Genomic DNA, 127037 nt, shown 5'->3' with positions numbered 1-127037 from the left:
ATGTGCTCAGAACAACATACATGAGCCTACAGTTGGGCACAACCACCTAACACAAAGCCTATTTTATAATAAAGTGTTCAGTATCCAATAAAATTTTACTGAATGCTGAAAGTGAAAAACAGAATGGTTGCATGTGTGGATACAGAAGCATCAGTGTGTTGATTATTCACCCTCGTGACCGCGTGGCTGATGGAGTTGTGGTTTGCCTCCCAGCATCGTGAGACAGTGTTGTACCTGCATATCACTGGCCCAGGAACATAACCAAATACAAAATTCAAAGTGCAGTTTCTCCTGAGTGCATATTGCTTTTGCACCAAGAAAAATTTTGAAAATTTTTAAGCCCAACCATTGTAAATCCAACCAGAAAAAATGAGGGACTATCTGTATATAGAATGCCCTGCTGCATCTTTCATTTACAATATAATACCTCTGAGAAGTGATTCATGATGAAATTAAACAAGAGGATGATGGGTCTTTGTGAAATACCTATTAATTGGCTTTTAAAACCAGAGCCTCTGGAAGGCGAGTGACAACTTGAAAACGGATACACGGAATAGGTCGATGAACAAGAAGACCTTTCTCCAACAGAACAAATGTCCTACCTGGAATTCCTTTCCTCACACCTGAAGAGCTGGTCCTGCTCAATTTTGCTTTGTTTTCAAATCTAAAGTAATTCATTAGACACCTGCCTGTACTAAATTTTAGGCCGCATCTTCCCTGTTCATTTTCTTTTTTAACTTGCAAACTTTTATAAAATAGTCATTTTTGCAGCCACATCATCCCAGCTGCCTTGATCATCTCATGCAACCTCCTTACTAAGGTCCCAGCTTTCCTCCCCACTCACAGCAGATACATCCTGTACCTATCGTCACATCAGTCTTCCTCTTGGATCATTGGCGCTTCTTCAGAACTCCTTACATCCCATGCTGGGGAGGAGGCAGAATGCTTTATCCCCACTTCTGTCTTTATAGAGTGAGTTAAGGAACACAGTGCTCCCAGCTGCCCCTCCCCCAGCCCTTACTCTTCCTTGTGCGGGCTGTACAAATAACCTACTTGGTGGATGATTGCCTTTGGTCCACGTTTCTCAGTTGGGTGGAACTAATCTCTCAAAGTTTGATAGACCGAATATAGGGGATTTGTTCTATTTGTACTTTTCCACAGAACCAGTAGGAAGGAGCAACTCTGGTGATACCTGCTCTGCCTGCTCACTTTCCTTAGGACACGAAATTCCCAAGCCCATTTAGGCTATATCATATAAAGCTGTATCTTCCAACCCATTGATAATAAAAGTGACATTTTGTTCCTCCATCTGCTTTTCATCATATAGTTACCCAGAAACTATGTTCAGAACTTGGGTGCCACCACCTATTTGGCCCTTGCAAAACCCCCACAGCTAAAAACTGGGTTTGGGCCAGCGTTCAGGACATACCATATCTGGATCTTAAGGAGAAGTTTGGAGATGTGCTAAGCTTAACAACAGAGGACAGCTAAAACTTGTGAGGCAATCATAGCCAAACGATGTGGTTCTCAGCCATTTTTCCACGCTAACACCTTCCAAACAGTAACTGTGGTTCACTGTTGCCAAGATTCTCAACCAGGAAGCAGTGCACGCTCTTAGGATGGCATCTCAGAATCTGTAGGGGAAGATATATGTTGATTAAATGACAATAAAACGTGATTTTAAATGCCCCTCCAGGGGAGCCCTCTGCATTGTGCCAGCCCTACGAGAAGCAGTGACCTAGGCACTGATTCTCAGCTCTACCAGTTCAGAAACTCCATCTTGTCAGCTCATCCAGTGATAATTGGACTCTAGGGTATTGAGTCACACAACTCACAGTCACAGGAGGCTGATTTATAATACAGAATGCCAATTAACCAATTTAAAGTGGAAGATCCAGCTTCCCAGCACTTGAACTACTCATGACCCCTTTTCAAACCACTTTCTAGTAGCTAGATGGCTGAAAACCAAATTAGTAGCCAACTCTGAGAGGTTAAGAGAAAACTGGAATGACAAAAGACCTGGTTTTCAATGCCAGTTCTGCCACTGACTTTGATCTTGGGCAAGTCAAAGCCTTTTTGAATTTGTAAACCTGAGATAAGGGGGCCTGCATCGCAAAACTGTCAGGATTGATTAGCACATATTAACATTAACAAGTCCTTTGTTAATTCCAAAACATTTTTCACATATCAGAAACTTACCAAAGCATAGGAGATTCTTGTTTTCAAGGATGCATCACCTATTCTAGGGCTTGCAGCACAATCTTTGTTTTATTGGCAAGTACCTCGTTTTTTTGGAAACTTAGTACGGAAGGTCAGATATACTGTATTTGTGCCAGATTCTTGCTCTCCATGTTGTTCTAAATCACACACATTTATTCTTCGTCTTTTAGGCTGACTGCCTCCTGGGACCAGGCTGCTTCTAGATAGCACCAGAGTTTCTGATTCAGTGGGAATGGGGTAGGGCCTGAGAATTTGCATTTCTTTTATTTATTTTTTTTAATGTGTGTTTATTTTTGAGAGAGAGAGAGAGAGAGAGAGATGGAGCATGAGCAGGGGAGGGACAGAGAAAGAGACACAGAATCCCAAGCAGACTCCAGGCTCTGAGCTGTCAGCACAGAGGCCCATGCAGGGCTCAAACTCATGACCAGTAAGATCATGACCTGAGCTGAAGTCAGAAGCTTAACTGACTGAACCACCCAGGTGCCCCAAGAATTTGCATTTCCAATAAGTATCCAAGTGATGCTGATCTAAGGACCACACTTTGAAAACCAATGATCTAGTTCAAATGACAGTGGTCTTGGCTGATACTAATAAGAAAGTCTGCTACTTCCCTCCTACTGGTTTGTGCTCACTCGGGATCAACCATGAATATCTGTCCTTTCCCCTCTTGGGTAGAAGTTTATACTATTTGTCCTCAGATCTCAGCTTTAGGGACTTGCCTGAGCTGTTCTGTCTCAGCTATATACACTCATCTCCCTCTTGGCTTTATCACTGTCTTACAGCAGAATTCAGAATTAAAAAAAATATTTAAGTGTCATTTAGAAACATTTTCCTAATTGTCTTGAGTGGAAATAGCAGGAAGCGCTTCATGGTTTGTGGATGGCATCACTCTCAAGCAGAAAGGGAATAAGACAACTGACTTACTTGACTGAAAGCTCTTTGAGGGCAGCTCTTTGAGGGCTGCTTAGGTCCTAGCACCAAGTGCCCATGCACTGTCCTAAGGGACCTGTACATACTAACACATTTAATCCACAGAGCACTCCTGTACATTCTTATTCTACAATGAAGGAACTGGGGCTCAGGGAAGTTGACTTGTCTGAGTTCACACCATTTGAATGTATGAGAGCCAGGATTTGGACTCAGGCCATTTGACACTAGAGTATGAGGTCTTAACCACTATACTTTGCCGTATTATACAGTGCTCAGTAAGTTTGTTCAGTGTTATGAAAGGCTATAAACTTCCTACTTCATAGAAGAAAATTAAGTCAATAAGGATAGTCTTCGACTTTCTCCCTTCTCCAATCTGGAAACTCATGTATGTATGTGTGTGTGTGTGTGTGTGTGTGTGTGTGTGTATATATATATATTTCCCCACTTCTTTCCTCCAGTTTCATTAAAGTCTCTCTCTCTCTGTGTCTCTCTCTCCCTCTCTCCCCCCACCTTCTCTCTCTGTTCAAGGCCAGTCCTCCCCTATGTCCTTAACCCCATCTCTTCCCACTTTTTCTGGACTTTATCAGTTATTCTATGTAGTAACTTCAATCTCTCTTCTTACTCTCCCTCTCCTCACCCATAAACTTGCTCAAACATCTAAGAAAATTCCCCCTATGGGACCCAGCATTCACCTTTCCAACCCCCATTCAATCATTCTCCCATTAGAGCTTCTTGAATAGTCCTCACCTCTTGCCTGCCCTCCCATTTTTGTCTCAACAGATGGCAGTCGGAGTCCCACCCTCATATGCTATTTCAACTGCTTTCAGCAAGTTCACCAGCATGTTCCCAACTGCTAAATGTTTTCAGTACTTATATACTGAAATTCTATGCTGCACTCAATTGCTCTCCCCTCCTTGAATCTCTTATTCACTTGGCTTCCCGGAATCGGCTCTGCCCTCAGCCCCCCAGCAATTCTCCATCCACTCTCTTAGTTTGAAACAACCATCTCTTATAATAGAAAATCTTTGTATCTAGTGTCTTAGTTGTCTTGGTATCTAGAGGGAAAGGGGAAGGTCTACCCACATTACCTTGTGCAATCTTCTCTACATGAATTATCTAGGTTTCTGTCTTCTCATTAGATTCTTCACTACCTGAACGCAAAAACTTCTGTTCATCCTTATATCCTCAACTCTAAATACAGCCTGCCACAGTAGACTTGCAACAGATACCTGCTGATATTACCCTTTATAACCTTTGCTTCACAGATGTCCAAACAATTTCTGTAGATGTCTCCAAATGTTTATAGAAACATGTAAAACATTGTACAGAGTGTTCTAGAGGTTCAGAAAGGGTGTTATCATTTGGGGCTGGGTAAGACTCGCTGAAGGTGATCAAACTTGAGCCGGAAATAGTTTAAAGTCCAGATGTGGGAATGGGGAGGGAAGAGTACGAACACTTGACTCCCAGGCCGGAGACCGGCAGGCGGCAACTGGAGTACCTTGTTGAAACCTCAAGTTTGGATATAGAAAGAGCAGAAGATAAACTTAAAAAGGTGGGTAGGAAATATAAATGTGGAGGGTCTGAAGGCTAAGCTGAAGATTTTACCTTTATTCTAAGAGCAAGTAGGAGTCTATACCGAACAGGGTGCTCAATGGTCCTAAACAAACCTGGTGTCAGAAAGTCTGCTGGACGGTAGCCAGGACACACAGGAGTCACCCGTGGGACACTCCGATGAACAAAATGAGAGCCTGATACCGGGTGGGAGCCCTGAAAACTACCATAGCTCTAGTACTTGACAAATTTCACCAAATACATACGTATTTGTGTGTATGCGCGCGCGTATGTGTATTTTAACACCTTTGAAACTGAAATACATCTTATGGTTAATCACGTGTCTTAACTGGCAGCATCTCTTCTTTCTTAACAACATGTAAAGTAATGGTGTATCTTGAAATTGATATTGTCCTAGATTCAATGAATATATCTAGATGTGAATAAGAAATAAAGAAAGGCAAAATTGAAAACCTGGGTGACTGGAAGAACTCTATTATTCCTAATAAAGAAGGAAGGGCGTTCCCTTGATCCCTGGATAGGAGTCTAACCAAATCTTCTATTTGAGCCATGACCCACGGACAATATTGCTGCTTACCTACTTTCCCCATCTGAACAAATCAAAAATAAGTAGAGGAAGTACTTATTAATGACAACTTTAATACGAACATGTGTTTGACCCTCCAGAAACACTCACAGCCTAAAGAGAAGAACGAGTTGCCATTGAAAGGAGTACATGATGCTCAGGGATAGATGGCATGCAGTTTCTGGATCCAGCTGATAAAGATATCAAGGCAACTGATAGCATGAGTCACTTGAACAATCGATACTTCTTCAAATACTGGTTCACTTCTTCTTTGGGGTAGGGACGGAGCGCAATGCAAGTGGCGATATTCTCTGGCTGCTCTAGCCACAGCATGTGGTCAATGTTGCTCTGTTGCAGGGTCTCAGCCAGCTCCTTCAGGGTGCTTTCATCTGCAGCCTACCAGGAGCAGAGCACAGAACACAGATTGAATGGCCCCTTTAGGAAGTGTCAGAAGGCAATGAAAAAGAAGTGTGTGGGGGGGTGGGTGGGTAGGGGGGTTTCCTCCGGACTGAAAAGTGGAGAGCAGCTCTCTCAACGAAGGAGCTGTAGAGCGTGTCTCCAGAAGCAACAGCTTTACTGCCCCACTTGCCATTCACTCTCTGTAGGACCTTAGATAAGCTGCCTGGGAGTAGGAGAGGGACAGGCTTAATATGCTTGTTTCTAAAATGGAGATTTTTCTCTTCCCTCTTGAGATGCTGTATGCGTTGTCAGTAATTATGCTCTCTAGATTTTCTACTTCTCTTCTGGCTGGTGTCCACACAGCTATCCCTAATGCTTCAGCCAGCTGTGATGTTAAGAGTGGACTATGAAAAGATTTCTAACAACACATCACCTCGAGCTCCATCCTCCCCTCCCATCGGACCCCTCCTAAACCTGGAAAGGTTTTCCTTTCGCTGGGACAGTTCCCACTTGTTAGCTCGGAGGGCAAACCATTCTCTAACATCCTTCTCAGATTGTTTCTCCGTCACCACACTGACTCCCATTAATAGGAGGTATTAAAGCTAGCACTCAAAAGGAAGATAGTGTGTTAGGGGCGCCTGGGTGGCTCAGTCAGTTGAGCATCCAACTTCAGCTCAGATCACGATCTTGTGGTTTGTGAGTTCGAGCCCTGCATAGGGCTCTGTGCTGACAGCTCAGAGCCTGGAGCCTGCTTTAGATTCTGTGTCTCCCTCTCTCTCTGCCCCTCCCCCGCTCATGGTTTTTTTTTCTCTCTCTCTCTCTCAAAAAAAAAAAAAAGATAGTGTGTTATTTGGCATAATGTATATTTTTTGCCTGTGAGGGCGGAAGCCATTAAGATAACTAGAGGTTTGTCTTATCAACTAGGAGGATGCAGGGATTGCCACTCTTTAGCTAGAGTCCTCTGGGCACAGCCATGCTGGAGGAGAACTCATGGACTCCACCCCCCCCCCCCACTCCTTCTTCAGCACCACATAGCAGCATAGGACAGTGAGTTAGAGGGAGTCCGTTGCTCTGCTACTTAGTGATGGTGCGACCTTTGAGTTTATTTATTTTGAGGGAGAAAGAAAGCATGAGTGGGGGAGGGGTAGATAGGGAGAGAGAGAATCTTAAGCACGGCAGGCTCTGTGCTAATAGCTCGGGCTCCATCTCTCTCCAATGTGAGATCATGACCTGAGCCGAAATCAAGAATTGGATGCTCAACTGACGGAGCCACCCGAGCACCTCTCATCAGGTATCTTCTATACTTAAGGGAAGTCGTCTAATCTCTGTGGGCTTCAGATCTCTCATCTGAGAAAAGGGGTAAATAAATACCTTATCTGCCTGAACGTGAGGGAGAGGGAGATGTCTGAACCAGATGATTTCTTGAGGTCCTCTTCCTATAAAAAGTCTAAATGAAAAGCTATCTGTTTCTTTTCTGTCTACTCATAGATTCTCAAGACACTTTCCCCTAGGTTACTGACTGATGTTTTACTACCCAACAGAAATCTTTCTCTTGAAGGACAATCTGCTTTGTCAGCTGGCCATTAAGGGATTACCCCATCTCCGCCCTAGGATTCTAGTTTGTTTATAGTACATTTTATAATGTAAAGTAAAAAATGTGTTTAATGTAGAAAACTAAAAAGAATAGAGAAGCATTAGAAAATAACCCAAATCTCACCACCTGCTCAATATGTGGATGTATTTCCTTAGTTTTCCCTTTCAAAATCTGGATCATTTTGTAGTTAGAATATAGTTCGGTTAGCATAACATAATGAGCACTCTTCCATGCCAACTAAATATGCTTCAAAACCCGTGATTTATACTAGCTTTATAATAGCACATTTTAAGCATAAAATTAACCAATCACTAGTGCTGGAAATTTGGTGATTTCCACATTCTTTACTATTATAAAGTGCTCCTATGAATATTCTTGATCTATACAATGCTCTTCGATGCGTCTGGTATCTGGTATCTTCCTAGGTTACGCTTCCAGAAGTAGAATTGACAAAGGGAAAAGGTAAGGGTAAGATCTGTTTGGCCACCTGCAAAACGAACCTTACCTCTATTTTACACCAGCGGTATCTGGTTATTTATGAAGCTAGGTTCAATATATGTACACATTTATTTTTCAAATAATTAGGTGTCATACCCCTCTATTAAGAGGGACGCCGATAAGAGCGGAAGGGGGCGGGAAGTCTTAATAACCCAATGTCCATTCACTCTTCACACAGGCCCCCGTCCGGCCGAAGTAAAGCTCCCGGGGCCATCGCTCAAGTCTCGGCAACCTTCCCAAACCTTACTTAGAAGACTCCTCCCCACTCACGCCACACCTACTCGACCAAGTAAGGCCTCTGCACCAAGACCACACCCACTTCCGGCCCCGACGACTTCGGCACCCCTCCCCCTCCGCCGGGTGCCTCACCTCGAGGACCACCTTGCGCATGCGCCCCAGGTCCCGAAGGTAAGCGGCCGTGTAGGGGTGGTCGCGGTGAATGTGCAAGGCCGCTGTGGCTGCGTGACAAGCCTGCGCTACCATTGCGCCTGCCGGCCAGGAGAATGGAGCCTGCGACAGATCCTTTCGTAACACCAAGTACTGGACTAGGATCTGCGGCTCTGCGCCAGAGGCCGCCATCTTCCGGGCCCACAGAAAGACCGGTCCTACTCCCCGGTGCATGCCGGGATGAGGGAGGGGCCCTGAGCGCAGCCATGTTTTTGTACGGTGGCGGCGCAAAGCACTCTGGGTCCGATTGGTTTGGTTTTGAAGGCGTGGACGGCGGGAACTCAACCTTGGCCTGGGTGAGCGAGAGAAGAGGTAAGGGGAAAAGAAGACCCGGTGACGGACGAGACCGTGGTCGGGGTGGAAGGCTGAACAGCCTCTTAAAGCCGTGTTGTGGGGCACGCGCGGGGGCAAGTAGACTGCCGGCTAGGACCGGGGAACGGGCAGGGTAGGACGGGTCAGGGAAGGGGAGTCCTAGCGGTGTCACTTGGGGTGTCTCGCGATACCCCAAGTGTGAATAGATGTGACTTTCTTGCCTTTTTTCTTTTACCAGCAAGGACATCTGGGTCCCTATTAAGGCTTGCGTGCACAACTTCGTAGGAAGGCCGGTGGGAAACCGAGGAGATGGAGTGGGCGAATGACAAGTCCAAAGGAGGTATTCAAAGGGTCGCCTTTTCCCCCTTGGTACTGCTGCCAAAGAGGACGCCTAGATCAAAACAACCCTTTCCTCCTCTAACGGATGTGTGACCCGGCCTGCTGGGAGCATTATGGTGAAAGATCCAAACACTGAAGACTGAAAAGGCACAGGCCAGCTAAGATTATTCATTGCAGATGGGAAATTATTTCAGACATTTCTAGGCTCCTGCCCCTTTTTAAACGGATAGGTTGCACTCATAATAATGCTTAGTGTTTATATATTCGGAGCTACAGTTCTAGTCACTGAGGTCTCATTCCTTTCCAGGATTTTTTTGGGTGGGGTCATTTATGCATTACACCTGTGGAGGGATCGGAGCCAAGCAGTGACTTTGGTGTTGGTTAGACTTGGGTGTGTCCTGGCCCTGCCATTAGAAATAATGTGGCCTTGGGCAAGTTATTTTGCCATCCTCTGCTCTCATTTCATCTGGAAAATGGAGGCAAGTAGTAGCCTTATGGTGATGGTTGTGGAAAGAAAATAAGAACTGAATTATCTTCATGCTTTATTTTTTTTTAAGCTTATTTATTTTGAGAGAGAGAGCACGCGCGCGCACGAGCATGAGGAGGAGACAAACGAAGAGGGGAGAGAGAGAGAGAGAGAGTTCCAAGCAGATTTCACATGGTCAGCACAGAGCCTGACCCAAGGCTTGATCCCACCCTTTAGATCATGACCTGAACTGATATCAAGAGTCGGACACGTAACCGACTCAGCTACCCAGGGGCCCCTTCATGCTTTAATTCTTTACATAATGTGCAAGTAAAACATCTAGCACAGGGTCTTAATGTGTAGGAAATGTGCAGCAGATGCTTTATTGTTAGACTTGATTGGCATTATGAAACTGTGATGGTCCTTAATCTCTTGGGAACTGATATTTGCCTTTGAATTTCTGTCCAACTGTGAACTTGTTTTCCTGTCTAAATCCCAGTAATATTGGTAGACAGTTCCCTTTAGTGTCCTTTTAGTCCTGTGTGAATAATACTTCTCAGAGCTTCAGAACACTTAAGACTCTCTGGATGTCTGAATCCAAAGAGTTATGCATTAGCACTTTGGGGAAACATGCATAAAAGCCAATGTAAAAATCTACATTTTTAATAACAGTGTCTGAGAGGGTCAGTGAATTTGGTGACCCTGTTTTCCCCAGTCCTTATCAGAGATAACTGACATGAGTTATATTCAGATTATGCTCACGTTGGACTGTCCGGGTCAGGAACTGCTTGTACATTAGTGCTCAACCTATAAGGCTGCTCATTCTTGATTCTTGTTGTCAGGTCCTCTGGTTTTATAAATCGTGGCCAATGTCTAACATTTTAGCTGGTCAAAGTTCTAAGAAGGGAGTTAACCCTCTGTTCATCCCTGAACTTCTTCCTGTGGCCAGAGTCAGAAATCCCTGGATGCTTGTGAAATTGCCTTTTTACTTTCCTCAGGTGTTTTAGCTCACTTGGAAAGACTAGAGACTCAAATGAGCAGATCCTGTAAAAACTTAGAAGATCCGCCGAGAGAGACAGCAGAGAGCGATCTTGGGACCAAGATTCATAAACTGAGGTGTCTGCGTGATAAGCTCAGGGCTGAAGTGAAACAGCGTCAAGCCAGAGTGAGTACAGGGGCCATGTTAGCAAGCTTTGCTGGAGCATAAAGAATAAGCATGATCTGGGAATTAACAAATTTGTATAATGGGTTTTACCTGTGATCTTACTGGATTGATTTCAGTCCTTGACCTCTCAAATGATCAGTTCTGTAGAGTCAGCTAATATCAATGTCAACCAATAATTGTTAGGCGTTACTGATAGGCCAGGCAAGTTCTTCATAATAGCCTCTTAACCTGCACTTGTAGACAGGAGCTTGTTACTTCAGTCTCAGCCTGATGGGTCATTGGTATTTTTGTCATTACCTCCATCTTTCCCTTACAGACTTGAAACCTCACAGTGAACTTTGACGCTTCCTTCTCTTCAGTTTTCTCTCTTGGCCAGGATAGGTCAGCAAGACCTGCCAAATTTTCCTTTAGGTTGTCTTTGTGCTTCCAAAGTATTATCCACATATGTTGTAAATATTTACCAGGGGATTGGGATGCCGGGATTATTGGAGTAGTCTGCTTGGTGTTTTCTCTTCGTGTATATCTACTTCTCCAATAACTCTTACACAGCCAGGAAAATGCTTCATAAGACCCTACATTGAATTTTATATAAATGTAAAAAGTCTAAACTTATGTCTGACTTGTTTTTTTTGAATGTTGTCTGTGAGATTTATCCATACTGGTGCACATAGTGGTCATTCTTTTTTATTGCTGTGTAGTAATTTCATTTTATGAATATTCCACAATTTATTTACTTAATTGTATTGGCGACATTTGGGTTATTTTATTTCACTTCAGGGCTGTGAAACATTCTTGTTCCTGTCTTTTGATGTAAAAATACGTACTTTTCTATCAGGCGTGTATACTTTGTAGAATTGCTAGGTCATATTTGTCCTTAGTAAATACTGCCAAACAGTTTTTGGAAGTGATTCCACCAATTTTACATTCCCAGCACCTGTGTAAAAGATTTCCATCATTTTGCATATTTACCAGTAGTTGATATTGTCAGTTTAAAAAATTTGTCACTCTGCTGAGTGTCACAGTATCTCATGGCAGAGTAATTTGCAATTGCCTGATAACTAATGCTGTTAAGTACCTGTATTGGATACTTGAAAGTCTTCTGTTGTGAAATAGGCTTTTTGAGGCTTCTGCAAAAATTTTATTGCGTTGTGTATCTCTTACTGAATTGTAGAATTGTTTACATATTTTGGATATGAATTCTTTAGTATATGTATTACGAATCTTCTCTTAGACTGTGGCTTGCCTTTTCACTCTAATGGTGTCTTGTGATGAAAACAAAGTCTTCATTTTAATGAAGGTTGATTTAGGAGTCTAATTTTATACTTACTGCTCTTGTTTCCTTTTAATAAATCTTTGCCTAACTTGAGATGGTGAAGATGTTCTGTGGTATTTTCTAAAAACTCTATTGTACTTTTTACTTTCAGAACTACAGTCTGTCTGGAATTGATTTTTGTGTATGGGATGAAGTAGAGGTCATACCACTACTTTTGTTTTTCCATGTGAATATCCAGTGCATTTGCTACCACTTTTTGATGTCCATTCTTTTCCCGTTGTGTTGTAATGGATCTTTGGGTCCACTGTGGGCCTGTTCTGTTCCATGTGGGTACAAGAGATTTATTTACTGTAAGTTTGGATACCTGTCATATATGTCGTCATCTTCAGAATAATCTCGGCTATTCTTGGCCCCTTGAATTTTACATAAATTTGGGAATCAGCTGTCAATTTCCAAAAAACCTATAGTTTTGATTGGGATTGCATTGAATCTATACACCAATTTGGAGAGAATTGAAATATTTTCAATATTGCATTTTCCAGTCAGTGTACATGATGTATCTTTCCATTAATTTAGTTCTTTAATTTCTCTTAGTAATGTGTGCAGTTTTATGTGTAGAGATCTTTATTTTTTTTATTATTTTTTTAATGTTTATTTATTTTTGAGAGAGACAGAGTGCAAGCAGGGGAGGGGTAGAGAGAGAAGGAGACACAGAATCTGAAGCAGGCTCCAGGCCCTGAGCTGTCGGCACAGAGCCTGATGTGGGGCTCAGACTCACCAACTGTGAGATCATGCATGACCTGAGCCAAAGTCGGACGCTTAACCGACTGAGCCACCCATGTGTAGAGGTCTTAAACATCGTTCAGTATATTTATCTTTATGTATTTGATTTTTCCTGATGTTAACGTATATGGCAGGGGTCCACAGACTTTCTGTATAAGGCCAGATAGTCATTATTTTAGGCTTTGTGAGCCACCTGGTCTCTATGCCAGCTATTCAGCTCTGCTGTTGTACTGTGAAGTAGCCATAGACAATAAGTACGTGCGTGGGTGTGTTCCAGTCAAACCTTATTTACAAAAATAAGTGTCAAGATAGGTTTGACCCACAAGTCCTATTTTAATAGCCCCTGATGTATTATCTTTTAGAAATTTTATTTTCATATTATGTAGAAATATATTTGATTTTTATATATTGACTTTATGACAACTTTGCTAAATCTGCATTAATTCTATTTATCTCTCTATTCTTTTGGGATTTCTACATCTGGAATCATATCATATGCAAACACTAACAGTTTTACTTCTTTCCAATCCTTGTAATTTGTTTTCCTTGCCTTATTCTACTAGCTAAGTTGTTTCCTATATTGTTGAGTGGAAATAATCTTAGGGTCAACCTGTTTGCTCTAAATTTTGTATACATACTCTTATCAGATTAAGGAAATGGTCTTCTATGTCTAGCTTGCTCATTTAATTGTGATCAAGTATTGAATTTTATCAAATGTTTTTACTGCATACATTAAGGTGGTTGTATGGCTTTTCTTTTATTAATGTGGTGATACCTATTGATTGGTATTTGAATGATAATGGCTTACATTTTTAGAATAAACCTAAGTTGGTTTGATGTATTACCTTTCTATATAATGTTGAATTCTATTTGCTAATATTTGCTAATAGGACTTTTACATCTAAATTCTTGAGATTGTCTTGTGCTTTTTTTTTTTTTTTTTAATGTCCTTTTCGGGTTTTGGCATCAAATTTAACTGGGTCTTATAAAGAGAGTTGATATATTTTCCTCTTTTTCTGTTCATTGGAAAAGTTTATATAAAATTGGTGTGGTTTTTCCTTAAATATTTGTAAAGAACTACCTGGTAAAACTTTGGGCCTCCTCTGTGGGAAGGTTTTAAGTTTCTGATTCAATTTCTTTGATTAATATAAAGCTTTTGTATTTCCTGTTTCCCTTTGGGTCATCTTTGGTAAATTGCATTTCATTTAAAGTTGTTTGAACCTTCTTGTTTTTGTTTTTATTTTTGTTTCTGTTTTGTTTTATTTTTGTTTTTTTAATTTTTTAATTTTTATTAATAATTTATTTTTTAATTTACATCCAAGTTAGCATATGGTGCAACAATGATTTCAGGAGTAGATTCCTCAGTGCCCCTTACCCATTTAGCCCATCCCACCCTCCCACAACCCCTCCAGCAACCCTCTGTTTGTTCTCTATATTTAAGAGTCTCTTATGTTTTGTCCCCCTCCCTGTTTGTTTGTTTTTTTTAATTTTTAATGTTTATTTGAGAGAGAGAGAGAGAGAGGCAGAATGTGAGTGGGGGAGGGGCAGAGAGAGGGAGACACAGAATCCGAAGCGGGCTCTGGGCTGTCAGCACAGAGCCTGATGTGGGGCTTGAACTCACGAACTGTGAGATCATGACCTGAGCCGAAGTTGGACACTTAACTGACTGAGCCATCCCGGCACCCTCCCCTCCCCTGTTTTTATATTATTTTTGCTTCCCTTCTCTTATGTGCATCTGTTTTGTATCTTAAAGTCCTCATATGAGTGAAGTCATGTGATATTTGTCTTTCTCCGACTGACTGATTTCACTTAGCATAACACCCTCTAGTTCTATCCATGTAGTTGCAAATGGCAAGATTTCATTTTTTTTGATTGCCAGGTAATACTCCATTGTATATATATACCACATTTTCTTTATCCATTCATCCGTCCTTGGACATTTGGCTCTTTCCATACTTTGGCTATCGTCGATAGTGCTGCTATAAACATTGGGGTGCATGCGCCCCTTCGAAACAGCACACCTGTATCCCTTGGGTAAATACCTAGTAGTGCAATTGCTGGGTCGTAGGGTAGTTCTATTTTTAGTTTTTTTGAGGAACCTACATACTGTTTTCCAGAGTGACTGCACCAGTTTGCATTCTCACCAGCAGTGCAAAAGAGATCCTCTTTCTTCACATCCACACCAACATCTGTTGTTGCCTTTGTTGTTAATGTTAGCCATTCTGACAGGTGGTATCTCATTGTGGTTTTGATTTGTATTTCCCTGATGATGAGTGATGTTGAGCGTTTTTTCCTGTGTGGGTTGGCCATCTGGATGTCTTCTTTGGAGAAGTGTCTATTCATGTTTGCCCGTCTTCACTGGATTATTTTTTGGGTGTTGAGTTTGGTAAGTTCTTTATAGATTTTGGATACTCTTATCTGATATGTCATTTGCAAATATCTTCTCCCATTCCATCAGTTACCTCTTAGTTTTGCTGATTATTTCCTTTGCTGTGCAGAAGCTTTTTATTTTGATGAGGTCCTGATCAGTTTTGCTTTTGTTTCCCTTGCCTTTGGAGATAATGTTGAGGAAGAAGTTGCTGCAGCCAAGATGAAAGAGGTTTTTGCCTGCTTTCTCCTCGAGGATTTTGATGGCTTCCTGTCTTACATTGAGGTCTTTCATCCATTTTGAGTTTATTTTTGTGTCTGGTATAAGAAAGTGGTCCAGGTTCATTCTTCTGCATGTCGCTGTCCAGTTTTCCCAGCACCATTTGCTGAAGAGACTGCCTTTATTCCATTGAATCTTCTTTCTTGCTTTGTCAAAGATTAGTTAGCCATACGTCTGTGGGTCCATTTCTGGGTTCTCTATTCTGTTCCATTGATCTGAGTGTCTGTTTTTGTGCCATAAAGTTGTTTGAAGCTTCTTAAACAACTATCTTGTGAATAGGATTGATCAGTAGCATTGTCTCAGTTTTTAATCTGATTGGTAATTTGTGATCACTCTTCTCTTTTTCTCTCCTTGATCAGTCTTGTTATCAGTTTTGTATCAGTTTTATTAAAGAACCAACTTTTGGCATTATTGATTTTTCTCTTTTACACATTTGTGTTGCATTTTCATTGATATTTTCTCATAATTCACTATACCCTTCCTTCTATTCTTTAGATTTAAGTTGCTTTTTAGTTTCCTGAGATGAATACTTACTGATGTTTTTTTTTTTTTTTAGTCTTTCTTTTCCCCTTTTTGTTTGTGAGGTTATAAATTTTTCACTAAGCACAGTGTCTTGGTCACATATGGGCTGTTGGAACAAAAATACCATAAACTGGGTGACCTATCAACAACACACGTTTCTCACAGTTCTAGAGCCTGGGAAGTCCAAGATTATGGACCCGGCAGATTCAATGTCTGATGAGGACCTACTTCCTCATTGATGGTAGTCTTCTCACTGTAGTTGAAGTGCTAGAAGTGTAGTTTACATGCTGGAAGGGGTGAGCTAGCTCTCTGGGGTCTCTTACAAGGGCACTAATCTCATTCATGAAGGCTCCAATATTGTGACCTAATCACCAGCCAGAGGCCCTGCCTCCAAATACCATCACATTGGGCATTAGGTTTCAGCATATGAATTTTGAGGGATACAAACATTCAGTGCCTGTCACGTGGCTTTAACTATATCCCGCAAGCTGTGGTATGTCATGTTTTCATTGCTTTGCTACCCTGTGCTTACCCTAGACTTGCTTTACACCCTTTTCTTTTTCTTCTCACAATATTCTCCATTCCTATCAAAGTCCTGATTCTTCTTTGGGCCGGCACAGTTGCTACTCTGATTTCTAGCACAGTGACCCACAAAATTTTTCCTTTCTTGTGAATTCATAGCACTAATGGGTCACTGTAGCATAATACACTTATTACATAATAAAAAATACTCTGCATTTATGTGAGGGCAAGGACCCTGTGCTATGCCCCTTTGCACCCAGTTTGATTTGCTGCATATTTTGCAGATTAAAGCATCTACTGCCAATGCAGAACCCGACCAAACATTGGAGATCAGCGAGCAAGAAGCTGTGGGAGGAAAAGAGGAAAATATGAAAGCCATTTTGCAGGCATATCGTTTTACAGGTATAATTTATTTTCTGACCTGCTTCAGTCTGAGTCTCTTGTCTCTAGTGCATTGGTTTGCTAGATATATTATTAGTCCTGGACTTATTTCATGAGCATGGATTTTGCCTTCTTCAACCTATACACACAAAGTTGGCATACTGTTTGTGGGCATCTTCACCTACAAAATCGGCCACTTTTTGCAGAAGATTGGTTGGTGGCCAGCTTAGATTATTTATTTTAGCTCTAGTGTGTGTTGGATCCTGTGGTAGAACTGCCTTTGCTGCTGACTGGCTTGATATCACTGGTCAAGTTGTTTCAACCTAGTAAGTCTCTGTTTTCCTACTATAATGGGGATTTATCCTGCACATTGTCTATGGCATAAGAGGATTGTGGAAGGAACTGCACTATCATACATTATTTGACACTCAGAAAAAGGAGTAACATGAAAATTTCCAAATCTCTTCTTCCATAATTTGATATAAGGATGTTTTATCTTTTCCACCATCTTCCATGGTTTTAACAACTCAAATCTGAAGTGAGGCAGCGTCAGAATAAAGAGTCTATTATGTTCATTCAACAAACATTTGATTGTTCATTCAACAAACATATTGTGTGTATGAGGCAGTGCTGAAGTGATTGCACAGCCGAGAAAGAAACTACCTTTGCTGACATGTGTTGACAGGTATCAACTTGTTTGCTTCAGGGCTCAGTGGGAAACGGACCAGCCGAGGGGTCTGTGTCTGCATCAGCACTGCTTTTGAGGGAAATTTGCTGGATTCCTATTTTGTCGACCTTGTCATACAGAAGCCACTTCGGATACATCACCATTCAGTTCCAGTCTTCATTCCCCTAGAGGAGATATCTGCAAAATACTTACAGACTAATATTCAGCACTTCCTGTTCTGTCTCTGCGAATACCTAAATGCTTACGCTGGGAGGAAGTACCAGGCAGATCAACTTCAGGTATCTGTCTGGGATCTTATATAGGATTTTATTAGCCCAGAATAGGCTCAAAAGGTGAAAAAAGGTGCGGGGCAAGTTATTTTTTATACTTTACCTTATTTTTATTTTTTTTATTTTAGAGAGAATGCTCAAGTAGAGGATTGGGCAGAGGGAGAGAGAGAAAGAATATCTTAAGCAAGCTCCACACTCAGCACAGAGCCCATGTGGGTCTCTATCCCATGACCCTGGGATCATGACCTACTGAGCCACCCAGGCACTCCTCTTTTGTATTTAAAATGCTTTATAATTCTGAGCCAGAAGTTTGACCATTGTCCTTCTGATGCGTGTTTCTTATTTATATACAAGTTATTTTCCACCTTCTTCCCCTTTTGAAATTCTGGATGCTGTTGAAGCATGGAGGCTGGTTAAGGGATTTTTCCCTCCCGAATGGTAGTCGTCAAGCTTTTATACTTGACCCTTTCTTCCCTTCACAAAGTACAGTCATACCTCATTTTATTGTACCTCTCTTTATTGCACTGTGCAGATATTGTGTTTTTCTACAGATTGAAGGTTTGTGGCAACCTTGTGTTAAGCAAGCCTATTTGTGCCATTTCTCCAACAGCATTTGCTCATTTTGTGTCTCTGTGTCACATTTTGTTAATTCTCTCAATACTTCAAACTTCTTCATTATTTGTTATGGTGATCTGATCAGTGATTACGATTCACTAAATGTTCAGATGATGGTTAGCATTTTTTATTTATTTTTTTATTTTTATTTATTTATTTATTTTTCAACGTTTATTTATTTTTGGGACAGAGAGAGACAGAGCATGAACGGGGGAGGGGCAGACAGAGAGGGAGACACAGAATCGGAAACAGGCTCCAGGCTCTGAGCCATCAGCCCAGAGCCTGATGCGGGGCTCGAACTCCCAGACTGCGAGATCGTGACCTGGCTGAAGTTGGATGCTTAACCGACTGCGCCACCCAGGCGCCCCAACATTTTTTTAGTAATAAAGTGTTTTTTAATTAAGATCTGCATATTGGCAGGGGGGTGCCTGGGTGGCTCAGCTGGTTAAGCGACCGACTCTTGATCTCAGCTCAGGTCATGATCTCACAGTTTGTGAGATCAAGGCCCATGTTGGGCTCTGTACTGATAGTGTGGAGCTTGCTTAGGATTCTCTCTGCCCCTCCCTCTCTCTCAATTTTTCTCTCAAAATAGATAAATTTAAAAAGATATGTACATTGGTTTTTTAGACATGATGCTATTGTGTACTTAATAGGCTACAGTATGGTATAAACATAACTGTCCTGGGAAACCAAACAATTCATTTGACTTGCTTCATTGCAGCAGTCTGGAACTGAACCCACAGTATCTCTGAGGAATGCCTATACAGTTTCTGTACTGTTAATTCAGCAGGGATTTATAGAGTACTTACTCTGTACCAAGTGTCTTGCTGAATCTTAGGTATAGTTGCAAAGCAGAGTAATACATAGAGGAATACTATACATCTTTGCCTGAACTCTGGCCTACCTTCTTGGGGTTGCATTGGAGCTAGGGTTGGGTGAGAAAAAAAGTGCTTTTAAGTAGACAGGAAATGAATACAGATAAGGAATATATGACTTTTAGAAGCTGTGTTCCACCCATGCATTTAGAATGACTCTGAAGCTCTTAGTTGTCAAACTTACACTGATAACGTGGACACAGACACAAAGCATCTTAGCCAACTGTATGAAGACAATGAAATTCTTGGCAGAAATTGTATCTCCCTTACGCCCCCAACCCCCAGCCGTTTATTTAGTGTTTTCTGCAGGTCTTTCTAGGATGCCACTAACTCTTCACATCTTTATCATTAGTCCTTTTTACAGGCTTTTCTCTTTTGTTTAGTTCTCTGAAATTTGATTAATGGGCCCTATATTTGTAGACATGTTTGTTTGAAGTGTCACAACCACTCACTGCCTTTGGAACTGTAGTCATCATACATTGTGTCTCTCTTCTGACCCCCACACCCCTTAGAGAGACTTTGCAGCCTTTCTGGCTGGGCCCTTGCAGAGAAACTCGCTGTGCAACTTGCTGTCGTTTACTTACAAAGTGGAGCCACAGGGTCGGTCGTTCCCATTTTGTGCTAGACTGCTGTATAAGGACCTCACGACAACCCTTCCAACTGACGTCACCGTTACGTACCAAGGTGAGAGGAAGGATGCCTCAGTGAAGAGATTACAATGTGCTCAACGTTACTCAGGTTGAATGAGACGGTAAAATGGGTAGATTACATCAGTTGGACCTTTGGAGACCCGTTCTTCTGTTAATCTACCAGAAATTTACTCAGTAAAATACAAAGAATATTTTTCTTTTTTTTAAATATATTTTTTAATGTGTATTTTTGAGAGAGAGAGATATTGAGAGTGAGTGATCTGAAGCAGGCTCTGTGCTGACAGCAGAGAGCCTGATGGGGGGATTGAACTCAGGAACTGGAAGATCATGACCTGAGTGGAAGTCAGACGCTTAACTGACCGAGCCACCCAGGTGTCCCAAATGTTTTCCTTCTTTCTACCAGTTTTTCTCTCCTTTTTGTGGGTAGTAGACATAATTTACCCTTGTTCCCTCTCCTTTGTTCCATCCAAGTCTGCTAATGCTCCTCCAGTTTAAGATTTGTTTTCTTTGGAGACCCCTCCTGAAGAGAGACAGCTCATGAGGCTGTCAGAGGGTCACTTGTGATGAAGAGAGCCAAAAGACTCATTTCACTAAGAAGCCAAGTAGACAAGTGTATATATATGTCGCTCTCTAGAGACCCTTCTCTGGATGGGAATTTTTTAGGGCTGGCTGAGAGAGCTTTATGATACAGTTTTATAGTTAAATATACCATCATAATGTGACATGGGCAATAATGAAAAATAGGATGAAATATTTTTAGGAGGTGGAAAATTTGAAGCTGCCGCAGATTTCACACCATAGATTTTAGGCTTCCTTCTGGGCAGGGTCTGTTCGGGTCTCAAAACTTCATTGGTCCAATAAAAGGCAGCCTCTTTCCTCCAGACCAAAAAAAAAAAAAAAGTTACGTGGGTCCAGAACACCAGTGATCCAGGTTCAGGTTCCCCCAGTTGCACTAAATGAGATTGATTTAATCTATTTTAGGGACAGACGCCTCATCCACTTCATGGGAAGAACAGCGAGCATCCCATGAAAATCTGTTTTTTACGAAGCCCCTGCATCAAGTGTTTACTTCGTTTGCAAGAAACGGAGAAAGGTTGGATATGAGCCTGGTCTCCTAGAATATTATTTTCACTGGGAACATGTCAAAAGTGAGTAAAGTAATACTGTGCACAGTCCCAGGTGTGGTCCTGGGAACTGAAAACTATTGAAAGACTCAGAGCCCTTGCCTAGGGACCATCCTTGTAATGAGAACATTCATCTCATCATGATGGTAAGGGGCAAGTTTGGACGATTGAGGTATTGATTTAATCATATATTTTAGCTGAAAATCAGAATGTGTGTGGGGCAGAAGGCATTTTGTGAAAGAGGGAGTATGTACCATTCAACTGAAGAGTAGCTTTTATGAAAGCTTTAATTCTGCCTCGTTTTCCTGAGTCTTTTGAAAATAAAGTTTTTACAACATTCTGGGTTCCTGAATGACAGTTAAGGAAAACGTGTTTGATCCTTAGATTGAAGCAGTGTATTCTAGGCCCATTTCATAAAGAATATGGTGTGAGAACATACTGTGGATAATCAGGGCTCTATGTGGCAAATGCTTTGTTTTCTAAAACACGTCAGTTGAATGTGTTAGGTCAGCTATAAAAAAGCACGATCAGAAGTCTGCTCAAACTCAGCGGTTACAAAGGGAAGCAGACCTCCCTCATCTGTCTTCTGCAAGCTCTCCCATGCTGCACAGGCCTGATAGGAGTCCTGACCCCCCTTCCTGCCCCAGAGCTGCAGCCAGGTCTCTACCGTGGTCACTCTTTGGACCCGATGACCAGGAAGTAACCTATGTGTGTGGGAGCACAGGGGACTCGTAGAGCCAGCTTGGCCCACCATTAGAAGGAAGCAGCTTGAGAGTAAGAGAGATGTCTTAGTTCAGGCTCTTGCCTTCTAGGCATGTGGTAAGGATGAGTGGTGTGAGTTAGCAAAGCACTTAGCGCTTTTCAGATGATTGGTATTAACAGGATTTTCACAGTGATCACATCCAAGTTGAATAAAGCTTTTAATAAAACAGTCTTCTTTATCAATACCTGTAAATTCTCTTTTAAAGCAGTAGCAAAGGCGACTGTAGCAAGAGCTCAAGAGGCAAGGCAATATTGGAAAGTGTTTAACAGAAAGTTAAAAATATAAATGTAGAAGATCTGTTTATATATTTTTCTCTCAGAAATAAATTCCCTTTCCCTCCCTCCCACCAGGTAAAAGGAAATATTGCACTTTCTGCTGTCATGACTAAGGTGGCAGGGGTTCCAGAAGAACCTTTCAAGATTATCAGGAACATCAGCATGAGGGCCGGTTCACCTAGCCCGGACCATATGGAGACCAGCAGCTCTCCAGCCTGAAAGAGGCCTTCCACGTGTGCGCCAGGGAGAGCAGCTGGCCGCTCGGTTGTCGAGTCCTGCCAGGTCCTCGTCTGAAGCACAGCTCTCCCACCTGTGCTCCCAGCCCCGCAGCAAAGGCAGCTCTGTCCCACCTCGGATACGTTCCCGCTCACAGTGGCTGTGGCCTCTCTGGGGGAAGGAGGGCTGGTCAGACCCGGGCTCTGGAAGGATTGTTCCAGTACTATGCCTAAGACCCCTACTCTCTGAGGAAGCTACAGGCACGCTGAGGAATAGTATGGCCACCCTCAGAGCTCACGTATCCATGAACAAATGAAGGCTTGAGATTTTTAAACCTAAAGTCTATGTGAGTGTGCACTTCCAACAGTTTGGGCAGGTTGGGGCTTGGTCATTTGTCCTTTCCCAAGGCCTTTCTTTGATTCCAAAAAACAGACTCTCCCCTCCCATTTGGACTGTTGTGGGGCTCGCGGCCATTCAGGAGTTGTCCACCACCTGGTGGGGCAGGGTGACCGAGGAGCCGTTAGGGAAGACAGCTGGCTTCTCCCGCCCCTTCAAGAAAAAGGTTAGCAGCTCCCCCTTCCCTTTCACAAAGATGGGCCCTCGCCTCACAAAGCGGAAGCCGTACTCCCGAAGGATGGCTTGTGTTTCTTCCACCACCTGTGGAGGGAGAACATAGCGTGAGCTCAGCTGCCCAGAGGGTGTCCACATGTGGCCCACAGGCCCCAATCAGCCTGCCTGGAGTGTTGCTCTCCAGAACTGTTGGGCTAAGCCCCTTATCTGCATGCCAACAGGCACAGAGTGGACAGTGGCAGGATGCGGGGTTGCCTAGGGCCTTTCCCTCTCCCAGTGACCGTGCTCCCTGTCCCCAGAATCACTCTGTTTTGTCTCTTCTCCCCACTCTGGTGCTTTCTTGCCATGGGGGTGGCTTCCGGGTATTGGCTGTTGGCACAAGATGTAGTTCATTCCAAGAGGCAGGACAGCCTTACCAGAAACTTAAATCTAAATTTTGGAAATGGGGTCGAAGTATTTCCTCCCTTCTCCTGAGGCATCCCTTTCCACCCTTGCCTTTAATCTTCCAAAAACACCAACTTGATAACCTGGGCCAACAGAAAGGAGGCAGTAGCATGTGGCAAAGCACCCCCTATTCTGACTTTGTGCCCGGTCCCTGGGTCTGAGCACATGCTCGGCTCTCGCTGGACATACCTGAATGTTACCCATGACCCCTGTGGACTCCATCCTGCTGGCTACGTTGACCGTATTGCCCCAGATGTCATAATGTGGTTTCCGGGCTCCAATGACCCCAGCCAGTACCCCTCCTTTGTTCATGCCTGGTGTAGAAGCATAAAATTAAGCACAGCCACATGTCACATTTTGTCATCATCCCATCTCAGAAGCCATCAACTCCTCCCCCAGAGAAGTTGCCACCCGACCCCAACCACAGAGCTCCTAAATCTGTAACATTACTCCTGAAGCTTGTCTCTAAGCCACCAGAGGGCAGGCATGTCTCCTGTTTATCCTGTCCTTGGCAAATGTCAGCTGTCCCCAATATGCTAACTAATGTATGCAGTGTGGAAGTTGACAGTTGCAACACATATCTGGTACTTCCAAGTGTCTTGTGACCTCACCCAGGAGTGAGGACCCCACCCCTACCCCCAATAAGGGCAGCAGGTGACATTAACTCCTAACAGGCTGGACAGAGGCAGCAAAGGCCTGGGCAGGCACACAGGACTGCTTGGGGAAATATCCTGACTTCCCAGCCGGACTCCTAAGGCATGCTTTTCACGGTCAACAGTACAGGACAGACAGCTAACCATCATTTTGTCAGATGTGTGGTCTGAACATCTGGAAGAGATCCCTGAGGTCCCAAAGCTGTGACCATGTGGCCTTCCTCGACCTAAATGCCTCAGGGCTAAGTCCTCTTCCCTCCTGATGTGCTGAGTCCCTTGTGTCAGAGGAATACATCGAGGAGCAGACAAGCCTGAAGCCCTTACCTATGCGCAGCATGAAGTTGTTGAAGGACTGGTTGTTGATGTTGGTGAGTGTGTCCTTCATGGCCAGAGCGAAGTCAGCCAGGTCAGCCAGGTGCTGCCAGCGCTCCCGGTCAGACTTTTCCTCCTGCGCCAAGGAGCGGCCGTGAGGGCAGCAGGAGCCAGCGTGGGCACCTTCCTCTCCTTCACGGTATTATTGAGGTGAGTTCCCACAGCTACGTGTTAAAGGCCTTATTCTCCACTTCCTCCCACAGACAAGTCCATGACCTCTGCCTCTGTGTGTCACTGACGCTTCACCTGGGTCCCTTTGGATCCAGGGCAAAGCCCAGGTGGTGGTGGGGAAGACACGTCCTGTCAAGTCACTTCCTGTCTGCCATGTAGCAGATCAGTCCTGCCTCATCACCACCTTGCCCGAACCTGGTCTTATAATTTTGAGATAGCTGTCCTCACTTTGATTCCTGAGCTAGATTATAAGCACTGGAAGGTCATGAACCATCTTAGATGCATTTCTTTAGCCTCATCCATAGAATGGAGACAGTAGCAACACTTACATAGTATAGGACAGTTGTAAGACAAAACAGGATGATAACAGTGTAGGAAGAGCTCTTGGGACCAGGGCCCCCACAGCTCCTCTCCTCCCCTGGAACGAGCTAGCTAAATGGCTAGGTCCACAGGTCTGATTCAACAAGAGGACAGGCCGACGCCAGCCGGTGAGCTCTGAAGACCCCTCTTCTAATAAAACTGCTTCCGATCTGGATGTCGTCATTGTTACATAATTGTGTGGATGGTTTCTACTCCCTGGTTCTTTCCAAAGTATAGAACACGAAGGGAGCATGGCCACAGTTGAAGCAGCTTACACCCGGGCTAAGCTGTGCAGCAATGGAGGGGTTGTGTGTCCTATTTCTCTGCTCATTAAACTTTGCCAATAAACCTGATTTTAAATTTGCATTGCATGGTGCTGGCGGTGCGTGTGTCCCTTTGGCACAACCGGTACCCGGGAACGTCAGCTACCCTCGTAACTTCCCGTTTCACATGTGCTGGGTGCGGGCCACTGCTTTCTTGCCTTGGAGGCAGAGCCCCATCTCCTCCAGCCACAGAGGTGGTTAGCTACCTTGTTGGAGTTGGCAAAGCCATTGGTGTTGACGTCCGGGGTGACTCCTGAAGCTGCCATATAGGTGCTGCCGATGGTTTTGATCTTGGTGATGACCCGGAACTTAGGATTGTCCAGGAGCTGAGGCCAGTATTAAAGAAGAAATGTCAGTCAATGGGGATAAATGAGCCAACTAAGTGACAGGTGTGCCTGTTTACAACAACCCCACAGGACAGCCCAGAGATGGTTTCCTAAAGTCTGATAGAGTCTGCCGCTTATCAGCCATGTGATCTCAGGCAAACTTCCCGATGAGCCTCAGTTTCTAGGACCTTAACGTGGGACAAAACTGCCAGTCCCCTAGGGTGATTGAGCATATATGTAAAAGCATTTTCCTTGGTGTACGAGTTACCTAATTTTACTGGATCTGAATTTGAGGGTGGGGAGAATCCGAGGGGCCTCAGGATCTTGTTTTAGCCAGTCGTACCATGAATTTGCAGGCGATTTCCCAGGCTCCTGCCTGCCCACTCAGACCCACCAGGCTGCAGGAGCTCCTACGTTAATGGGGAGGGGCTCAGCCGGAAAAATGGAGCAGCTAGGGTAACGACAGCTTCTGACCAATGCAGCCTGTCCTGGGATGTGATCCAGAGTGAGCTGGCTTAGGGGCAGGACGGGGACTCACAGAATCAAAATCTGAGATGATCTCGTTGAGGAAGCGCAGACACTCGATGCCACCATTATTGATGCTCTCCTCTGTGTAGAAGTCGGCGAAGTTGGGCAGGGAGGCAAACATGACTCCAATCTCATCGTAAGACTGGCTGTACAGCTCCTAAAAAGAGGCAGGCCCGAGCGCTCAAGGAAACGCTGATGGAACGGTGTGCCACAGAAATGACGATCTCCTGTGATTGGTGTACTCAGCTTTTTGGATACCTCCCAGGTTATCCCAACTTTGAGCTGTAAGGAGGTAGACTGTCACGACTTTGAACAAGAGTTTTTCTGGTCTCTGGAACAGCCCTAGCTTTGAGCAAGTGGGTGTGATAGAATTGGGAAGTGAGACAGAAGAACCCTTCTACGTGAGGGGATGGCAGCCGACAGGGGAGCTCTAGCCAAGGCCTTGGCGGAAACGGGGTCTTCCGGGGATGTGTGGCCCACAGGTTGAAGCGCTCTCTACCGAGCGCCTGTGAATTTCCCTCTTGCTTGCGATGCAGCTGCAGCTTGGGCGCAGCCCTGCCTGGAACGGTGTCAGGTCCTGAGAAGACCTTGGGCCCAGAGGGGCTCCCTGGCAGAAAGCCAGACGACACACAGCCTTACAGCTGCGAGCTACCGCACGGGGCCACCCCTCACCTCATCTCTTTTCTTGGACCCCAGGAAATGGCGTGCCACGTGCTCAGGCAACATGTTGGTGACCAAGGCCTCATTCCAGCGCCGCATCTCGTAGACGCGTTCCTTCTGGTCATGGACCTCAATCTTCCACAAGAACAGTGTCCGTGCCAATTTTTCCACCTGTGGACAGGCACAGGCAAGGTGTGTGCTTCAGCTGACCATTTAATGGAAAGATGAAGCGGGAATTTGGACGCAGGGGTTCTGCGTGGGAAAACCGGAAGGAAGGTGGCTAAATGACAAAGAAGCCCCGGAGAGACCCACCTACTCACAAAGGCCACCCTGCAGCTGTAGTGAGGATTCCAGCCTCACTGTGGTTATGCAGAGCTCCCAGAGGCCTTCTGGAGATGCGGGGCCTTCTGGGACCTAATGCTAGCTACAGGTCCGTCTTGGCCTGGGGGATGCGGGCAGCAATGGAGATCTAGCCCAGCGGGGCGTCCCCATTTCCAGCAGGCTCCATTAGGCTAAGAAGTGCCTCGGGAAGGCTGTACTTTCCCTCGCCAGCCACCGGGGGGCACCTGGGCTAACATGGAGCTACTTCACTCTCTCCCTCTCTGCTTATTTTTTTTCCTTTTAACCAAACAAAACTTTATCAGCTTCTTTCCCTTTCTCTTCTGGCTCCATGCGTGTCAGTGACCCCTAGAACCAGGGTGAGTGAAAATCCAGGAGCCCTTAGCCTAAGAAACATATTTTCTCCAAGCTTTTATGCCTCCACTGTATGCTTCCTTCAGCATGCTGGAGGAAGTCAGAGGAAAGAGGTAACGAACTGTTCTCCTTGTATTACAAGGGAGGAAACCAGAAAAAGGAGGGGGTGATGGTTTGGCCAGGGCCACATGCCAAGTTGGGTAAGGGAAACCAGCACTCCTGAGGAGCCGGGGTTCTTAGATCCTGAGACTGCTTTTTTAAGAAACCCTGACGGATTGTGCACAAAGACAGGAGAGGAGGGTGTGTGGGCACTCACGTGGCGCGAGAAGTAGTAAAAGCTCAGCATCATGATGAAGATCATCACTGTCATGGAGTACTTAGAAGGCACCAGGGGCACCCTGTGGGACAGACAGTAATTCATCCACCCCTGCTGCCATCTTGGAAGGCAGCTTCACTCCCTCCAACTGGGCTGTGCCCTTCCCATCACCCTGGGCTCCAGAAACCTCCCGGCTCCTTAAGCACCTTCATATCAAGCCTGGACTCACAGGTAAATCTTAATCACTGGGCTCCTAATAGGCAGCCCTGTGGGGCAGCTCCTGGAATCCACACCAGGGCCACTCCCTCGATGTTTTAGTAAACACTGCAACTGATTGATAACAGAAGTAGGTGCAACCATGGAAGCCTCTGGAGAAAGGCGAGATGCGCATCGGAGTGGTGGAACTAAGGCACCGTTTTATCATGCTGCTTTATAACTTCACATTTTTGTACGGCGCTAACAGTTTTCATTACCGCATAGTAGCCTACTGCATGAGTAGGTCACAATTTGTATACCCATTTGCTGTCGATGGGATCTGGGTTGGCTTCACCTGCTTTGGACGTGTGTGTGTGTGTGTGTGTGTGTGTGTGTGTGTGTGTGTGTGTAGCTATGATGAACACGACCGGACGTTTCTGCCCACACGTCCTGGGACGTACAGATGTGCATGGGTTTCTGTAAGGAATGTATGGAACAGCAGAATTGCCGGGTCATAGGTCTATTTGCAACCTCACTAAATAACTCCAAATGGTTTTCTAAAATGGTTGTAGCAATTTATACTCCCATCAGGAGCGTGTGTGTTACCATCGTACTGGATATTACCAGACTTCTTAACTCTTGAGAAACGGGTAGGTATGTAGTGGTATTTCGTCCTGATCCTAATTTTCATTTCCTTGATTACGTGAGTGCCTTTCATTTATTAGTGGCCATTTACATTTCTTCTTTTGTGAAGGGTCTATTCAGTTCTTCTACCCTAATTCTGTTAGGTAAATTTTTTTTTTTAACTTACTTAAAAGTCTAGTCAAGGCACTGAATCATAAAATTCTAAAACTTTAGCGCTAGAAGGGACCCTGGAGAACTTCTAGTCCACTATCCTCTTCAAGTTGTGAAACGGACTCGAACGATGGCCTGCCTGCGGCCCCTGAGAGGACTCCTGCAGCTGGGGAAGAATCCATGCCTTCTAGATCAAGTGCGGTGCTCTTTCCCTCCTCATTAAATGCAGCTATCACATCCATTTGGCCGTCTGTTGCCTCTCCCCTCACCTGAGCCCGGCCTCCACCCGACCCCCTACACCACACTGCCGCTGCTCTCCCGGCTCGCTCTCTGACCTGGATAGGCCACAACGGCCAGGTCCGTACCCGGGTCATTCCGCCTCTGCTCCAGCCCTCCTACCCCTCCTACAGAAACACATACTGCTCTAATAAATCTCCCACATCGTGTGCCTTTGAAGGGGTGAGATCATGGCCTTCTCTTGTCTCTAGAAGAAAGGGAGACTAAATGCAGACCGAACGGGGAAAGCAGTTGCCCTTACCTATCAGTGCCGTTGAGCCCGGGGGTGGAAAGTACCTGCATCTTCTCTAAGGCGACCACGGGAAAGCTGTTGGACAGATAATCGCACACTCAGGCCCCACCTGAGTACAAGAGGCTGATGCCCAGAAGCTGAACACGGAGGAAGCCATGATCTTCCACTCATCGAGAGTGGAAAGGATCTCAGAGGCGTATCTGTGAGAAGCCACGAACCCCGATTCCCATCCAAACCTCGAAGGAGCCCAAGGCCCATGACCCTGAAGTGGAGACTTGGGCGGTGGGGGGAGGAAGGAGACAGAACTGACCCCTAAAGAGGCCTCATCTTACTCATGTTCCTGGAAACGTTTGCGGTCATATTCATCAAAGATGGGGCGCCAGGCGTAGATGTTGATGACGGCCACAGCACCCGTGACAAGCAGCATGAGTGTGAGCTTCACCATGTGGCTGACCTGCACCAGCATGATGGTGGCGATGAGGGACAGCACAGCGACATAGCTGTAATACTTGGGGTTCTCTACGCAGCCATCCTCTGCCTCCGTCCCTGCGGTGCTGTTGACAGGGCCTGTGTGGTACTGCAGGCAGCTAAGCTGGAGGGCAGGCCCGGGGTGGCAGGGGGAGAACACAGGGTACAGGGGGACAGCAGACACTGGTCAGAGAGGGCTGTGCACGGCAGTGTCCTTTCAGCTGCCACTTCCCACAGCTCCCTCAGAAACACTGACAGATGGGAAAACTTACCAAGGAATGATACAAAGGCCACTAGTTCCTACTAAGAGCTTAACCGTCTCTCATTTGATGTCTATGAAAATTCCAGTATTTTTGCTATTGCCACCTTTGTATAGAAAACTCAGAGAGGCTGGACTTGCACAAAACAGCACAATGAGCAAGTGGTAAAGCCAGAGCCAGGAGTCCAGTATTTCAGTTTCATATACAAATGCTCTTGCCCACACCACACTGTTGCTTGAGGGGGAGGGGGGCTCCCCCACAGCATCACCGCGATGGCAGCCAGTCTCCGCGCAAACACTTCCGTTTCTCAAGTCCTGCTGCCGAGCACATGGAGTCAAGGGAAAGTGCACCCATCAACTGAATCCAACCCACTTTCTGTAACTTGCAACCGCTGGTGCTCATCTGCCTTTGGGGAAGTTCTCAGCACGTGAAAAGTTTTCCTATACCTCCCTGGTCTTGCACCCCTCTATTGGCAACGGGCTCTCCCGCTGTCCATGACCCGGCACCAGGCTCCAGGTGGGTTCAGACATGCTAGGGGCCTGGGGCTTCTCTTCCCTGCGCTCGCGCATCGTGCGACCAGGGGCGTGTTAGGTTCTGGAGCCCCCAGCTTTTCATTCTAGTTGGACTTTGGCTCAGTTGGCCCTAGGGATTTTTCACCTCTACCACCAGATTCAGTCTCCATGGTGAGGTTTTGTTTTGTTTTGTTTTCCTGTGCTTCAATTTTTAAAGAAAATAAAGCAAGTGCTGTAAGATTTATTTGGAAAATGTAGGACTTTTTAAGAGTGTATATAATACTGCCAAAATTGTCGGGAGCTGTGACGAATGACAAGCAAGTCAACAACAGCTCCAAGCTGCCAATGCTCAGCAAATGACTGGCGGCTCTGAGTCAATAGATCGGGGTTTCCAACTGCTGTCCCCTCTCCCCAGGAAAGCATCTGGCTGCCCCCTTGGGACCTGCCGCTTCTCCGTGAATTGAGGAGAGCAGAGAAGAGGATTTGTCTCCCCAAGACATTTGGGCTCTAGGAAGGTCTGGCAACGTTCAAATGGACGAAAGCCAAACAGGAGAGCTCCTTTAGCGGAACGGGCTTACCTGCCCCCTAGATACCCCTTAGATACCTGGCTTTCACCACACTGTAGGGAACACTTCAGATATGCAGAACGCATACAAGTACTGTGTCCCTTGAGCAGCGAGATAGGGAGTTTCTTCACAGGGTTGGGGTTTAGAACTGCTCAGTCCTTTACTCTGCCACTTACTGGCCGTGTGACCTCAAACAAGTGAATTAACCTCTCTGAGCCTTGAGGCTGTAGGCAATGGTACCAACACCTCTTGGGACTGTTAGATTAAATGAGTCAACATCCAACACACGATCTGGAGCATGGTGTCGGGCTCCTGCACTCTGGGAGAGCACGGAGCTGGGGGCAACAGGTCAGTCTCAGGTTTCCGGGGTAGAAGACGCCCTCCATTTGGCCAAGATAATCTGTTTAGGAAACTCAGCCATGTCTAGTTGGGAGGACTGGTTGACAAACTGCTCACGCTGGCCAATACAGAAGCCTTTCTCCACTGAGAGAGGGGGTGTCCCTTCTACAGCGACAGCTGGAGCTCACCATGTCCACAACGTTTGCCATAACCAGAATGAAGATGGCTAACATGGCCCAGGTGTTTCTGGCCCAGCGGGTCCGGTCGATCCAAGTCGAGAAGGCCACGAGCTTCTTAGGAAAGGCCTAGAAGAATGGAATTTCAGGGGCCATGAGCCTTTGACAGTCTTTTCTCCTGTAAATATGGCTGCTAATGACCCTTTGCCTGTGAGTCAACCAAAAACTGACCGGCAGACCTGAGGAGGTGGCGCAGGAACCTGATGCTCTGTATCAGTCCCACCGGAGGGGTCTGTGATACAGCGGGGCCTCCAGATACCAGAGCCCTTTCTGGAGCAGACACGGAGACCAGCCCAGGAGGCTGTGGGCGGTGCCAGCAGCGGCAGCCCGCTCCGTAAGTCCAAGCGGCAAGGCCACGTCAGGGAACAATGTTCGGGGCCGGCCATCTTTGCCTCGCTGCTCCTGCCTTTCCTGGGTCGGTGTGCCCTAGGTCCTGCAAATGACCCGGCAAGTCACCTGCCAGACCCCCTTCCCTAAAACACTGTTTTTCTCTGGTCATTCTGATCCCAGACTCTGCATGGGACCCCGGCGCTTACAGGAGAACGTCTCAGTCCCTTTGTCTGGCTTTTACTGCACGTCACAATCGGGACCAACCCCCTTCCGGCGGGGCCTCCGCTGCTTTTCTACGCAGGTCCCCGTTTATCCGGACTCTGGCTTACACACCCCTGCTTGCTCAGCTGTAGCGAATGAATGACCGGTGTGGGACAAATGAATGAATGGGTAAATGCCTGCACCATCCTAACAAAGGCAACGTATCTGTCAGGATCTGACGGGATGCAGAACTCCGTCGATGCCACCTGCACTTGCAGAAGGCTTCGGAGTCAAAGGGGAAGCGGCTCTTACCCGGGGAAAGATGGCGGCCAGCGAGCAGACTGTCAGGATCAGAAGGAGAACCTCCCCGACCACAAAGGTCATGTAGTTTGTCATCAGCCTGTGAAGGGGAGACGACAATGAGAGAGGGGAGCAGATGGGTCAGTGAGATCAGGTGAAGGGCCAGGAGAGAAGAGGAGGAGGGAGAGGGCAGGCCCTTCCACGCCGGCACCTGAAACGTTCACGGAGCCCTGCCTCCTGTTGTGGAGACGGGACGGAGGCCCTGAGTGCAGGGCCTGGGCATGTGCAGCCCTCTCCAGCGGTAGTTGTTGCTGGGGCACAGATGCCCTGGGCAGGGCCCAGGAGAAACACGGGGTTCTCAGGAATGAGCGCCCTGCCATGAAGGGAGAGCGGGGGACAGAGCCTCTCCCCTGCAGCCAAGGGCGGCAAGGCCTTCCCTCTGCCGACCGCACAGAGCTTCACAGCTGAGCAGGGACTTCCACACCCACCTTCTCAATTCCGAGAAACTTGGGGTCTCCAGATCCTCCCTGTACTCACACCCCCATCATTCAGTTCCCTAGAAACCTCTGTTGCCAAGCCGGCGCCTGATTCTCGGATTCTCTGTCTCTACTGAAGTATCGCCCTGTCGGTGAGGCCGTTCCGCCCGGGGTCGTACACAAACGCCGACACAACTAAACTCACCGCCAGCATTCCCCGCTCCCTTCTTCACCTGACTTTTATCCATGCCACCTGCCCCTGTCTGCATACGTGTTTTGAGTATTCAACTGTTTATGTCTGCCTCCCTCTGCTAGAATGGAAGTTCCACAAGAGCGGGGCTGTTTGTACGCTGTCCTCGCTGCATATCCCTAGACCTCAGCGCCGGGCACAGAGCAGCCCGTAAATTCCTGTGCAGCGAATGAATGGATTTGATCCTTCCAACAGTCCTGGAAGTTAGGAGAGCGGGCATTATGATCTTCAAATTGTTATTACCATCATCATCTTTGGCTTTACCGATGAGTAAACTGATACTCTGGGAACCTTAGAGACACGGCCGTACAACAAATAGGCAACGAAGCCGTGTCTAGAAACCTGCGACTAAGTCCGAGGCTCCTTACGGTGCCCCCAACTGTAACTGGGACAGGGCTCCACCCGCCTCCTTCTGAGGGGGAACCCCGTGCAGGAGTGAGCTGCTGATGGGCCACGGGGAGGGGGACCTCTGACCTTTACTCGGGCCTCAACGGTTGGGGCAAGAACTCCAGAACATCCCCCCCGCCCCAGAGGACCTGCTGCTGTGTTGCAGAAATCCGTTTGTGCCCAGAGCTTAAAATCATCTGCTAAGATGAGGCAAGAATGGGAAGCCAGATCAGCCTTGATGACTGAGGTTGAAGAGGGTCCCCATCTTCTGTCTCCTCGTCCCAAGAACCACTGAGGCCCACACAGCCAAGGCCTCCATCCTCCTGGGCCCCTCTCTACCCCTCGGCTTTCTCCATCCTGGTTTTAAGGCTAGTGCTATTCTGGAACCCGAGGTAGACAGAAGGAAGGGGGTCCGGGGCACAGTCCTAGCTACACCTGGGCCCGAGATCGGCTGGGGCTGTTCCACCGAGGCGAGGAAGAGACCAGGCTTTTGCCCCAGTGTCAGGCTCCAGATGATGCACTCACACCCTTTACACCTCTGGCCTAGGACGCTCATCACCTTTCCTCTTTCCTGGCCTATCGGCTCCCCCCATGCCCTCCTCACCAGGGGTCGATGAGTATCTCGACCAGGGCCGTACAGAGCAGGACAACACAGGAGCAGCTAAAGGCGGCCCCACTCTGCTTTTCCTTCTCCACGGAGTAGCGGGTTTCCATCTCGGGGTCCATGAACCGCATGGAAAGGAGGAAGGTGTTTCTCTTCTTCACTCTGCGGTGGAAACACGTCCCATGAAACACGGATGTCACATCTGCCTTGGCCTAACAGGAAGGGGCCCCATTCAAGATGGCTAACTTCCTGAACCCCAAGCCAGGGCCTACAAGGTATATGCAGAGGATCCACTTACACCTGGGCGGACTCTCGCTCAAGCAGGGCCTCATTGAGTAGCTGGTTGAGCTCATGCTCGTCCTCAGAGGCGTCCACCACTCGATCAGCCAGGTCCTGAAGGCGCAGCCTCCGGCGCGGGTTGGGGAACGAGGGATTGTCCGCCTGCAAGGCAGTGCCCGGGGTGGGGGCCGGTGGGAGGAGTGGGGGTGGAGTTGGGGAAAGAAGGTGGTGCAGGGGCGGGGGGGGGGGGGGGACAAAAGGGATCACACTCAGGAGGACTAACTAAGCCCTTCTAGAAACCACTTTACAGGAAGTCTTCCCTATGCCCCCACACAGCTCCATCTTGCTTGGGTCTGGACCCAAAGCCACAGTCCTTCCTGGTTTCCCAGGACCGTGGCTCTGCAGTGACCAGCCACTAACGGCAGCATGTGGGGCAGCACAGTCCCGGCACCTCCTGCTACGAGGACGGGGTCCCACACAGCCACGCAATCGGCGTCCCTGGGACGTGAATGACCCCCAACCCTAGGGCTTAAGGGAGTGCACATCTGGTTCATTTGGGGGAGGAAGGTCTGAGGGGGAAAGTGCTGGGAGAAGAAGGGACACCCTTGTCACTGGTGGGGTGGCGGGGCTGGGGGACTTCTACCATTTTAATTCACACAGAGGAAAAGCATCAGCTCCAAAAGTATGACCCCAGACTGTGATTACACGGCCATCAGCCCAAATGGTAACTGAGACCAGGCCCGTTAGCGCTGTCTGTGCCGGTCCAGATGTATCTGGAAGCCAGAACCAAGACAGCCCGGTCCTAAGCTCGGGTGTGCCACTGGTTGCCAATTTGATCCCGTGTCACTCGTGTTGCCCAGCTCCAGCTTTCTCCTCTGTAAAATGACGAGGAAGGTCTGTTCCAGCACCAAGAACCTCTGTCCCTGAAGCGCATGCTGGGGAGTGTGGCTAATCGTGAGGACAGAAAAATTACAAGCTGCTAAAAGGATGTGCGTTCTTGTTAACGAGTTATGTCGAGTCTACATTTCCACCTTCTATCAAGGAAATCACAATTGCTGAACATCACGGTGATCCAGAAAACCTCCATGAACTTTCAGCCCTGTCTCCCCTCTTGCTCTGCAGCCCCCTCATCTCAAGGCGCCGGGGCCGTTCGTCTGCCCCCCACCCGCCGCCGCCCGGCAGTGAGAACGGCGCGGCTGCCGGAAGGCTCACCTGAGCAAGGTAGAGACCCCCGTCTCCCAGGACCTGCCTTTATCACTGAGTGGGCCCAGGAAGCTCTTTAGTAATGGACAGGTCCTGGACGCTGTCCCAAGATGGGCCCTGTCCTCAGGGCGGAAAGCATGTTAATTCCTCCGGAAACCCCTGCCACTGTTCATGGGACTTGTGGAACAGAGAGGTGGGCCCACCCTGAAGTCTCACTTCCAGAACAGTCTTGGTTGAATCCTACAGAATTCTCCACGGATGTCCTCGCTGCCCTCAAAGCCACAGGATTCTGGGACAGGAGGGCTAGACAAGGCCTCCGAGGTGAGCACCTCTTTGGACTTGCCCCCCTCCACCCCAGGAGGAGACAGCGGAACCAGGGTAGGAGGTGACGCCCAAGGTGACACCGGTAAAAAGGAGAAGAGCCCAGGCCAGTCTCCCACTCCTGCAGCAACCTTCCCCACCCCGTCCCCTGCCCACAGCCCTGGCCCCTGCCCTGCACACACCTGGGCATCCTGCTCCTCGGGCTCCTCCGACGTGGAGCCGCTGGTGTGGATGCTTCCGTTGGGCTCCTTGGTCTCAATGAGGGCGGGAGAGCTGGGCTTTGAGGAAGCTGGCGCTCCATTCAGCAGGGCCTGCGGTGGAAAGACGTGGCTGTCGGGGCACTGGACCCAGCCGCCCACCGGCCCCAGCAGACCTGGTTGGTCCACGCACTATCGGTCTGGAATCTTCCCACTAGAGTTCGGAAGCTCTAATTTCTAAAGAAGTTACCGTTTGACTCCTCCTCTAGAACATTAATTTTAAAATGCTGTACTTTTCTGGTATCTTTTTCCACGAGTAAAATTATTCAAAGCAGAGAAAGACCCTATTGTTCCAACTCCTATTTCTGAAACAGTCGCTTGACACAGTGATTCACAGAGGTCTTTTTTTTGGTGTAGAGCCCGTCAGATGCCTTCCGAAAGTCTGAATAAATTCCACAAGCCCATGTCCCCAGCGATTAAGTACTCTTCCTTGACAGAGTAAGTTAAACGCTGAAACACAGGGCAGCAGTGTTACTGAGTCCCTGCTCTGTGACAGGAACTGCTCTAACTCCTGGGGATACACACAGAACGTCCTGACCGGGACAGCTCACGTTCTACTGAGGAAAGGCAGACAACAGGGAAGCAAGTAAGTAAAATCAGCAGAGCGCGTAAGAGGAGGGTACGTGCTCTGGAGAAAGATAAAGCAGGAAAGGGGCACAGGGTCGCAGGGGAGCGGGACAGTGGAGAGGAGGTCAGCGAAGGCCTGAAGGAGCGAATCACCTGGCTCTGTGGGGACAGAGGCCCTGGGAAGAGGGAGAAGCTGGTGCAAAGGCCCGGCAACGGGCCTGAGCAGCTGCCGGGAGGTCAGAGCCGCTGCCGGGACGGTGAGTGAAGGCAGAGCAGGGCGGCGAGGGCCTGGCCATGCCGGGCCTTCCTGGCCTCCACAGGGCTCGGGCTTTCCCTCCGGGTGAGATGGAGACCAACACAAGTGACAGGACTTCACCCGACACCTCAGCAGGAACACTGCCTGCCATGGGGACGGGGCCCCGGGGCTAGGTCAGCGGCCCAGCCCCCGGTGGCCCAGATGGGGGTGGCTGTGAGGGGGTGTGGGGGGGTCAGAGCTCTCTTTCGCAGGAGGGGTCAACAGAGCGCACTTGTGGACGGCAAAGAGAGGGCTCAAGCACGTGTTCACAGTTTTTGGTCTGAACTGTTGAAAGAATGAACTTGTCGCTGACGGAGACGGGAGGGCGGAGGGACCGGCAGGCACTGGGCCTCGGACCTGGGGACCGAGCTCCCCCGTGTCTGTGCAGATGGACACTTACAGGGGTCACAGGGTGAGTGTAGGCAACAGCCGGGGCCGAGGGGGAAATCTGGGCATCATGAGAGATGGCATGTGAGACAGAGAGAGTGGGTGGGCCTGACAACAAGGGCAGTGTGCGCAGGGAGAGGTCTGGAAGCTTTTTAACACTCGGGAAGGACTCATCATGAGGACTTCCTGAACAGTTGTCGACCACACGAGCTACACGGGCTGTGATGAGTTCTGCGTGCCCCGGCGGCTGCCACGCCGCCTTGCAGAGAACACAGGAGGCGGGAGCTCCCGACCACAGCCGAACGTTCGAGTTCCCTGTGACACAGCAGTGCTGGCACACGGCGGATGCCCCGCCGATGGCTGCCAGCCACCGCATGAGCCAGGGTTCACTTCTCTAATAAACAAAGAGCCCCTACAAAGCAGAGAGGGGACCGGGCCCTCAAAGGCCACATAAAGCACATGCCACAGAAGAAAACACCTAGCTGACAACCACGGTAAGCGTCCAGCCTTACTAATGATTACAGAAATGAGGTTACAACAGTGGCCTATCACGGTTCTGTCTTTCAAATGAACAAACCTAAAAGTGAGTAAAGAGCTGGGCAGTGAGGGTGCCCTCCGGGGGTGGGAGGCAGGTGGTGATGAGCGGGGGTAAAAGCTTTCCATGCGCAGATACCTTAACCCAGCCTTTCTACTTCGAGAAATTGATATTTCCAGGAAGGGGCAGTAAGAAACTGTTAACAGGGCATCTGGGTGGCTTATTTGGTTAACCCTCTGACTCTTTGAGCTCGGCTCAGGTCACAATCCCACAGTTCGTGAGTTCAAGCCCCGTATGAGGCTCTGCGCTGGGGGCGTGGAGCCTGCTTGGGATTCTGACTCTCCTTCTCTCTGCCCCTCCCCGACATGTGCGCACACGCTCTCTCTCTCTCTCTCAAGATAAACTTTAAAATAATTTTTTTGGAGAAAAACTGTTAAAATTCAACTTTACAAAAGTACTGAAAACCTGAATGGCCACAAAATGTCACTGAGAAAAGTGCTGAAAACAGAACACCATTCACGTTTCCACGGGAACCAGTGCCGGCTGTCTTGTGTGATGGTGCACTTAAGAAGAAGAGGTCGGTTCTCTCGACCCGCAGTGCCTGTGCTCCGTCCTGTTCAGGCCGCAGCCTCGGCATGGGCCGTTTCCTGCTGGCTCACAGCTTCAGAGCTGATGTTTTAAGCCATGCAACCACAGACTCAACTTTTCTCTCATTTGCAAGTGGAAGAATGGCTCAAGCACAACGGCTCCATGGAGACGGGCTCTGCCCAGGCTCCCTGGGCCTCCCTTCCCTCATCTGCACTCTCGGAGGGGTGCCAGGTGCTGAGGAAAACCCCTGAGCCAAATGACATGCCACGCAAGGGTGATCGGAAGAAGCGAAATAAGATACAAGATCAGAACACAGCGGAATGAGTGCTATCCCAAGGATGTGTTGACTGCTTTGTGACTTCAAGGTGGCCCCCCCGGTAAAACCAAATTTGTGGGTAAGTTTTGAAAGGAGTAACATTGCTCAGTTTCTTAAAAATTTTGTATGCCAGGAATTACAAATCTCCTACCGCTTTACAAAAGTAGCTGATTGCTTAAATTACTGTCGATTACTGTCTGGTAGAACAGCTTTGAAGAGACATTTTCAATGCGTTCCAGTGAGTATGTTACAGTTCCCCAAGGAGCACTTTTAAAAATATGAATGAACTTGTTAATTCTGTGGCAAGGTCACGTCTTGGTTCCTAATTTTCTGAAAAACAGCTTCCTACTTTTCTGAGTTCCTTGGAGCATTTAATTGTAGCTCAGACTTCACATGCAGCCCCAAATACCTTGAAGGGTCCTTTGCTTTAACACGGGCACCTCGTGGGACTTTAAATTACTCAGGAGTGAGGCGGTGCCCACATGTGCAGGCCTCCCAGTGCTGAGTCCGTGTGAACGCCTTCACACGGGGGCGCCCACATTCTGGGTTACGGGGTGGCTGGCAGGTCGGGGGCAGGGCCCTGCTCTGCCACCTACCAGATCTGCAACTTACGCAAAGTTCTGGGCCTCAGTTTCCTCCTCTGTAAAGTGGGTATGACGACAGCCCCCTTCTCCCAGGGCTGTCTTGAGGGTTAAGTGAAATTACGGAGAAATGGAAGTACTCATGAAACAGTGGTTGCAATTCGATTTAAACGGATGAATCTTCTGTTTGTGTTTGATTTGCTAGTCATCACATACACGTGGGGGAGGGGGGAAGGCGTCTAGTTTTCTTTCCAGACTTTACAGGGGTCACGTCTTCAGCCACAGAAACCTCACCGGACCAGCTCAAGCCCTGCTTTAGCCATCATGAGACAAAGCCTCGGCCATGGGATCGTCTCCACGTGCCACCTCTGGGAGCACCAAACCCCCCAACTGTCAAATTCCCACAACTGGTGGGGTTTTTAAGCGCAAAGCTTCGAGGAGTAAAACGCCTTCCAGGCTCAGCAGAGGATGACAGACGGCCCAATTCCTACAGCAGCCACTGGTGGCTTCTAACCAGACAGCCTGTCAGGAGGCTGGTGGGGGCAGCTGCTGAGGGCACTGGGTCTGACGAGATGCAGGAAATCAGCAGAGAGGCCAGGGCAGGACGGCCTCACTGCTTCCATCCGGTTCTTTTCTCATTTCCCGCCCCGCAAAATTCCCAGCCCGGTTCTCCTCCGTGAGCAAGCCAACCTCAGTGCCTGCCCCTGGCATCCTCACCCACTCCGCGAACTCGCTCCCTGGGTGCCCACGTCTCTCCCGTGATTCTGACTGCCTCCTCCACGCAGGGAGCCTTTCCCTAGCCAGCTGCTCTCCCGAGTGCCACGTACACCTCTCCGGGCGCCTGTCCTCTGCTGTACCACTCACCGTCAGCCTGCCGGGAGCCATGTGCACTACTCCCCCCGGAGCCCGCTTTCCCCCTGCGAGGGTGCCCCCCACGGCCCCACCCGCTCTTCCCCAGGCCCTGCTTCTCGAACCCTGCCTTTCCACGTCCCGTGCGAGGTGGGCAGGGGACTCACCGGGCCGTCGAGGCCGTGCTGGGCGGCTGTTTTCTTCACCTCTGGCTTGGACGCGATGATGAGGTAGGTCTCGATGCCCTTCTCGTCCAGGTACTCACAGCGGCTGCCCCCGTCGCCCGGCTCCACATCGAACTCGCCCTTTAGGCAGTCCATGGTGCTCTGGGAGATGTGCACACGCCTGGACGGCAGCAAGAGGCCCGGGACCGTCAGCGGAGGGTCGGGCCACCCCGAAGCCCAAGGCTGCCGGGGAGGCGGGGACACACGTGCCACCAGAGCTCCAGCCGGGGCGCCCCGGTGCTAACTGGCTGTGAGGGCCGTGTGGCCCCTGCCCCTCTGGGCCTCAGTGCCACATCCGCGAAACAGGAAGGAAACACCCTCAGGCTGCCCGCAGCACCGGGCCAGGTGAGGAGCGTAGAAGGCCGCTCTGAACTCGGTGGTGATCCTACCGTTATGCACCTCACATGGCTCCCACCCGCCGTCAGGGGGTTGTTACCCGTTTCTGGGGAGTCACCACTGAGGGACAGAACCCTGACTGCCCCGGAGGGCCGCTCCCTGACCCAAGCGGGGAGGGTTCCTCTGCGTCCTCGGCCCGTCCGCCCTGACTGGCTGCTGGTATAAAGGAGCTCGAGCCAGGTGTGCACCACGTCAGAACCTGTTCCTTGGGTTTGGCGCCCTGCGGGGAGCCTTGGAGGCGGCTAGGTCTGTGCCGGCATCTGTGGCCGGGGAGATGGGGCCAGGAGAGGACGGGGACGAGGACACACGGCTGCAGAGGCCCAGGCAGGAGGCAGCTGGGCCCGGGGCAAGCAGGCAGGCGCCCCGAGGAAGAACACTGCTCCTGGGTGTCTCCCGGCTGAGTCCCAGCCCCGACGGATGGACGGTCCCCTCCCTCAGCGCCCACGCCCGCCCACCGGGAAGGAGATGCTCGCTCACCCGGGGATGCCACCAGCCTCCATCTTGTTGGCCACAGTGACGTCAGTGGACCACACGTCATACTGCCAGCGCTTCTGGCCCAGGACGCCCCCCAGCACCGTGCCTGTGTGCACCCCCACGCGCATGTCCACCCCAGTCTTCGTCTTCTCCCGCACGTACCTGCCAGGCACACACGGAAAGGAGGAGGGTTGGGCATGGCCGTGGCAAGGTGGCCGGCCCTCTGTGCCCTGCGGGAAGAGTCCTGCACTGGCTTTCCCCCACTCCAGGCCGAGGGGGCCGCTGGGCACTCCACAGCTCTTTGCCTGCACTTCAGCTAAGTGACCTGTGGCTAGGGGTCCAGCAGGTCGGCCCGGGCCCAGGCTCGCGTCGCGAGTTAGCGTGATGGGGGTGCAGGCAGGAAGCCACAGAATAATGGCCGCTACCTCCCCGCGTCCACCTGTACCAGGCACCCGCGCGCAACAGGGAAAGCTGCCCCGAGGTGAGGGAAGTGGAGGTGAATGATCCTGAACTACCCACCCCCCACATGTTCCCAGCACAGCATTTGTGTCTAGGCCAATGTCAGAGAAGCTCTAATCCAGAAGATGGTAACAATGCAAAACCGCCCTCTGGTGTTAAGGTGTCCCACCCCTCCGCCCCCACCCCGGCCTCCATCCTGGTGGTGGGGTGGGAAACTGCAGCAAGGAGCCCCCTTCCCTCCTGGTGCCTGATCCCAGCCAGGGCCTGCCTGCTGGGGCCTCTAAGCCACCTGCAATGTGACAGCGACAGGGGAGGGTGAGGGGGGAGAGGGCAGCGTCCTCCCAGTGGCGGAGGCAAGAGCCCTGGCTGGGAGCCCAGAGCAGAGGCCGGGGCCCTGTCCCACCTCTGCTGCCCCACGTCGCTGCCACACTCGGACTTTCCGACCTGAGACGGGCCTGGAGGCTCACAGTGAGAAAACACGGAGAGAAGGGACGGGGAGCCTGGGGGGACTCCAAACCAGCGTGAGGAGGTGTGACAGCCTTTACCACGACTGCCACTTCTCTAGAAAACAACAGTGGATGCAGGCTGGGCCCCTCAGAGGCCACGGAAGGCTTTCGGCCCCTCAGCTGGCAAGAAGGCGAGCCACGTCCCCCCTTCCCAGAGCCGGGGGCTGAGCCGCCTGCCGACCAACACGGCACCCACGTCCCGTGGGGGCCTGGGGCGCGCCGAGCCCCCACGACGGACCACGGAAGGCCCGCCTCTCCCGCGGTCCAGAGCCCCTCCCCCCAGAGGCCCCACTCACGAGATGGCCTCCACCATGGCGAGCCCCATAAGGATGGAGCAGACGGCGTGGTCCTCCCGGTAGTCGGGCAGGCCGCAGATGCAGTAGTAACAGTCGCCCAGGATCTTAATCCGCAGCTGGTGGTATTTCTGAAAGAACAGGGTGTGCAACGTGGCTCTGAGTCCCTCGTGGGCACGGAGGGCCGGCAGGGGGCAGAGCAGGCACCCGTGTGAGGCGACCGTGGGAGCCCCGAGGGTGGCCCCCCGCCGCGCCGGAGGCCGAGCGGGGGCCGGGTACTCACGGCCGCCAGCTTGTCAAAGCGGGCAAAGAGCTCGTTGAGCAGCTTCACGAGCTCCTGGGCACTGCAGGCGGAAGACAGCTGGGTGAAGCCCACGATGTCCGCAAAGAGGATGCTGGGAGAGCAGAGAGGGCGCCACCGTGAGGCTCCGGGCGGCGTGCCTGGCCCCACCACCAGCTCCTGCCCCAGGACCACAGCAGAGGGGTCCCTGCTCGACCCCAAAGCGGCAAGCCCCTGGCACTCCCAGGGCGAATGAGGGGCTCTGCCGTTTAGTTTATCCTCGTGGGCCTCTCCTCTCCGGGCCTCCTTCCCCCACGCTGCCTGTTCCTGCCCCATGATGAAGTCACCCGTCTTGGTAGGAGCACAGCTGTTAGCCCCTAGCCGGCCCGGAATGGCTGGGTGACCTCACAGACGTCACCCCCGCACTCTGGCTGACGTCTGTGCGATGATGGGGACTGACTACATGGCCCAGACGGCTCATTCTCGGCATCCGTCTGCAAGACTGCTCCCACGGGGGCCGAGGCTCACACTGAAGGCGTGGCCTAGCTTCTAGTCCTGGGGGAAGACTCTCGAATCCCACAGTGCTTGGCTGACCCCACAAAGCCCAGCCCCTGTTCCGCTCTTGGAGCCCAGGCCCACGGGCCGGCGCACCTGACATTCTCGTGGCGATACATGTACATGGTGTTGAACTGCTGCTGGTCCTTTTGGCTCTCGTCCTTCTTCATGTCCTTTAGCATCTCGTCAGCCACATGCTTGGGCAGGATGGAAAGCATAAGGTTCTCCTGGGAGGAGGAGGAGAGGGTTGGTGGAGAAGCAGGGTCTGTCTGGTCTGCACCCTTCCACGGGCAGGTTTGGATACTTCCGGGAAGAAACACCCCGATGCCGGTGACACACATCAGCCAGGAACCAGCTGACCTTCCACGGGGCCTTACAGGGGCCTCCCCCACGCTGGGAGGCAGCCGGAGGCCCAGGGCAACAGGCTCAGGGCTGTGACGGCACACCTTAAAAGCCCTCACGGGAGTCAGAAATCCATGAAGAAACCCAAGCTTGGTTCTGTACCTCCAGAGTGTCCTCAATGCCACAGGAAAGGTGGCAGTTCCTACGTGGACCCGTTCTCTCCTGCACCGGGAGGGTGCAGGATCTGGGTCACCCACCCCACCTTGCACAGAGCGATCACCCGAGAATTCTGACTGAACATAACATGACTGAAGACCGACTAGGTGCCAGGCGGCATGCTATAACGTGCCAATGCCACAAAACGAGCGAGTTGCTGCCCTCAGAGGGCTGAGGGTCTCATGGGGATGGGTAAGCAGGCCCAGCGCAGTGCATTACGGTAAATGCCCGGACGGGAGAGGGACAGCGGGCAGTAACAAAGAAGGGTGGGTGTCAGAGTCTGCCGGGGGTGTTGGGGGCAATCAGGGACACTTCCTAGAAGTGAGGCTAGCCGACTGACATGCTGGGAACATCTCGTCAGAGGGAGCTGCTCACACCAGGCACAGAGACCTGGGACACGAGGTTCAGGGACCTGCAGCGGTTTCCATGGGGGCAGGAACAGGGAACCGCGGACCCACGGCTAGGTTTGGAGGGGGGTCCACACTGCCACCTGCGGGCCAAACCTGGCTGCCGCTGTTCGCACAGATAGTGTCTCGCGGGGCGGGGGGGGGGGGGGGGTGGGGGGGGGCCAGCCAAGCTCGTTTGTTTACATGTCACCTCTGGCTGCCCCCTCGCTCCAACAGAGTCGAGTTGCTGTGACAGAGAAGACGTGGCCTGCAAAACCGAAAGGGGTTTCTGGTGCTTTCCAGAAAACGTCTGCCGACCCCTGGTTCGCATCCTGAAGGGCCTCGTGTGCCAGGCAAGGAACGGGGAGCTCCTTCCTGAAAGCTGGGGGGTAGGCCCAGTGCCCAGGGCTGTGACACAGGAGGGCAGGCCAGGTGACCAGTTAGCAGTCATCTGGGCAAAGTGGGGCTTGGCGACGGCTTGCATCAAGCAGGCGGGACAGGCCCGTGGCTTGGGCCTCTGGGTGGAAGGTGCCGGTCTCTTTAAGTGAGGAATAGAGAAGGAGAGAGAGGTGAGGGGAAAACCAGGGCAGATCTGGGACGCGTGGCAGGCAGACACTGAGCTGGCTCATGGGTTGAGCCTGCAGCCCCGCAGCACGGCTCAGGCTGAGCAACAGGGACAGGGGACAGGAGACAGCCCCCGGGAGTGGGTGCAAGGGGGTGAAGCCAGAGCCAGAAGCCCAGGCAGGGTGCTGTGCCAGGAACCCTGCGCCCCAAGATGGGAGGCAGGTGACGATGGGGAGAACCTGAGGTTCGCAGGATGGAGGCCGGGAAGTGGGGCTACGGCGAGGCTGAGTGGAGGCCTGCGGGGCACAGCAGCGAGAGAAGTGGGGAGGGGGTAGGGGAGGAGACCGAGGCAAGACTGGGAGCAGAGGCACGGCAGGGTCTGACCCCAGCGGCGGAGTGGTTCTGAGGGAGCCATGCCGCACAGGGCAGCGGACAGGGAGGAGGAAGGTGGGCGGGCGTGGGAGGGCCAGGCGTGCTGTGTGTCGAGTGCCGGCTGCCGGAGCCACCTGGGGGCTACGCCACGAGCTGCTGCCTGGCCTGCCCAGGGGTTACTGGACCCCAGAGGAACACAGGCTTGGCAGGGACACCAGCCTGGTGGGTACAGGGCTGGGGGACCTCGTCTCCCACCAGGGCCCTGGGCAGGGTGAGGGCCCCAGGCACGGGGGCGCAGGGTGAGGGCACCGGGCTCCTGTTCTCCCTTGTGTTCAGCGGGCCCTGAGGCCAGAGAACCCAGCGCTACCTGTACTTTAAACACACCTTCTCTGAAGCAGGAGAACCAAGGTGGGGAGGTTCTGCTCCTCTCCTCCGGGTGGGGCAGCCCAAGAGGCTCCCCAGGGTCTGGGCAGAGGGCTGGGGCCTCACCTCCTCCGGGAGAAGTCAGCTTTGCTGCAGGGACAGCCCCTGCCCTTCCGCTCCCGGACAGTCTGAGACCAGAGCCCCCGCCCGCTCACCCATCGCACCACAGGAAGGTCCCTCTCACTTATCCCGGTTTTCGTGGGGGAGAATCGGTCCTCTTGCGGAAGTCACACCGTCGTAAGCAAGCGAGGCCCCCTCGGCCCGGCGGGCCTGGCACTTACAGCGACCACCGTTATTCTTCCATTTCCACAGCTGTCTCCAGCACTGCTAAAACCCTCACGAGCAGCAGCGTTGCAGGGGAATGAGAAGCCGAAATAACCCGTGTTATGACCTCCATCTGAGCCCAGGAAGGAGCAACGGGGTCTCCTGGACGCTGCACCCTGGCACACCCATCTGCCCTGCCGGTGTGTGGCGAGGGGACTTCTGAAACCAAACTAAACCCAGGCACCTTGGAGAAAGCGCTCAGCTGGGGAAGAACAGGAGCCTCCGGGAGGATTTTCGAGAAAAGCCAGAGAGACCCGGGGCCCTGCGGGCTCTCAGGGCAGCCTGGGGGGAGGAGGCAGGCTGGAAGGTGGCAGCGAGCCTGGGGCTGGAATCCGGGGTCGTAGCCCCCGCCCGAGTGTGAGGCGCGCTGGTCTGTGCCAGGCCGGCAGGGACAGGAGGGCGTGGCAGTTAAGAGCCCAGCTCCCTCAGTTCCCTATATTGCCACTGACTCACCGTGTGACACCAGGCTGCCACTAACTCCCCTGTGCCTTGGTTTCCTCGTTGGGAAAGCAGGACGAAGTGACCCTGACCCGAAGGCACTGAGAACGGTGCCTGCACACGGCAAGTGCTCAATGTATTACAGCTCTTCTGTCACCTGAGGTGAAGTGTTACTGAGGGCGTGGGGTCGGCAGGTATCTCAGGAAGATGAGGCCTAAACCTCCTTTGGGCTTTGAAGTTGGCCACAGGTTTATAGCTTAAGAGTCCCAATGGGGTGTCCAAGGTGAGCAGAAAGTCCTCGGCGTCACTTGGCCAGGAGTAGGAGCTCTGTCTGGTCAGGCACAATGACGAAGGAGATGCAAACAAGGGTCCCAGCTTCCATGCGTGTCTTAGCCTTTCTCTCCCTCCTTCCCCACCTCCCCTCCCCACACCCACACCCCACCAGAGGTGCATGCAGGCGCTCACTAGGGGGAGGAAGAGGCAGATGTGTGACGAGCGTGGGGGGCACCCGCCAGCCTGGGGAAGAGGTCGCTCAGGTGTGTGAGCCAGCAGGGGGCGCGGGACACCAAGGATTAGGAAAGTCACAGTGCTGTGCTGGGCCAGCCTGTGCAACCCCAGCAGCCGTTACCCACACGGTCAGGCCTTTCCCGCCCTCTCAGACCCTGACCCTCCAGAAGAGCTTCTCTGGGTTCCCTTGGAGCCAGACTAGTCCTGAGAGGTGCTTCGTGCCCCTGACCACAGTCCCAGTTTCTCTGAAAACACAGCCAGGCGTCTTCAGGGGTGCAGGGCCGCCCAGAGCAGGTGCGGGATGTGGCTTGGCCTCCCCGGCATAGAGGCAGAGCCCGCTCTTCCTAAAATAGCAACTACTATATGTTTCGGAAGTCATAAGAATGTTCCAAGTCTCTGACCCATCAATAGCTCTCCTGGGAATTTCTCCAACAGAAATAATCCAAGAAAAGTAAAAAGATGTGTGTGCAAGAACTGCATTGTAACCTCACTTATACTCGAGGAAAAGACTAAGTGGCCCAAATGCCCAGCTGATGGCTCATTCGACCGGGACACATCCTTCAGATGGAAGATTATGGAACCTCAGAAGTGACCATAATGAAAAGTGCTACGATAAGAAAACGACCAGACGGCAACTATATCCTGAGAAGGGGACCACAGACCCACATGCGCATCTGAGTCAAGGCGGAAGAGTCTGCACGAAACACAAAAGGGTAACTTGATCTGGCGAATGGAATTCAGAGAAAACCTGAAATGTTTTTCAAAACTGCTATATGGTTATACTGCTGGGGCTGCTTTTTCAAAATACTTTCTAAACCGGAAATAAACACAAAACTTCCTGTTGCCGCCAGCTGTGACCCTGACCCCAGCTTGTCTGTAATAACCGTTCCTGCAAGTCCGGGGGTGGAGGGGCGGGCTTTGGACCCCCATGTCTGCTTGGATGTGAGCTGAGGGAGGAGACTGATGGCCGGGGAGGACCCCTGCCCCACCGCACAACGGAGAGGAGGCAGAGGCCCTCTTAGGTTGCCGAGTGACAGAACAATCACCATAGGCTGGTTTCTTGCTGTAGCTCTCAAATACCACAACCCCCTGGGCAAATGGACACCAGTGACCAATATCAAAATCGTCCCTCTTCTTTGCTAAGACTTTCTCATCTGCCCTCGACTTTTACATACGTGTAATACTGTCTCCATTTTGCAGGTGACCCAACCAAGGCATGGAGGGGCTAAATGGTTTATCCCAGGTTCCTCAGAGTTAGTGACAGACAGCACTGGAACCCAGGGCTCTTTGACCAAAAGAACGGGTGGTGTTTTCTTCTACACCAAAGGATGTGCTTTTCACACACGAATTCTCCCACCCACACTGGACGCTGTTCCGCTACAAATGTGAAGGCACAAGAAGTGCCCAAATCTTCCCTAGCAAGGACCTGACAACACTGTTCTAGAAACCCAGAGGTGAGCCCACTGGAACATTCTGTGGGCCCCAGTGCTCATGGAGTTGTTAGGGCACCTGGCTACTCCTTGCAGACGGGGGCTGAGCTGAGACGTCCGTGGTGCCCCAGCACGGGGCCCGGCAGCATCCCAGACCACCTGTGGGGCTCAGGGAGGCCAGGCCGGGCCAGTGGCAGCTGCTGGAATTTCTTCTGATGGGTCAGCAGGGGAGAGGAGGTGGGTGCTGCTGAGGTGGACCCCCGGGCCTCCATGACAGACCTGAGCAGGCCTCAGTGACCTCCCTCAGCCTCAGTGTCCCCCCTGCCCCTCACTGGCTGAGGGCACGAGAAAACGGGCCAGTGCTGTGAGGCCCTGTCTCAGTGACTGGCAGTGGACCCTGAGTGTAACCAACAGGGCCAGACATGAGGGCCCAGAGATGCTGAGCCACCCCAAGTCCGTGAGGGAGGCCAGCTGCGTCAGTTCCAGAAGGCCTCTGCTAGGACACATGTGCAGTGTGATGCCACCCAATGGACTGAAAGCGGCCCAAGAACACGTGGTTGATGTGGGGAACTTGGCATTCGACGCTGCTACCTGGAGGAGAAATCTATGGGGAGTCCCTGGACGTCGGAAAGCTGTGTTGTTTCCAGCGCAGAAAGAATGTTCGAAGAGTCAAAGCAGTTCAGTCGAAGAATGCGCTGCCCTGAGAGCTAGTGAGCTCCTGCCCCGGATGCTGGGTGAGCAGGGAGTCAAGCGCAGGATGGAAGACTAGCCCGGGGACACGGAACCACCAGACTCCGTAAGTCCAGGCCTGGGGCCCTGCGACATGGCGCCACACAGAGAGACGGAGAAGGTGGTGAGCTGCCTCACTCGGTCTCCCTCTGGTCCTACCGTGATTGGATGGTTATCCTAAAAATACACGCAAAGTCAAGGCCGTGACCCTCTCTGGGAAAAGAACCAAATAAGCCAAAAGAACGAACAAGCCCTGAAAGTCTCTAGTGGGCTTTCTGGGTACAGCAAAAAAACTACCCAGATCCTGGGGAGAAGCACCTGAGGCCCGTCCTGGGCGGTGTGCCACCCGGGGACCGGGGTCGGGGGGTGGGGGGCGGCTGGCTGGGGCGCAGCACGCGTCCTGGGCCTGGGATGGAGATCTGTAAACACGCATTTGCTGCACTGCTCAGGTGAGCAGTGAGCCCCTGACCAGGGCGGTCTGTCAGCATGGTCCCCCCGGGCTCTGGGAAGGAACCAATCGAGCCTCCTCCTCCTCAGCGGTGACTCAGGCCAGGCCGCGCCTCTGTGCTGGCTCAGGATTGAGACAGAGGCAGGAGGCCTGCGCTGTCCCCAGGGGCCCTGATGAGGCATTCAGGAGTTCATTACAGCAAGGCGGCCGGCAGGGATCTGGATACATGAGCTTGGCTGATGAGAAGCTAAGTTTCTGCAACATCCTCGAAAAGGGGGCAGCGGCAGGGAGGGAGACTTCAATGGAGAGAGAACTCAGCAGTGATCTGGTGAGATGCTGCATGAAGCAAACATGTAAAGTCTGTAAGGTGGGGCCTCGTGTATGCGCACATGTGCCCTATACATGTGCTGTGTGTACACACACGTCACCACAACCCATCACGGGCTATGAGCAGAGACACAGCTGTCCGCAAACACATCTGTTCTGGGCCTGATTTCTCCAGACTCTTAGAGCTTCCGGGCCGCTTCGAAGCCAAAAAAGGGCAATGGACTCCAACAGTGCCCATCCCGGCCTGACCCGCTGGGCAGAGGAGGCAGCAGAGGAAGGAGATGGGGGGCAGGAGGCCCTGGGCGGCTAGCCCCGGGAGGTCAGAGCCCAAACGGCTCATCTCTCCCTGATGAGAGGGCGAAGGACCACGGCATGTAAAATCTGGAAACTCCAGAGCCGTGCCGGGGGGCAGGCAGCCACCATCTAGACTAGGGACCCACATGTGCTACTCTGCCCAAAAGACACGGTCACAACCTCACTCAAAGAACAGTCACTGGTCGTCTCTGCAAGTCCCCAAGCTAAATGCTGGGCAGGTCAAAGGTGAAGAGTACTCCTAAGAGCTCGGGTGGTCAGGGCAGTCAGGTCACCTGGGAGTGACTGGTCTCGGGGGGCAGGAGTGCTATGCTGTCTTCAGCCAGGGGTGTGGGAATTCACAGGGGACGAGGGGCTGTAGCACTCAAAACCCAGCATCTCTTTAAACAAGACCCTCCAATGTGAAAACAGGCTCTGAGCCAGCATCCCCAGGGTCTCTCAAGATGTCGGCTCCAAGAAGGAAGCAGGGCCACACTTAATCTTGGCATTGTGGGAGCCAGACTAACAACTAAGTCACCACCAGGACATGTCACCTGGAACAGAACAGAAGTTGCACAGAGCCAGGGGCAGCCCAGAACTCTTGCCCTGCTGGAGGGGAAGAGGGGACACAAACCATGGGACTTCGGTCACTTGCCCGGAGGCCTGCCTAGTCTCTAGAGACGGGGGCCAAGGTGACTGCAATTATCAGGAGATTGCCCTTTAGGCGCAAATACGGTCTCGTGTGTGGAATCTACAGCCCTCGCCTAGTGTGGCTATACAGAGCAGGTGCCCCTCAGAGATCTGGTGAGATGCTGAGCCGTCGACGAGGAGACGTGGCCCGAGGGGCAGGCCGTCACCCTCTAGCACAGCACTGCCAGAACTTTCTGCAAAGAAATGCTCTGTAACCTGTGCTGTCCAGTATGGTAGCCGTAGTCACTTGTAGCTGCTGAGCACACGAAGAGTGGCCAGTCCAACAGAGGAAGTGAGTTTTAATTTTTAGATTTTAATTCATTTCACTGAAGTAGCCACACGTGCCTAGGGCTACCACATCAGACAGCGCAGCTCTAGAACGCCGCGGCACGTAAATACGGCTTCCGCGCCCACCGTGGGTAACACAGAGCCGCTGCCTAGAGTGCCGCCTTGAGAACGACGCTGCAGCCGCCTCTGTGATCCATGGGAAAGAGCTCAGTATCCGCTTCCGACCTTGACCTGGAAGCAACAGCTCAACCCACCCCGGGCACGAAGTTTCCAGCGGGTTAAACCGACCCGCTCTCTACTTGTGAGGGTCGCTCGTCGTTTGGCTTCACTCCCTCTGCCTCCTCCCAGGGGGGCAATAAATCTTGCTGGTGCTTTTCCCAAACACAGCTCCCACCTTCCTCTTCTCCCTGGGCCTCCCCTCCGGTCCCACTCCAGGGCTGGCCGGGCTCCTGACCTCCCCCCCCGCCCCCCCCAAACACACACAGGGCTGGCCTGGCTGCTGACTCTGGTCCCTCCCACACCAGGGATGAGCCACTGCAGTCCGGGGAGGACTCCCTCCGCCTCCCCGCTCAGCCCTCACTAACCTGCCTCCGCCCTTCCACGTGGATCAGGGCTCCATTCTCCCCACCGCACACTGGCCAGCACCCACTCCTCTTCCTGAAAAGCCACCCAAGAATCCACATCCACCTTGTTAAATCCAACTCCGAACACACCTCTCTGAGCCTCCTCAGCAGGTGCTGACGCCCTCCACAGCCACCTTCCCCGGCGCCCTGGGCACCGGCTCCGCGCCGTGCACTCTACTTTGCGCTCACAGCTGCTCTCCTGCTGCGTATTTAAGGAGCCGCAGAACTGCAAGCTCCCAGCTGTGCCCCGGCCAGATCCTCTGGGTTACACCGTCCCGTGTTGCTTCTGCCCTCTGGGCACGAAGCGCCATGTTCCCGGCGGCACATGCCAGGACACAGAGGGGCTTGGCGTGCCGAGGCAGTCGCCGGGGAAACGGAGTTTCTACTGGGTGCTTCTCTCCTTGTCCCCCCTCTGGCTGCCTTCTGCAAGGCCCTGAGAGCCTCTGGGGCAGAAGAGAGGGTGCAGGTCTGAGACTCACGTAGCAGAATCACCTCCTATTGTCCTTGAGGAGAAATGATAAAAGTTTCCCCAGGTGCTGCCTGGTTGCCAACTGGCGTTGAGCTCCCCAGCCTGAGGCGCTGTCCTACAAGGCCCACCATCCTCGCCCCGGGAGGGCCCAGCAGGAGTCTGCAAATGCAGGCACAGCCCTTCCAGCCTGCCAGACGTGGGTTTAGCGCGCAGGATGACTGCCTTCCTGGATGTCTGTGAAACATCTCCAACTCAGCGGGTCCTGACTCTCCACCCCCCACCGAACCCATTCCTCTCACCATCCTCCCCATCTCCGTAAAGAGCCACCCGCCCTGCCCTTCCGATCGCCTCCGGGCTAAAATCCTGACAGCCATCACCGACTCCCCACTCCCCCATCCCCCATGCCACTCAGCAGTGAGATCTGTTGGCTCTGCCTTCAAAACACACCCAGAATCCTTCCCCTCATCACTTCCATCCTGGTCTAAGCCATTATCCGCTCTCCCTAAAATTACTACATAGCTTCTAACTGGCCTCCCTGCTTCCACTGCTGTCTCTTCTCCACCGGCAGCCAGACTGATCCATTTAAAACCTACAACCCTCTATAAGTCCATCAAACTGATGAATGGATACATAAATTGTGGTTTATATACACAATGGAATACTACTCGGCAATGAAAAAGAATGAAATACGGCCTTTTGTAGCAATGTGGATGGAACTGGAGAGTGTTATGCTAAGTGAAATAAGTCGGGCAGAGAAAGATACCGTATGTTTTCACTTTTATGTGGATCCTGAGAAACTCAACAGAAGACCATGGGGGAGGGGAAGGAAAAAAGAAGTTAGAGAGGGAGAGAGCCAAACCATAAGAGACTCTTAATAACTGAGAATAAACTGAGGGTTGATGGGGGTGGGAGGGAGAGGAGGGTGGGTGATGGGTATTGAGGAGGGCACCTGTTGGGATGAGCACTGGGTGTTGTATGGAAAGCAATTTGACAATAAATTCCATATTAAAAAACAAAAAAACAAAAAAACAAAACCTACAGCCCTCCAATGTCTCCAATCTCCTTCAGGGAAAAAGCCATGGTCCTTACAAGGTCCTACAGGACTTGTTCCTCATCATCTCCCTCCTTTACCTCCTACTTCTCTTCCTCTCACTTCTACTCCACCTTCACCTGCTGCCATGATGTCCTGTGAACGTACCTCAGGGCCTTTGCACTTACTGCTCCCTCTCCCTGGAACATGGCATGGCTCACGCCCTAACTTCAGGTCTCTACTCAAATCTCACTTTATCAGAAAGGCTTCTCTGGCCATACAATATTAAATAGCAACCTTCCTTCACCCCCAGGCAATTCCTATGCTCCTTCTCCTGCTTTGCCCACCACTGTCCTACCTCTAATAGCATATGCTCATTTATTTAATATCTATCTCCCCCACTGGAATCTGTTCTGCTTACAACTACATCCCTAGTGCCTAGAAGAATGCCCCAAATATTTGTGCAATGCTCTCCTTTAGACCTTCTAACAATCTTATTCCAATCTCATTTCACAGACAAAGAAATGGGGCCAGAGGGCATGATAACTGACTCAAGGACACGGGGCAAGTAAGTGGCCTGGAGAGGATGTGAATGCAAACCTTACTCCTGAGCCCTGCGTTGTCAGATCCTCCCATTTCCCAAGGTGGTCAGAAATGTAAGTTTTTATGTAAAATGTCCAAATCCTTAAGTATTAGAAATTTAAAACTCTGAGCAGGTCAAACAAAGCCGATGCCCACAGGCCAGATGTCCAGAGACTACAACTGAAACGCCTAGTAAACAGAACTGAACAGAAGCCGTGGCCAGGAAGGAATGCGTGCCAACCCTTCTCTGGGTTTGCTGCGATGATTAAATGAGATAATCCAGTAAAAATGCAGCCCCGGGCCTTGACACCAGGTAACTGTCCAATCAACTACGCCATTACTAAACAAGATGTCGGTCCCACAGCCAGAGAAAGGCGGGGATATTCCATAGCTCGTCTTGGACAGCAGACACTAAAACCGGGGATAAAAGTGCCGTGGCAGGATGTGACCCCGGCAGGGCCCCAGCTCAGAAGCCACCCCCCCCCCCATATGCAGTGCCGTCTGCAATGCTGTCATCACCACCAGGGCCCGGGTCTACCTGACACAGCAGATGTCCTCCCACTGCCAGGAGCGCGTCAAGGCTTTAGAACAACCTGTGCTCCGCGGGCTCATCACCTGCATTATCTAAAATGCGGATTCGTTCTAAGTGCTGAAATGCTAGAATGAAGAACATTCTGTGAAATCCAAGAAGTGGGGGGTGGGAACCAACAGAAGCACGGATTTCTACCCCACACCATGGGAAATCCGCCTTCTGGCTTTTCTCAAACCAAGATACATTCAAGGCTAAAAACGAAAACGTACAACTATTAGCTATATTCACGAGTGGGCGTGTGAGGAAGTTAACACAGCAAGTGTATTTCTTGGTTGACGTTGGGATGAGGGGGTCCTCTGTGGCTGTCTAGTAGACGACGGGTCTGCCCCACCCGCGTCAGGTGCCGCGGGCACAAGAGCCTGGCCCCAGGCCACCACACAGCAAGAGGCGGAGCTGTGGCGCAGTGGGACCACGTTCCTCCCACCCCACCAGCCTCCTCTCCCCCGGCGGCTCCCCGGGAGACGGGTCCCCAGCCCCAATCTCACTGTTGCCAGGACAACAGTCACGATGGACAACTGAGGACAAGAGGTAGCTGATTTCTCGGTTCTTCTCGCTCCCGCCCTGACTTCCCTCTTCCCCACCAGCCTCTCGTGAGAGCAAGGCTCAGGGGCGGGATTAGTCTCTGCCGTACCCTCACGGCAAAAGGCCTCGAAGGGAACAGTGAAGCAGGCGTGGGCAGAGTGCAAGGAGGGACATCAAGAAGACAAGACACAGCCGAGCTTACGAAATGGCAGCATGCCAGAATCCCAAGCTCGGGGGCTCCCGGGAGAGACGTTTGTGGCTTTTATGGTAAAGGGGTGGGTCTTCCCTCCAAGACATGCTCAAGGGCGGAAGGTCCTGCACCTAGGGAAAGACTCCACCGTGAAGAAGAAAGGCCACCCCTGGTCACAGCGACCCTGGGCTTTGGGTTTAAGTAAAAGGAAAGGCAGAGCAAAGTGGCCATTCTGCCCTGCGTGTCCCCCCAGGAGCTAAGTGGAAAACCACCCAGCGTCAGCCTACACCGCACTCCCTAGGGCGCCCCGGACGAACATGACCTGGCCCTCACTGGGGCCGGTGGGTGGTTTTCTGACCTAGACTCAACCCTGCACGGTCAGCCCTGGGCTCTCCCTCCTCACCTCTGAAGGGTGGGGACAGAGGGCAGCCCTCTCTTCCCTGATAAGGACAGGCTGACCCATCTAACGGAACGTGGTCTGAAGGAAAGGCTGGCTGCCCTCTGTGCCATCCCGTCGTCCCTCCACCCTCCGCCGCTTCCTTGACTTCAACCACGTCCCCCTCCCTGGGAAGGGAACTCGGAGCGTGAGATCCAGGGAGCTCATGATTCTGCAGTTTGCACCTGGCAGTAGGTATGTGCCGGGTGGACTTCCCCGATGCCTGTCATTCCCAGATGGCAGCTGGGGCGCTTAGCAACCTGCAAGGTCCCCAACTAAACTCTGGTGTATGGCCGCAGGGGAATAAAGGAAAACAACCCCCGTTCTTCAGTCCCCTGGGCTTCCTGCTCTACCTTAACGGGCCCATGGAGCTGGGTCCTCAAGTCCACTTTGACGGCCACGTGTCACAGGTAAGGGCCATGGACTGCCTACAAAGTGAGACACGAGCACGCCAGGGCCACCCTCCCGGACCTCAGCTCCGCAAGGACCTCAGAGCTGTCCGGCCCCGCCCCTCCCTGCAGAAAGTAGCCTGGAGCCAGGGAGGCTTAAGCAGGAGTGACTGGAACCTGAGACGCCCATGCCCCTTCTTTTCACTACCCGGACATGCCCACCTCGGTGGCAAAGCAGAAGGGAAGCCTGTGCACCAGGCCCAGGGCTGCTTTGAACGTTCCCTGGGGACGACGGCTGATGTCCACCTGTTGGGAGTTGCCTGCCCTTAGCAGGAGGCTGGGAACTTTCACATGAGAGAGCAACCTCCCCGGTGACAGCAGTAAAGAAAACCGAATCAGAGGCTCTGGGATGGGATCCCCTGGGCCTCTCTAACTGAGGAGGGGCCGAGGCCCAGAGAGGAGCCTGCCCGCTGGAGGCCACACAGCCACCAGGGCAGGACTTCCCCTCAGCACACGGTGCTTCCTCCCAAGGCAGTTTAGAGGACAAGATAAAGCCACGCCGACAAAATACAAAGCGGGATGCGGATCGTAAGAGCCAAATTCTGAAATGGAGCCGCCTCTGCAAAGGAGATGCTGAGAATTTAATTGGGCATTTTTTTTTACAAAGGCGTTTAAACACCGTGAGTGGCTACTGTGGCACTGACCTCAAACAGCTCCTCAAACGGGAGCCACGTCCAAACCAGCTTCTGTTTCATCTCCTTCTAGGACTTTCTGCAGCCCGTTCTAGCATTTTCACCCCGTGATCTCATTTTTATGCTCACCAGCGGCCCTCACAGGAGGACAGTGAGATGGGACCGCGGGTCTCTGCTCCTGGTCCACCCTCGGCCAACTTGCCCGGGAAGTCAAGTCAGCCCCGTGGGAGGCAGCCACCTGGGTCTCCTCCCACCTCGACATCCCTGCAGCAGGAGCCAGTGTGACAGCAGCAATAGCACTAAAGGGCCTCACCACGTTTGACTCGGCTTCGTGTCCTTCCTTCAAGTGATTCCCCAACAACCTGATGAATGGCGCCATCTTCAATCTCCCTTTTTCAGAAAACTGAAGATGTCACACCGTGAGAAGGTGGGAAAGCCAGGTCTCACTGTGGCCCAGAAAACGCTGGAGGAAGCGTCGGATGGAAATCCCAGGTCCAAACTCACCGGCAGAAGCTTGCCTCTGAAGTGCAAGCTTCAGACTCTCATGGAGAGGAGCACCCAGCACGCGGTGTGTGTGTGCACGGATCTCAGGCTCCTGTCCTTCCGGGCAAGGAAAGGAACCTACTGCTCGGGGCTGTCCCGACACTCACCAGGTGCCCTTCTCTGCGGTTTTAAAAATCAGGCTTGGGCGTGGGGTTTTCTTTTGAGGCGATGAGTAGGTTCTGGGACCAGACAGAGGTGGCGCCTGGACAACCCGGGGAAGGTACTCGACTGCACACTTTCACGTGGTTAACTTTGTAAGAACGTCCCCTCCGCGGAAAGGAAAAAGAGAAGCAAAGCAAACCCGCAAAGTTCTAAAACCTTTCCTAGCTGAGCACACGACTGATCACGTTTGTATTTTTTAAAATTGTTTTTAAAAGAAGCACCCAAACGATGGGAAGTTTGGGGGTCTTTTCTATACTTCTCTGTTTCTGCACACTTTTATCCACCAACAGCAGCACGACAGTAGTCAGTGCGAGTGGCTACGGGGTCCAGACACGGCGCTGAACACACTCTTTACGTTTAATGTCCACAGCAGCCACAGGACACAGCCGGAGAGGCTCGAATATCTGGTTCTCGGCTGCTACTCTTATATTCTCATAAGAATTCTTGGCTGCTTTCTACGAGAATCCTCTACGAGAATGAGGCGGTACTTCTATAATCAGAAAAACATGGTTTTAGGACCCTCTCAAAACACAGAAGCACAAAAGACTTGAAAGAATAATTGTCTATCAGCGTTTTTTTCTTTACACTTGCGCTTAACAGATATCGCACGACATATGTCAAAAAATACACAGAAGCCTCTCCCAAACCCCAGTCTACCTGGCTGTGACTTGAACCAAAAGAGTCAACAGCAGGAAAGGGCTCACAGGCCACCACGACCACCGTGGGGCCTCTCCCCTGCCACTGCGGTTTGTCAACAGGCATTTCTGGAGGAGTTGCAGGTTCCACGTCAAAGAAGCCTTTTCTCGATAAACAAGGAAACTTTAACCGTCTAAGTGCGCTCCCATTCACGGTCGGGAGGAGTGCCAATTGTTAGAACATCTATATGAGATGATTTGGTAATATTTCTCAACATTAAAAATGTGCCAGGGCGCCTGGGTGGTTCAGTTGGTTAAGCATCTGACTCTTAATTTTGGCTCAGGTCATGATCTCACGGTTGGTGAGATCGAGCCCCGCAACGGCGGGGGGGGGGGGCCTGCCTGGGATTCTCTCTCTCCTTCTTTTTCTGCCCCCGCCTCAAATAAATAAACTTTAAAAAAATAAAATCACTTAAAAAATAAAATAAAAACGTACGTGCCTCGTTTCTCAAAAAATTAGAACTCTACGTAGAACTACCATATGACCCAGCAACTCTACCTCAGGGTATATGCCCCCAAGAACTGAGAGCAGAGACTCAAACAGGTACCCGCACAGCCGTGTTCACAGCAGCTGAAAGGTGGAAACAACCCAGTATCCCTCCACAAATGAACGGATAAACAAATGGGGTATACGCATGCAACGGAGTATTATTCAACTTTGAAGAGGAAGGAAATCCTGACAGGGCTGCAACACGGATGAGCCCCGAAGACACCACGCAGAGTGCAACAAGCCGGTCCCAGAAGGACAAATAGTGTCCGATTCCACTTTTGTGAGGTGCCTGGAAAAGGTAAATTCATAGACATAGAAAGCAGGATGGCGGTAGCCAGGACCGGGGGGAAAGGAGGTGGGAGAGCTCATGTTTAATGGCCACGGCGTTTCAGTTTGAGATGATGAAAAAGTTCTAGAAGCAAATAGCGGTGACGGTTGCACAACACTGTGGGGGTACTTGGTGCCACTCAACTGTACAATTAGGAGCCCAATTAAAGAAATGTCACGTCTCTATAATGGAATACAATGCAGTCACTAACAAGGATGAGGCAGTGCCACATCGACTTAGAACCCTCTCGAAGACAGCAGGTGAAAGATCAAGTACGGAAGAGGGGATATACTATTTGTGTGGGTGCGAAAAGTCTGTGTCCCAGATCCAGATTTGGAAAGAACTGGAATCCTGAAAGGGCACACGAGACATGACGGTAGCTGTCTGAGGGATGGGGAAGAGGACGGCTGTGTGTGAGAAGCTTACCTTCCACGGTATAACCTTTTTCACACCTTCATGATTTTACACTATGTACATTTTTAGCTACTTAAAAATCAACATAAAGAGGGGCGCCTGGGTGGCGCAGTCGGTTAAGCGTCCGACTTCAGCCAGGTCACGATCTCGTGGTCCGGGAGTTCGAGCCCCGCGTCAGGCTCTGGGCTGATGGCTCGGAGCCTGGGGCCTGTTTCCGATTCTGTGTCTCCCTCTCTCTCTGCCCCTCCCCTGTTCATGCTCTGTCTCTCTCTGTCCCAAAAATAAATAAACGTTGAAAAAAAAATAAAATAAATCAACATAAAGAAGTATAAAATAACATCCAAACTTTGCTTCTTGCTATTTTTAAAAAATGTTTATTTTTGAGAGAGAAAGCCAGTGCAAGCAGGGAGGGGCAGAGGTGGGGGGCGGGGGGGGGGGGAACAGAGGATCTGTGCTGACAACAGCGAGCCCAAAGCGGGGCTTGAACTTATGAACCACGAGATCGTGACCTGAGCCGAAGTTGGACGCCCAACCGACTGAGCCCCCTAGGCACCCCTCTTTCTTGCTATTACAGAGGAGCTTACACCAGACCAACACTTAAGCCACGAACAACTACAGAAGCTGGATAAGACAGCTATCTGAAGCCTATGGGAAACAACCAAGGTGGCTAGGATGGGAGGGGACAAGGTCTCTGAGGGCAGGGAAACACACTTGAGCGAGCCCAACACACTCTGTCACTTTTGCCCTTGAGGTCAGGGTTCAGAGGATGGACGGAGAGCAATGGCTTCAGCTTTCAAGGGGGTGGAGAAGCAAGGATGGGTGAGCAAGCATTCCAAGGCAGAGCAGTGGGGTGAGGTCCTGGAGATAAGAGAGCCTTTCTCTACACAAATCCTGCAAGGCGTCTGCCCACCGCCAAGCGACATGGGGTGAGAGACCAAGAACCCAAGTGGAAAGTGAGAGCTGAGAGGCTAACACTGAAGGGTAGTTTGGCTGTCTTATTGTGGCGGGGAGTCCAGGGTCCTTCAAGGGGAGGACCAGCCTTTGAGTTAAGACCCTTGAAGGACTATTTCCTAAGAGGAGGCACAACAGAAACCAGCTCTCGGACTAAGCCCCAGCCCCAAATCTTCTAGACCCCACATTGGATCAAGGTGAGGTGCAAGAAAAGTCAGTCCTTTCTGGAGAGACACATCCTTCAGAGCTGCTACTATTTTCCATACATGATATTCAGCATTTAATTTATCCAGCATTTTTTTTAAAAAGGCCAGGATGCGGGTGGCTCAGTCAGTTAAGCATCCGACTCGTGATTTCGGCTCAGATCATGATCTCATGGTTTCGTGAGTTCGAGCCCCACATGGGGCTCCACACTGACTGTGTGGAGCCTGCTTGGGATTCTCTCTCTCTTCCTTTCTCTCTGCCCCTCCCCAACCCGTGCTCTGTCTTTCTCAAACTTAAAAAAAAAATTTTTTTAATTAAAAAAAAATGTTAAAGCCCATGATGCCATGAGATGGGACCAAAAATCAACAGGGAAAAGCAGACACGTCAGTATTTCAGATATTGCCGTTGTCCAAAAGTTTAAAATTTTTACTATGTTCCAAAGAATAGATGACAAAATGGAGAACTTCACCAGAGAAGTGGAATGTGTCTTTTACTTAAGTCAAATGGAAATTCTAGAGACGAAAAAAATGCAATATTGAAATTAAGGATGCAACAGAGGAGCTCAAGCACTGAGCAGACAAAGGATTAGTAACCTGGAAGTCACATCAGTATAAATATTCAGTCTGAAGCAAAGGAAAAAAAAAAAGGAAGATTCAGAAAAAAACAGAGATTTCTGGAAGATGGTAATGTCTAACAAGGACATCTAGAGTCCTGGAAGGAAAGGAAAGAATGGGGCAAAGAGATACTGGCTGAACATCTCAAAACTGATGAAAGACATCAAGCCATCAATTCAAGAAGCTCCTCAAATACCACGCGGGGTAACTGCAAAGAAAACCGCCAGGCGTGTCACCATGAAACTGCTGGACACCAGAGACAGACTGTAAGAGCAACCGGAGGAAAAAAATACAAAAACTACGTATTACTTTAAAAGGAGCAAGTGTGTCAGGCAGCCAGCCGGCATTTCAACAAAAATAGAAGCCACAGGATAATGGAATGACGCCTTCAAAGGGCTCTGAGTCCAGCGCTGTCGACCTAGAATTCTACCTCTGACAGCAAGTGACTTCCAAAACCGAAAGCAAACTGAACACATTTCCAGGCAATTAGAAATGCAGAGACTTCCCTAACAGACCTTTGTGAAGAGTGACACTAAGGGGAATTCTTCAAGAGGATGGAAGAGCTGGACTGACAGGGCAGAGCCTGCTTGGGATTCTCTCCCTCTCTCTGCCTGCCCCCCCCATCTCTCTCTCTCTCAAAATAAACTTTAAAAAAAAGGGGGGGCGCCTGGGTGGCTCAGCTGGTTTAGTATCTGACTTCAGGCTCAGGTCATGATCTCGCAGTTCAAGAGTTCGAGCCCCGCATCGGGCTCTGCGCTGACAGCTCAGAGCCTGGAACTTGCTTCAGATTCTGTGTCTCCCTCTCTCTGTGCCTCCCCCGCTCATGCTCTGTCTCTCTCAAAAATAAATACACATTAAAAAAATAATAAAAATAAATAAAAAATGGATAAATAAAAAACTTGCAATAGCCAGAAAGTCTGGGGGGAAGGGGAATTAAATGTTGGGAGGCCCTTGCACTGTGCCCAAAAAGGTAAAAATACTAATTTGGGGTAGATGCAAATGCATCATGATGGACATGTATCAGCATTACTTCATTGTTGGAAGATATTTTGATGCATTTTTGTAAAAATCCATGTTGTCTTTAAGTACATCAAAATCAATCAAAAATGAGAGGTCAAAAATCAAGTTCCGACGGATTTCAAAGGACTGAGATTACACAGAATATGTTCTCTGACTGCAGCAAAGTAAACTGGAATCAATAATAAAAAGAGGGCCTTAAAAATTCCCTGTATGCTTGCAAACTAATTGATGTACCTTCAAACAGCCTGGGGATCAAAGATATCTCAGCGGAAATTAGAAAGTATTTTGAACTAAATGACAACAGAAATAGGACATATCAAAATCTGTAGAAGGAAGCAAAAGCACCTAACGCGGGACATCCGAGCACCAGGAGCGTGTTTTAGAAAAGAAAAATGCTAAAATTAGTTAAATTCCATCTCAAGAAGGTAAAAAAGGACATGATCTCAACCTCAAAGAAAGTAGAAGAGAATCAAAGTCAAAAACATAATGCATTATGGAAGTGCACAAAGAAAGCAACAAAAAGGTGGTTCACTGAAAAGGCTCAAACATTAATAAACCTCAGCAAGACAGATTAAGGACAAATAAAAAAAAGAGAAGGCCCAAACTAGCAATATCAGTAATGAAAAGGGAATATCACTATAAAACCCACGGAAAGACAAAAATCCCACGTCAAAAATGGGACATATTCATATGAAGTTGGTTAAGTTCCTGAAACAACAAAAACACGTTATAACTTATACAAAAAACCTCATACCTTTGAGGGAGACTGAATCCCATAAAGAAAACTCCTGAGCCACAAGGCTTCACTAGTGAGTCATTTTTTTTTATTTGAGAGAGCACGCCAGAGCAAGAGAGTGTGCACGAGAGCTGGGGAGGGGGCAGAGGGAGAAGGAGAGGGAGGGAGGGAGGGAGGGAGGGAGGAAGAGAAAAAGAGAGACAGAGAGAGAGAGGGAGAGAATCCCAAGCAGGCTCTGTGCTGTTAGCATGGAGCCTGATGCAGGGCTTGATGTGGGGCTCGATCCCACGACCCTGGGATCATGACCTGAGCAGAAATCAAGAGCTGAATGCTCAACCGAGCCACCCCGGTGCCCCAAGAGTCCTATTCCTGCAAAGAACCCATATCTTCTTCAAACTCTCCCAGGTAAAAAGAGGAAACACTTATTTCCTAAACCCAGCACAACCATGACGTCCAAACCTGCCAAGGACACAGAAAGGAAGTAAAATTGCAAACAGATCTCATGCACACGGTCACAAGAGTCCTAAGGAAAACATGGGCAAACTGCAACACCCAGTTTTGGGGGGGGTGTGTGCAGAATTCCACCCCTCCTGATGGTAACAGTGCTTTTCTCATTCCCAAAGGGATAGATGCAGATTATCTGATTTTCACCAAAGGTTTTATTCTCACGTACAGTTTACACATAGGGAAACTGAGGCCAAAGAGGCGAAGGAGCTGGCCCAAGGTCACACTCAGGCTAGAGCTGGGCAAGACAAATTCATTCCACTCGATAGACACTTACAGGCCCCTGCTGTGTCCCAGTTAAGCCTGGGGGTGTGCATCTGTGCCTCTCCACCCTGTGCACCTCCCTTCGGCCTCCCTGGACCCCTCTTTCCTGGAGCCAGTGTCTGCTCTGCTACTGCTCACAACACAGCAGAGGAGCAGCGTGGCCCGGAGAGGCTGCCAGCGCCCCCTGGCTGCTACGTGGCGCTCGGGAGTCCCGGAGCAGGTAGGAATGGCCCTCTTTGTCAGGCTCCCAACCATGACCCTGCCCAGCGGGGCCATTAGAAAATGCCCATGTACTCCACGGCCTGGGCACTGCAGCCTGACCGTCCCCATTTCCAAGCTCTACAGGTTACAAAGCACTTCTGCTTGTATTTCTGCCTTCAGGGAAACCTAAAGACAAGCATCAATACTCCTGCTCTGGAGTCTCAATACCCCCACTTTGCAGATGAGGAAAGCAAGGCTCTAAGAGGGGGATAACTTGTCCATATTATCTATGCAGAGAATATCAGATCCAGGTGAGACACAGGACCTTCCTCTACCGCACCGGGACACCCCCCACCAAGCACTGTTTGATGTGACTGAGGATGTCCTGGATTATACCAACTATATGTCCTGAGACAGACAAGACTGACAGGTGTGCTGAAGGCTGCACAAATACTCTAGAAAAAGAACTCCTGACCTAGATAAGCGATGACACAAGCTTTTTTTTTTTTTTTTAATGTAGAGAATCCAGAGGGATGCCTCCACGGTATGAGAGAGGAGATACAGAAAGGACCCAGCCAGCATGTAAAACAGAAACTGAAGAACGCCTTTCAAGACACTCTAAAGCCAGTAAAGGACGGGATTCTTTACACATTCAAGCAGAAGCAGCTCGTGGGTAACCACAGGCTACAGGGGTGGGGACAAGGAGGCAAATTCAATAACCTGCTAAGCTTGGTCCCTTGTGGCAACAGAGGCTGGGGAGATTCCTCTTCTGAAACCTGCCTTCTGAAGGAGTGGAGTCTGAGGCCCAGCTCAGAAGCTTCTAGATCTACTTGGTAAACAGAGAAAACACATCCCCAGGACAGAGGAAGTGAGGACTCATCAGCAAATGACTCAGTGTGTGCCTCTGAAGAGCATCATCTAGAAAAGGGGAGGCCCGCCAAGGAGGCCCCCAGGCAAAGGCTCCAGAGAGGCCCCCGAAACTCTGGCCCTGTCCACCTGAGTGGAAAACAGCCGTTTCAGTGAATCCAGAGCCAAGAGCACCACCTGAACACAAAATGACATGGTTCCCAGAACAGGGAATCCTCTATTTTCAAACTATTGAGTTTGTTTGTTAGCAGGAAATAAACCTATGGATAACAGGAAGTTGGCGGATGTAATTTCTGCAGACCTTCAAAAGGCATCGGAGATGAATCCAGACCAGAAACTATTTAAAAGACTGAATCACACGAGAACTGGGTGGTTCTGTGGTGGATCAGGCTGGAGTAAAGCCAGTAAACAAAGAGCGGGGGCAGCAGGCACTTCTCTCAATGGAAGAATGTAAACAGTGGGGTCCCCAGGGTTTGGACTGGTTTTACTTCTTCATCGAGGACTCAGAAGGAGAAGGAAGTGGGAGACGCACAGAGCGTGAAGGAAACTTAGCGCCCTGGGTGGAGGCGAGCAGGTTGATGGGCCTCACCCAGAAGGCCCCCCTGCTATGGGCTGGGCCCACCCCGCTGCAGAGAACACGGCTCGGAGTGCACAGCAGGGACACATGGCGAATCTGCCGTAGAACCGGAAAGGGTGGCAGAGGGGGGAAAAGCACTTAGAATAAACCCAGAGAACTTTTTCACCTGAGAGAGGAATACAAGGAGTCGTTGGTGACTGCTTGAGCCAATGTAGTTCTTTAAAAAGTTTTAAATTATAGGGGGGAAAAAAACAGGAGGAGGGGAGGAGTAGGTCAAGCACAGAGGAGGAGAGAGGACAGGGCTTCCAGCAAGGCAAGCTCTCCAAAGTCAGAAGGAGCCCTGTGACGGTCAGAGGCCCAGGAGGCAGCCAACACCTGGCCCTGGCAGGTGATCCCCGAGCCCCGGGGAGCCCTGGGGGCGGGGGGGAGGGGGGGCTGCACTGTCCCAGGCCCACCCCCTCCCAATCAGCCCCTCTCTGGCCCCGGTCGCTGGCCCCGGGCTCCAGGCCTGCACGGCCGCATGGCCACCCCGCGAGGACCTCACCTGCTGCTGGCTCTGCTCCTCGAGGTTCATTTTCACCTCCAGCGACTGGCGGGCCTCCAGGAAGGCCTTGCGGTGCTTGCGGTCCGCCATGTAGTAGGACATGACGCCCACCATGATGGCGCACAGGTAGAGGCAGACGTTGGCCAGGATCTGTGCCCCGAGGAGAGAAAAGGACAATGGTGAAGGCACATGCTCAGGAGAGAGGATGGAGAAGGGGGGGTGGGTGGTAACGAAAATCAAACCCCTAGTTGTCCAGTGTCCAGGGAGGGCCCCGGCGAGCCTCTGACCCTGATGGGACGTTTAGGGCCCTGGAACAGACCCTGCCCCGCTTACCATAGGCGGGTGAGGCCCCGGCCTGGAAGGCTGGTTATGGGGCTGTTTGCCTCTCCTGCTCACAGTGCAGCTAAATTGGCTGATCCCGTGCACCTGTGTGGCCTGACGGTCCCTCTGCTCCCCAATTCATTCATTCTCTCATTTGTTCAACCACCGCTTACTGAGGACTCACTTATTAGGCGCCCTTAGGTGCTGTGCTGATTAGCTGGGAGGAGAGTGTACAAAACCCCGATCTACTAGCTGGGGGTGTATAATCCTAAAAGCTGCAGGTTGCACTGAAGGTCACAGATGTGAAGCGTGTTGGGCCAACTCCCAGCCCTCACGCTACCTTCCACGTGACGCTGCAGGTATACAGGTGTCTGGCATTCACGGGCATCCTCCCAGCCAACCCCACCTGCCAGCTGATGAGGGGTGGCCGGTACCAGTACCGAGGTCCCATGAGGAAGTTACGGGAAGGGGACAGGGCAGCTGTGCGACGGATGTCTGTCCTGCAAGCTCAGTACATCGGTACAAAGGCCTCCTTGGTCACTGAGTCTGTTCCTCCACCCTTGGCACCCTCCAGGCTCCCCTAGGTGTCTGTGGTCCCCAGCCCGTTTCCACAGGCTGCCGGGATTGCAGACTCAACCGCCTCCTGCTGCAGGTAACCTTGGATATGGACCTGAACGTTCAAACCACATCTCATTTCCTGGTGCTCATTTCCTGGGCCCCAGTCTCTGACCCTGGCTGGGCCCCATCTGGGGCTGCACCAGGTTCTAGCTCCTCCTGCTTCTCCAAAGCCACCTGCCAGGAGCCAGCTCCAACAAGGTCTGGCCCTGCCCATGCCCTGAGGCTCACACCCTCCCCACCTGGGTTCCCTGAGGTCCCGCCTGAGGAAGGCAGACCCCTCCTCTGAAGGGCGTGGTTTCTCAGGCAGAAGTCTAGCTGAGATGCGGGTAGGGAGGCAGAAGTTCTTCATTTCTGGCCTCAGGGGGAGATAATGTGAAGGATAATGGATTCTGGGTAGGTGAAAAATGCAGGGAAGTCCATTTTAGATTTTTAAAGAAGATGGCTTAATAGACGATGAGAGGTTAATTCTGACATTAATTTTCTGGATACTCTTGGTTATGCCATATTCCCCTCTGTTTTTGTGTTTTATCAGGGCTGATCAGTGCTAACCCTGAGGACCCACCACCCCCGGCAGAAAGTTCCTGCAGGCCTGGGCACTCATCACAGGCCCACTGAATAATGAGTTAGTACATGCGATGTGTCTTGAGACTGGTCATAAAGTCACCAGACGCAGACCTCACAAGCTCCTTAAACTGCTGGTTCCAGCAACTAACAACTCATTGTGTTCTTGGGGCTGGGCAGCCCCATCACTATACCATTCATGGGGCAAGTGGGCAATTTCAAAAATCCTAAGGGATATCTCTTGAACTTTTGCTTGGACACGATAGGCCATTCCCACCTGAGCACTATCAATATGGCCTCAGGACACTTATTAAAAACCCAAAGAGCTGCCAATTTACATTAAGTGAGTCAAAGCAAATCACAAAGATCACGCTGCGCTGCGTCTCCAAGCCGGTCTGGCCTGAGGTCCAAGAATGTCTACCAGCCCAAAGGTCACCTTCCTCTGGGGGCTGTATAGCCTTAGAATCTGCCCAGTCCCAAATTCATGGCACAGGAAGCTAGTCAACAAGGTCAGGCTGTACCTCAGGCATCTCACTGAGTGGGGGCACTTTGCCAAAACCCACACAGGGCCCAGATACAGCAGTCACCAGGGCCGAGGGTCTCTAGGTCCTAGAGGTCAAGGGAGTAGCTGCACGCAGACGAGCCACAAGTCTGGGCCCCACACCTACCGGTGTCAACAACTCTGAACCAGAGGCTCCAGACCCATCTCTGGCCCTGGCCACCACCTGGGCTGTCACACTGAGCCATGGACAGAGCTCCACGCCTAGTGGTCTCTTGCCCCCCAACAGGTCCTGCTGTCCACCTCACGGGGTGGATAGAGCAGACTCCATAAAGTGTAAGCACTGAGCCGGTGTAATAACTGTTTTACTCCCCATCGGGGTCCCTCCTTAAGTAAACCACCTGCTCTGTAGACAGAGAGCAACTATAACAGGAAAGCTTTAAACCAACTCCCACCAAAGGTTATTATCCAAAGAGTATAACAGGGGTGCCTGGGTGGCTCAGTCGGTTAAGCGTCTGACTCTCGATTTTGGCTTAGGTCACGATCTCTTGGTTCGGGAGTTTGAGCCCTGCGTTGGACTCTGTGCTGACAGTGTGGAGCCTGCTTTGGATTCTCTCTGTCCCTCCCCTGCTCCCTCTCTCCCTCTCAAAACAAACAAAGAGTATAACAGGATTCAGGTTTGGTTCACAATGGAAACCATCTCTACAGGACAGCACTCCCTTCAGCCTATTTTAAAATAAGACCCACGTTTGCATTCCACTTGGCAGGTGCAGAAAACAAACTTAGGAGGAGCCCTGGACTGTTGCCCTGCCCCTCGCTGGATGGGGAACCTGCTACGTCAAGAAACTTCCTTGAGCCCCCACTTCACCACCTATGAGCTGAGGGGCCGCCTACCTCATCTCGGAAGTCCCTGCAGTCCTGACCCCGGCTGGCCCTCATCAGACCTCACTTCTGAGGGCAAAGGTGGGCCTGGAAATGACCTGCTCGGAAAGTCTGGAGGGAAGGCAAGGCGGGTCGGTTCCCAGGGTGGCCAGAGGGTCATACTGCTTCCTGTCCCCTGCCCACCCCTTCTCGACCTGCACTCTCAGCTCATCTGAGGGGATGTGGAGGCAAATGGCCATGTCCAGGCCACACGCCGGAGAGTCCTGTGGGTCCCGCAGGTCCCCCCCGTGCCAGGGAATTCTCTCCCTGCATCGCAGTGAGCTTATTCCTTCCTAGAGGATTCTCCCAGGAGCCCCAGGCTGTGCTTCTCAGAGCTCCCCCAATTCTCTAAACTTACCTCAACGAAAGGGTCCTCAGGGTTGCTGTGGATCCCGTGCTCCCCAGAGCCACCTGAGGTAGTGCAACCACGTCACAACTTGCCCCTCACCCCGACCCCTTCAGAGGGGTCCAGTATGGTCCCCCTACTTGCCCTTCCCCTTCTGGGGAGCAGATGAGCAGGCCAGAAGCCATCACAAACCTGACCTCCCAGCCTCATGGTCTCCCCGGGACGCAGCCCTCTAATATCCCAGCTGCTGCACCCCAACCCTCTCCCACGCCACCTCAGCCCAAGAACAGAGGAATGAGGCTCGGTCACTTTGCTGGGCGGGGTACAGGCCAGGACAGTAGTGGGGATGGTCCCGGAAATATCCAGGAGATGAGGCTGCGCAAAGATGCAGACAGAGGTCGGGTGGGTGGGGATCACATCCGATCGGGGAGGTGACGCACGGCTTCAGGAAGACGCGGGCTCTACAGAGATGGGGTCTCAGAAACAAAGACTGCCTCGGATACCACACTCAGCGACCAAGCGTGGCAGGAAGGCTTCTCCTCTCATCGTCAATGATTGTCTGAGGGAGCTCAGCACCAGGGGTTTGCAAACATGACACCTGACCCTGTGAACAGACAGGGAGGTTCCCAGCTCAGGCAGTTCCGAAGGCCAAGCAGGAGCCCTGATGCGGCCTTCTGGCTCTTCGGGGTGGCCCAGGAGGGGGTGGGGGCAGCTTGTCACACTGGACTCAACATACGTTTCCGTCTCGGGGGGGATTCCCCCGCACAAGCCTGAGAAGCTCTGCTCTGGGGTGCCACGGAGGTCACCTCTTCTTACCCCAGGGAACCCCTTTCCCCAGTGAAAGAGACTGGGCAGCAATCTCATTGCAAAAGAACTGTTATTTTTTCTTAAACACAAGATTTTTAAACTAACGAGGAGAATGAACGAATCTCCCAAGTGGGTAAACATTCAGACTCAACAGCTTCATCTAACCCAGGACAGCCGGATGAAATGTTTGTAATACCCCAGCTCAGAAATGCAGCCGTGAGAAAATTCCTTTACGAAGTCCTTCCTCTTGGAATCTGATGAATCACAATATCCTGCACATTTCTGCCAGTCCACAGGGACATGGGGCTGCTCTAAGCAGGGCTTTAAAAGAGAAGTCATCCCCCTGGAGGCAGGCTGGTGCCTCAACTGCCCAGGCTGACCCCTCCCCATAGGCTCATTCCAGCCTGGAGATTCCAGAATACTCCAGAACTGGGGAGAAGAAACCCAGGGAGAGAAGGCTGCTCTGGGAGCCAACATCCTTGTGAGCTGCCCTTGGAGACCTCATGATGCTCTGCTGTCAGGGGAAGACCATACTGGAGCCTCTGTTCATTAAAACTAACTTAGATGTTTTGGGAAAAAAAAAAAAAAATTCCACGGAGCCGTAAAGCAGGAAGGAACAGGGCAGAAGTTATCTCTGCAGGCAACCAACCTCCCCAGCCCAAGGAAGACAGGCCGGAGCCTGGGGTGGCCGCCACCCAGTGCCTGTGGGCCCCACTCTGGAGCCGTGCTCCCTGCAGACTGGAGGGGACCTTCCTCATCAGTCAGGTCCCTGCTGACATGTCCCCTCCTCACAGAGGCCTGCCCTGACCTCCCCCCACCCCCCCCCCCACACGCTCTCTCTGTTTTCCTGTTTAAGACCCTGCAGAGAAGTATCTGCATTTTTTATTCGTCCTTTTATTTGTCCGTTTACTCTGTTTACTTCACTAGAAAGCAAGCTCCAAGGGGACGGGGCTTTGGTTCTGTTTCCCTGCGGATTCCCCAGTGCCTAGGACCGGGTCTGGCACACGGGAAGCCGCCAATGCCTACTGGATGAACGAGTGGCAGAAAGAGGCTGGGCCGTGCAGTCACGCAGACCTCGCCTACCACCAGCAGGCTGTGTGGCCTGGAGCAAGTCACTTTCCCTTTCTGAGATGTGACTTCTTCATCCTCGCAGGAACCCCGAAGGCTGGGCCAGTAAGATCAAAAGAGAGGTTATATGCGACACGCCCGGGACAGGGCTTGGCACAAAATATGTTCTTAGTGACTTTCTATTCCTCTGGAGGGGAGAAGGGAAATTCGTGCCTAACAATAAGACTAATGGAGTTTCATCACACCTCCATATTCACAATCCTACTGGCCACAACAAGCAAAGTTCTTATTCTCATCTTACGGAAGACACTTGAAGCCCCCAGAAATGAGGCTGTGAGCCTATGAGCCTGTGGTCTCCTGGCAGTGCTGACACTGGAGCTCAGATCTCCTTACTCTTTTTTCCCCGCTACAAGCAGAGTTTGAGTTTTAAGACATTAATTAAACATCTGCTCTGACCCAGGGGACTGCATATCAGAAGCCAGCCTGGCCTCGGGGTGGGTCCACCGCGGCTCTCATGCCCAGCTAGCAAGACGCCAGCCAAGCACGATGCCAGGGCTTTCCCTACGTTACTCAGCCGAGTTGTGACGAGGCTCAGTGGAGGCTGAAGTCCCAGGCACTGGGGGCCCGTGGGGAGCACAGAACCCAGGAAGGACCTACGGCATCTACACAGGTGGGGAGGTCTGCAGACAGCGGAGGGGGTAGATGCTCTCGAGCTGGCCCACAGCAAACTCCAGCATTGCTGTGCCAGGAGACATCTGGGGTCTCCAAGAAATACAACCCTACCCAGCACAATTCAAGGTTTGAGCCTTGGGGTACCGCTGAGGGGTCCTTCCAAGCTTGTCTGGTTTCTACCACGTGCCTCAAAACAAAAGGACCTCTAGAAGCTTCCAATTTGTTTCACAGCTTGGGCGAGTCTCTGCTAAAACATATGCAATGTCCACCTTCTTCCAAAACAAAGACGACTTCCAGAATAGGCATCTAGCCAATGTGACATGTTACACGAGGCCCCTCATGATCTGCCAGGTTGCCAGGACAGCTTCTCAGGTTGTGCACTGCACAATCCCCGGGGCATCACCCTGCAGACTCTGATGTGATGGCTCCCCTACAGGTATGGAACATGGCAGTCCTGACAAGTGGGGTCCGGCGTCACTTGTTTCTTCTGCCTGGCCGCCACCCACCAAGCTCCCCTCACCCCAGCCACACCGGACCTATCACCAGCCCTCTAATAAGATGTGCTATTTCAGGGCTCTACGGTTCTAACCCGAACATCCTGCCTCTCCTCCTTTGCCTGCGGAGGGCCACACGTGGTGATGATCCTCAGACTGAACCCGGGTCGAAAACCCAATACATAAATGGCTTTAGTCTTTCCCAGAAAATGTTAGTTATTGTTACTACTTCAAGACCCAGCTCCAACACCACCCGCCAATCCCCAAACAGAATCATTCATTCATTCATTCATTCGTTCAAAGACTTAGTGAATGTCCACCCTGTGGCAGGTAGGTATTTGGCAGGTAGCAATGAATATGGCAGAAAAAGTTCCTGCTGTCAGGAGCTGATGTTTTGCTAACAGTAGATAAAAAAGGAGCATGATTTGATAATAAAAGTATCAGAGCCCAGCAGAGAATAAAAATGATAAAGTAACAGGTAGCTGCTTTAGACTAGAAGGTGAAGGAGATTGTTGGCCCCAATTCGTCACTCCCCCGTACAAGTATCACAGAGCCACACACTTGTCATAGCCTCACGGAGAAGGTTCCCTCCCGCTGACTCTGACCACGGGATCTGCTCTGGTCAAATGGATGTCAGCACATAGGACACGAGCAAATGTTTGTAATTCGCCTGCACTTCCTTCTGGGCTTCCACCGTTGCCATGAGAACAATATGCACCAAGAACCTCACTGGTACAGTGCATGAGGGACCTGTGGAGCCAAGCAAAACTCAAGCTCCAGCCTGGAGCAAAACCCAGCTGAACCCAGCCCAGGTCAGGCCCCAGCCTAGCCATGGATGTACGAGTGAGAAACGTGTGCTTGCGAGCCACTGACTTTCGGGTTGTTACACTGCATTAAGTGACAAGAGCCGGTTAATGCAGGTTGGTTAGGACAGGTGTTCCCGAAGTGGTGGCATCTGTCTTTAATTTACACCCAAGTTAGTTAGCATATAGTGCAATAATGATTTCAGGAGTAGATTCCAGTGATTCATCCCCTACGTATAACACCCAGTTCTCATCCCAACAAGTGTCCTCCTTAATGCCCCTTCCCCATTTAGCGCATCTTCCCACCCACAGCCCCTCCGGCAACCCTCAGTGTGTTCTCTGTGTTTAAGAGTCTCTTCTGTTTTGTCCCCCTCCCTGTTTTTATATATGTTTTGCTTCCCTTCCCTTATGTTCATCTGTTTTTTATCTTAAATTCCACATATGAGGGAAGTCATATGATATTTGTCTTTCTCTAATTTTGCTTAGCATAATACCCTCTAGTTCCATCCACATTGTTGCAAATGGCAAGATTTCATTCTTTTTGATTGCCGAGTAATACTCCATTATACACACACACACACACACACACCACATCTTCATCCATTCATATGTCAGTGGACATTTGGACTCTTTTCCACACTTTGCCTACTGTTGATATCGCTGCTATAAACATTGGGGTGCACATGCCCCTTTGAAACAGCATACCTGCATCCCTTGGATAAATACCTGGTGGTGCAATTGCTGGGTCGTAGGGTAGTTCTATTTTTAACTTTTTGAGGAACCTCCATACTGTTTTCCAGAGTATTGCACAAGTTTGCATTCCCACCAGCAGTGCAAAAGAGACCCTCTTTCTCCACATCCTTGCCAACATCTGTTGTTTCCTGAGTTGTTAATTTTAGACATTCTGACTGGTGTGAGGTGGTATCTCACTGTGGTTTTGATTTGATTTTCCCTAATGATGAGTGACGTTGAGCATTTTTTCATGTCGGTTAGCCATCTAGATGTCTTCTTCAACGTTTATTTATTTTTTTTGGGACAGAGAGAGACAGAGCATGAACGGGGGAGGGGCAGAGAGAGAGGGAGACACAGAATCGGAAGCAGGCTCCAGGCTCTGAGCCATCAGATGTCTTCTTTGGAAAAGTGTCTATTCATGTCTTTTACCCATTTTTTCACTGGATTATTTGTTTTTTGGGTGTTGAGTTTGATAAGTTCTTTATGGATTTTGGATATTAACACTTTATCTGATATGTCATTTGCAAATATCTCCTCCCATTCCATTGGTTGCCTTTTAGTTTTGCTGATTTTTTTCCTTTGCTGTGCAGAAGCTTTTTATTTTGATGAGGTCCCAATAGTTCATTTTTGCTTTTGTTTCCCTTGCCTCTGGAGATGTGTTGAGTAAGAAGTTGCTGTGGTCAAGATCAAAGAGGTTTTTTGCCTGCTTTCTCCTCTAGGATTTTGATGGCTTCCTGTGTCACATTTAGATCTTTCATGCATTTTGAGCTTATTTTTGTGTATGGTATAATAAAGTGATCCAGGTTCATTTTTCTGCATATCACTGTCCAGTTTTCCGAACACCATTTGCTGAAGAGACTGTCTGTATTCCATTGGATGTTCTTTCCTGCTTTGTCAAAGATTAGTTGGCCATACGTCTGTGGGTCCATTTCTGGGTTCTCTATTCTGTTCCATTGATCTGAGTGTCTGTTTTTGTGCCAGTACCATACTGTCTTGATGATTACAGCTTTGTAACACATCTTAAGGTCCAGGATTGTGATGCCTCCAGCCTTGGTTTTCTTTTTCAGGATTGCTTTGGCTATTCGGGGTCTTTTCTGGTCCCATACAAATTTTAGGATTGTTTGGTCTAGTTCTGTGAAGAATGCTGGTGTTATTTTGATAGGGATTTCATTGAATATCTAGATTGCTTTGGGTAGTATCAACATTTTAACAATATTTTTCTTCCAATCCATGAGCATGGAATATTTTTCCATTTTTTTTTGTGTCTTCTTCAATTTCTTTCATAAGCTTACTATAGTTTTCAGTGTGTAGATTTTTCACTTCTTTGGTTAGGTTTATTCCTAGGTATTTTATGGGTTTTGGTGCAATTGTAAATAGGATTGATTCCTTGATCTCTCTGTTGCTTCACTACTGGTGTATAGAAATGGAACTGATTTGTGCGCATAGACTTTATACCCTGTGACTTTGCTGAATTCATGGATCAGTTCTAGTAGTTTTTTGGTGGAATCTTTTGGGTTTTCCATATAGAGTATCATGTCGTCTGTGAAGACTGAAAGTTTGACTTCCTCCTTGCCAATTTGGATGCCTTTTATTCCTTTGTGTTGTCTGATTGCTGAGGCTAGGACTTCCAGCACTATGTTAAATAACAATGGCAAGCGTAGACATCCCTGTCATGTTCCTAACCTTAGGGGGAAAGCTCTCAGTTTTTCCCCATTGAGGATGATATTAGCAGTGGCTCTTTCCTATATGACTTTTATGATTGAGGTATGATCATTTTATCCCTTTCTTGAGGGTTTTTATCAAGAAAGGATGCTGTATTTTGTCAAAAGCTTTCTCTGCATCTATTGAGAGGATCATGTGGTTCTTGTCCTTTCTTTTATTGATGTATCACACTGATTGTTTTGCAGATATTGAACCAGCCCTGCATCCTAGGTATAAATCCCACTTGGTCGTGGTGAATAATTCTTTTAATGTATTGTTGGATATGGTTGGCTAGTATCTTGTTGAGAATTTTTGCATCCATGCTCATCAGGGAAATTGGTCTGTACTTCTCCTTCTTAGTGGGGTCTTTGGTTTTGGAATCAAGGTAATGCTGGCTTCATAGAATGAGTTTGGAAGGTTTTCTTCCATTTCCATTTTTTGGAACAGCTTCAAAAGAATAGGCGTTAACACTTCTTTAAATATTTGGTAGAATTCCCCTGGAAAGCCATCCAGCCCTGGACTCTTGTTTTTTGGGAGATTTCTGATTACTGATTCGATTTCTTTATTGGTTATGGGTCTGTTCAAATTTTCTATTTCCTCTCATTTCAGTTTTGGTAGTTTATATATTTCTAGGAATTTGTCCATTTCTTCCAGATTGCCCAATTTATTGGTGTATAGTTGCTCATCATATTCTATTATTGTTTGTATTTCTTCAGTGTTGGTTGTGATCTCTCCTCTTTCATTCTTGATTTTATTTATTTGGGTCCTTTTTTTCTTTTTGATCAAACGGGCTAGGAGTTTATCAATTTTGTTAGTTCTTTCAAAGAACCAGCTCCTGGTTTCATTGATCTGTTCTACTGCTTTATTTATTTCAATAGCATTGATTTCTGCTTTAATCTTTATTATTTCCCATCTTCTGCTGGTTTGGGGTTTTATTTGCTGTTATTTTCCCAGCTCTTTAGGTGTAGGGTGTATCTGAGACCTTTCTTCCTTCTTTAGGAAGATATACTTCCCTCTCATGACCACCTTTGTTGCATCCCAGAGGTTTTGGCATTATCATCTTCATTGGCTTCCATGTACTTTTTAATTTCCTATTTAACTTCTTGGTTAGCCCATTAATTCTTTAGTAGGACGTTCTTTAGTCTTCAAGTATCTATCTTTCCCAATTTTTTCTTGTGGTTAATTTCGAGTTTCATAGCGTTGTGGTTTGAAAATATGCACAGTATGATGTCGATCTTTTCATACTTGTTGAGGGCTAATGTGTGTCCCAGTATGTGATCTACTCTGGAGAATGTTCCATGTGCACTCAAGAGGAATGTGTATTCTGCTGCTTTAGGATGAAATGTTCTGAATATATCTGTTAAGTCCATCCAGTCCAGTGTGCCATTCAAAGTCATTGTTTCCTTGCTGACTTTCTGTTCAGATGATCTGTCCATTGCTGTAAGTGGGGTGTTGAAGTCCCCTACTATTATGGTATTATTATCAGTGAGTTTCTGTATGTTTGTGACTAATTGATCTATATATTTGGGTTCTTCCACACTGGGGGCATAAATGTTTACAATTGTTAGGTCATCTGGGTGGATAAACCCCTTAATTATGATATAATGCCCTTCTTCATCTCGTTACAGTCTTTATTTTAAAACCTATATTGTCTGCTATAAGTATGGCTACTCTGGCTTTCTTTTGGTGATCATTAGTATGACAGATGTTCTCCATTCCCTTACTTTCAATCTGAAGGTGACTTTAGGTCTAAAATGGGTCACTTGTAAACAGCATAAAGATGAGTCTTGTTTTCTTATCCATTCTTTTTATATGTCTTTTGACTGGAGCATGTAGTCCATTGACATTGAGAGTGAATACTGAAAGATATGAATTTATTGCCATTGTGTTGCCTGTAGAGTTGGAGTTTCTGGTGGTGTTCTCTGGTCCTTTCTAGTCTTTGTTGCTTTTGGTCTTTTTTGTTTTGTCTTTTCTACCCTCAGGAGCCCCCTTAAAATTTCTTGCAGGGCTGGTTTAGTGGTCATGCACTCCTTTAGTTTTTGTTTGGGAAATTCTCTCTCTCCTTCCGGTTTGAATGACAACCTTGCTGGATAAAGAATTCTTGGGTGCATATTTTTCCAATTCAGCACACTGAATATATCCTGCCACTCCTTTCTGGCCTACCAAGTTTCTGTGGATAGGTCTGCTATGAACCTGATCTGTCTTCCTTTGTAGGCTAAAGACTTTTTTTCCCTTGCTGCTTTCATGATTCTTTCCTTGTCTGTGTATTTTGTGAATTTGACTACGAAAGGCCTTGTTGATGGTCAGTCTTTGTTAAATCTAATGGGAGTTCTCTGTGTTTCCTGGATTTTGATGTCTATGTCTTTCCCCAGGTTAGGAAAGTTTTCCACTATGATTTGCTCACATAAACCTTCTACCCCTTTTTCTCCCTCTTCATCTTATTCAGATTTTATTCCTTTTTAATGAGTCACTGTGTCCTCTAATTCTTATACTCTTTCGCCTTAGCTTCCCTCTTTTTCTCCTGCTTCATTATTCTCCATAAGTTTGTCCTCTATATCACTGATTCGCTGCTCTGCTTCCTCCATCCTTGCCACCATGGCATCTATTCAAGATTGCATCTCAGTTATAGCATTTTTCATTTCATCCTGACTAAATTTTACTTTCTTTTATCTCCGCAGAAAGGGATTCTATGCTTTTTTCAACCCCAGCTAGCATTCTTATTATCATGATTCTAAAATCTGGTTCAGACATCTTGCTTGTACCTGCATTAATTCCCTGGCTGTCATTTCTTCCTATTCTTTCTTTTGGGGTGAATTCCTTTGTTTCATCATTTTGAAGGAAGAAAAAGAATAAAATAAAGTTAAATTAAATTAAAATTAAAAAATTAAAAACAACACAAAAAGGCTGTCATCAAAGGATGCTAGATCCTAGGTGTGTTTTGGTCTGACTGTCGAAACAGCTTGATAGAATAAAGGAAAAAGGGAAAGAAAAGAAAGGAAACATAAGGAAAAAACAAGGAAGGTGTTTGAAAAATTTTTTAAATGAATACAATAAAATAGAATAAGATGAAATCATGAAAGTAAAATAGAATAAAAACTTACAAAAAATAAATATTGTAGAAAAAATCTTTTTTATAAGAACGGAAAATAAAAATAAGTTTTTTCTCTTTCTGTATTCAAGAATAAGAAAAAAAGTGAACAGATGGACCAACAAACAGAATGAAATATGATTGAAATTACATCCAGTTTCCCCTAGAATTCAAACTATGAAGCACTTTATAGTCTGTAAACTAAGCAGGTGGAGAGATTTATGATGTTCCTCTACAGCATGCTTGGCACAGTTGGACGGGGGGCTTTGTGCAACAGCTCCGTTCTCCACTAGATGGAGCTGCTTAGTTTACTGGGGTGGATCATTGTGGCACATATATGCATGTATGTGCATGCACAGGAGAGGCGAAACTGGTGTAACCCAGCTACCCAATCTCTAATATCAGAACTCTTTGCTCTGACTGGCAATCAAGCACCCCTCTTTTGTCTCTGGCTTCAGTCCACTCCCGGCTTCTACACTGTCCATGACCATGCCGTCAGGCTGCCAGGCAGCACCTCCATCCCAAGTTTCATCTCAGATGGGGCTGTGTTTCCAAACCCCTCACTTCTGAGGGCCCTGTGGCTTTGACCTGCTCAGACCCTCTGGGGGAAGGTCTCCCCGAGCAATGGCTAGGTGCCAGCCTGCTCCCAGGAACGTTCATGCAACTGCACTGCTGCAGATGCCCAGAGACTGAGACCGGGTTCCAGCCCACCCCAGAAAAAGTTCGCATGGTCGTGTAGCAGCAGTGTTTCAGGGATTACGGTAAATCACAACACACATCTGGCGCCAGGCTTCACCGCCCCTTAACATCCTTGTTCCAACGCCAGCAAATGTGGCTGTTCTCTGGGGTCCACTGGGACCTCTGCCTGTGGGGAGGCTGTACAGCCTCTACCAAATGTCCTCTCAGCTAGGGAACTGCCTCTCCCCATATGGCCCAAGGACCCCAAGGACCCCAAGGACCCCACTTTCTGCTCCTGGGGATTTGCCCTTCCCACCAGAGCTCTGCCAGGTATCAAGCTGAGGAGTTTCAGACTCTGTGCTCCCCTGTTCATAGTCTTATGGTGTCCAAACCCTCTCCTTTCTCCTTTCTCACTTTCTTATTAAGTCCCTTATGGGTATTTCCACTTTCTCTTTCTCTCCAGCTGTTTTCAGGGGGAAGTGCTTTTCCTGTGCTTCCCCCACCCCCATCTCCAACCTCTCTCCACAAGCAAAAACAGCTCCCTACCCTCTGCGGGTTCTCTCTCCCCCAGTTCACCTCTTCATGCCACATACTTGACGAGTTCTGTGGTTCAAGTTATGCAGATTGCTGTGTTAATCCTCAGATCAATTTTCTAGGTGTGCAAGATGGTTTGGTGTTGATCTAGCTGCATTTCAGAGATGAGAGATGCAAAAAACTTCCATGCTGCTCTGCCATCTTGGCCCCCCCTCCCTGAAGTAGTGGCATTTAAACAGAGATATGAATGACAAAAAAGACATAGCCATGGGAAAACTATTAACCAAGACCATCCTGGATGGATAATATATTGCAAAGGCCCTGGGACACATGCCTCTTTTCCATGGACACCCCCACCATACCCTCTGATACTTCTGAGTGTCTCTCTCCCAAACTAAAACACAGGAAGCCCCAAAGGTCAGGGTGTCTCACTCACATTTTCAGCCTCTGGGGCTGATACACTGGCTGACACAGAGCACAGCTAGCTGCATGAATAGCTCCAGAAGGCAGGCCAGAGAATAGTTCATTCTTCACAGAGGTGTTCCCCTTGATAAGAGAGACAAAATCAAGCTAGAGAAAGGCTAGAAGCAGTGGTTTTCAAGTGGTGGTGGTGGTGGTGTGTATGTGTGTGTGTGTGTGTGGGGGGTGATCCGACCCTGCTGGGGGCTATATGGTCATATGTCTGGGGACATTTTTTATTTTTTTGGTTGTGGTGAGTAGGCGGGAGAGTGCTCCTGGCATCTACTGAGTGGAGACCATGGCTGCTGCTGAATACCCTCCAGTGCACAAAGCAGGCCTCACAGTAAATAATGACCTAGCCCCAAATGTCAACAGACCCGAGCTCAAGAAACCTTGGCTAGTACAATGCCGTCTTCCTTTTGGATCCCTGAGCATTCATGTGAAATTTCCTAAGCTTTAATTACTGAACAATAATGAACTCTGAGGACAAAGATATGAGCAAGCAGATTTTTATGTCAATCATAGGCCTTGGGGCTAAGAGGAAAATACCACTAACACACGCTGAACATAAGGACACGATGTCTTGATAAATGGTCTTATGATGCAAAGCCAGCTCACATCACTGAGGGAGAGACGATTAAGTCCATAGAAGGCCATCCGGTCTGTCTCCCTGTGGGAGGAGATGCAGGAATGAACACCCAACATTTAATATTTTATAATGACCCAGGGATTATTCACTTCAAATCTGAGGAGTAGGATGGGAGACTCAGTGAACCCCCAAAATTAGGGGCAAATTGTGTTTTGCCCTTTTCTAGGGGAGCAAATCCATTGCTCTCATCGTATTCTCAAAAGGGCCTGTTAGCCCAGATGATTAAGAATCAAAGAACTAATCAAAAGTTCCCCCTCTCCCCTGGTGGCTTCACTTTAGAACAGAAAACATGTGGTCACACTATTCTGTGTCTTCTCTTAGTCACCTTGGTCTTTTTTCTCTGGGCCAAATAATTCTAATTTTGCTTAAAGGACTCTATTTTAAAATGTTTAATCATACTTGGCTTCCAGATCCTTTAAAAAAAATAAAAAAACTCAACCCCATTGACGTCTTGGTAAGTGGCAGGGCTCCATCCTGGGTCCTGGACAGTAAAAAAACGATCTCAAGAGCAGAGATAAAGAAGCTACTGGAAAAAGAGGAAGCACAGATTGATCCTGATGGAGAAAAGGCTAGGTCAGCAAAGACCCCCAAGAGGGAGTAAAACTTGAGCTGGCCCACTCAGTTGTGGTCCTACACACACACTCACAACACCAAGCTTGTACAGACATTTTAGTATATGGATTCTGGATGGTAAAGGAAATTTAAGCCAATCTCTGATTACCAAAGTAAAAAAAAAAGAAAAAAAGAAGAAGCAGTGTCTGGGTGGCTCAGTCAGTCGGGCATCGGTCTTTGGCTCAGGTCGTGATCTCCTGGTTCGTAGGTTTGAGCCCCATGTTGGGTTCTGTGCTGACAGCTAAGTCTAGAGCCTGCTTTGGATTTTGTGTCTCCCTCTCTCTCTGCCCCACCCCCCACTCATGCTCTCAAAAATAAACATTAAAAAATTAATTAGAGAAAAGAAAAGAAAAGAAAAGAAAAGAAAAGAAAAGAAAAGAAAAGAAAAGAAAAGAAAAGAAAAGGGGCACCTGGGTGGCTCAGTCGGTTGAGCGTCTGAATTTGGCTCAGGTCATGATCTCGTGGTCTGTGAGTTCAAGCCCCACATCAGGCTCTGCGCTGGCAGCTCAGAGCCTGGAGCCTGCTTCAGATTCTGTGTCTACCTCTCTCTCTGCCCCTCCCAGACTCACGCCGTCTCTTAAAAATAAATAAACATTAAAAAAAAAGTTGAAAAAGAAAAAGAAAAATTAGCAAAACACTTACGGGAGTAATCAGAATGACAACACAGTCCTATGCTGCCTGCTCAGGTCCTGTTAACCTCTGAGCAATACCAGTTGCATTTAACATACAGATCCTGACTTTACTCAAGAGCAAATGTACCAGCCCAGAGGAAGAGGAGCACATAATCTGAAGACAGAAGATTCTTAGAGTTCCAGAAATATAATCATCACATAAACCTAGCATGAGGAAATGTGGAGGGAGATCACCAATCACACAAAAACATCAAAGCCCCTCTGTACGTACCCACAGAGCAGAGCAAGCTCTTAGGATTCCAGAGTTCCCTACTTCTCAATTCAGAATGACTCCAGTCTTGAGAGTGAAACTTTTGGCAGACTCTCAAGCTGCAGAAACCAGCCAGTGCTCCTCCTCTTTGGGGACTCCCTCCCGTTTCTTCTCTCCCACTGTGCTTCTTAGGCATTACCCGGTGGTCTGACTTCCCTACAGCCCCTCAGAGCCTGTCCAGGGACATCTGGAATGGTATTTTTAGTCCCTGGTTTCAACTCAACCCTTCGGGACTTACTCCTTAGTTGCTATTTCTCTAGGTCAGTGCTTCTAAGCCAAGTGCGCTGGGATCCCCAGGGGAACAGGTGAAGAAGGGAGATTCCTGGGTCCCACCTGCCTACTGAGGCCCATGGATCTGCAGTTCACACTCTCTTCTACGAGTTACTGTTCTAGGTGGTGTAATAAGCATTAAAGCAAAGCCAAGATCCTCTCACTTCCCTGGCTCTGGAAACCAAACTCTAGACACACAGGACTGCTTCATGTCATCTCCCTGTGCCTGTCACCTGCTTCTCTTCTATCCATTGATTTGCTTTCCTTTTCTAATATTCACCCCTCACCCCAAGTGGCCACACCTCCTCCCTGTCTGACCAGCATCTCTTCGTTATAGTCAAAGCCACACCCACAGAGATGTTTTCCATCTATTAATGTGGTTTCATTGGTCCTGCCTCGAGTCTAGTCTCCTAGTCCTCAATTAGGATTTTAAGTCATTTTCCAGATTTCCTTCTTATGGTCCCTTTTTCTGATTGCCCTTCTCCAGTCTCCCAAAAGAGCTAGCACATATTAAGAGAAAGACTGGCCTGTGAGGACGCTGCCAGGCCGTGGGCCAGCTCTCTCAAGGAGGTCTTAATCACATGGCATATTCAAATTCCAAACTTTAAATTCAAAGGCCTGGCAAACTATCACATCTCCTAAATTTCTGTTCTTCTACCTCAACTGTCTTGGATTAGCACCACCTGGGGGTACTCTCCTCATCCTTACCAGGGGTTCCCACCCCAGGCTTCACCTTAGAATCACCTGAGAGCTATACCCAGGCAGCACCCCAAAACAATGGAACCAGAGGCCCAGATATTGACATTGTTTAAAAGCCCCCAGGTGACACTCAGGTGCAGCCAGAGGTGCGACACAACACTTCGAGTGAGTGGGAATACCCAAGCCTGCCATGGTCTTCCCCACCCGGACTCATCTGAAGGTCCATTTCTGCCAGCTTAGGGATGGGACCACAGCTCACCGACCGTGCACTCCAGATAACTAGAATCCAGCACTGAACGTTGTGCACACCCAGTAAACCTTTGCTGAACGCCTGAACGAGCACTGGTGGTCATTTTTGTGCCTCTAGTGGGTCATTCGTCCCATCTGGTCTCCTTCCTTGTCACTCCTCTGGCCACTTCCTGGCCAAAGCCTTACCTTCCATAGGACTAGACACAGACTTCTCCCTGGGCCCTCTCTGATCCTGCCGACCCATCCCCTGGTATCACATTAATCTTCCAAAACTGTCTTTTTGCAAGCCCTACCTCCTGCTCGAAACACATCAATAGCTTCCAATCGTCTAAAAGGTAAAAATTCAAAGTCTTGTGTGTGGGGAGTGGTTGCTGTGGATTTAGGACAACTTCTGTTTTCCTTTTTGCTTTATAACCTCTCTGTTGTGAATCTCTTTGTGAGAAGAAAATAAAGACAATGAGCACTATTTGAAAGTTCCTATTCTTCTACTCACTTGGAATACCCGGCCCACCAGCAGACTTGGGGACCCTTTGAGACAGAGACTCAGCTTCCTGGAAATGCCCTCCTCACATGGAGAAGGCCCTCAATAAATGCCCCGTGGAGAGCAGCTCCACCACAGAGCCTCTGTATCTGGTCCAGGAGTCCACTGAGCAGCTCCTCTCTGTGCACCTGTTTCTACGGGACACACTTCTCCTCCCACGTCTTTCAAAGGATCAGCCGGGAAGATGTATCTTCCTCAAGTCCTCAAACAAGACCTGGGCCCAGAACCGATGACTTCACCCTCTGCCCTCCTGCTCTGCTTTGTGAAATGCAGGAATTGGGAACCATAGGGTCACCGCCACCAGGAATGACGGGAGAAGAAGATGCCTTGCTTGCCCCAAGATCACTGTGCAGCATGCTGCCAGGCTAGTTGTTTGTCCCTCATCATTCAGTGCCAACATTTACAAAGGATGCACTCTCCTTATAAACTGGAACTGGTTCAGGCTGTCCCCACAGAATCACCATCTCACTCAGATGAGCCTTTCCTAAGGGAAGATCCTGAGTGGTTCTCTGCCAGCTGATGCACATGGCACAGCCACCCCATCACCAGGGCTCTGCTGGATCATTGCTGTTGGCATGAAGGGCCTATCAGCATCAGCCTGACAATCCCTTACAGATGATGCCCCACGACTCACTTGATGGGCTAATCTCCTTTGCAACCACCTAGTTTCCTTCCTCTTGCCCTCAAATGCTTTTTCCACCTGTGAGAGCCAACCGTCCATCCTCTCCCTCAAAGACTGGCCTCCACCACCCAGCCAGCTGGGATTTTCTCATCCTGGGAACACACATTTTCCAGGCTTCCAAACGAGTTCTAAAGCCAGCCCTTGGCTTCCTGAGAGGTTCTTGACTTTTAAAGTCTTTCCATTGGTTTTTGCCTAATTTCCCCACCTATCGTCCTTATGCTTTTGACACACAAATGACCTGATCAGGACCCTCTCTGCCCAAGTGTGGGAGTTAAGCCCATCGTCGCCATTGCCAGCTCTGCCCACAGTGGCTACTGCACCTCTCCCAGCTCACAGCCTGGGCACCATGCTCCCAAGGCATCCTCCTGTGGGTCCCTGATGACCATCTGTCCCAACACACACATACACACACACACACACACAACTTCCCTCCCTTGGTGAAACACAGCTTGGGGCCAGGAACACAGCAGTTAGACCCCGAGCTTGAATCCTGCCTCTACCACTGTTGGCTGTGGCCTTTGCAAGTCACTTCTGCTCTAAGCCTGCTCCCTTTTCTGTGAAACCAGGATAAAACGGTCCTGCCTTGGTTGGGGGGTGGAATGCGGTAAGACGATGGGGGTGAAGCGCCCTGCCTCATACCCTACTGGACACAGTAAGGCTCAATAAATATTAGCTATTATAATCAGACATATTATAAATTCCCAACATTGCCACTGAACTTCATTCCCAGTTTTCCAGCTTTCCTAGCCTCCTTTAATGTCTTTTCATCGCCCGGCAAGGTAGGAGTATCAATGGTTCCCAAACCTGTCTGCACTTGTATTCCCAGGCTCCACCCTCAGGGACTCTGCTTTAGTATATCTGGTGTAGGACCGGAAATCTGTATTCTGAATAAAGCCCTCCTCCCCACTGAACGGGGTCCTGGCGTAGCCCGTTCTACCTGGGAACCACGAGATTCAAGTATAATCTTACTGCCACATCTTATTATTTAAATGCAACTTCATGGTCCTTAGCCTCATCCTGTAAGGTTCACCCTGATGCCTACTCAAGCTGTCCCCCCCCCATACAGCTTTCAGTGTCTTCCTGCTGCTGTGACCCTCCCCCATTGCCTGTCAGCTCTCCCCACATCGCTATGTGCTGGCGGTGTGCTCCAGCTAGACCCCAAGACCCTGCTGCTCACTCCCTCTCCTGCCCCCTTACCCACTCCAACTGGGAAGACCTTCTAGCAGTGCCAGCGGCTACTGGAACCACCTGCCCGAACTGCCCTTCCAAGTACCTCGCCAGCCCACGGTGCTGCCTGTTGTCCGGGGACACCAAAGAACCTGTCATGAGTCAGCAAGCCCTTCCCCTGCCCCTACAATAGGGGGCAGTGTGCTGCCATGGCATAAGCAGTGGCTTCGGAGCCAGACAAGCTCCTGTTCTATCGTTTTGTTGCAGGTCCCATAAAACCTCCTCCTTCAACTTCCTCACATGGAAGGTTAGCAGCCTCAATACTCCCCTCCATCCAAGAAGTCTTTGCCCAAGGTCACAAAGAGTTTCTCTTGTTTTTTTTTCTAAAAGTTCTATAAGTTTTACTGTGATTTCAAGTTAATTTTTATATGTGGGATGAGGTACACATTATATTTTTCCCATACGGATATCTAATTATTCTAGTATCATTTGTTGAAAGATTATCATTTTTCCATTGAATTACCTTGGCATTTTTAGTTGACTATGAATTGACCAAAGATGTGTTCATTCCTGGACTTTATTTGGATTCTATCCTTAGCCTAGTACTGTACTGTCTCGATTACTATAAATTTATATTACATCTCAATCAGGTAGCATAAGTCCTCTTTTTAAAAAAAGTTTTAATTTTTCTAGCTCATTTACATACCCATATAAATTCTTAATCACCAATTCATACAAAAAAGACTGATGGGTTGGGGCGCCTGGGTGGCTCAGTCGGTTAAGCGTCTGACTTCAGCTCAGGTCACGATCTCACGGTCCGTGAGTTCGAGCCCCACGTCGGGCTCTGGGCTGATGGCTCGGAGCCTGGAGCCTGCTTCCGATTCTGTGTCTCCCTCTCTCTCTGCCCCTCCCCTATTCATGCTCTGTCCCTGTCTCAAAAATAAACTTAAAAAAAAAAAAAAAGCTGCTGAAGACTCAACTCAGTTTAAAAAAAACAAAAAAACAAAAAAGACTGATGGGATTTTGATTTGGACTGAATTGAATCTGTACCAATTTACAGAGAATTGACATCTTAATATGGTTATCTGCGATCTCTCCATTAATTTAGGTCTTTGATTTCAGCAATGTTTTATAGTTTTGACTATAAAGGTCTTGCACCTATCTTGTTAAATTTAGCTTTAACTATTTCATGGTTTTGGATGCTATTTTATTTTATTATTTTTTTTAATTTTTTTTTTCAACGTTTATTTATTTTTGGGACAGAGAGAGACAGAGCATGAACGGGGGAGGGGCAGAGAGAGAGGGAGACACAGAATCGGAAACAGGCTCCAGGCTCTGAGCCATCAGCCCAGAGCCCGAAGCGGGGCTCGAACTCACGGACCGCGAGCTCGTGACCTGGCTGAAGTCGGATGCTTAACCGACTGCGCCACCCAGGCGCCCCTTGGATGCTATTTTAAACGGATTTTTTTTTCAATCTCCAATTGTTGCCAATGTACAAAAATACAGATCGTTTAATACTAATTGTGTAACTTCCAAATTTGCTAAACTTTCTTCTAGGAGTTTTGAGGATTCCTTAGGATTTTTTACACAGATGACCATATCACATGAAAATAAAGACAGTTTCATTTCTTTCTGATTTGTAGTAGTTTTTTTTTTTCTTGCTTTATTGTACTGGATAGGATCTAATGGAAGAAGTGGTGAGAATGAATTTTCTTTCTTGTCTTGTTCCTGAACTGAGGGACAGAGCCAGCTACGTAACTTAGAGGCCTACTGCAAAGTGAAAACAAAGGTTCCCTCCTCAAAAAGCAGGAAAAAAGAGCCATTAAATGTACTAAAACATATAGCTTTGCCCTTTCCTCTGTGGCTTATTTTTACTTGTCATGATAGTTTTTATTTTCTATTCAACATTGGTCTAAGAAAAGTTAAATTTTAAAATCATTAGCCCTGATTTCACTACCTTAACATTGTACAATGCCAATTTTATTTTTTTATGTTTATTTATTTTTTGAGAAAGACAGAGACACACGGAGTATGAATGGGGAAGGGGCAGTGAGAGAGGGAGACACAGAATCCGAAGCAGGTTCCAGGCTCTGAGCTGTCAGCACAGAGCCTGAGACGGGGCTTGAACCCACGAACCGAGAGATCATGACCTGAGCTGAAGTCGGACACTTAACTGAGCCACCCAGGCGCCCCTGTACAATGCCAATTTTAAATGCAAATATAAGAGCATTTAACACATATGCAGAACACAGAAATGGAACAATTAGTATCTCATGGCTTAGATGCACATATGTGTATACGTGTATTCCATTCTTACCAAAACAGTGGAAACACTGTACAAAAATAACTCAATTGTTTGTGTTTCACTTCTTGATATGCACACATTCTATTAACACTGCCCATCTTCAGCTTACTGATGAAGGACTGAAAAAGAAAAGGAACTATGGCTTCTATCCCTCCCTTTCCTTCTATGCCATCAATCTCTGCATTAAATAGTTGGCTAACACAGGGACGCAATGGGTAATAAAGAGATGACGTGGTTCCTCGCATGCTCACACTTCTTAGAATGTCACTGCCCTCCTCCTGAATTAGAAGCAAGTTCTAGTTTGAACAGAAAGCATGGCCTCTCAGGATCCCCACTTAGTCGTAGATGTAACATGTTTACCTTGTACTTGCTTTGCATCTTGCTGAATCCCAGACACCGTGAGTTTACCAGAATTGATGCTCTTGGGGCACTGCAAACACTACATGAACATGGGCCAGGCAAAGAATGGAAGACACCCATATTGTGCATATTTCCTCTGCACGTGGGCATGTTCCACTATACAAGTAGCCTTTAATTACAAAACACGAGGTCAAAGATAAAAATCAAGAATTTCAAGACTGCACAAGTCACATGCCCAAAAAGCCAAACCTGCTTAGGAGGAGGATATTCAGATTTTCACTATTAAATACGATGTAGGTTTTTCATAGATGCCTTTGCTGAACTCAAATTTCCTATTCCTAGTTTGCAAAGAGGTTTTACCATAAATGGGTGTTCAATTCTGTTAAGTGTTTTTCTGTGTTTATTGAAATAATCATGAATTTTCCTTTTTAGTTTGCTAATATGTTGAATTATATCAATTGATTTTAACATGCTAAAACATTACATTCCTTTGAAAATCCCTAACTGGTCATTATGTGTTACCCTTTTTACATATTGCTGGGTTCTATTTGCTAATGTTCTATTAAAGATTCTTACATACACAATGAGAACTATTCCCTGCGGTGGTTTTTTTTCCTATGCCTTTTTCTGGTTTTGATATCAGGGCAATGCTGACTTACTAAAATTAGTAGGGAAACGTTCCTGCTTCTATTTTTTGGCATAGTTTATATAGAATTGTATTATTTCACCCTTAACTGTTTGGTGGAATTCAGTATTGAAACCACGTGGGACTGGGGTCTCTTTGAGACTGGAGTGTTTAAGTTCAAACTCAATTTCTTTAATGGATACAGGACTATTCACCTTTGGTAGTAGGTCTATCAAGTAATTTGTTTATGTAATTTGTCAAATTTGTTGGCATATAGTAGTTTATAAACATTTTATTTTTCTGTAATGTCTGTAGGACCTAAAGTCATGTTCCCACTTCCATTCCTGGTATTTGTAATTTGCATCCGCTCTCATTCCCCTGATCATCTAGCTAGAGATTTATCTATTTTGACTTTTTCAAAGAACTAGCTTTGGATTTTCCAATTTTTCTTTATTATTCGTTCAGATTTTGTTATTTTTTTATTACTTCCTATTTTTTTTTTTAATTTTTTAACGTTTATTTATTATTGAGCGACAGAGAGAGACAGAGCATGAGCAGGGGAGGGGCCGAGAGAGACGGGGAGACACAGAATGTGAAGCAGGCTCCAGGCTCTGAGTGTCAGCACAGAGCCTGATGTGGGGCTCGAACTCACAAACTGTGAGATCATGACCTGAGCTGAAGTCAGACGCTCAACCGACTGAGCCACCCACGTGCCCCAATTACTTCCTATTTCTTACTCTGGATTTTTCTACTTAAGGTGGAAGCCTAATTGATCTTAGACATTATTTTTTCTAATGTTTATTTTTTGAGAGAGAGAGCGTGAGTGGGGGAGGGGCAGGGAGAGGGAGACACAGAATTGGAAGCAGGTTCCAGGCTCTGAGCTGTTAGCAGGCAGCCCAACGTGGGTCTTGAAGTCATGAACCATGAGATCAAGACCTGAGCTGAAGTCGGATGCTTAACCGACTAAGCCACCCAGAAGCCCCTAGACATTCTTTACTAATATAAACATTTAATACTATAAATTTCCTTCTTAGTGCCACTTTGCCTACATCCCACAAGTTTGGCCATGTTTTCATTTTCTTTTAATTCAACACATTTTTTTAATGTTTCTTGTGATTTCTGTCTTGACTAATGGGTTATTTAGGCATGTGTTTAACTTCCAAATAATTTTGTGATTTTAAGACATATTTATTTCTACTTCAAGCCATCATTTTTGTCAGAGAACACACTTTGCATACTTTTAATCATTTTTTAATGTATTGAGTCTTGTGTTATGGTCCAGCAGATTGCTTGTCTTCACAAATATTTCCATGCACTTGAATGCATTTTCTGTAGTTGCTGGGTGGAAGGTTCTATAAAATACCACTTTGGTCCAACTGGTTGATCAGATGGTTCAAGTGGTCTATATATTTACTCATTTGTCTATCTGTTTTACCAGTTACAGAGAGGAGTGATGCAATCTTCAAATATTATGGATTTGTCTATTCTTCCTTTTTATTCTGTCAGTTTTTGCATCATGTATTTTGAAGCTTTGTTATTAGGTACCTATGTATTCGGGATTATGATGAATTTTTGATGAATTGTCTCCTTTATCATTATGAAAAGTTATTTGTTCCTCTTTGTCCTTGATAATATTCCATATTCCAAAGTCTACAGGTTCTTTACGTATTACTTAATACAGTCAGCCACTCCATCTTTCTTTTGATTGTCTGCATGGAATGTCTTTTTCCATCCTTTCACTTTTAATCTATTTGTGTCTTTACATTTAATATGGGTTTCTTTATGATAGCTTATAGTTGGTTCTTGCTTCTTTTTTAAAATATTTGTTTTTTATTTATTGAGAGAGAGAGAGAGAGAGACAAAGTGCACAAGTGGGGGAGGGGCATAGAGGGAGGGAGACACAGAATCCGAAGCAGGCTCCAGGCTCTGAGCTGTCAGCACAGAGCCCAGCGCAGGGCTCAAATCCACAAACTGTGAGATCATGACCTGAGCCCAAGTTGGACACTCAACCAACTGAGCCACCCAGGCACCCCATTCTTGCTTTGTAACGTAACAATATCCGTCTACTAAGTTGCATCGTTACATCACATACACTTAATATTTTCATCAATATGGCTGAATTTAAAACCATCACATTGACCGTCTTCTATTTGTCTCATTTGTTCTATTACTTTTTCCCTTTTTTCCTGCCACCTTTTGATTTTATCATTCTCCATTATTGGCTTATGTGCCATATGACTTTGTTATGCATTTGTAATGGTTGCTCTGATATTTACACCTCTCTAACTTAATACAGTATACTTCACATATTATTAATTTACATACATTTAAGAAAATCATGGGGTGCATCTACTCTTGGTTTTGGTTCAGGTCATGATCTCACAATTTGTGAAATTGAGCCCTGTATCAGACTCTGCACTGACAGCATAGAGCCTGCTTGGGATTCACTCTTGCCCCTCCCCTCATGCTATCTCTCTCTCAATGTGGGGCTTGAACTCAGCACCTCAAGATCAAGAGTTGCATGCTCTTCTGACTAAGGCAGCCAGGCACCATCTCCCACAAAAAAAAAAAAGTATTTCACCTTCATTTTCTGAAGAATATTTTTGTTAGGTATAGAATTCTAGATTTTATCTTTCAGTTCTATTGCCTTCTGCCTTAGAATAATTTCTGACCAGACATCTTCTATCATTCTTTGTTGTTCTCTGTGTAATAGGTCTTTTTATTTTCTTTCTGATTGTTTTTATTAGTTTTTCCTTATTATGAGTATTAGGCAATTTGATTATGATACCCCTTTGTGTGACTCTCTTTTTAGTATTTGAGTTATGCTGTGCTTCTTAAACTGTGGTTTTATAGTTTTGGGACATTTTTCTGCCGTTATTACTTCAAATATTTTTTCTGTCCTCTCTTTTTCTGGGATATCACTGCTCCCTGCCCTCTACAGTTTACAGTCAAAGCGATCTCAAATAACTGTCTAGGTCCCCTGCTTCAGATCCAAAAGTACCTTCCAGTTTTCTCTCTTACTATCTCACACATTTCTCCAAAGGATATCTGTTAATACACACATGCTCATCCTCTAGACCACTGCTCACCAAAATCTGCTTCTGCCTCTTCTCTATCAATGTAAGGCTCAAAATGGAATTTGCCCTTCATGGCCCAGCTCAGTAATGCCTCCTCCATGAGCCCTCTCCTAACCGAGGCAGAAAGATGCTCTATCTCTACACTCTCCGGTCTTGTGGGTCATAGTGGCCCCTTGAAGGCTTGAGGACATCCTTTCAGTCAACTTGGGATGAGCCCCACTCTCATACCCAGGAGAAGGAAAGGTATTGGACCATGCTCTCTCTGTGACAGGAGTACAAGTAATGATTATATCAAAATGTGCCTGCATGAGACTTTCCTAAGGGAGAAGGTGAGCAACAGTATCTTATGAAGGAGTGAGTCAGGCAGCATCTCTCTTTTTTCCAAAGGGAATAAATGAGCCACATCACAGATTAAGTCAATTATTCTGAGCCAGAGGAAATACATCTAAGGGTATTTACTCTCGGATCGGTCTCTCTCAATACGGCCTCTCAGGAGTTGGGGGGAAAAAACATGCCAGCCGGTGACTTCCTTCGTATAAAGCCAGGAGATCTTATGCGCGGGCAATCGTGTCCCAGGAAGCCACACAGCTCCTGGCTCCAGGTCTCTGGGGAGAGAGAGCCCTGGCCCCAGGGCAGCAAACAAGTCCCAAGACTGGGAGAACAAAAGATTAACCATGCAACCAAGAGCAGTTCCCCAGCAAAAATCTGAAGCCTGAAGCCACTTCAGTTTCACACTGGAAACTCTTTCAAGGCACAGAACTCCAGACCAGCTCCTTCGAATGCTCTCACACCAGGTCACCTCCCCTCCCTCTATCCCCACCTCCTATTCCCGTCATCTTCCCCACACAACCACATACTCAAAAGCCTTCCACCTGAATAAATTCCTAATACCCCAGTAGCCCCTCACTCACCCTTGTCACCCCAAGTCCCAGTGCCCACCTACCCCTCCACCCATATCCCTCTGAAGCTCTCCCATCTCCACATAAGTTCCTGGAGCAGAGCCACAAAGGATACTCATGAACAGGCCCTCCATCTCCTATACTGTTGCAGGTCCCTGCCTCACCACATAAACAGGTGTCGTGGTGTTCCTTAGCTTCCTCTTTGAGTGGGTGGAAGAGTACTGGTTTGGGGGCCAGGAGACTGAGGCTACAGATGGGGGCTGGGATGACTGACACTGTCTGTGTGACCTCAAGCAAGTGACTTCCCCTCTGGGTCTCAGCATTCTTTCTCTGGAAACAGTAATATCCCCAAGGCTATCCCCACCTGGCAGAAGCAACAAGGGCAGCAGGGAACAGAGCGCAGCAGGAACAAGATCCTCTTAGATGCAAACCTCAACTCATCCCAATTGGTAAATTCCACTCAAGCAAAATGCTGCTGAGCACCTCTCAATGGGGATACATTTTTGGATTTAACATAGTTATCAACACATAATAACACTTGCATCTAAACATGGCTTCATTGTTTACAAAGTACTTTCACTCATTATCTCATACAGTCCTTGCCACAACCCAGTTGGTGGGTCATCATCACAGCAAACCTGTGAGGTAAGCATTAGTCTAAGAGCTTTACCTATGGTAACTCGTTTAGAGGTTTCATGAAGAAGGCACAGACAGGGCTAAGCAACCTGACCAAGATCACAGAGCTGATAAATGGCAGATCCGGCCCTGGAACCCCAGCATCAGCCTCGGGTCTGGCACTTACTCATCGGGTACATGCCCCTCTATCCTTCTCACTTTCAGAAGAGCAAACCAAACTCAGTGACATCAAATGGCTTGCCTAAGACCCCAGCATCCACAGAGGGGCAGAGTTTGAACTCCACTCCTGTTCACTGACAAAACAACGGTGAAATGGGCAAAATCAGAAACACAAAGGATGTCAGCACTTGACAGAAACATGGGCACTACAGAGCCCCAACCCTCCAACAGAGGCTCAGGGTTCACCGAGAGATCCGCGGGCGTCTAGCTCCTGGCCTGGCTTCCCTCCTCCTGTACAAACCGCCACCCTCTCTCTTTCGCCCTGCAAGTTGACTTGTGTTGGATTTAGATGCTTTGGAGCGTCCCAGTGAATAAACCACTTGGACAAGGGCCACTGCAGGTGCCAGGACTAATGGCAGCCCCTGGCTCCCAGCTGAGATGCTGCTGTCCTGTACCCAGCCAGCTGGGCTGGGCTGGGCTGGGCCCACGCTTCCTGCTCAGTGGGACCCACACACAGTCCTTCTTGCTGTGTCACATGGAGGCTGGCGGGAGCAGCTTGCCACGCCAGCCTGGCTCTTCCTTCACTCAAGGAGCAGCCACACGACTACACACAAGAAGCCACCAGTGTGGACCTCAGGCGGGACCTCCTGGCTGGAGGAGGAAAGGGCTGCGGACTGCCCACCTTGAGAGGGAAACTGGTTACCAGCGAGGAGCATGTAGGCGTTAGCACAGTCATACTTTCACTGATTTGCATAAATGTATAAATAATCTCTCAATCCTAAATGTGCATAGATTCACATAAATATGCAAATTCATAGAAAGCTCTCTGCAAATACACCAAAGACTTGGCAATGGTTGCCTATGGGAAGGGGAGTGGGGCAGGGGGCTGGGAAGAGGGGCTTTCACGGCTACTCTTTACAACTCCTGCCTGGGTGGAATTGTTTCTTACAAGCACTTGCACAACATCGAGGGAAATCAATCTTCATACCTATTGATCCAGATATAAAAGGGGGCTCGATGCCACCAGTAGGCACCCTTGAGGGCTAATACTATGGGTAATATTTTTCCACACTATTTAGTATTTTCCGGGCTTTCCATAATGGACACGTTTGTTACTGTTGTAGTAGATTGAACCATATGAAATGCAATTAGCATTTCTTGCAGATTGAACATGGTTGGATATTGGTAATTTCATGTGATTCAACCTAATAAAAATTCAAGCATTAACATTCAACAAATATTTATGGAGGGACCGCTCTGTGCCGTGTCCATATCTGGACAAACTGTTTTGGTGTTAAGAAAGTAAATAAACCAAGTCAGGTCCCTCTTGCAGGCCGGACCCCAGGTTATTCTTCTCTGTAGCCCCAGCACCTGGCAACTTGTGCAAACATGCATCTAGAACCTATGTGTTTGGCTGAACGAAAAGATAAATTGCTAGCTAGATGGACAACAGATACCCATCAATAAACAAATAAGATTACACAGTCTAGATGATCAATACCACATGCAGCATCCCTGTGACGAAAAAGGCAAAAAAGAGGATGGGTCAGACTCTGGTTAACTTGGCAATCCTGCGAATCTCAGCTGCTCTGGCAAGGTGACGGGAGCAGAGAAGCAACAGAGAAAGGAAACAGCGTGAGGGGCGTGCAGGCTGCAGAGGGTCACGGCCATGGGCAGAGGGCAGCCAGGTTGGCAAGCACAACCCCTCAGCGATGACCAGCAGTCCCCAGCTGAATGGTCCCTTGAAAGGGCTCCTCTGCCTCTCCCCACTCCCTTAAACAGCACATGCTGCCAGGCAGGGGAACATTCTAACAGTCTCCACAGAGCTGTCCCACCATCTAGGCAGCAGTGGGTTTCTCTATATTAATGTAAATGTTTACACAGACTGTGATTCTTTCACGAAGGTTCAATACCTAAATTTTCCAAGAGTAGAGACCATTCTCCCCACCAACCTTAAATTATAGCTGTAGAAGAATTTCTGCCTCTAGTGTTCGTGTCCTGCAATGAGGCAGGAGAACAGCATCTGTAAAACAGGAGCAGGGGCCCCTGGGTACGGAGTTGCAGTTTGCACGCAAAAAAAATGCCTGGGATCCTATAAGGTTCAAAACCCACATCACCTGAGGACTTCTTGGAAAGGAGAAGTGGTTTAGGCTGAGAAGGAGACTAGGGGCAGTGAGATGGCTGAATTCAAATACCAGAAGGGCTGCCGGGCAGAAGACAGGAGGCAGGTGCACAGCACTTTCTCTGCATCCCTTTGAACAGGGAACAGACACTAAGAGAGGGCAGGATGGGGCTCAAATAGAAGGGCCAGGAGCGTGGGACAGCACTGAATATTCCAGATGAGTCAAGACCATCCGTCCCTCAATAAGACCCACTGGCCTTACACACACAGCTGGCAGGATCTAGAACACTCCTGCATTTCTGCTCTAACTTCTGGAGTGTTTCCCCACAGGCAGCTGTGTTTAGTCCCAAGCCTGGTTATGTCAGCTGTTTTTTGGTATCCTATTTACATAATTTATATATAACCTAAACAGAATAGGAGTTTGAAAAAAATGCAATTGTTTCTAAGGAAAGTGAATATTCTGGAAGTTTTTGAGTGAACAGCTAAAATTAGTAAAGTAGTAAATTAGAAGTGAGCAAGATAGGGGCGCCTGGGTGGCTCAGTCGGTTGAGTGTCTAACTTTGGCTCAGGTCATGATCTCATGCTCATGATGAGTTCAAGCCCTGCGCTGGGCTCTGTGCTGACAGCTCAGACAGAGCCTGGAGCCTGCTTCAGCTTCTGTGTCTCCCTCTCTCTCTCTCCCTCTCCCTCTCTCTCTCTGCCCCTCTCCCACTCGTTCTGTCTCTCTCAAAAATAAATAAAAACATTAAAAAAATGTTTCTAAAAAGTAAGTGAACAAGATAATAGCAAAAACATGGCCAGGAAGTCATAAAAATCTAAAATTCTTTACCCAGATTATTTCCAACTGACTGAATTCTCTCTCCTTTAAAAGAAACTGGAGGGGCGCCTGGGTGGCGCAGTCGGTTAAGCGTCCGACTTCGGCCAGGTCACGATCTCGCGGTCCGTGAGTTCGAGCCCCGCATCAGGCTCTGGGCTGATGGCTCGGAGCCTGGAGCCTGTTTCCGATTCTGTGTCTCCCTCTCTCTCTGCCCCTCCCCCGTTCATGCTCTGTCTCTCTCTGTCCCAAAAATAAAAAAAATAAAAAACGTTGAAAAAAAAAAAATTAAAAAAAAAAAAAAGAAACTGGAAATTACAGATGACACATCTTAACTACAAGGGAAACCAATGTGGGCACCTAGACACAAAGGAAAGATCTTTCCCTCAACAAAAGATAAGCAGGTGACCATATAGCTAAGTGTATTCAATCAAAATAATGTTAAATACATATAAATGTGTATATACGTACAATTGCTTTGGGTTCCTGGATTTTACAGACTTTCTAAAAATCTACCTCACTGCATTACTCTTTACATACAATCAGCAAGCGTGTATTTTGATGAGTGCTGACAAATGCCTACAGCTATGTGACTACACCCACAATCGTGATTCAGAGCCCCAAAAGGCTCTATTAGGGCCCATCCAAGCCTGCTCCCTCACCCCACAGTGTGTCCGCAGAGGTATCACAGCTCTTACCGCACTGTATTGAGGTCACCCATCGCCTACTATCTTTCCAAGCTTTGATTTTTAGTCCCTTTCCTTACAGTGACATTCACTCTTTTTGGTGTAGAGTCTATGTGTTTTGACACACAGCTGTGTGGCCACCATCACGAGAACTTTGCACATTAACTGATCACCTATATGTCCCAATTTCACCTGGTAAGAGCATTTTCACTGCATTTGGATCTGGAAGACCTGAGATTAACCTGCTTGCATTTTCACTGTGGTTCTAGGCACCATATTTGCACCATGTCCTTCCTTCCCTTTCTCTCCATCTACAGTGCCAGAGGCAAGAATATCAACTCAAAGTAGGTATGAGGCCTAAAGACATTCAGTAGATAAAAAATATTTTAAAGATCTATGTAAATGTCCTTTGTAATTAGTTTTAACAGCACCTTCAGACCAATGAGGCTGTTCTGAAGGAAGAGGAGTGCCCCATCCCCAGAGAAATGGAAGCCAAGACTAGAGTATGTGCTGGGGAGTCCACAGCCTACAAGTTGGACCATGAGCCCCGAAGATCCTTTCCACCTCCAAATCCAGTGAGAAGTCTCAGGAAGTGTGTATTAGCGTATGCTGGTGAAGAGAAGCAAAGCGAGGCCACCCAGGAGGGCTGTCCCACAGCCCCAGGGTCCTCTTTATTCTCAATAAAGAAACCAAGCTCCACATGGCCCAAGTGATTTGACCCAATGGAAGAATGATTTGACATTCCTCCAGTCCAAATCATTCTGGAGCCTTTCTTCACCCGCTACCTACTCTTAATTCATCCTTCTCAAAATAGAGAAAGACATTAAATGAAAGGTCACTGCTATGGTACAAAACAAAAACAAGCAAAAGAAACCCCCCCAAAAATCAAAGGACAAAAAGCCTGCGTTAAAAGTCCAGTGTTCTTTGTTCTCATGGGAAACTTCACCTGAAAAGTTCGTTCCCTCTAACATGTCTAAGGCAACAACAACAAAATGTTGGCCTAGCTCCCCTATCCCCCAATAAGGGGAGTTAAGTTTCCAATGACCCAACCACGGTGCCCTCCAGACATCTGGAGCATGGAGCTTCTCTTCTCTCCCTTGGGACTGGCCCAAGTTGTTCTAAAATTCCTCTCCAGTGGAGCCAGTAATAACGACAGCAAAAGCCAGAGCAACGGGCACTGCTAGGCCCAGCGGTGCCTCAGCCCTACACCGGAAAGCCAGGTACATAGGTTAGTGCATTTCATCACTGCACTGACCCAGTGAAGGAAGATTACCCCATTTCACAGAGGTAGAGACCAGACAGATTAAATAACATGCCTAAGCTCTTATAGTTGGTAAGTTGGGAGCTAGGAAGTACTTTGAGTCAAATAACTGTGAAGCCGGTGCCTTTATGGATTCTCAAAGCACAAAGCCCATTGGCAGGCCAGGCCCCCAAGGTCCCTTCACTGGTTTATAACTATAGAGGTCAGCAGGGTCTGAGACCAGACACTATGGAAGGAAGAGAAAATGCTCCCTAAAATGACCATGCTACATTGGGTCCTTTCTGAAATAAAGAGACAATGTCCCAGGTGTGTTCCCAGAGATGGGTGATTTAAACAACTACAATCCCAATGTGTGTGTGTGTGGGGGGGGGGGGGGTTGTTAGTGTCCTCCAGAGTGCTTGTGAAGTATAAACTATAATCACATGTAGGAGTTTAGAAAAAGAGCTGGAGAGAGAATTGTGCCATTTTCCTGGCTATCAGAGGGAGGCTATGTCTAACAGACAGAGCCGCCCAACACTGGGAAATGGGCCTATGGGCAGCAGGAGCAGTTCCCAGCCTGAGACGAGGACCCACCCTCAGCACCATGCACTGTCCTTTGCTCAATTCCCCTTCAGGAAATTACTGATCTGGTTTCTTAGGAATTTGTAGTAAACATGTACCGAGTAACAGACATACGTAGTATTTCCCTCCTTAGGAGGGTAGCCAGATCCATCTACTATCATCAAGTTGGCGACCAAGCCTTGGGCTTACCAGTCAGTCTCTTAAGAATTTGGCCCACGGGGATCAATTACCCAGGACCCGGTCCCACCGAGTGAAAAAGAGTCTTCCCACGGTAGCCAAGAAGCCACCTAGAGCCGACCATGGAACTGGGAGGGGCAGCTGCCTGACCTTATGCTGCCAGATCAGACTCAGCTGGTTACATTTCACGAGGACCAGTCTTGAAATGGTGCAGGAACAACAAACCACAATCGTGGAAATCTTGCAAAGGTTCAAATCCAGACCACGTACTTTGGGGTTTTGAATGGGGGTGAAGGGTGGGGTGGGATTTCATCTTAAACATGTCATTTTCTGTTCTGTTTACAACAAAGAAAGCATTCTTGAAGAGAGGAAAGGGAAAAGAAAAACCTTCATTACTAATCAAAGGAAATTTCTTAGAAACCACAAAGAGGAACTTTGCTGGAGGAAACAGCTGAAAACCTGATCAGAGGAAGGAAGAGGCATCAGACATAGACTGGCCGAGAGGGAGCTCAAACAAACAAATCAATCTTACACCTAAAGAAACTAAAAAAAGAACAAACAAAACCCAAGGTGAGTAGAAAAAAGGAAATAATGAAGATCAAGACCAGAAATAAATGACAGAGACTGAAAAAAAAAAATCGAAAAAAAAAAAAATCAGTGAAACCAGGAGCTGGTTCTTTGAAAAGATAAACAAAATTGATAAACCTTTAGCCCAACTCATCAAGAAAAAAAGGACCCTGGGGCACCTGGGTGGCGCAGTCGGTTAAGCGTCCGACTTCAGCCAGGTCACGATCTCGCGGTCTGAGAGTTCGAGCCCTGCGTCAGGCTCTGGGCTGATGGCTCAGAGCCTGGAGCCTGTTTCCGATTCTGTGTCTCCCTCTTTCTCTGCCCCTCCCCCGTTCATGCTCTGTCTCTCTCTGTCCCAAAAATAAATAAACATTGAAAAAAAAATTTAAAAAAAAAAAAAAAAGAAAAAAAGGACCCAAATAAATAAAATAAATAAATCAGAAACAAAAGTGAAGTAACAACGGACACCACAGAAATACAAAGGATTGTAAGAGAACCCTATGAAAAATTATATGCCAAAAATTGGACAACCTAGAAGAAATGGATAAATTCCTAAAAACATACAATCTTCCAAAAGTTAATCAGGAAGAAATAGAAAACCTGAATTGACCAATTACTAGTAACAAAATTGAATTGATAATCAAAACTACCATAAAATAAGAGTCCAGGATCAGATGGATTCACAAGAGAATTCTACCAAACATTTAAAGAGACAATACCAATTTTCATCAACCTATTCCAAAAAATAGAAAAGCAAAGAAAGCTTCTAGATGTATTCTATGAGGCCAACATTAAGCGGACACTAAAACCAGCCAAAGACATCACAAAGAAAGAAAGAAAGAAAGAAAGAAAGAAAGAAAGAAAGAAAGAAAACTACTGGCCAATATCCCTGATATACACAGATGCAAAAATCCTCAACAAAATACTAGCAAAACATATTCAATAATACATTAAAAATATCATTCACCACAATCAAGTGGAATTTATTCCAGGGATGCAAGAATGGTTCAATATTTGCTAATCAATCAACACAATACACCACATCAACAAAATGGATAAAAATCATATGATCGTCTCAAAGACGCAAAAAAAGCATCTGCTGAAATTCAACATCTGTTCATGATAAAAACTCTCAACAAAGTGGGTTCAGAGGGAACATACCTCAATGTAATAAAGGCCATATATGAAAAATGCACAGCTAACATCATACCCGATAGTGAAAACCTGAGTCCTTTTCTTCTAAGATCAGGAACGACACAAACATGTCTACTCTTGCCATGTTTATCCAACATGGTGCTGAAAGACCGAGCCATAGCAATCAGACAAGAAAAAGAAATGAGGCATCCATATGGGCAAGGAAGAAATTAAGCTGTATTTGTAGATGGGGTGGGGCATGGATGCTCTGGGCTAGGGAACTCCTCATCTGGGCTCCTCCCTAATGCTAGATCCTAAGCCCACTTCTCTGGATTCCACACTTTCCTTGGGCAAAATGCACCCTCTCTGTGGTGATGGGGGCCATTTAAATGCTAATGATTCCCAAATCTGAAACTCTAGATTTCTCTTCTAAGCTCCAGATCTTGAACACAGGGCCTGGTGTTCAATAATTACCCACTGATGGCTCAGTCGGTTGGGCATCCAACTTTGGCTCAGGTCATGATCTCACGACTCGTGAGTTCGAGCCCCACTCAGGCTCTGTGCTGACAGCTCAAAGCTTGCAGCCTGCTTTGGATTCTGTCTCCCTTGCTCTCTGCCCCCCTCCCCCCCCCCATTCATTCTCATTCATTCATTCATTCATTCTCTCTCTCTCTCTCAAAAATAAACATCAAAAAAATTTTTTTTCAAATAATTACCCACTGAATAATCTGATAGTTCTACCCAGATGTCCCATGGACACCTCAAACTGAAGTCCTCTTCTCCATCCCATTTCCATGTTGGTGGATGGCTCTCACGGCATCATGCCTGGATGATTTTAGAAGTCTCCTAATCAGTCTTGCCCTCACTCAAGTCCACCAGAATGACTCTTCTAAATGCAAATCAGATCCTATCTGTCCCTGCTAAAATTCCTACAATGGACCTCATCATTGTAGGAATAAAGGCCAAAAAATCCTTTAGCCTTTCTGCTATCTGGCTTCTCTGCACCTTGTCTCTCCAGCTCCTATCACCCACTCATGCTCCTGTCACATAATAATGCTCACCAGTCCTGACCAAGTGAGAACCTCCTAGGACTCTGACTGAGAAGCCCCGCTCCCATTACTCCACTTAGCAAACTCCTACTCATCCTTCAAATTCCAGCTCAATGGCCAGCTCTTTAGAAGCCTTCTGGTTTCCCTAGGTAGGTCCTCACTAACAGGACTTGCACTATAGCCCATGAGCTCCTTGAGGAAGGGGCTAAGTTTTAGACATTCTCTGTATACTCTGACTAGATCAATGCTTACTACCCTGATGAAATGTTTGATAAGTGATGGAAGGAATTAAGTTTCTCAAACTACAGGAACAAGCAGAGAAGGTGGGATGGTAACAGCTCCAACTCTGCTCAGCCATTCTCCTAAATGATCTCACACAAATCATTTTTGTGCAAGGAGATTAGAATTAGGCCAATAGGATATCTATGACTCATTTTTTGGGCTCCTAAAAACCCTCCTCTATTGCTGTTTTTCCCTACACAAGGATATGAACAAGTGGCAAAGGAGTATTGATTAGCACCCCTGAAAGGTTTTATATAAATCTTTCTTTAAAAAATAATTTTTGCGGTTCCTGGGTGGCTCAGTGGGTTAACCATCTGACTCTCGGTTTCAACTTAGGTCATCATCTCCCTGTTTGTGAGATCGAGCCCCACATGGGGCTCTGTGCTGACAGCATGGAGGCTGCTTGGGATTCTCTCTCTGGCCCTCTTTGGTTCGTGCTCTCTCTTGCACTCCTTCTCCCTCTCAAAATAAATAAACTTAAAAAATAATAATTCTCAAATCACTCGGCTTAACCCTAAAACATTTCCCCGATCTTGGATCTAGCCAAAGATTTATGAAACTCTCAATGAGTTGATGGGAAAGGAAATAAAGGCAAAACCAGAGCAGGAACGTACATATTCAACATTTATAGAGTGAAGTCACAACCAAGGCACCACAAAGGGCTGCAAAGGAATTCTACGATCAGTCTTAGCCTCTCCTTGAAGCAATGACAACCTGTTAAGAAAGACAAATTTGACATGTTTCTGAAACATGTACATGAGCAAACTCCCACCTCCTGGGAAAGGAATACAAATATCAAAGCCAGGCTGCTGATCTAGATGATGTGTGGAGAGAAAGGACCAGCACTGGTGCTGGGGTTGTGGTTGGATGCAGAGACAGCTTCCCTGTAAATTGGCACAGTGCCCTGGACAGAGCAGGTCTGCACCCTTGACAAGAGGATTCTTCTCAAGAATATAATGCGTGAAAAGCTCACGCAAATGAACTATGAGCCACTGTCTTTTTTTATATGCGCTGCAGTTTCTAAAAATTTCTGAAAAATCACAGAAATGATGGATTTCACAGAGAAGCAATACCTTAAAGAAGTTATATTATGCCTTGCTCTGGACCACATTTCTAACTTTTGAAGCATCCTGTGGTCACATGGTATTTTGGTATCCCACCCAGACTCATGGATTTCTTTAACTCCTTCTCCCTACCATCCTCCATGTGTCCCCTGGTTTGGTAGGCAGCCTCAGAGGATGCCTGCTCTCCATCCCTTTCCTCCCTGTATGCACAGGCCACTCTCACATCAAGGGGTAGAAGGTCCCCTTATCTTGCATCCAGGTTAGCGTGACCTTCTTTGACCACAGTGACCAGTCTAGCCTCTAAAAACAACTCTGGTAGCTGCCATTTCCTCCCAGAGACCACCACACCTGTGAGGAAACCCAAGCTAACCACGTGGAGAGGTCACTTAGAGGAGCTCCAAGGCTCCAGGCCTCCCTAGAGCCTTCCAGCATAGTGGTCAGCTGAATGCCAATGGCTGAATGCAACAGCCCAGGCGGTCAAGTGAGTGACCCCAGCCAGTGCCACCTGAAACAGAAAAACTGTCCAGCTGACCACAGTCAACCCACAGAATAAGATAGTAAGCTATTATTCTGAGGTTGTTACAGCAATAGATAACTGAAACACTTAGTAAATTGGATGCATTTATGTGCAGTAAGGCCAAAGAGAAGTGGGCCATTCCACATTAAAGAGTTTCCTAGAGAACCAAAATATCCAAACTAGTTTTTATCAAACTCTGGCCAAAAAGGGTTTTTTTTTTTTTTTTTAACGTTTATTTTTGAGACAGAGAGAGAGAGAGCATGAACGGGGGAGGGGCAGAGAGAGAGGGAGACACAGAACCAGAAGCAGGCTCCAGGCTCTGAGCCATCAGCCCAGAGCCCAACGCGGGGCTCGAACTCATGGTCGGTGAGATCGTGACCTGAGCTGAAGTCGGATGCTCAACCAACTGAGCCACCCAGGTGCCCCTGGCCAAAAAGGTTTTTAGAATGCAATACCACACCCCATCTTACACTAAATGTAACTTAATATTTTCTTGATGAATGGGTCATCGCTGCAGAGACATCAGGAACTACACTGTCCTAGGACCTAATGAAATCTCCAGAAGTCACAGAAGTATGTAGGCTTTTGGTTGCAACCCCCATTCAATCTCTGGACAGCTATACGCCTTGATCAGTAGCAATATGCCTGCCCCTAGAAACACCTCATCCTCTGTCGCATAGCGCCTTCTGAGGGTTGGGACCCTATCCCTGCTGGAACTTTATCTCAACAGGTCTGAGGAAAGACAGTCTAAGGGGTTCTTTTATGTTTGAAGAGAAGGAACTCTGTTACCTCACTGATCTGGGTTTGAATCCTGATCTGCCACCTGGTCGCTATATGGCCTTAGACCAGTCATGTCACTTATACACATTTCAGGTTCCCCATCTGTAAATGAAAACACTATCTACCTCTTGCTGGGAGCTACTTACCGGAAACACAGCAAGAGTTCAGTGAATGAGGGCATCCTGTCTATACTCCATATTCAGTGGGCCTGGCCCTGCACGTGGGTGTTCCCCCTGAGCACACACAGCTGAGCGATGGTCAGGATTACACCCACGGAAGCCTATCATCAAGAGTGCATATCAATGGGGTGCCTGGGTAGCTCAGTTGGTTAAATGTCCAACTCTTGATTTCAGCTCAGGTCACGATCCCAGGGTTGCAGGCTTGAGCCCCGCGTGGGGCTCAGCACGGAGCGTGGAGCCTGCTTAAGATTCTCTCTCCCCATACCTCTCTGCCCCTCCCTTGTGCTTATTCATTCACCACATTCACCATGCTCAGTCTCAAAAAAAAAAAAGTGCCTATCAAGAGGACACAGTGGAGGCGGGGCCAGGGAGGGAAGGTCTGAATATGTATTCCGGGTTGGAATACCCTAGGGGGTTTAGCGTACAAACGTGAAGGAACTGGAGAACAAGAATGACCTTGGAGTCCTAGGAAGTCCACCTCTAGGAGCATTCACCAGGGCTGTTGGGCAGACCAAGTCCAGGGGCGTACGTGTGTGTGCATCCTGGAGTTTACAAAGCAAGCCTGGGGGCGGGGCAAGGGGAGACCCGGGCATGGATGCTGGGGTCCGACTGGCACTGCTACCCAGTCCCCCACTACTGGCCCAGCCCCAGGCTTTAGTTTACTCTCCAGGAAAACCAGCTAATGATAAAGTGCCAATTTAAAATAAACATGAGGGATCCGATATTCATGGCCAAACATGAGTGAGGTAACGTGGTGAAAGTCAGGACCCACTGCATATGCACGACAAGGACGTACTAGAAAAGCTGTTCTCACACACAGGAGGATCAGAAAAGGCCACACACACACACACACACACACACACCCGGGATGGGATTGAGGGGGTGATTTTCTGCAAAGTTGTTTCCATGTTCAGTAATGCACTGTTCTTCCACAGCTGGATTTGATGCCTCCCAATCCCTTCTACACCTTTCCTTAGTATTCTGGCTCCTAAAACATGCCCAGCTGCGCACACGGCGCAGAGGGATGACCCTTCTGTCCCACTCTGGGACGGTGGCTTTGCCTCCCCGCCCGTTTCCTGCACGCCTGCCTCTCTCACCCTGATGCCTCTGGTTGCTCAGAGCCCCCCAGCCTGCTGTCCTCCTGCCCCAATTCATCACATTTCATCTCACACATACCCACCCAGCCATGTCCCCACCAGGAAGAGTCCGTCATGGCCTCTCCCTTTCTTGTATCCAATTCCCAGGGGGACACAGGGGGGTGCCTGCTGTGATATTTTAGGGCCTCCCACCTCTTGGTACCTTTCTTCAACACCACTCAGCGAACGCATTTCGGGGCAGCCGGAGAAGCAGGAAGAGGCTCAGAAGCCTGCATTCCAGAGGAAGAGAGGATCTCAGGGAAGCCTCTGGATATGTCCTGTCCCCTCTCCCCATCATCCCCCTTCTCACTTAGCAGGGACCCCTCCCCCGTTATCCAGCCCCTCCACTAACTCTCAACCTCCCCGAGCCTCAGTTTCCTCATCTGTAAAATGGAGCCAGTAACATCCAGAATCAAATGGGATGATGTATATAGAACCCTAAACTCCAGCCTGTGGATGAGGGAGTCTGGAAGCATCAGCCCTCTCACACAATATCCCTCCTACAGCTGTCTCCAGCCCCCCCGGAGCAGAATGTCCATCCATGGGGTGAATGCTGTGTGATGTGTACATGTGAAGGAATTACACATCCCCGGCATATCGTGTTCCCATTTGTAAATAAAGGTCTTAACAACAGGCTATTAATTCCAAGAGAAAATTTTGCTCTCAAACAGCCTTTCTGCTATGAAATAGTTTTCAGATATTGTTCCTTGCCCCTAACTGGTCACAGACTCTTTAACAACCCCGCCAGAAGGGAACAGGTTGTGTGGGCACATTGAGGGTCTTGGGAATCGCCACTGGCCTCAGGAATGCTCCCTACCACCTTAGCTGCGTTTTCTGCCCACCCCCTATTCCCCCATCAGCTGCTGCCTAGCCCTGCCCTGGACCCCATCCTGCTCCATCACATCACCCTAAGGGGCAGTTTGGGGCAGTAGAGGGCAAGTTGTGCCATAAGAGGAGGGTGGCGCCAGGACCCAGGCAAGGGGAGGGATGTGCGGAGACCCCACTAGCTGCAGCTTGCTCCCCCCAGCCCAGCTCTCCTACACCCCCCAGCCTCGGACTGGGATTGTCTGATTCCCATTATCCCCAGACCCCACAGGCAGCAAGGCCCATACTATTGCTCAGTAATCTTCACTCATCCACTAATAAGTGAAACCCCAGCAACACCCCAATCCCACACCCCATCTGACAGCCCGGCTCGACCTACTTTTCTGGTCAGAACCCCAACCTTCCCGCCTCCTAGGAGAAGAGCCCAGGGCAGGCTGGATGTCTTGCCGCTGACATTTCAGGCTACCCTGAGGTCTCCCTGTCCCTGTCTATCCCCTACCCCCCACTAGAGGAGTATAGGTTCGAGAGCACGAAGGGTGCAGAGGAGGAAGCCATCGACAGTGAAAATGCTTCTTAGTGCTGCTGGTGGCAGCAGCAACAGGAGCATTCCCAAAGCCCCCAGACCCAGTGCCTGCTGGAACCCAATTCACCGCCCCCCACCGGCCCAGGAGGGAGTCACTGGCTGGATCCAACAGGTGATGGGCAAAGAAGAAGTAAAGGGGAGTCTTTAGGCAAGAGAAAGAAAAGCACGGTGGTGCTGGGGTCTGGAGAACATTCCTGGGGTTACCCTAGTTGGGGATCCGGCTGCCCCATTCTCACATCTCCGTCCCATCCTGCCCTTGATCCCAGGAGGTAACATGGGCCCGCAGGAGCAGAGGGCAGGTGGGTGTTGCTTCATTACACAGCTGGAGGAGAGATATATCCAGTGTTCTCCCCACAGCGCACACAGCCACCTGGGGCTTAATTTCCACCACATTCAAAAATACTGAATGCAGGGACTCTGTGACTTAAGGAAAACTTGGGCAAGTGGGTCTGGGAACCCAGGCCCCTTTTAAAAAGGCACATTAGTTCCAAACAAGTGACTCAAACTTCTGGAATGCAGCCCACTGAAAGCTGGGGCCTCCTGCATTCTATCTCAGGCTCCCAAATGGACCTTGAGAGGGACCTCCTCCTTCCCCTCCATTCCCAAAGTCACATTCAGGGCACTGCTTCCATGCCAGGGCCATGCTCTCCTGGGATGCTAATATTGTTATCTTCTATTTACTTCGTTTTCTTTTTTCCCCGGTTTCCTAATCTTTTGGGTTTTTTGTCTCTTCTTAGCAGCACCCAAAGGATACCAGCAAATCACGAGTTTAGTGGCTGGGCTCCAAAGGGGAGAATTTGTTTTTGCTCTCTTAAGGGACAGCGAAGCATATGGGAAACTCCTGTGGTCCAGGGGCCCAGACAGGGAGGAAGATGCCAGAAGTGACTGTTGAGTAGAAAGTAACGGTTCTGAGTTGGTGGTCAGACCCCAAAGGCTGCCACGCCCACCTGCCTGTCTGCTCTGAGCTGTGCTTCCTACCATTTCCAAGCATGAATGACCCCTGCCACTCTTCCCCAGATAGCTTCCAGCAGGACCCTTGACTGGCAGAGGCACAAGCTAAAGTTCACGGACTCAAAAGTCAAGATAGCAATGGCGGATTGTCACTTTATGTGAACAGGGCATCGGGAGAAAAACCAAGGGAACTCTTGGTGTACTCGCGGGGCCCGTGCGCACCAGCCCGGGGCTGGGCTCCTGCAGAACGCACAAGGCTTCCTGAGAGAGGACCCTGCATGAGCAGGAAAAAGTTAAAACAGAAAACCTGTGTTTTCCTCTAACCAAGTGGGAGGCAATGGGACGGCTCCCTGGGGTTCTTACATCAACCCCTATGGCACTGCTGGGCCTATGGAGACTCAGCTCTCAAGCCCAAGAGACCATGATAATGGCTTTGGCAGAGATGTAGCCAGCATCATGACATAGGAGGAAGAGCACTGGAACCGGAATCGAGAAATGGACGCTCCAGGCATGTGATCACTGTAACTACTTATGCAGCCTCGAACAGGGCACTTTCCATCTCTGGGCTCACGAATAAAGGAGGCAGCAGGTAGGGCACAAGACTGTGGAACTCATTAAGCCCTGCAGGCTCCTCCAGATGGGTAAGTAGATAAACTCAGATGCTGAGAATCACACCTCTCAGGAGCGATTAGTTAAGTGATGGCCCAAACTCCACCCCTTCCAGCAGAACGCGTCCTCAAAGAACTAGCAGACCCTCCACTACCATGGCCAGCACGACTGTCCCCATGTACGTCCCCACACCTTCCAACTGCTCTACACACCGTGAGCTCCCAGCGGCAGACGCAGGATCTAGGACCATCACACCTTTGTGTTTCCCAGGGCATCTTCGCCCACATGCCCTCTGATCTTGATAACAACCACTTATGCAGACAGACGGTCCCCATCCGACAGAGGGGCACTGAGTCCACACAAGTCAGTCAACTGCTGAAGCTAGTCAAGGACAGGCTGGAGACCAGAGGCTAAGGGAACCCTCCCCTTCCCCATAAGAGGTCTTTCTGTTGGAGATCAAGGACAGAAGCAATGACCAGGACGACGCTGCCTTGGAACCAGGCCTAGTGGGCCTTCCTGCTGCCCACCTGGGCTGGACACGGGTGACAGAGTGGCCCTGAGGCCCAATGTCCTGACATCCTCCACTCCCTCAGGCCAAGCACAGAGAAGCTCCAGAGAAACTCCAGAGGTTGAGAGAGAGACGGTCTTTCTGTACAAGAAGCCCAGAGCCCCGGAGGCACTCCCCCAACATATGTTGACTCAAGGGCAAAGACAACAATGCCATCCCACCTTTGAAACTGGTACCACCTCGCAGGAGGGCTGGTGGGAAGGGAAGCCCCTGGGTGGGACTCAAGGCGGGACTCACCTCCCTCAGCAAGTGCCTGCCTTTCAGGCCATCCTGCTGCTGCTGGGCCACGGTGACCCCCAAGACGAGTGTGTGCACAACACAGGAGACCACGGAGATGATGACGATGGGGCTGAGGCTGAGGGGCAGCGTGATGAAGAAGGAGAAGACAAAGAAGGTCTGCCAGCCCACTGTGTCGCTGGCCGCATGCGCGCGGGCAAAGTTCAGGCCCAGGTAGGAGAAAATCTGGGCAGTTATCAGCAGCCACAGCAGGTAGGGCACCACTTTCCGGGTGACACGGTCGGGGAGAAGCCCCTTTTTGCAGAGCACGAAGAGGAGGATGTCCAACAGCAGTCCCATCCCAGCGACGACCAGGGGAGCCAGCTTGTCGCTGGAGTAGACCACCGCGCACATGACCACCACGTAGCAGTCGAAGAGGGCCGCAAAGACCACCAGCACCAGCAGCGTCTCATGGCGCTGCCGTTTGAAGTAGGTCTGGTACAAGTTCTCCAAGGACTCGGGCACGAAGGTCAGCCGCATGAATCGAGGCAGGCAGAGGCAGGATCCCGAGTTCCGGACAGAGATTTCATGGGTCCGGCCCACCCCGCGGTCGGGGTCAGAGGGCAGGCTGACCGAGTATTCGGCGGAGTACTCAGCCGAGTACTCGGGCTCCGAAAAGCCCTGGTTCCTTGGCATCCTGGCGACTGTCTGCTTCTACCAGCCCAGGAGAGGTGGACCGGGATCAGAGGAAGGGTTCTGGAACGGGCCACCTACCAGGGCTCTCGAGGGCTGGCCACCTCCAGCAGGACGCAGAGCAGGTCTGCAGGGCACAGGCAGCGCTGATCTGGAACTTAGAAGGACAACGCCAAGTAGATACACGGCTCTTCATTCCCATCTGTGGTTTCTCGTGACCCATCCTACCCCTCCCGAACGAATCGCTGCTGCCCGAGGCTCCAGGACCAGGGCCTTCTCCAGTCACCCCCACGCTCACGCCACCACCGGACACCCCCCCCCCCACACACACCCACACACCTGGTTCCGTCCTCACCAGTTTCCTGTCTGTGGCTTGCCAGAGGCCCGGCCACCTCTCCATCCCTCACACTCCGGGTCCATCTGTGTCATCCCTTCTCCCTCAGTCCCTGACTTCCTCACCTAAATTTCCAACAGGCCCAAGCCTTAGAAGCTGGAGATTAAACGTGCCCGGGAGCAACCAGAGCCATCCCGGGGATTCCTGAATCTTCCTGGTGTTTACTTCCTTCTCCCACCCAACCCTGGGCGGCTCCGGCTCTCCGCCTCCGGGCACTACCTGCTCTCGGGAAGGCTGGCCTGCCCCTGCATTTACCTGTGCGGGAACTCGGGAGCCGCGTGGTCCGGCCGGTCCCCGCTCGGGCTGCGGGGCTGGGTCACGCGTGTGGCGCGCGGGGGCCGCGCCGCCCCGCCAGCGTCCCGGTCCCCGGCAGGAGGGCGACCCCCCCCCCCCTCACCGTCAGGCCCGGGATCCGGCCGGGAGAGGCGCGGGGCTGCCCCTCAGCATCCGCGGGCGCCCGGCAGCAGGAGGAGGAAGACGGCGGGGGCTGAAAAATCGGGGGGCGCCCGCCTCCGGGGCTGCGGCTCGCGGCACGGCCGGACCCCTCCCTCTCGCCCCCGCTGTGGCGGTGGCGGCGGCGGCGGCGGCGGCGCGGCTAGGGGCGCACCCGGGGCCCTCTCGGGCGGGAGCGCGGGCCGAGGCCGGGGCAGCCCGCCAGCATCCTCTGGGCCGCCCGCGCGCCGAGCGGAGCCAGCCGAGTCCGGGCGCGGCGCGCTGCACTGTGTGAGTCCCCGCGCGGCGCCGGCGGCTCCGGGGCCACGCGCGCTCCAGGCCCCGGGAGGCGGGCGGCGCCCCTCCCTCCCCGCAGTCGCCGCCCTCTCGGCGAGCGCGTCCCGGAGTTGGGGGGGGGGGGTGGCGAGCGCCCCGATCCAGCCCCCCTGCCGGCGTGGGGTAGGAGGCGGAGGAGCGCGGGGGCGAGAGTCGCAGGGGCCCCGGTGGCCCCGCGCCCCAGCGGCCGGAGGCGAGCTGCCTGCGGCTGCTGCGTGGAGGCGCCGGGGTGGGCGGCGGGCAGGAAGGATGGGCGAACCGATGCCCCCGCCTCCGCCCTGGGCAGGCCGGGTCTCGGAGGATGAAAGCCCGGGACGTGCCCTCCCGCAGGTGAGGCGCGCTCGCAGCACCCCTGCCGCCGCCTCTTTGGCCGCGGCTTCCTTCTGGGCGCGGAGAGGAGAGGCCGGGACTGAGGTTTGGGGCTGGCTGCCCCGCCGGGCGCGCCGGGCCTAAGTGTCCCCGCCCACCCTGGCAGTCCAAGCCTTCCGCCGAAGGGCCCGCAGCTGAGCTCTGTTTGAATTGTTCCTGAAGGAGGAGGGTAGGAGTGGCCCGGTAGGCACCTGGCACGTGGAATCGCAAGAGATCCGCTTCAGAAAGATCTCCCGTGCACATTCCACCTGCTTGAGATGGGTCTGAATTTACAAACTCCGCTTAAAAACTAAAATGCTCCTGTGAACGGTTAAGCCTATTAGTCTCTTACACCTTAGTATAAATTACGTTTCTTGGCTTTGACAGAACACCTTGCCAAGATCAACCACAGACTTTAAGAATTTAGATAAAGGGAAAGGGGAACAAAACGTGTGTGTAGTGCGGGGTCAGGGGTGGGGAGTTGCTGAAGACTGCCAGCAGCATTAGGGAATGGGCTTCCATGGGGAGAGCAGAAGAAATGAGTCAGAGAGGAGAGAAACTCAGCCATCCAGGCCCTGGAAGGACAAGTCTCTTCGTGCCACTGAGAGTCATCCATGAATGCCCTTTCCAAAGCCTCAGCCACCTCACATCCCTCAGGAATAGATTCATCAGAGAATTGATGCTATCACAGCTGTTTCTGTCCTTCTCTCTACTAATTCTGAAAACTTGCCAACCTCAGTCCAAACCTGTCAGGGCATTGATTACCAAGGCGGGGGGCATAGCATCAGAGTTTGGAGGAGCATAATTTGAATAAAACAGCACCTTTCCTTCCCCTTTGTTTTAATTTGTTTGGCGTTCCAAAGTTTTTTTTTTTTTTATTTTGAATTGTTACAGGATGTTAAAGGGGACATGATTTTTATGTTTAACAAAGGGACCTGTGTTAATAAAGGGGGAAAAGCCGATAAATACTGTTTGGGCCTGCTTTGGGACAAAGGACACCCACATTGCACCCTCCCCCTTTCCTGGTAATAAGACAATCCTTGGAGTTCTCCTGCCCGGCTTCCTACTTGGCAAGACCACCTCCACCTCCCGGGCCATGTGGGTTCTTTGCTGGGCCTTTGCCCTCACGTCCCAGCCTTTGTACCACACTCACCTAGCAAAGGGAGAGTTTTCTGCACAGATACCCCTGGTTAAAAAAAACAAAAACAAAAACAAAAAAACAAGCCTGATTTCCTGCCCCTCCTGCCCTAATCACTGGCCTACACTACTCCACTTCCTGACCTTCCACAATCCTCCTCTCTCTGCTGTGGACACCTATCAACAGCCGGGCCGGGCATCGGGGCAGGCCAGAGGAGCCACACAGTCCCTGCCCTCAGGATGCCTGCCGTCTCTGTGGGGGCACCAAATAACCAATAAGACAGACCCTCGGCTGCACCCAGGTGGCAATCAGAGATGACCCGAAACTGGGCCTTTCAGGACTGGGTGGAAGGATCTGACTCGTTCTGAAAGGGGCGCACTCAGAGACCTGAAGCCTCTGACAAGGCTCCGCGGGGGAGGGGAGCGTCCGGAGCACATTCCCATCCCTACTCTGCTTTCTGGGTATGGGCTCAGCCCTCCCCTGGGGATGTGGGAAGCCCCATGGGCCTCCCTAGGAGCCAGAGGCCACTGAGTGAATATTCCAGAGCAGGAAAGCAGCTCAAGGTCCTGCATGCGGAAGAGATCAGGGAAAACACAACTAGTGGGAGGCGGGCAGCCGGCCCTGAGAGCCTTCCGCAGCTTCTCCGGCACCTGGAGCCATATAGTCACTGAATGAATGATTTCCCTAGGAAGAAATGGCACTTTGTAAGTGCACCTCTTGCCCCTGAGGGAGCCCTCGGGCCTCATTCACTGATGCTGAAATGTCCTGGTCCAGGGAAATTAAAAATAACCCCACTCAAGAAAAGGGTAGGAAGTATCTTCAGTTTCTAAGCTATACGTTTTGTATCTATCTTAAAACACATGTACACACAGGCACGCACCCACGCAACCCAAGACCGTGAATGGCTGCGTGGGTGACTTGCCTGGGACGCATGTCCTAAACTGGGGACAGAACCTGGGTGTCAGCTGCCTTGGAGTTCTCCCGCCCGGCTTCCTACTTGGTAAGACCACGCCCAGCTCCTGTGTCAGCTCGGGCGGGTGTCCTGACTCCCACCCTAGCCCAGGACAAAGGATAGGTACCTCTTTGCTTGCATGGTTTGAGACTAGAGATGATTGCAGAGTGTTAATTGTTGTTGGATAAACAGGAGTGGTTTGGGCCCCTGGGGAAATGTGGCGGCTCCCGAATCTAGCAAACAATAGATCCGAGCAGAACCCTGGTGTCCTGGGGAAAGAGAAGTGGGAGGAAAGAAGATCATTAGCTCCTCTGGTGCTGGGCCCCAGGAGAGCCCTGTTTGGGGCCTTAGCTGAAGGCAGAGCCCGAGACCAGGGCCTGCATACAGCTGGTTTAATTGGACAAGTGATTCCCAGAGAAAGAAGGTGGGGAAGCCGGTAAATACAAGGGTGTGTGATGAGTGGTCACCACGGACAGTAGGGCTCAATCCATGAGTGCAAAAAGCAACTCAGAACTTTTCCGCTGGAGGGCTGGAAGAGGGGAGTATTCATGCACTCGCTTCCCTACCCCACTGGGTACTTCCCGGTGTGCACAAGCTTCAGGGACGACGAGGCAGGGAACAAGACAGTGCAGAGAGGCGACATGCGTCCGCTGCATGACAGAGTGGACAGGTGGGCCCAAAGGATGGGCAGACACCACACCACTGTCCCATAAGGGACCAGACCCCTTGTCAACTCCTGCCAACTCAGAGGTTTGGATCCTGTCACCTGGAGGAGAGAGTCACGTGGTACAGGACAAAGCTGGCCCCTGTGCACTGGCCGTGTGTCCTGGCAGGGCAATGACCCAGCACTAACCCCTAGATGGGGTCACTGGGAGGAAGGAGGAAATTAACGGGAACCAAAGCGGTTGGCAGATCTCCACGGAGCAAGTCAAAGGGAGGAGCTCCCATCCATCTCATGGCTGGATCCCCAAGGCGCTCTGGCCACTTCTGTCCCAGCGTGACTGTTCCAGGGTGGGCTGCTGTCTCCCTCGAGCTGTCTCTGGTTGCATCTGGGAGCCTGTGTGATCAGTGGGCATGTGTGTGATCAGTGCGCATGTGTGTGATCAGTGTGCATGTGCATGAGGGTGAGCGTGAGCAAATGTGATGGGTGTGAGTGAGCATGTGTGATCAGTGTGTTTGATCAGCATGCACGTGGGTGAGTGTGTGTGCAGTGTGAGCACGTGCCCTGTGGGTGTGGCTCCAGCCTGTCCTTCTGGTCCCGTGCCCCACTTGTTCTGTCCACCTGCACGGCCTACTCGCTGCCCTTGGATCTTTTGAGCTCTCGAATAGGCAGACGGAAGCGAGTAGAGAGAGCACAGTGCTTCCAGACCCTGTGGTTTGTGTTGTCTCCTTCAGTTTTATGATGTAAGTACGAACGTCCCGCATTACGTGGGTGAGAAAACTGGGGCTCAGAGACCCCTCAGTTAGGGGCGGCAGAGAGGGGGCTGGATGCCGAATGTGCTCTTGGCCACACAGAAGTCAGGCTCAAGCAGGAATCCTCAAGAAGCTTCCTCCAGTCAGTCAGTTGCTGCCTCTCTAACCAAGGGATACTTGATCTTGGGGACCAGGTGCTTAGCCAGCAGCCAGAGGCAGCCTGTGGAATTGTGGCTCCCTAGATGGCAGAGAAAGAGACTCGAGGCATCATTCTGCCCCAGCCCGGATGAGGAAGTTGAGGCCCAGACAGGTTAAATTTGGGGAAGGCAAGACACATGCCCATGGAGTGTGAAGCAATGTGTGAATGCTGAGTAATCCCGGGGCCTCTGTGGAAATGTCACGTTTCCAAAAGCACTCAAGCCAAGGCCCCTCTGGGAAGAGGCACCATAGAAATATGTGCTAACAACTCTCTCCCTGGCCTGCTGGGGATGAGAAGGAACAGACAAAGATTTTAGAACAACAAAAGATGGCTAGAGAAGGCCCGGGTGGGGAGGACATGGGGCCCCGACCTTCACCGTCCCTCTCACAGGTGGGAAGCCACAACACCCTAAAGAGCGAGGCTGAGACCCCTGGGGGGGTCAGGCTGGAGGGGCTAAAGGAGTGCTGGTGAAAAGCCCTCACTGCAGATGAAAACAATCTACTGTCCCCATGTCTGCTTCCCCCCAGCCCCCACCTCCATCTCAGGAATCACCCTTGCCTCTGCCCTTCTCAACCCCCCGCCCATTCTCTACCCCCAAAACCAGGGCGATTGTTCCAAATCCAAATCTGATCTTGTCCCCATCTCCTTTGAGAATCCGGTCGCTAGCTGTCCCTGCCCCAGCTAAGAGGACTGCCCACCTTGCCACACGCTAGGATTAAATAAGATAGTACTTATGAAGTGCTCAGCTATCACCTGGCCTTTCAAGTTGCACTAAAGGAACGCCGGTTGAATGGTGGCCCCCAAAAAGGTACATCCGTGTCCAAATCCCTGGAACCTGTGAATGTGACCTTACTTGGAAAAAAAAGTCTTTGCAGATGTAATTGGGTTATGGATCTTGAGATGACACCATGCTGGATTGCTTGGATGGCCCTAAATCCAATGATAAGTGTCCTCAGGTGAGACAGGCACAGAGGAGGAGATGACATGTAGATGGAGGCAGAGGTTGAGGGGAAGGGGCCGCAAGCCGGGGAGTGCCTGGAGCCACCAAAAGCTGGAAGAGGCAAGGAGGTGTTCTCCCCTTGAGACTCCAGAGGACGTGCAGGCCTGCTGACCAATTGATTCCGGACCTCTGGCCTCCAGAATGTCAAGAGAATAAATTCTGTTGTTTTCAACCACCCAGGGTGCGGTCATTTGTTATGACACCCACAGAAACCTAAGACAGGATCCAATAGTACACTTTCTATACCTGTATTTAACACCTACTAGGATTTGTTGTAATTTTACATGACTGTTGCCCCACTCATTGGACTTTGAGCCCAGGGTCAAGGCCTTGGTTTACTTGTATACCTGGAATGCCAGCCCCTGGTAGGTTATGAATAAACCTTGTTGAATTAAAATAACAGTTCTAGGGAGCCTGGGTGGCTCAGCTGGTTAAGCATCTGACTTTGGCTCAGGTCATGATCTTGTGGTTTGTGAGTTCAAGCCCCGGATCGGGCTCTCTGCTGACAACTAAGAACTTGGAGCCTGCTTCAATCTGAAGATTTTGTGTCTCTGCCCCTCCCTCTCCCTCTCTCAAAATAAATAAACGTTAAAAAAATTTTTTTTAATAACAATTCTGAGGCACCTGAGAGGCTCAGTAGGTTAAGCATCCAACTTCAGCTCAGGTCATGCATGATCTCCCGGTTTGTGAGTTCGAGCCCCATGTCTGGCTCTGTGCTGACAGCTCCTAGCCTGGAGCCTGCTAAGGATTCTGTGTCCTCCTCTCTCTCTGCCTGTCCCCCGTTCATCCTCTGTCTCTTTCTGTCTCAAAAATAAACATTAAAAAAAATTTTTTTAATTTAAAAATACAAACAATAACAATTCTGTTGGATCCTCTTTTCCATTTGCAGAGCTTCTTCAATGACCTGGAGACATGCCAGGGGGTGGCAAAATCCATCTCATAGTTATTCCCAGACTTCAATTGTACTTGAAGTGATGTTTTTTCCCCTTGGAGGGAAGTCGAGTGATTTAACCGGCAAGTAATTTTAATCACGATTTTTATCGCGAAACCATCAGGGATTGATTGGGGAGCAGAACACATGAATTTGTATCCGTTCTGGGGTACAAGACAAGACTGTAAGGAAACAGACATAGGATCGTGCCTCCAGAGCTCGTGGAGGGCTCGTTCTCTCTGTGTCCAGGAATGCTGGAGACGCCCAAGGTCCACGCCGTCACCCAGGCCTGCGCTGCTGCTCTCCAGCCGCGTGGAGCTCTCACGGTTCCGAGCACGCTCTCATGCCCTCACCACTTTGCATATGCCGTTCCCTCTGCCTGGATCTCTCTTCCCTCCTGTTGTCCACCAGATACCCATCCTCAAAGACCCCCTTCCCATGCCATGTGCTCTGTGAGGTCCTCTCTTATCCCCAGGCAGGGGCGGCCCCTCGAGAACCGCTATGAGGACGGTCTGCTCATCTGTCTCCCACTCTGGCGGAGTCTCTCAGGGGCAGACGATGTGTTCTCATCCACCTCCTCACCCTGCTTCGTCTTTCTTCATGGCACATTCTGCCTGAAATGACAGTGTATAACTGTTTGTTCCTAAGTCTTGTTTCGTCCCCATGGAATGTGAGTTCCATTGGCAAAAACAAAAACAAAACAAAACAAAATAAAACAAAACAACCCTGTTTCGTTTTGGCTTTTTAAACTGCTGATTCTCATGTGCTTAGCATCAAACCGGCCCATAGTATATGGATTCCTTTCCTATAGCTCCCATAACAAATTTAGTATCTAAATAGTACAAATGCATATCATCTTACAGTTCTGGGGGTCAGAAGTCCAAAATAGGTTTCATCGGGTGGAAGTCATGGCTTTGGCAGGCCTTCGTTCTTTTCTGGAGACTAGGAGAGAATCTATTTCCTTACCTTTTCTGGCTTCTAGAGACCACCCACATTCCTTGGCTCATGGCCCCCTTCCTCCATCTTCAAAGCCAGCAATATTACATCTCTCTGGTCTTTCTTCCATAGCCACATCTCCCCGTAACAGAGCCTGGAAAGTCCAATTTTAGGGACCCATGGGAAGGTTAGACCCACCTGGATAATCTCCCCGTCTCAATGTCCTAAGTCATATTTGCAAAGTCCCTTTTGCCATGTAAGGTAACACACTCACAGTTTCTAGAGATTAGGATAATGACAGTTTGGGGGCCATTGTTCCATCTATCACAGTAGGCTCCTGATAGGATGGCCAGGCAATGCTGCCTATAGCAAGGATCCATATTAGTTCATTTCTCCTAAACAAATCTTCCCCAGATGTTTCTAATCTTGATGCTGCACGAAATGTCACTAACAGGTTAAATCTGGAGATTGTAAAGCATCTTAAAAGTCCGTGAATTGGGGCACCTGGGTGGCTCAGTCGGTTAAGCGTCCGACTTCAGCTCAGGTCACGGTCTCGCGGTCCGGGAGTTCGAGCCCTGCGTCGGGCTCTGGGCTGATGGCTCGGAGCCTGGAGCCTGCTTCCGATTCTGTGTCCCCCTCTCTCTCTGCCCCTCCCTCGTTCAGGCTCTGTCTCTCTCTGTCTCAAAAATAAATAAATGTTAAAAAAATAAAAAAAAAATCTGTGAAAAGGTGCTTTTTTCTGAGAGGAAAGAGGTCCTTGAAATCTTTTGATGCAAGAAAAAGCTCTAGAAGGAACTCATCTATCTGCCTGAGATCTTCCCCACCTTTATTCCACGTTACCTAATCTACATTAACAGGACAGACCCATTGTTCCAGGAAGGCTGGTCGGGAACAAGAGATGCCTGAGATTTGTGGGATTCATTCCAAGGCTCTCCAAGTCCCCTTCATGCCGTCATTAGAATTGTCTTCCAGAACCACGGTTTAGACTTTGCACTTCCTCAAAAACTCCTATGGTTTTACTGTTTTTAGATTCGATTCTAAAGTCCTTAGCATCCAGGATATTTCTTGGTTGGGTCTCAAGCTCCTTATCTCATGTAATCATCACAACTGTTCTATGATGTAAATATGATTATTATGTCCATTTTACAGATGGGAAAACTGAGACTAGGTTCATAACTTGCCTGAGGTTCCACAGCAGATAAAGGATACTGCCAAGTTTGTACCCATGCACATGACCCTAGGGCCTGGCACGTAGGCTCTGTGCAATCCGACCTGCCCAGCCTATCAGTCATTGCTGGAGGAATGATAGACTCAGTAGCCTGACCCCCTGCTTGGGTAGGGGTCAAGTTAGTGCCAGACCACAGGGTGCGAGTCAGGGGAAAGCAAAGCAGGAGAGAGACTAGGCCTTTGCCAGAAGATATGTCTGTTCAAATCCAGAGTTGTGTCGCTAGCCTGGGAGGCAGGAAGGCAGCCCAGTTGGAGGGTGGAAAACCAGACAGCAGGCCCACAACAGGGCGACACCCAGGGGGACCCTGCAGCCTGCAGCCCGACTAGGAAAGACTCAGGTCAGCTTGATTTGCATGCTGCTGACCCATTTTCATATCTTAAAATAAGAAACATTGAGTATAAGCTTCCGCGATTATATTTACCAAGTCAGAGCAGAGTGAGGCCCAGGTCTGTAAAGCTGAGGTTTATCTGTCCCCCTTGGTCTTTTAAGGCACGCTCCCTTCCCTTCTCCCAGTGTCTGGGCCTCTCACCTTCTCTTCTTCTTAGGACCAGATCCCAGAGAGTGATCCGCCTGAAGCTGGAGAGATGGACACGTTACTGCTGAGGTCTAGAAGCCATCAATTCCGCCACTGCCTGCTTCCGCTTCTGAGCCACCTAGGAAGCGGACCCTGGAAGCAGGCAGGTGGGGCGCACAGGTCACCCGGGATGGAGTGAGTCAGAGCTTGGGGCTCAGATATTTGGCCACAGTCTGTGATAATGCTTCACTCTGGACTTGAGCCCCTTCACCTAGCCCCAGGCATGGGGGGTGGCCAAATGTCCCCCCTCCAGGTGCAGAGCCTGCCCTGGGGATATGGAAGTAAGAGAACAAAATGCACCCTATCGCTCACTCAGCTAGCAAATGAGAACAGAGTGAGAGGGCCAAGCAGATGGGGCTCAGTTCCTGTTCCCCATTTCACCAGAAGAAAGTTACTGAAGCCAGAAGAGCTCTCCAGAGGGGTCTCTGTAGAAGCAAAAGAGGGAGAGGTACTTCACTAATAGTCATCTCTACACACGCATACACAGACGCATGCATGCATGTGCACACATGCACACACAGATGCATACACATGTGCACACACAGGTGCATACATGCATGTGCACACACGCACACACAGATGCATGCATGCATGCACACAGATATACACGGGCATGTACACACAGGCACACACAGATGCATGCGTGCATACATGCATGTGCACACATGCACACACAAGTACACACGTGCACGCACAGATGCATGTGTGAATACACACACAGAGACACATGCAGGCACGTGCAGACACGCACACAGATGCACACATGTACACACACAGACACATGCATGCATGTGTGTGTGCGCGCACACACACACACACACACCCCTTGGATTGATGGTCAAAGCCATGGGTCAAAGGAATAAGTCAGAAAGATGGTATTTCAGATTTCACTAAGGAGTAAGAAAGATGGTATTTTGTAGGCAGAGTGGCCTTCCCAGCACCCCCCCCCCCCCGATTAGATCAGAGCATACATGATCCAAAAGTACAGTGGAGATTGTAGAGGAGAGGTCGCTGCCTCCTGTGCAGGGCTGGCCCCTCCCCTTGCCCTGGAGCCCATCCCATACACCCCACTCTGCTCCTTCCCCGTCTCTCCTGACTCTTCCCTGTCAACAGGCAAGGCCGCTCCCATCTTAAATCGTAAACAAATGACAACCCTTCTGGGCTCTTCATTCCCTCTAGCTGCCACCTTATCTTCTTTCTTCCAGGTCAAGCTTCTTGCGGAGGTTTACTCAGCAGCATTCATAATGTCTGCTTCAAAAAAGGAGACCAGAAAAGGCTCCGTGCAGTAGGATGCCCCTGAGAAGGAAGAGGGGGAAGAGTATTTGCCCGGAATGAGGAAGGGGCAGCGAGCAGAGAGGGAGCAGCAGGAGCAGAGACGTGGAGGCGGGGAAGTCCAGCAAGCGTGTGGGAATGGTGAATGCAGGTGGGTAGCAGAAGGGTGTAGAAAGAGAAGTCGTGGCAAGGCAAGAAAGGCAGAAAAGGGCCAGATCACAGAAGGCCTTGAATGCCGAGCTAGAATTGCTACGTTTGGGCTTTACAGCTGTTGAGGCTTCATTTGGACAAATGACAGGTCCTGACCAGCTCCGTTCTCTCAGAGAATTGATTTGGAATAAAAGATGGTTTGGAAAAGGAAGAGACTGTCAAGGGAAAACTGGCAAGAAGGCACACACACAAAAAAAAAAACTACCGGAAGACAGTGGTCCAAATTAAGTCATGCTCTCTAGGATTCGTTCCACAAAGTTCTCAGGCCTCGCACATGAAGCTGTCATGCGGATTTGCACTCAAATTAGACACTCACAGGTTTTTGGGTAAGCATATTCATGTGTTTTTACAGATAGTAACGTTTATAGCTGTTAAATAATTCATGCTGGCATTGTTTTCCCTCTTGTGCTCTTAAAAAAGATGCTGTTTACTGCACAAGCGCTGGCAGAAAGAAGTCAGCTACCCGCTTTGCCATCCTTTTTACAACCTTGCTGTGCCACGTGGGGGGTGCCAGGCACCTCTCTGAAAATGTTCTCTTCAGTGGAATACATGCTAAGCTTTTTCAAAACCAGATCAAGGGCTTAGCCCTTTTTGTTTTTATTAGAGTTTTATGATTTTTTTAAACTTCTCTTTATTTTTGAGAGACAGAGAGAAATAGAGCACAAGCAGGGGAGGAGCAGAGAGAGAGGGAGACACAGAATCCAAAGCAGGCTCCAGGCTCCGCGCTGCCAGCACAGAGCCCGGCGCGGGGCTCGAGCCCATGGACCACGAGATCATGACCCAAGCCAAAGTCGGCCACTCAACCAACTGAGCCACCCGGGCGCCCCTAGAGCTTTTATTTTAATTTAAAAGTTTTTCATTTGATTAAAACCCATCTTGGTGAAATAGGTTCAGCGTGGGTTTCAGCAGGTCTGTCTCTCACCCCTCCTCTAGGATGCCTCTGGCTTTATGTGCAACCAGCCCCGACCAGGGGGAGGCAAGCGACCACTTTCCTCACCGCTGAGCGATGACCCAGAGCCTCCAGTGCAAGGCTTTCCGGTCATGATGACTCTAGCCCTTCCCTTCATTAACAGCCCCACAGAGCCCACACTACCTGTCAGCTTTAAATCTGTTTGGACAGGAAAGCTTATAGCCCTGCTCTGCTATTTTTAGGAGGTGCTAGCATTGACTCAGTCTTTCTGCTGGCTGGCAGCCCTCTGCTCTCTCCTTCCTGCGCTGTCACTTCTTGGGGCGGTGAGCACGTCTCCCGTCTCCCTGCCTGGCTCAGCTTCGGCCCGCGCCCCCTTCTCGCACTTTCCTAGGGCAGGGGCACGTCTCTCAGGGGCCGCATTTCCTTGCTTCTCAACAAGAGCTGCTCCACAAGTCACAGACACTAACCTGGATGGAGCTGGAGACTGCATCTTGTTCGTAATTTCATATGAATGTAGCCGTAAGCGGGAGTTAGGTGGTCTGTTTTTTGTTTTTTGTTTTAATGAAGTCTAAGTTCAAATACGCCTTTAAACAAAAATAATTTGGGGCGCCTGGGTGGCTCAGTTGCTTAAGCGTCCACCTCTTGATTTCGGCTCAGGTCATGATCTCCCGGTTCATGGGATCCAGCCCCGCGTGGGGCTCTGCACTGACAGTGCGGAGTCTGCTTGGGATTCTCTCTCCCTCTCTCTCTCTACCCCTCCCCCACGTGCTCACACACACACACACACACACACACACACACACTCTCTCTCTCTCTCTCTCTCTGTCTAAATATAAATAAATAAACATTGTCTGGGGTGCCTGGGTGGCTCAGTTGGTTGGGCAACCAACTTCGGCTCAGGTCATGATCTTGCAGTTTGTGAGTTCAAGCCCCGCGTTGGGCTCTGTGCTGACAGCTCAGAGCCTGGAGCCTGCTTCCGATTCTGTGTCTCCCTCTCTCTGCCCCTCTCCTGCTCATGCTCTGCATCTCTCTGTCTCTCAATAATAAATAAATGTTAAAAAAATTTTTTTTTAATAAATAAACATTGTTTAAAAATAATAATTTACAGGGGCACCTGGGTGACTGAGTTGGTTAAGCGTCTGCTTCGGCTCAGGTCATGATCTCGCACTTCATGGGTTCAAGCCCCTTGTTGGACTCTAAGGACGGCTCAGAGCCTGGAGCCTACTTCAGATTCTGTCTCCCTCTCTCTGCCCCGCCCCTGCTCATGCTTTCTTTCTCTCTTCTCTCAAAAATAAATAAACATTAAAAAAAATTTTTTAAATAATAATACAGTTGACCCTTGAGTAACACGGTTCTGAACTTCATGGGTCCACTTACAAATGGACTTTTGTGAATATATACAGAACAGTATTGTAAATGTACTTTCTTTCTCTCCTTTATGATTTTCTTGAAAGCATTTTCTTTTCTCTGGTTTACTTTACTATAAGAATACAGCATTAATACATATAACATAAAATATGTGTTAATCAAACCTTTATGTTATCGCTAAGGCTTCTGGTCAAAAGGAGGCTGTGAGTAGCTAACTTTGGGGGGAGTCAAAAATCATACTCAGATTTTTAACGGTGTGGAGGTTGGTGCTCCTAACCCCCCCATGCTGTTCAAAGGTCAGCTGCACATTTAAATAGCTTTAGAGAGAAAGATGTGAAGGATTTAGATGTTAGCTATGAGTTGAAACTTATTGTTCATTATATTTTTATCCCAGAGTATAGCAGAGTGACTGGCATAGAAAAGACACTAAGTAAATGCTTGGAGAAAGGAATGCTTAGGAATAAATGAATAATTTCAAAGGTGTTAAAAGCTTGGTGATTTATCCCTCTCAAGGGTAAAATTTGTAGTTTTATGCAGAAATTGTCTTTAATACACTGAAAATGATGGCGTTCTCAGATATCTATCCCAGGGTGGGGCCAGCAACATTTTTGGCAGTTGGGTTATATGATAGTTTTTGGGGTGATTTCTGTCTTTTTAAAAAAATTTTTTTTTAACGTTTATTTACTTTTGAGACACAGAGAGAGACAGAGCATGAACAGGGGAGGAGCAGAGAGAGAGGGAGACACAGAATCGGAAGCAGGCTCCAGGCTCTGAGCCATCAGCCCAGAGAGCCCGACGCGGGGCTCAAACTCACGGACCGCGAGATCGCGAGCTTGTGACCTGAGCTGAAGTCGGACACTTAACCGACTGAGCTACCCAGGTGCCCCAAGGGGTGATTTCTGTCTTAATAATCCCAAACTCAATTCAAAATGGCTTAAATGGTAGAGAAATGTATTACCTTTATAACAAGTTTTTGTATAGGACCTCTACCCACTCTTTGGACAGAACAGGTTTAAGGTTAGTTATTCAATGGCTCAATACCATCTTTAAGGTTCATGTGACTTTCCATCTTCTGCCCTGCCACCCTTAGCATATCAGCTTTGCCATCATTAAGGTAACATTCCCCATGGCTGCAAGATGGCACCACAGTCCGGCATCATTTGTAGATATGACAATGTACTATAGAAGAAGAGGAACAGTTTTCTCCTATGCCTTTCTTTTTGGGAGTACAAAATTCTTTCCCAAACTCCCCAGAAGAATGCCCATTATGTCCTTTGACCAAGGCAGGGTCACATGCCCACGTCCAAACCAATCACTGGCAATAGAAATGATACCATTGTGGACAGTTTCAATCACTCATGATTTACCACTGAGCCACACAGTGAGGGACACGTACCTGGATAACATTAGGAATCTGCCAGCAAGGAAGAAGGATGAATGGTGATCGGGTAGGCCATCGACAGTGTCGGTTCTGGTGCCTCTCAAAGGCCAGGCCTGGTTCCTGGCAAAGCCAACTCTCTTGTCAATTTTGTGAAGAACTTCCACAAACTAGGGAAACACTTAGACAAATCTCATCAAGAAAACTACACCAAGATTTGATTGGTTAATGAGCAACATATTTGGGTGCTAAGGGCACCCACACTCTTTTATTTTCTTACTCTCATTTGGGCCTCCTTTTAAATCAACATTCAATTGCATTCTGTAACTTGTTTCATAATCTGTTGGGAATTGTGTGGTTGAAGGATCTACAACCTATTCCACAGTACAGCAACATAGGTCACTCATTCATTCATTCATCGAATACTTATTATGCTTTTATTAGGCACTTAAGACACAAAGATAGAAAAGATAAAGTCCTCATCTGCCAAGAAGTAATAATACATTGAGGACACCTTGCCCTGCTAAGGAGAAAATCTACTAAATGTACCTGAGGAGCAGAGGTGAGTCTAGAAAAAAATTCAGAGATGGAGGCATTTGAGCTGGATATAAAAGTTCAGTAAGAGTTTGCCAGGCAAAGAGGAGAGGGGAAAGGAATATGTGCCTTAGTCAGCCCAGGCTGCTAGAACAAAATACCATAGACCTGGGACCTACACAACACACGCTTATTTCTCAAGGTTCTGGAGGCTAGAAGTCCAAGATCAAGATCAACTAAATCTGCCAGCAGATTTAGTTCTTGGTGAGGGCTCTCTTCCTGGCTTGCAGATGGCTGCTTCCTTACTGTGTGTTCACTTGGTGGATAGAGGAAGCTCCATCCTCATGATCTCATCTAAACCTAATTACCTCCAAATACTCCCACCTCCAAATACCACCATTCTGGGGGTTAGGGCTTCAACATATGAACCTGGTGTGGGGGGGACACAAACATTCAGTCCATAACAGCATGTCAAGTCAACGGGATAGCAGTTACAATGGCACAAAGCCATGAACAGAACAACATATATGGAGAACACCAAGAAGTTGAACTTGCCTAGAGCACACGGGAGGGTAAAGAGACAGAAGCTAGAAGGAGGCTGGATTATACCAGGCCAGGGCCGTGCGGTGTTGTGAAGAATGGCAAGGGCTCTGAAGTCAGGCCCCGGGCTGAACACAGGTGCCACTCTTGGAGTAGCTCAATGATTGTATTAGTTTCCCATGGCCACCATTGCACATTTTACAAACTGGGAGGGAGGCCTAAAACAGCAGAAATTGATTCTCT

At 49.3% G+C, this 127037-nt stretch overlaps 3 protein-coding genes across 4 annotated transcripts; 1 reads left to right on the top strand and 2 right to left on the bottom strand.

Moving 5' to 3' along the window:
* Positions 1-5341: 5341 nt before the first annotated feature.
* Positions 5342-8399, bottom strand: PTRHD1 (peptidyl-tRNA hydrolase domain containing 1). Its single transcript, XM_047068794.1, has 2 exons — positions 8148-8399; positions 5342-5683 (listed from the first exon to the last, which is right to left on the bottom strand). The coding sequence occupies exons 1-2, from the start codon at positions 8397-8399 to the stop codon at positions 5513-5515; spliced, it is 423 nt and encodes a 140-aa protein (XP_046924750.1). The 3' UTR covers positions 5342-5512.
* On the top strand, positions 8324-25044 carry CENPO (centromere protein O). Its single transcript, XM_047068793.1, has 8 exons — positions 8324-8537; positions 8776-8877; positions 10341-10507; positions 16539-16656; positions 17342-17601; positions 19595-19766; positions 20714-20880; positions 21970-25044. Exons 2-7 carry the CDS (start codon positions 8847-8849, stop codon positions 20848-20850), a joined length of 885 nt encoding a protein of 294 aa, XP_046924749.1. The 5' UTR covers positions 8324-8537; positions 8776-8846; the 3' UTR covers positions 20851-20880; positions 21970-25044.
* Positions 22566-111413, bottom strand: ADCY3 (adenylate cyclase 3). 2 transcript variants are annotated; one of them, XM_047068792.1, is made up of 22 exons: positions 111351-111413; positions 110030-110858; positions 65754-65903; positions 43436-43566; positions 42788-42899; positions 42508-42635; positions 41250-41408; positions 40320-40497; positions 35960-36088; positions 34273-34415; positions 33975-34136; positions 32270-32357; positions 31379-31495; positions 29378-29637; positions 29055-29120; positions 27527-27608; positions 26530-26688; positions 25868-26014; positions 25210-25329; positions 24102-24225; positions 23314-23438; positions 22566-22767 (listed from the first exon to the last, which is right to left on the bottom strand). In XM_047068792.1, exons 2-22 carry the CDS (start codon positions 110702-110704, stop codon positions 22585-22587), a joined length of 3438 nt encoding a protein of 1145 aa, XP_046924748.1. In that variant the 5' UTR covers positions 110705-110858; positions 111351-111413; the 3' UTR covers positions 22566-22584. The 2 variants fall into 2 exon arrangements, with proteins under 2 accessions (XP_046924748.1, XP_046924747.1); XM_047068791.1 differs by lacking the exons at positions 22566-22767; positions 111351-111413 and having other exon boundaries at positions 23110-23438; positions 110030-110886.
* Positions 111414-127037: the final 15624 nt, after the last annotated feature.

The sequence above is a fragment of the Lynx rufus genome, unplaced genomic scaffold, assembly GCF_022079265.1.
Source record: "Lynx rufus isolate CCGP_SWC_20201006 ecotype Redwood Valley unplaced genomic scaffold, mLynRuf1.p SCAF_8, whole genome shotgun sequence".
In the NCBI taxonomy this organism is placed as follows: domain Eukaryota; kingdom Metazoa; phylum Chordata; class Mammalia; order Carnivora; family Felidae; genus Lynx; species Lynx rufus.
The sequence above is the reverse complement of the archived record's forward strand: the minus strand, read 5'-3'. Positions and strand labels throughout refer to the sequence as shown.

Excerpts from the sequence above, each read along its gene's own strand:
- PTRHD1 (XM_047068794.1), bottom strand. The coding sequence starts at position 8,399 with ATGCACCGGGGAGTAGGACCGGTCTTTCTGTGGGCCCGGAAGATGGCG. Across the intron at positions 5,684-8,147 it reads TGCGCAAGGTGGTCCTCGAG|GCTGCAGATGAAAGCACCCT; the intron begins GTGAGGCACCCG and ends TGCTCCTGGTAG.
- CENPO (XM_047068793.1), top strand. The coding sequence starts at position 8,847 with ATGGAGTGGGCGAATGACAAGTCCAAAGGAG. Across the intron at positions 17,602-19,594 it reads ACCAGGCAGATCAACTTCAG|AGAGACTTTGCAGCCTTTCT; the intron begins GTATCTGTCTGG and ends CACACCCCTTAG. Across the intron at positions 19,767-20,713 it reads CGTCACCGTTACGTACCAAG|GGACAGACGCCTCATCCACT; the intron begins GTGAGAGGAAGG and ends AATCTATTTTAG.
- ADCY3 (XM_047068791.1), bottom strand. The coding sequence starts at position 110,704 with ATGCCAAGGAACCAGGGCTTTTCGGAGCCCGAGTACTCGGCTGAGTAC. Across the intron at positions 36,089-40,319 it reads AGCACGGCCTCGACGGCCCG|GCCCTGCTGAATGGAGCGCC; the intron begins GTGAGTCCCCTG and ends TTTCCACCGCAG. Across the intron at positions 23,439-24,101 it reads CAACTTCATGCTGCGCATAG|GCATGAACAAAGGAGGGGTA; the intron begins GTAAGGGCTTCA and ends CTTCTACACCAG.